The sequence below is a fragment of the Lygodium microphyllum genome, chromosome 27 (assembly GCF_053477565.2).
Source record: "Lygodium microphyllum isolate KBCC chromosome 27, Lygodium_microphyllum_v1.1.10, whole genome shotgun sequence".
Taxonomy (NCBI): domain Eukaryota; kingdom Viridiplantae; phylum Streptophyta; class Polypodiopsida; order Schizaeales; family Lygodiaceae; genus Lygodium; species Lygodium microphyllum.
Genome location: NC_141161.1, coordinates 9,317,598 through 9,461,776, shown reverse-complemented (window position 1 = coordinate 9,461,776; position 144,179 = coordinate 9,317,598). Strand labels below are relative to the sequence as shown.

At 41.5% G+C, this 144,179-nt stretch overlaps 2 protein-coding genes across 2 annotated transcripts; one reads left to right on the top strand and one right to left on the bottom strand.

Annotated features, from left to right (window-relative positions):
* The first annotated feature begins 26,407 nt into the window (after positions 1-26,407).
* On the top strand, positions 26,408-30,264 carry LOC148012043 (histone-lysine N-methyltransferase, H3 lysine-9 specific SUVH7-like). Its single transcript, XM_087669587.1, has one exon. It carries the CDS (start codon positions 26,953-26,955, stop codon positions 29,968-29,970), a length of 3,018 nt encoding a protein of 1,005 aa, XP_087525713.1. The 5' UTR covers positions 26,408-26,952; the 3' UTR covers positions 29,971-30,264.
* Positions 30,265-63,331: 33,067 nt separating this feature from the next.
* On the bottom strand, positions 63,332-120,386 carry RAPTOR1 (Regulatory-associated protein of TOR 1). The gene is made up of 23 exons (XM_087669588.1): positions 119,949-120,386; positions 106,090-106,192; positions 105,509-105,591; positions 105,254-105,412; positions 105,032-105,148; positions 104,783-104,943; positions 102,114-102,268; positions 101,890-102,034; positions 101,724-101,799; positions 101,453-101,554; positions 70,854-70,937; positions 70,657-70,767; positions 70,226-70,579; positions 69,955-70,144; positions 69,209-69,859; positions 68,651-68,992; positions 68,260-68,383; positions 66,105-66,229; positions 65,857-66,002; positions 65,599-65,700; positions 65,439-65,524; positions 65,279-65,351; positions 63,332-64,481 (listed from the first exon to the last, which is right to left on the bottom strand). The coding sequence occupies exons 1-23, from the start codon at positions 120,087-120,089 to the stop codon at positions 64,143-64,145; spliced, it is 3,969 nt and encodes a 1,322-aa protein (XP_087525714.1). The 5' UTR covers positions 120,090-120,386; the 3' UTR covers positions 63,332-64,142.
* Between the last annotated feature and the right edge of the window lie 23,793 nt (positions 120,387-144,179).

Here is a 144,179-nt window from a genome sequence, read left to right as displayed (position 1 = left end):
GGTCGAAATGCAAGCAAGTCTAGGTGTTGTCCCACACTTGAGGACCCAATTTGTGTAGAAGGGAGGTGCGGTGGATGTAGCTTAGGGAGACATGTCTAATCATAGGCAAGGGTGACATCCCTAGGTATGCCCTACCCTTGATGCACCCTAACTGTGAAGTGGGGAATCAAAATGGGCTAGGGGTTAGGGATAGAACTGGCCAATCGAAGCCATCGACGAACGCACCTAACTTGAGGACCCCTAGGTGGAGTGACTATGGCACTCTTGAGTTTCTTGCTTTTTCTTGTGATTTTCTTCGCTATTCTCTTATTATTTTGTTCCCTTTTCTCTTTTCTCTTTCTTTTGTCATCTCTCCTTTTATTTAACGAGGAACTAATCTTCGTGGTCATGAGAGGGAGAAGTTGGGGGTTTAAGGGACTTACTAAGGAAAATTTTCCCATGCATATATCCTTTTAGGACCATTCGAATGTTGAGAGGAGTTGTGGATAAAAATGGGTGGTTGCAGCTAGTGAAGCAGATGTTGTTCATGTCCTCTAAGAGGACCACGCAAAAAGATGGTAAGAGGGCAATGCACATCATTAGCCTAACCATTGCACAGCTATCCATGCTGGCATTGAGATTAAAAAATAGTAGGGCAAGAGGCAGTATTCTTGTAGAGTAGGATCTTACTTTAATAATACTCTAAGGAGCCTCAGGTATTTACAAGTTGTGAGAAACGTGGGGTCTATGAACTCATTAGGGAAATGGTCAATCGAGGCATATAAGTCATGCTAAGAAAAGTGAGCACTTCTTGAGGCTTAGTGGCATTGACATTATAGATTTTTGGAAAGTCATATCGGTCATGGATGTTTGGATTGAAGTTCATTCCTACCCTTCTAAGATATGGCATGTAAGTGGGATTATTTCTCTCGAGGGGTAGGGTGTTGCAAAATGGCATCTAAGCATCCATGTTGTTGTCCCAGATTCTCCTTCTCCACCTTGGTTGGCACTCATAGCCTTTCATTGTTCTGGTCACTTCCATGACCTTATTCTCCCAAGAGTTAGGAGCCTCTATTCCCCATAAAGTAGTACTCTTCTCTCTTTTAGCCCACCTGTCTCACGTCCTTCTTCCTACATTAATCACCTCTTCCACCACCTTGGTTGATAGCACTTTCCTCAATGTAGTGGGGAATCAAAAATTAAAGTCAAAGGGTTCATGGATGTTCTCTTTCTGCCCCCATACTATGAGCTTTGCATTCCAATCTATTGGGAAACAGTCTTCTCTTGGAGGGATGGACGCTTGTGGGGCCACTACTACTACTAGTTGAGCTCTTAGCCTCCTCCATGCCTAGTCCAGCATATTCATTCTCTTCCTCTTGATTTTTGATTTTCTTTCAGCAATGGCATCTACCTCCTTCTGTACTTTTGGCCATGGAGAGGGAGGCTGTGGGACTAGCTCCTTGTCTTGCTGCCCCACTTCAAAGCTTGGTCCTTCTTCTTTGGTTAGCATTTGCACCTCCTCTCCCTTGTGTTCTTGTGTTTCTCCTTCCTTGAATCCTAGAGATTCTACTCCTTGGACCATCAAGCCTTCCCTTAGCAAGTAGCTTCTTTGGTCCTATAGGCTCAGGTTGGATCCTCTTGCTTGTGATTGGATGTGCAACCCATGTCTTTAGAGCCTTACAGGTGATCTCTAGCTTTTTCTTTAGTGACTCAATGGCCTCCTCCTCTTCTGATTGTGTGACATCCAAGATAGTATTGAGGAAGGTGTGTTGCTGGGCTTCCAAGCTTATTTGCGCAGCCTCTGCCCTGCTTTCTACTAACACCTTATCACCTTCTGCAAGGGCTAGATGGCTCACTAGGTCTTTTACTCTTCTTTCACTCCTACCTGCCCATTCCTCTGCTCTCCTTTTCATCTCTTCCAAGCTTTCACTATGCCTTTGACCTAAGGTCCTTATTCTTTGCTCTTGTTCCTCAATTTCTCTTTTTAGCCTCTTGTGCTCTTCTAGTTCTAAAACTACTTTCTTCTCCAAAATTTCCGTGTTTTCTCAATATCCTTGGGCTCTCTCTTCATCTCCTACTACGACCTTCTCCATGGCATTCTGGACTCTTTCCATCTATCCTTGTAGTTCTTCTTGTGGTAGGATAAGGAGCTTATACTCCTTTTGAGTTCCCACCAACTCTTGATTCTCGTTTTCAAGCCTTTTTTGCCAGCTTTCCTCTTGCTCTCCCTTAGCCTGAGTTTTGCCTTTAGTGCACTTATTTCTTTGATAACCGGCCACTTTGGCGAGTTCTCTTGAGCTAGAAGGCTGCTAGTGTCTCTTTCTCAGCTTCTAACTCAGCAACATCCATTTTCTTTTCCTCCTTTGCTCTCTCTATCTTTTGTCTCTTAGGAACTTGTCTTGACTCAGCATTCACAACTGTCGGTCTCTTTGTTCCCATCATTGGGGTTCCTCCACTTGCATCATGAGCTATCTCTTTATTAACCAGGAATCGCACCTAGACCATAATATTATTGGCATCTACTACGGTTGAAGTGCCTTGGGTGGGTGCAAAGACTGGGTGGTGGGCACTAGGACATATGGAATAGGATCAATCAAGCCCTTGCCCTTGCCTTCTGCTACTAGGGGTGGCATTATTTGTGGCACTTGGGCACTTGTTGTCGGGACTTCTTCTGTGTATGGGCTCATGGTAGCCAGCTCCTCCTGCCTAGGATTGCTGCTCTATTGGCATGCATGTGGCTCGAGCTATGTCCTCTTCTTCCTTCCTCCATAGCTCTTTTGTTTCTTCTTCTAATCTCCTCTTCCTCTCCTCCTCGGGTCTCTTGGACTCCTCTTTTATCTTCTCCAACTCAAAATTTTATTTTCCTTTCCTTTCGTCCTTAGCCTTCTTGGATTCTCTTTGTGCCTTTTGTAGGTCGTCTTTCTCTTTCTTCCTTCTCTCTTTTTCTGCCTTCTCTTGGGGGGTTTTCTTCTTGGACTTTTTGGCCCCTCCGTGGGGCTAGACTGTCTTTCCTATTCTCCTTCTTCATCACTCATAGTTCTCTCATTGGAATGTTCCTGCTCATGGTGGGGGGGTGACCTATCTGGTGTCTTACCAACTTCATTTTTGCCTTGTGTTTCCCCCAATGCCTCCTTGATGATGGCAATCAAGACCCCACCAAATCCTATGTTGGTGACGACTTCTTTCTTGCCTTGGAGATCGGAGACTCTCCAACTGCAGGTCTTCCATCTATAGCCAGTACCTTTACTAAGGTCTTAATTGTCTTCCACATGAAGCCGTTCAAGTTCACTTCATTTAAAGATTTGGCTGCAATTTTTTCCAGCATCAGCACATTGATCCTGCTCATTAGCACGTTGTACCTTTGGCTAGAAAACAAGGCATGCACCATCTTGGCTTGTAGGTAGACTTCTGGGTTAGGGATATCAGCTAAGCCGATGCCATCATTAGTGTGGACCAAAAATTTGTCCATTCCTAGCATGTTGTACACGTCCCTTTTCGGCCATCTTTCAACTTTGTTAGCCAGGCCCAATGCTCTCTATCGAGACCTAAAATGGGCCTCGCCTTTCTACACTCAAATAAGACACTCCCTTGGCCTCCTTGCTAGGAGTGTCTAAGGGACACACTGCCCTAATTTTTATCATGAATTTTGCATTTGTTTTGGATTGTAGTCCAATGGTTAAGCCTTCCCCACACTCCTTAGAGGGAGTCCCTACACATATATCAGTATACAAATACCTCGTAAGCACAAATAGAAGGAGGCACCACTCGGCTGAATGTCGTGGCCCCACTGCAACACTCCTACACCTTGAGGATTGGCCCCTCGATGCATCACTAATACAAATAGCACGGACGTCACAAACTCCACTCTTGTTTTAATCCGTTCCAAGAGATAAGATACTTTCTCACTTAACAATTTCCCAAGGAACCCAATCGTCTAAACCTATAGCTTAGGTGTCTCACAACTCAGCGTGGATCATATGTATAAGAAACCAATTGCAATGCATCCAAGAATTACACCATGTGATATGCGGAATGCAACTATGAATGCCATAGTGCTCAAACATTTTATGATTTATAAATTAGCATAGTGAAGTGCAACAAACATGTCTTTCAACAATGATTTTGGCCTACACGTCATGCTACGTTGCTAAGGGTCAGCAGCGAGCATCCTCGTGGTGCTTGACCCCTTTAAACTTAATTTATAAACGTCCTATATGGTATGCACAAGTAAATATATCAAAATTTTTAATGTTATCAACAACTAATCAACATCAAAACCCCTCCTTCTCCCTACCGTTTGGGTTGTGCACCATTGATAGGTATAGAGAGCGGTTTTTCCATGTGTTTTTCTTGTAAGAGCGGTAAAAACTATACTTTAACATAGAGACAAGGCTGAACTAAGACTTATCCCTCATGCTCTAGCCATGCCATACATCCATGAACATAAAGCATATATTTTTTCTAATTTTCTAACACAAAAACCTAACTTTTTTTATTTTTCCACTATTTTTCTTCATTTATTTAGATAAGAATTTTGATATTTCTTATCTATGAGTTAAATTATCCTTACTAACTAGTTTGTTAGGTGTTGGGTTATATATTAGTTCTTATTGATCTATCAATATACTATTTCATATGGATTTTATACTAGTATATTACTTATTAGTTCATATTAGTTGTTAGTATAATTATTTTATTAGTAATTAACATAAAACTACTATCGCTTAATATTGTAATATATATCTATTGATAGTAGGGGAGAAGAGGAGTTCTGAAATAATTATACATCCACAAGGGAGTTATGGAGAGAGAGAGAGAGAGGTTTTGAAAAATTTTCCATGAAATGTAGGGTTGCTCCAAGTGACTACCGTTTTGGTTTTAAAAAAGTTGAGAAGTCCCCCCTCACATAGACACATGTATGTATGTATATATGTATGCATGTATGTATGGAGAGAGAGAGAGAGAGAGAGAGAGAGAGATTTTTAAATCACAAGAAAGGAGAGTATTAGCAACCCCATTCCTTCTTCTTTTTTGAAAACCCTCAAATTACTCTTGGCTTCGGATTGCACACAGATTTTGATGAATATGTTACCTTGGAGGATTTTCCATGCTAATTTATGCTCACTTTGGAAAGATCATGTAGGGTGAAATTGATTTGTGAAGGCAGTTTACACATGCTTGGTCTCCAATGATTGTTTTATACTCAGAATATAGCCAAAATATTTGGGACAATTTGCAAAAAATTCATATACCTTTGGGAGTGCTAAAATAACATTTTTACATCAAATTTATGCTAATTTGATATTCAAATACCTATTTCTTAGCTCTCTGGGGAGCACTCAGTTTGTAGTCCAATGGTCTGTTTTAGGCTTGGAGTTGGTGGGTATATCTTGTTATTTTTTTGTGCATACATACTTTTGTCATTTTGGTTGCTTCTTCTAGTTTAGAGAATGTATACTTCAATATTGAAAAGCTTGATGCTACAAACTTTTCACATTGGAATATATATATATATATATATATATATACCGATTCATATGTGTGTGCCCACCCTCTCTCACTTTTTTCACCTTTGTGTGTGTGCATGTGAAGATCTATCTATGTAAGATTATGCAAACTCTAAATTTAATGTTATCATTGGTTATTTATGGTAGGCATCCTAGCAAGAAACATCCTAGCATCTACCAAACATCAACTATTCAGCATCATGGCATGAGTAGTGTTCAAAAGATAAGATCGTGTCACCCTTGTTGAGGACGATGAATGCATGGGAGAAGGCCTTGTTTGTGAAGTCATTGTCTAAGTTATACATCACAAAGATGTGAAGTGCATGGTCATCAGCAAAAGTAAAATTGACATCGAGAAAATTATAATTTACAATGGTTGATTGATTTAATAGTAAGTAGCTTTTTTGTTGAAGTTAATAAGTATATGTTACTTGTTCATTCTTACTTTTTGAGCAAGAAAGAGAGTGGCAATTGGATGAGCAAGGACAAAGACATGTCCCCCCCCCTTGGACCCTTGGATTAGACATTATGCAATCACTAGAGATAATCAATAACAAGGAGGATGGTATACTCCAAGAGAGAGGGGGGGATAAAGACTCATTCCCCCCTCGAGCCCTTGAATTTGACATCATGTAGTCACTAGAGATAATCAATAACAAAGAGGAGAATGTATACTCTAATATATATATATATATATATAATCATAATCAAGACTATTGATATTTGTAGGGCAAAGCAAGTCATTACAATTGCCCATGAGGAAGATGTGACATTGGGTGAGGCAATGCTAACTTGCACATTGCACAAGGGTGTATCTCATTTGACTAGGCAAGCTCTCAAGGTAAAGAGAAAATTGGTATTATTTGAGAGTAACATCAAAGAATAGGCCAAAGAAGACAAAAGCAACAATGAACAAAGCAGTGCATGAGGTGGGGTTGAGTGGGGGGTAAAAAGGTGTAGAGGCAAATGAGAAAGGAGCCAATGTTAGAAGCAAGGGACATGAGTAGTGAAACTCCTATCACGATCACGTGACAAACGTATTGTACAAGCTTGCATTGAGGAGTAACTAGAATTTTTTATGGTGAGTGTTTGTGAGATAATTTATTGTGTTCATATGCATTGCCTTATCATTCCAATATTTTGCCCATGTTCTCATGTTGTGACATGAAAGTGTGGATATCTATTCCTTTGCCTCTTGTTTCATTATGTCATTTGGTTGCCATGATCACAATTAGACAAGTTAGCATATGGGGTATAAAAAATGCTTGAAGGCCATCTTTAGCTATGGTTATGTTTGAAGGATATGTATATTTATTATTGTTAAACCTCAAACAAACAAGATGGAAAATCCAGAAAATCTAAAGTAGAAGACAAGGCCAATGCAAAAGTGAAACGGAAGATGAAGGCGTGCCAAGAAAAATATGGAAACACAAGAAGTGCAAAAAAGTCCTAAATCAAGGAGAAAGGCGCATAAGAAAAAGTACAAGCCGATACTTTTGTAAAAGAGCACAAGGCGTACCATGATTTATTTTAAGAGCGCGGAGCTCTCACCTGTGAAAATTATAAAGGTAGATGGGCAATAGAAAGGATGCTAAAAAGATAGGAGGACAATGGGAAAAAGGGCCTAGGCCATGTAAAAAATGGGATAAGGGGATGACCGCCCAAAAGGGATTTAGGGTTTTGTATATAAAGTTGAAAAGTGAATGAGAAGCTCATTCTTATGTGTGGCCAAAGGTAGCTCCCTTCTTCTTCTTCTTCTTCTTGCTTGCTTGCTTGAGCTTGTGCTTGAGAGAGAGTGTGTGAAAGTGTGAGGGAGTGAGTGTGTGAGAGTGAGGGACCATGGTGGAAAAGCTCTCCATCTTCTCCTCTTCTCTTCTCTTCTCTTCTCTTCTCTTCTCTTCTCTTCTCTTCTCTTCTCTTGCTCGTGACAATGGAGCTTGCTTGAAGCTTGCACTTGGATCGTGGAGCTACTGGAGTGCTCGGGAGAGGAGGCAACTCGATCAAGCATGGAGGTAAGCTCACTACACTCATAGAGTGGATAGTGTATCGGCTATATGAGAGGTAGCCATTAGTGCTCAGCTTGGAACTCTTGAAACAATAAGCGGTCCGTGGGTCTTGGCGATTGAGCTTATGCTTGCTTCTACATTTTGGTTCCGTTGCCAGGACCAACGGATTCAAGCCTTGAGTGCTTGCGCGCTCCGAATCGAGCATTGAAGTAGGGTTTTTCCCGAACCAATGCTTGAGGTAGATAGGAAGGAAGGGAGGGAGTTTGAAGAGGTATTCGATCTCCTTAGCAAGTAAGGAGATCGAATTTTTGGATTTGGAAAATCATGTTGGAGTAGTGTAGGTATTTGCTTTATGATTTGGATGCATTAGAGTAGGAAAAAAACAAAGAAAAAAAAGAAAAATAGGCATTAGAGTTTTTGCTATCATAACAGGGCTAGAGGGTTTGATTTGTTTGTCGATTTTTATTTTGGAGTTTATTTGCTATTCCAGGTATACACAATCCCTCATTAGGGTCTATTCTTACGTTCTGGAAGTTTGTGCGACCCTCATAATCAAAATCTTTAGAATCGAGTTGATTTTCGTCATCCTTGAAACTCATCCACAGGAATCAGACACTGTTACCAGAGTCCCATTCCCAGAATTGGACCAACCCATCCTGTCCGATTGGACATACCCTGTCCGATTTTGGAAAATCTGACACACAAAAATTGGACCACCAACTCATAATCGGACCATCCAGAATCAAACACCTGTCAAATCAAACATTCAACTTCCAAAATCGGGTGCACGAAGATCAGACAAAAGAAAATCGGACATCCCATAATCGAATTATAAACATGTATATAAATAAAAAATGTGTTTTATGACTGTGTATAAATAATACCAAAAGAAGCAAAGCTAGCACACACACACACAAGCAATGATAATCAAGCGCACGTGATATACATCAAAGTCAACACTGTGGGATTCAGATAAGTGATGTCTTTTTGAGCTGCACCTATTCATTATGGTCGAAGTATATGACTTGCATGTACTCTCACGAGTTGCCAAGTGAATCCAGGATGACCTAGGTCTCTATACGAAAGTGTTCAATGTCTAAGTTACCACAAGACCACCAACCCCACAAGAACCATTATGGAGAAAGCAACAGAAATACCAAAAAACAAAGAGTCGTGATGGAAGCCGCGCTGGAAGAGAAAATCACCCCTACAAAAAGCACACATTGCATTTGAGCATGGCCCAAAGCTTAGTGATTGACTACTCTCTCTTTCTTGGCCCGATTCTACATCTGGGCAAGATTAAGGTGGCAAGCTCTCATTCACAGTGGAAGAAAAAGAAAAGTATGACTTAATGGTGGAAATGAGGGGCTTCATCTGGTTTGCATTCAAGCTTACCCTAAACCTAAAAGATGCCATCATGGACGAGCCAGCTGTAAAAAAACTCATGGACTAGTGCAGTCTACAGAAGTATGTAGAGAAGGTCGGGTAGGCTATTGATTACAGCAAGTGCGTAGAATTTTCGAGGAGCTTTGATGCTGAAAGAAATCGTGGCATGGTGATGATAAGAAGAGGAGAAAAAGTTCGTTAAGTAGAGGTGGAGTTGAGCCCTGCAATGGTGGAGAAGGCCCTAGTTTTTTTAGCCAATAGCAGGACTAAGAAACACCCAAGGAGGGATGTATATAATATGCTAGGGATGAGCCGTCACCAATCCAAGAACAAGAGGGAGACAAAGTCCACAAGGAATAGCATGAGAGAGTTATTAATAAAAATGAGAATGACCAACAATCTCAACAGCAAGAGAGCAGAAGGACAATCCGTGAGCAGCAAGACTAAAAAATTGTCAAGTCAAGCGGAAAGGAAAGATCACACTCTCAAAATCCCCATAATAAGAACTCAACCCACCTCCAAAGAAAATATAGAGCTGCAAAGGGTAGAGGAGGAATCGAATAGATTAGAAGAAGAGTGCAAGCAAACACTAGAAGAGGAGGAAGAAGGACTAAGGCAAAAAGGAAGGAGGAGATTACTTAATGAAGATCGAATCAAAGATTTAGCCTACAAGCTGGCACATCGCTACAACATGGACTCCATGCCATGACACCTAAGCTAACACTGGCTTAGGAGTAGAGGAGCAATGTGCTCCCCTAATCTCAACTAGCTAAAATTCACAGTAACTCTCGTTGCTAGGGGCTTGGGGAGCCAAAACAACAAATCCAACCACCTCAACAAGAGCCATTGGAGCTGGTCCACGAAGAAGGGCATGACTCTAAATCAAATCAACGAAAGAAAGAATGAGTGTAGGAACCAAGCTCCCTCCATGGCCACAACAAGTATAGTCAAAAGAGGAAAGGGCTCCATGCCAAGCCATGCATTTTTTGGTAAATCTCTTAGGCCCTCTCGGAATGTAACTATTGTAGAGCATCGGGATGATATGTGTGTCCCCCTCCCAATGCATCTCCAAAAAAAAAATGAGCTTTTCCATGTATACCAAAGTGCCACAAACATTGCACCTAGGGGTCCTCAGGTTAGGCATGTCCAACGGTCTTGGTCAGCCAGCTCACCCCCTAGCCCTTCCTGTCTCCCCACTTCACACTTAGGGCACATCAAGGGCAGGACACACCTAGGGAGTTTGTGCTTGGTTAGATCTGTCTCCCTAAGTGACACCCAGCACACCTCCCCTGCACACAAACTAGGTTATCAACTGTGGGACAATAGCACGGACACCATGCAACACTGCACAATGAGGTAGATGCACCTCCAGGTGGTGCACTTTCTTTTTCTTTTTTCAGGTATACTCAACAATGGTGATCAACCACCATCGACATTGAAGGCCCCACTACCCGATCAAATCTAATCTCAGCCTCCACAATCTAATATTGGCGTCAATGAGCTCAATTATGCTACATCCTGTTGTCAAAAGCACAAATAATATCTCAAAATGCGTTTGAGTGTACTTCTCCTCAACATCGACAATTTTTTCAACCCCATTGAATCCTCGCTTCATCCACACATTGCTACAAGGAACTTAACCAATAGTCTTCTAACTACGTACTATCTAAGTAGGCACGTGTACTCACATAATATCTACACCACAATCTATACACAGTTTAGGTCCTCAAATGCAGGACAATACTCTCAACTTGCTTAGAGTTCGACATGTCTCCCAAAGTCATCAAACTACGTCTTGTGCACGATAAGAAGACTAGCACTATCCCCTAGGGGGAGAGACCACATGAGAGGTTTTCAATTGCAAGTATTGAAGAATCCAATGAAAGTACAATCAGTTCTTCATTAACACTCAACTCTGAACTCTTGTCCTTTATCATCATGCAAGCCCACCAAAGAATCATCACATGCAGAATCCCCAAAAACCAATGCCTATGCCAGCCATGTGTGAGATTCTCAACAAAGAACAACCCTATCACCAACTCCAATGACCCTACACTAGCCAACTAGGCCAACAACGTGGCCCCAACCAATTACCTTCATCCTCACCACCACCAAAACTTCTCCAAGGCAAACCACAACAGTCCCTTCCACCCACGTCTTCGGTGCATGCCAAGCCCGCTATCTACGATGGCAAGTGCCATGGAACTGGCACTCATCTAGGAGGGGGGTAATGTTAACCCTCAAACAAACAAGGTGGAAAATCTAAAGTAGAAGAAAATGCCAAGGCAAAAGTGAAACGAAAGAAGAAGACACGCCAAGGAAAATATGGAAACACAAGAAGTGCAGAAAAGTCCTACATCAAGGAGAAAGGCACATAAGAAAAAGTGCAAGTCATTACTTTTGTAAAAGAGTGCAAGGCGCACCGTGATTTATTTTAAGAGTGCTAGGCTCTCACCTATGAAAATTGTAAAGGTAGATTGGCGATAGGAAGGAAGCTAAGAAGATAAGAGGACAATAGGAAAAAGGGCCTAGGCCATGTAAAAAATGGGATAAGGGGATGACTGCCCAAAAGGGATTTAGGGTTTTGTATATAAAGTTGAAAAGTGAATGAGAAGTTCATTCTTGTGTGTGGCCAAAAGTAGCTCTCTTCTTCTTTTTCTTCTTATTGTTCTTGCTTGCTTGAGCTTGTGCTTGAGAGAGTGTGTGTGAGAGTGTGAGGGAGTGAGTGTGTGAGAGTGAGGGACTGTGGTGGAGAAGCTCTCCATCTTCTCCTCTCTTCTTCTTTTCTCTTCTCTTGCTTGCGGCAATGGAGCTTGGAGCGTGGAGCTTGAGGATGGAGCTTGCTTGATTTGCTTCCACTCTTGGTTTCTCCTTCCAATCACCTTTCAAGGAGCACAAGGAGTTCGAGATGAAGATTAGGGATATTGAGTGGACCTTCCTACTATCAAACTATATGTTTTACATATATGATGGGAACCATTGGCTTACAACTTAGATGAATAAGAAGCACATGTGAGCAAATAATTACAATAGCTCAAACATATTAAAGTATACATATTTTTAGCATTGTTAATATTATTTATGGTTTCTTATAGCCTTTACAGACAACCCAACACAACATATATGTGTGGATTTTCACTTGGTGAAGGTGACAAGTGTAGTTGAGGGGGAGATATTATTACTAATATATTTTACAAATAGGTAACAAGCAAACAAATTGTATTTCATGCTTTGATAGATTTGTCTTTTCATTAATTACTAGAACTAAAGTGCTTGTAACATGAATGATGTCTATATAGATTGGCATAAAAGGGATCATCCACACTTCATATTTAGACCTCATGTGCAAAGGGATAGTGTTAGGAGCATGCTAGCCACACATCAATATTCCAAATGATTGCATTTTTCCATGTCATGTGGAAGGTATTTCCTATCAAGCTTAGTTCAAAATCAAATTTTTACTACATGTTACATCCAACTCAATACCATTAACATTACTACAAGTTAATGCATGACAATGGCGACATGGTTGTGAAACCAATTGAGAAAAAGTAAATATAGCTCTCAGATGCAAAATAACTAAACCTCTATAATGACAACAACTAATGGTATTGCTCTTTTTGTCATAGCAATAAATATGTGTTTTTACATTTCTTAATGTTCATGTATAGCTATCCCCAACAACAAGCAAGCTTATTACATTCAATGTAAATGGAGCAATTCTACATAAACAACTCAAGTGAAACGGGCTATTACCAGTCAAACCCTTGGACATAGGTACATATTGGATCATCCTACAGCCAAGCCTTGCAAAGTTTCTAGTGGACATACATGCATTCTTTGATATTTACATATGGAATTTGATAAAGAAGAACTTGAGTGAGCTACTTCAAGTCATAAAAAGCGATTGTATAAAGCAAATTGCATGAGTACCATAGTTTATTTTTTAGTATATTCAAGGCATATGACAATTTGAGTCGGTAAGATTTTTGGGGGTCTAGGACTTTGTTAGAGAATACTTATTGTATCCTCTATCAATGGACTTGGATTGAAATTTGATATTTTCTAATAAATGTGTTAAGAGGCAAGCAATGGTGGGATGTGAGGTAGAAGCTCTGGAGTGCAAGAGGGTTGAGAGAGAAAAGAACGCAAGAGAGTTTTTTGGATACAAAATAAATCGTACCCTTCTATAAATGTATAGTACGTACATGTACAAAATAAATGGTACCCTTCTACAACTGTATAGTATGTACATATACAAGGGTGACTATTGGCCATTGGCCTTTACCCCAACAACCTCCTACTTTAAGGCCAATGTGCCTTTATGGGAGTATAAGAATAAAGTGAAGATACTATCCAATGCCATTTAGCACTCCATAGTGTGCGAAGCACTTAGGAAGTAAACTCTTCGTGAGAAGATCTGCAAGGTTATTATATGTCTGGATCTTGACAAGCTCAATACGCTTGTCTTCAAGCACCTCCCTAATGAAATGATACTGCACCTCAATGTGCTTTGTCTTTGCATGAAAGATAGGGTTCCATTTCAAGTGAATGGCACTCTGACTATCACTGTGTAATGTAGGTATCTCTCCAGCAATACCCAAGTCCCCCATCAAACAAATAAACCATATAGCTTCCTTGTAGGCCTCACTAGTTGCAACATACTCATCTCAGTGGTGGTTAGATAAAGCTATACATGACTGCAATCAAGAGACCCGAGAGATTGCACCAATTGTGAAAAAAAAGACAACCTATACTAGACCTTAGAAGTCCACACTCCTTGCAAAATCAACATCTACATATCCAAGAATAGACACATGCTTCCTCTCAAAGCATATGCACATAGACCTTGTGCCATTCAAGTATCTCATGATACTCTTTACTACCTTTCAATGCTTCTTGCCAAAGTTTGTCATGTACATGCTATCTGCATATGCAATGTCTGGATGTGTAGCAACCATGGCATACATCAAGCTACTAATTGTAGAAGTAGAAACCTTGACCATTTTAGCCTTCTATTCATTTGATTTGGGGATGTCCTCTTGGCAAGTTTCAAATATGGAGGCAATGGAACACCAATAGCCTTCCTCCTCTCCATATTGAAATGCTCCAATATCTTCCCTATTTCTTCCGAAACAAATATAGTATCTTTTCATCTCGATCTCATATAGTGCATATACCAAGAATGTGACCAACATTCCCCAAGTCCTTCATGTCAAAAGTCTCATGCAACCTTTTCTTCAAAGCATCCACATCCATAAATAACTTTCCATCAATTAGCATGTCATCCACATAAAGGATTGAGATTGTAAGGCTAGCCTTCTTTCTGTGTAGGCATAAAGACATTGAACTTATGAGAACATTCCTTGGGATGTTGTTTGAAACTATATAAGCTCTTATGCAGGTTACATACCAATTGGTCCTTACCTTTCACAACAAACCCCTTAGGTTGCTACATGTAAATATCCTCATGCAAATCCCCATGCAAGAAAGTGGACTTTACATCCATCTAAACCAATTCAATATCCTCTCTACCAACCAAAGCAAGGATTGTACGAATGGTGGTTATCTTGACTATTGGTGAGAAGATCTCATCAAAGCCAACTTTCTTCTCTTGCGTAAATCCTCTGGCCACTAATCTTGCCTTATGCATCAAATGGAGACACCTTGAGCTTGTAGACCCACTTACATGGCAATGCATTTTTACCCTTAGGCAAAGAGACTAACTCCCATGTAGCATTCTTTTCCAAAGAATCTATCTAGGACTATACAGCCCTCTTTCACGTATGACTATCATCCCTAGTCATAGCATTTGTATAATAAGAAGGCTCACCACAATTCATGACTATGACATTGTGTAGGGATGAAGTATATCTATACCATGGTCTAAAAACCCTTGTAGAACTTCATAAAGCTAGCTCGATAGAAGCCTTAGGTAGTCACATTTATCTATCCTATGAAACATTAGGCTGTCCACCATCTCATGGCACTCATACCTTAATATTTGTTGGCTATCCAAGACCTGCATCATGTGGATACATAAAATTTGCTTGTGTGCTAGCCATCCATCCTCCTGAAATACCTCCTTGTGGAGCTCAACCATTTTGATAGGCTACTTATGCATCTTATCCTCATTAAAGATGGCATCATGGCTGTGTACCACCTTCTTTGACTTAGGATCCCACAAGTGATACCCCATTTTACTTAACTCTCCATACCCAAGAAAAACATATTTTTAAGACTTGGGATCAAGCTTAATCTGCTTATCCCTAGGTATATGCATAAATTCCTCATAGCCAAAAACACATAAGTAATCATAACTACATCTCTTGTGCTAGACCATAACTCTTCTGGTATCTTGCCATCCAATGGCTTGCTAGGAGACGTCTTGATTAAATGCATTATTGTTTTTATAGCTTCAACCCAAAATCCATTAGTGAGACTAGCATTAGAGAGCATACTATGGACCCTTTCTTGAATAGTCATGTTCATCTTCTCACCCACACCATTTTGACTAGGATTCTCAAGAGTTCTCAACTCTCTCTTAATACCATAGCTTGTATAATTTTTTTTAAAGGCATGCGAGGTGTACTCTCCACCGCAATCAATCATAAAGCACTTAAGCTTCTTGCCTATTCCATAAATGCTAAGAAATTTTGAAATGCCAAGCAACAACTATCCAAATATTAAACTAGCATAAAACTAATGCAAAAATGATATTTTAGCACTCCCAAAAGCATATGAATTTTTTGCAAGCTTTCCCAAGTATTCCATGTATCTTTTTAGATAAATTAACCACCAATATATACAAATTGCCTTCATAAATTGATTTCAGCCTAAATAATCTTTGCAAAGTAATCATAAACCAACATGGGAAATCTTTCAAGTCAACAAATCCATGGAAATCTACATGATTGCTATGTTAGTATATAAATATAAAAAACGAGCACACACGCTATCTTTTAGTGATGCAAAGAAATTGGAGAGAGAGAGAGAGAGAGAGAGAGAGAGAGAGAGAGAGAGAGAGAGAGAGAGAGAGAGAGAGAGAGAGAGAGAGAGAGAGAGAAGAATTGGGGAGAGAAGGTTGCAAAACAAAAAGAGAGGTGCTGAGACTATGGATCCCCAACACACACAATTGGGGAGAGAAGGTTGCAAAACAAAAAGAGAGGTGCTGAGACTATGAATCACACACACACACACACACAGAAAGAGAGAATGTTGGGGAAGAGAGATATTCTAGGAGTTTGAACCCCCAACATGAGAGAGAGAGAGAGAGAGAGAGAAGGTGACAAGAATTGGAGAGACAAGGTTACAAAACAAAAAGAGAGGTGTTGAGACTATGGATCCAACACAACACACACACACACACAGAGGTGAAACAATTGGTGAATGAGAGGAATGCGGGGAGAGAAAGGGACAAGTAGGTGGTGGTGGTGGTATTGAGGAGGAGGAGAAGGAGATGTTGGTATGGAAGAGGTGATTATGGTGATGGATCCCCAACATGAGAGAGAGAGAGAGAGAGAGAGAGAGAGAGAGATTTGGTGGGGAGAGAGTTGAAAGGAAAGAAAGGGATAGATGGATGTTAGCGGTATTGGTGGTTGTGGTATTGAGGAGGAGGAGGAGATGTTGGTGGTAGTGGTGGAGGGGGAAGGTGATGGTGGTAGTGGTGGTGATGCTAGTAGTGGTGCGCCAACAAGAAAAAGTGGAACAATTAAACTATGTGGAAAAAAGTATTAGGGATTGCAAAAGAAAAAGCTCACTTCTCACATAGACTCTTCATTCAATGTGGGGATTCTTGTAGCAAAGGTTCATTAAGACTGGTCATGGTGCTCTCAATCACTAGAGTTTCATTGTGCCACTTAGCGTGAATAAAGAGTAGGGTGGGCCCACTATCGCTTGAAAATTGGTGCGAGGGTTCGTGAAAGTCACTCGTTGCAGCAATGACGCTTTGAGATGAGAGAATTCAACAAAATAAAACTTGTCCAGAAGAATTTTGAATGAGAAAACAAATTCTTGATTTAAAATATAGACAAGTTACAGGTTCATAAGATTTTCGGATTTGATCAAAATCAATTTGAGAAAGAAGAGAAGAAGGTGGAATCGAGGAAGGTGAGGAGCACCAAGCTCAAACTCAAAAGCCACTTCAAGGAACTCGATGACGACCTTCAAAATAGGTGAGAAGCTTAAAGCTCAACTCAAGCCAATCTTCATAGGCGACTCGTTGTCGGAAACTTCGATGTAGGCAAGGGGCTTAAAGTTCGACCTCAAACCTTCTCTCCAAAATTCGATGGCAATCTTCAAAGAAGGTGAGGGATACAAGCTCCACCTCAAGCCTACTCTCCCAAATTCAAAGTGAGATCTTCAAGGAGACAAGGGATTCAAGCTCAACCTCTAGTCTCTCTCCTGGAGCATTAAGCTTGACTCAAGAGCCTCTCTTCATGGTCTTCTTGGAGAGATCAAGGAGCATATGGAGAACCCCTTATACTCATCCTCTTAAATAGTTTTCATTATACCCTCCCTCATTGATATGCTTTTAGCTTTTCTAAAAACTCTTGAGGCATTTAGCTTTAAAATGATAAGGTTATGCTTTTAAAGCTTTTGCTTTAAAAAAAGCTTGTCTTTCTTCATAATATTCATAAGGGAAGGAGGCCCGACTTTGCAAAACTACCATTCGAGGAGTGGGCCAATGCTTGCTCATTTCCATACTAGATTGAGCTAGTGCTCGAGTTAGCAAAGTGTATGTCTCTGCTTGTGGCAACAGGGCTGCAACTCCATCAAAGACAATAATAAAGAAGAAGTGAAGCTCTGTAAGCCGTCACTCTGACAAACATGCTGCCTCTTAATCAGAGCTTAGTCCTCCATAAAATGACGTCTACCTTCTTCACCTTCAATTACACAAGCATATGGATAATGAACATGTTGACTCCTTCCTAAAAAGTCTATTGACTACCTAAATCACCTTGCGATTGCCATCAAACAACAAAAGGCTCTTCATTCCTTGCAATCCTTGTTGCCAATGAAACATCGTAGCCTTCATCAAAGTTCTTTGCTTTTAATTCATCCACAGTATGCTCCTTCGGCAGATTTTCTCTATATGGCCTTGTTCTCCATAGCGATAGCATTTATTCTTCTCTAGCTTTACAATCTTGTGCCTAGTGTTTTGCGTGTACTCTGGCTTCTTTGCTACAACCTGTAAATTTAAGCTCTTGTTGTAAATACCCTGGTAAACACAAGTTTTGTTATGTATAAACAACACCCAACTCTTTTGACTGACAAAACTCAGCCATATCTTTTTTAGACTGCATATAAACAGTCCAAAAGTGAGGCTCACAGCTTACTTCAGTTGTAAATCATATTTGCTACTGTAAATCGGCACTTTGTAAATCTTTTTGCTGAAATATTTCAGTAAATAACACTTTTTACTAAGAATTCTCAACACCTAAATTTTCTTGTAGCATGAAATCGGCAATCTCGCAATTCATCACTAGAGAATTGACCTATAAGACATATGATAACTCTTGATTTTCAAATTTTAGTAATGTTGAAAGATCCTCAATAGTATCCGAGCATAATAGCCTGTCATAAAGACCATCAGAAATCTTCTCATCAGAATCAATCTCCTCGATCTTCTTTAAGTCCGTAGTCATCTCAATGTCGGAAAGCAGCTTAAATTTAGGTTGCTTTTCTAGCTTTGGATCCTTTCTCTTTGGGGCTTTTTGATATTCTTGTACTTTCAGCTTCTGAACATCAGCTAGACTCTGCTCTGGTTCTGAAGAAGAAGATTGAGAAACCGGTTCACTCCTCTTAGTCACCTTCTTCAAACCTTCAGACTGATCATAATCTCTTCTCCACTTTTCTTCAACAAGCACTTCGACTCCTTGAGATGTCTCCATCCTGGAAGATTTTGCAAGGGTAGATGAAGTTGGGGCTGAAACTAGAGCCGAATGCTGCTCCCTTCTAGTCATCTTGTTTTTTAGGTCTTTTAAATTCTTTAAAATCTCCTCCATCATATCTTCAATAGTTGGTTTTGCAGTTGGGCTAACAATTGCAATAGGAATAGGCATAGGTATAGACACATGCATAGAAATAGGAGAAGTAGTGGATGGAGCAATAGAAGAAGTAGGAGAAGTCGAGGAAGGTAAAGACATCGCTGATGGTGGCTGCATCCCATTCTACAAGCGAGCCTTCCATCTCCGCCTCTTTCTAAGTGTAGAAACCGCATCGACAACATCCTTCCAATCCATCTTCAATCCCATAGGCTGCGTATGGTCTTCAAGAAGCTCTCCTAGCTCATCCTAAAGTGCAAGATCAACCACCTGCAAGAATAACTCCACTTTCTCTGAGTTCATAGCTCTTTGCTCTAGTGCATCCAACTGGTTATATTGTTCTTCAAGCTCTCGCAACAACTCAAAAGCAACAAGTCCTTTGTTGGGCTGTTAGACCCACTCTCTGAATGTCTTCTGTGTAGTAATACCATAATCCTCCAAAAAATATTTGTCTTTGAGCGCTTTTCTTGAAAACATTCCAGTTAGAGTCTTGCACAAATAAATCTGTCACTCTAACCCGCAAAACAGCATGTGTGACAAGCTGTAAGAAATAATTGCTCCAGTTGGTTGGAACTCCGAAGAAGTGCATCTGGCTTTCAAAGGCTTTGATGTAGGCTGATATATTTTGGCCATCAAATAATTTGCGCTCACTAACCATAGCCTCGATTGCCTTGGCCACACCATGCGTATGCTCTTGTTTTTTATGCAATAGTCATTGTTGATCCAACTGTTGCTGATGTAGTTGCTGCTGTTGCTGCTGCTACATAGATAACTGCATCTGTTGATTTTGCATCATAATAGCTGAAGAAAGAGTTTGTAATAAATTCTTCATCTCATCAGTCAAAAAGGAAGAAGCAATCGATGAAGAAGGTAGATTGTTTGAAGAATTGCTCATCTCGATGATCAAAAGCAACACTTTCATGTTGGGTTCACTAGATGTCACACAGAAATTGGCATGAGGGTTCGTGACAGTTGCTCGCCGCACAGGGACGCTTTGAGATGAGAGAATTCAATGAAATAAACCTTTTCTCCAGAAGAATTTTGAATGAGAAAACAAATTATTGGTTTTAAATATAGGCAAGTTATAGGTTCATAAAACTTTCATATTTGATCAAAATCAATTTGAGAAAGAAGAGAAGAAGGTGGAATTAAGGAAGGCGAGGAGCACCAAGCTCAAACTCAAAAGCCACTTCAAGGAACTCAATGACGACCTTCAAAATAGGCTAGAAGCTTAAAGCTCAACTCAAGCCAATCTTGATAGGTGACTTGATGGCGGAAACTTCGATGTAGGTGAGGGGCTTAAAGCTCAACCTCAAGCCTTCTCTCCAAAATTCGATGGCAATCTTCAAAGAAGGCGAGGGATATAAGCTCCACCTCAAGCCTACTCTCCCGAATTCAAAGCGAGATCTTCACGGAGACGAGGGATTCAAGCTCAACCTCTAGTCTCTCTCCCTTGATTTGATGGGCTGCCTCTCGAACCTATTGACAGAGTTTCAAAGAAGTGAGGAGCATTAAGCTCAACTTAAGAGCCTCTCTTCATGGTCTTCTTACAGAGATCAAGGAGTATATGGAGAACCCCTCATACTCATCCTCTTAAATAGTTTTCATTATACCCTCCCTCATTGATACGCTTTTAGCTTTTCTAAAAAAGCTTAAGGTGTTTAGCTTTAAAATGATAAGGTCATGCTTTAAAAGCTTTTACTTTAAAAAAGCTTAAACATTGAATTAGTTCACCATCCTGTGAACCATTAATGGCAGCTATCCATTCGTCATCACTGATTAAAAAAAATCCATCTGCCTCATCATTATTAAAGTTGTCATTGGGAGGCACATGCCTTTCTTCATAATATTTGTAAGGGAAGGAGGCCTGACTTTGCAAAACTGCCATTCGAGGAGTGGGCCAATGCTTGCTCATCTGCATACCAAATTGAGCTAGTGCTCGAGTTAGCAAATTGTATATCTCTGTTTGTGGCAAACATGCTGCCTCCTAATTAGAGCTTCGTCCTCCATAAAATGATGTCTACCTTCTTCATCTTCGATTACACAAGCATATGGATAATGTACATGTCGACTCTTTCCTAAAAAGTTTGTTGACCACTTGGGTCACCTTGTGATTGCCGTCAAACAACGGAAGCTCTTCATTCCTTGCAATCCTTGCTGCCAATGAAACATCGAAGCCTTCATCAGAGTTCTCTGCTTCTAATTCATCCACAATATGCTCCTTTGGAAAATTTTCTCTATATGGCCTCGTTCTCCACAACAATAGCATTTATTCTTCTCCAACTTTACAATCTTGTGCCCAATGTCCATCATTCCCATAGTCTCAAAACAAGCCTTGAATCTTCCACCTTCAAAAAAGCCTAATTTAAAGTTCGATGTGCTATCAAGATGACAGAAAGGTTAAGCATAGGTTCACCCATGCCCATGAAAACAACATTGGACACTTGATGTTTAAACGACTCCTCCATTGCAAGCACTTGTGAAGATACACATACAATAAGTCGATTAATTCCATGAATTTCTACAATAGGAATTCCCATAGTTGTAGCATTTGCCTGTTCTTGGAGGTGGACCTCTGCCCAAATATTCTCGGAAACCACATGCACTTCTTCAATTCCAACCTTTCCAGGCTTCATAAGGAGCATAGCCATTGCCATGTTTTTGTTGCATTCCCCCGAGACAGATATCGACTTTCTGCAATCGACCACTTGTTGCTAAGGGGAGTTTGATGACCCGTTAGCTCACCTTGTTGTTGAATCTACAATAGAAGTCACGAGTTTTGAGTATTTGGCCACTCGCAGTTCTCTCTTGCAATGAAATTTGACTATCTGATGTGCCACCCTGGGAATTCTTCATGATTCTCTTTCTGTTGCAACACTTCTCGCTTGCATGATATATTTTGGGTTTCCCTTTGGCATTCTCTGCATACTCAATGGCACAGATCTCAATAACTCGCTTATCTAAATTAGCAACCTGATCACAAACTTTAATCTTGGCATAAGTATCTTCATGCAGTCTGCGAACCACGCTGCCACCCCTTCTAATACGGCCTTAGAGTAAAGCACCTTTGGCAACTTCCTCTTCCAGCACAGACACATCCTTGGAGTTTTGAAATGTACAATTGTTGTCATATGTTATTTGCCTCAAAAACATATGCCCTTCCTTCAATTGCTTTACATTAGTTGAGCTAAAGAACTCAAAACAAGTAGTAAAAACACTCTATGGATGAAGATAAACAACCTCACTAGATTGTAGGACACCAAAGTCAATAACCTATCCTGCATGGATGAGTCATCCTCTAGAAAAGTAGAGACATCCTCAACAGCAAGGTTGCACTTTATCAAATATCTTCCTTCCAGTTGACAAAGCAAATAGTATGCTATATTATGACACACTACTATTGATATATCGAAAATATCTGGTACTTCAGAAGTTGTAGCTATTGTTGTACATGAAAGTTCTACCATGCCTATTAAGCATGTTTTTACAGTCTTGAATGCAACACCATTAAAATCCTCATCTTGGAAAACTAAGTCCTCACTCCACTCAAAAATCAGTATCAAGGCATTAGATGCAAGATCAATTGCACTTGGACAAAATTTAGCATATCTCGGAATCAGTTCCGCAGCAATTCTTTGAACACTTGAGCACCCTTTGACTTTTGAATGTACAACTTGGTTGCTATCTAGATTAGTATGCATTGTTTGAGTGCTTGAAAAGGGAACCAGGCCTTGTAAATGTGCAACACTTTGCTGATTATGTTGAAAATCTAGCACTCTAGATGTTGATGATCCAAGGAATTGCACCCCCATAACGTTTCGTTCCATGTTTGCTGAAAATGCCTTCTCACTCATGCAAAATATATTTTCTTTGCCAGATGAAGCTAACAAAATATAACCATCTTTTGCTCAATATGCCCTTTTAGCTTTTGTAGGTTGCTAAATGTCAAACCAATTTCGCATATGAAGAGACATATCATCTGCACTAGCAACGTCTGAATTGAGTCACATGGGAAAATTCCAAAGCGAAGAATCAACATTACGACCTTTTCCTTTAACCCTTGAGTCTTCAAAATGGTTTCCTTCATATGAACCTATTTTTCCATGTATTGTGCCCAAAAAAGAAAAGCTCTCGAAGAGAATTTCGTGCCCAATCATTCATGGAGTTTACAAATTAAAACCATGAAATGCAATCATTCAAACGATGCTTCCACACAGAGATTTATGAATGCACTGAAGAAATCGTGCCTAGCCAACAGAAAATAAATTCGCAATGACGCTGACTAATGTGTTCAAATTCTTGGCGAAAACTCTGCTCTCACGTTCGCAATGGTGGACATGCAGTGTCACAACACTGGCAAAAATGCACATGAGCAGTATTAACCATCACTACACAATACTCTAAATTTTATCACTTCAATGTTGTATAAATTACTATTACAAGTATAATTACATGATTTTTACATGCACTTCGATAGAAGATTTCAAGGTTAATCTAAGCATTTCAAACTATCTATAAGGCCTCTCTTCATTGAATGATAGCACAATAACTTCATGTTTGGTGTCCTCCTTTATTTGTAGCCTATTCAATTAGGATTGGGGTGGTGAACTTGTTTTGGCACAAAAAAAAGTATTTAAAGACCACATGATTTTGGTAGTTGCATTTAAAACTTATAATTCTTTAAGCAAGAAAGTTTGATGACATTGGTTGCATTGTTTAATGACAGCCATGTGTTGAAAAAGTGATACTTTTCACAGTTAATGTATTGGTTTGAGTGGCAACCACTTTGGACTAAGCCACATCAACAACTTTGGCCTAAGCCATATCTAGCCTTAGACAAAAAAAGGAGTTACATCATCGTAGGTGACATGAATGCACAACCCGGTGACAACTTAAGAATCATGTTTCAATAACTACATGTGAAGAAACTTCTAATGGGCCCAACATCAATGTACATGAGCATATAGACCACATCCACACAATGCTCCAAGTTTATCACTTCAATGTTTCACAAGTTATCATTACTAGTATGGTTTTACTTGTTCATACATGGACTTCTATAGAAGAGTCTAAGGTTAATCTACATATGCTAGACTAGCTAAAAGACTTTTGTTCACTCAAAGATATCATAGCAACTTCAATGTACTATGTCCTCTTTTACTGGAAACCTATTGGTGTGTTGAATATACTCTTGTGCCAAAAAAACCATTTAAAGACCACACGATTCTTATAGTTGTATCTAAAATTTCCAAAATTTTAAAGCAAGAAAGGTTGTTGAGACTACCTTTAATGGTAGACACATTTTGAAACAGTGATACCTCTACCATTTAATGCATTTGTTTAATTAGCAACCCCTTTAGACCATGCCTTCACCCTTGGCCCATTGTGGTTTCGAGTTCAAACAGAATGTGAGCCAAAAGCCATGGGAACTTGATAACTTGATCACCAACTTATTTAATACATTTTAATCTAGTGTCCTCTCAAAACTTTTTTCTTAACTGGTTCTGTCTAGCAGAAACTATTAGCGACATCCCTAGAACAGTATTCGTATCGTGAACCAATGGCCACTTTTCCGGTCGAAGGAAATGCCTAATAAATAGTCAAATACTGCACTCTTTAGCTACTGTACTCCGGAAACAAAGTAAGGGAAAGCCCCGTACGTCAAGAGCTGCACTGCTATGAATCAAAGACTGTCTGCTCGCCGTTTCCGGCCAGTATTGCGGGTTCAATGGCTTTATACGAATTAGCTGTTTTTGACCCATCCGATCCCCAGAAATGGAAATTGTTAATACTGGCACTGTACAAAATAAAGGCAAGTTCCCAAAAGCAACCATATTTGTTGCTCAGAATGTATATGAAATGCCAAATTTATAACTAAAATACTAAGAAATTCACCCTTGTTTTTAAAGGCATGATAATATTCCAAGTTTTTCCAACAAATATTTTTAAATTCTAGGTGATACAAATGAACTAATCACCATTTTTTGTAAGCACTTTAATCTTCAAGACTTCAAGTTTCCTCAAAAAGGAAGGAAAGGAGGGGGAATGCTAAGTAAGTAGGGATGCTCCATAATATTAGAATGTCATTTTCATTGTAATGATGTGTATTGAAAGAGAATATATTGCACGCTTCTCCATGAATCATCATTGGTAAGGATGAGTGTGAGACCTTTATTCAACCAAGGAAAAAAAAGTGTGTAGGAAAGTACCTATAATCAAGATCCTCTTAACTAACATTCTTAAGGATGAAAGCGATTTGGTAAGATTGATGGCAAGTTCATTTGGTGGTGGGGAAAAAATCAATCTCTCTCCACACACACACAAAAGAACATTGATGGCAAGTTCATTTGATGGGAAAAAACCTCAATCTCAGTCTCTATCTTTGTCTTTATGTGTGTGTGTGTGTGTGTGTGTGTGTGTGACTCTCTCTCTCTCTCTCTCTCTCTCTCTCTCTCTCTCTCTCTCTTTCTCAACACACAGAAAAAAGAATGACTTAACCTAACTTGATTTGATTGGCAATTACTTTGGACCATGTCCTCACCTCTATTCCATTGTGGTTGCAAGTTTAAAATTGGTTATGAACTCAACGGAAACAACACAACCCAATCACTAATTTTCACATCGGTTGTGATCCAAGCACCATAGTGGGGACATGTTCTTTGGAATGAAAATAAACGTTAGCACAGAAAGTACGCCCTATTGAAAATTCAACTTGTTTAATATATTTAGAGACATAACCAAGTTTATTGACCTATAGCACTTGGCGCATATAGAAGTAGACATTTGTATGGAAGTGTTACTTTGACCTGCATGAGCATTTGGCCCCATGAGAATGGCAGCTTCGTTGAGGCTTTGCAAAGTCAAGGGACCACCCTTTAGAAACGAGGGTAATACTGCTGTTTCTTATAGGTTTTCATGCATGGCGAGTGGCTAGGATGTTATTCTCTCCTCCTGCAATGGACCATTTCCTTCTCTCTCTCCTTGCTGCAATCAATGCCATGCCAATTGTTGATGCTTCAGAGTAACCTTATCTCCTAAGGAGGCTTGCCACCAGCCCGCAAGTCAATCGACTTACGTGTGGTGTGGCTCTTACTGTGCGAGACTCTAAGTTTTCTAAGAAAAGAAGCCGGGGCCCGGGGGCGAGGAGGGGTGGTGATATAAGCATGTCATTTTCATGTGCATGATGTGTATGGAGACAGAATAGACTGCATGCATGATGCCACAGCAAGGAACCAGGATCGTCCGAGCCTCCAGGAAACCGGTGAGGCCCTTAATGAACTACCGGAAAACCGGTGTTCAGGAAGGTACCTTTAATCAAGATCCTCTCTTAACAACCAAACATTTTCAACTTTCAAGGAACAGGTCGTACAGCGGGGCAGTTGTTATTAGACAAACCTCTTCAGAAGCATTAATCCAGCACTGACCCCAAGGTTCAAATGCTCTCCTTCTCCTTCTCCTGAGTCCTGAGTCCTCACCGCCGGAAGCGGTTTCCCGAGACCCGCCCTGACTCGAACATGGTTTCCCGCGAAAGTAGTTTTCTACTTCTCCTCAGACGGGACATCGTTTCCCGATTCCCGAAGACAGGAATGGCCTCCTCCTTCTTCCCCTCTTTCCCCCACAGCTTCTCCTCCTTTCCCTGAGACGGGAAGTGGTTTTCTGAGACCGGGATGACCTCATTCTGACCGAAACTGGTTTTCCTAATCGGCTTCTTCTCCTTCTCCTGAGACTGGCCTCTTTCTGAGTGGATAACGGTTTTCTGAGACGGCAATGGCTTCCTTCTTCCCTTCTTCTTTTTCATTCTTCTCATTCAGTTTGCTGTGTGATTCTCAGACGTTGTCGGCATCCTTCCGTCTTCTTCCATTTCATCAACCCTAGCTTCATCCATCTCATCTCCCTCAATTAGCATTGCTTGCCTTCCCATTGTCCTTCCTTCTTCTTGTTCTTACATTTTCCTTCTTCTTCTGGTACTTATTGTTCTTGTTCATTGTCTTTCTTTGAACGTTTTTCTTTTGGAGTGTTTTGCGGACAATGGACTCGGCTGTGCTGCTGCCTTTACCGCGTAGCATTTTGCCGAGGCCAATAGCCGAATGGCCAACGCTCAGCAGAAAAGACTTAGTCACACCAATGGCGATGGATGGTGCTGACAGGAATGCTGGCGGTGCAGACGTCGAGGATAATCTTGGGAGAGATGCTGCCGACAAGACCGGTGACGGTGCAGACATCAAGGATGAGTCAGGCATGGTGGATGATGCTGTGTTAGAAGATGGGGAGATTGTTCCCACGCCGCCTGCTACACCCACTCGCGCTCGCGACCACACCAGCACACTGGTTTCTTCCTCCTATTTCCATTTTCCTTGCGATAACTGCAGATCATTACGGTCCGGCTGTTGTTATGTGCACTCATTTGATGGTAATGGCAAGTTTCACCAGCCATCGGTGCAAGAAGAGGCAGCCTCACTAGCCGTAGGAAGCTCGGAAAGGATCGAAGGCAAAAGCGTAATAGAAGGAAGTGTCAAAAGGATAAAGGAAGGAAGGATGGAACAGGAATATTTGAAACGGGAGAGCAATATAGAGGAAGATGTCAAACCGGGTGCACATGCTTCTTTGTTCAGTGTGAGAAATAGTGATTTTCGAATGCCTAGTGGAGTCAGCTCGAATACCTCTTCTTCTCAATGCGGTGCCAGAAATTGTGTCAAGCACCATGGTTCTTCTTCTTCTCACTCCCCTTCAATAAAGGACGAATGTGAGTCTGGCAGGTCTCAAGATTCCAGCAATTGTGCATTCCCTTTCTCCTCAGAAAAGGTGAGCGAGGAAGGTCCAAAAATTTCTGCAGAGAAGGTTGAATCCAATTTTGTGCAAGAAGGCAAGGTCCAGGTTGAAGATCGAGACAAGTGCCTCGCTATCCCATTCAGTAAAGGGACCCATGAAAGGACCATGCTAAGCAAGGAGAAACATCCAAGGTATTCGGCGATACGTGATTACCCAATCGGTTGTGGCCGGAATATTCACAAATCGGTTTTGGAGTCTGACCAGAAAAGGAAACTTGACATTCCTGCAACAGGACTCACAGAAAGACCTAGCAAGAAGATGGTATGCTCAATGCAGAGAACGAATGTGATCAGTCTTGAGAAGAGGTCTATGTCGAAGAAGATTCACCGTGTAATCTCTCGGCAGGCACATAGTGTTCATCGTATAGATAGCAGGCCTTCGGCAAACACGGAGCTGGTGGCTGTGGGCGGTGCACTTATGAACAATCTTCACGAGTCTCAACAGATTACCGAGAATGGTCATGCACGACTAATCCTGAAGATAAAGTTCAATAAGGACACTCTCTTGCAATCTGAAGATAGATTGCAAGTCAGGGATGGCAAATTGAAGAAACAAAAGGTCGCACAGATTTCAAGTTCCCTTAAGAATGAAGGAATGGCCATATGCAAAGTTAAACCAAAGATTCCGCCCGCCAAGCATATGAATGTCCAGCAAGGAGGCCCTATAGATCTACCCCCAGGAATCTGCCGTGTAATGAACACCACAGCCAACGCTAGTGCCCAAACTCTGGTGAAACAGACCTTACACGAGTATGATTGTATACGCAAGGCATTAGTGAAGTCAAAGGCTTGTTCTAGACGGCCAGATTTGGAAGCTGGGACCATTTTAAGAGAGAGAGGAAGATGGACGAACTTTGATGAAAAGCTTATCGGTGAAGTCCCGGGTGTGGAAGTAGGTGATCAGTTCAGCTTCCGGATGGAGATGATAATAATTGGTCTACACAGGCAAGTGCAAGCAGGTATTGATTTTATTTCTGGAAGCAGACGCAGCAATGGGATTCCAGTTGCAACAAGCATTGTTGCCTCCGGTGGCTATGAGGATGATGATGATGGTGGGGACACTTTCATCTACACCGGGCAGGGAGGGAACAACTACAAAGGAGACAGGCGGCAAGGGAAAGATCAACAACTGGTACGAGGCAATCTTGCTCTGAAGGGCAGCATGGAGATGAGAACTCCTGTTCGTGTCATCAGAGGTGCCCCGGATCCAACCAGTCCAACAGAAAAGCTCTACACGTATGACGGGCTATATGACGTGATAGCTTTCTGGTTTCAGACTGGAGTGGCAGGATACGGGGTGTATCAATTTAAGCTGAACAGGCGACCTGGGCAACCGCAGTTAGGGTCAGCTATAGTCAGGTTTGTAGGTACTTTGAAGAAGAAAGGATTGACCCGCCCCCATGTGGTCTTAGAGGATATATCTGGAGGCAAAGAGAGGTTGCCAGTTTGTCTTGTGAATGAAGTGGACAGCGAGATTCTTCCATCCTACTTTGTCTACTCTGCAGACATGAAGTATCCCAAGTGGTATTCACCTGTCTTACCACGAGGTTGTGATTGTGTGGGGGGTTGTACAGATGAAAATAAGTGTTTATGTGCCCTTAAAAATGGGGGCGAGTTTCCCTTTAACGAAAGTGGTTTCATGATATGGGGAAACAAGGATGTAGTCTATGAATGTGGCTCCCACTGCAGTTGCCCAAGTTCATGCTATAACAGGGTTAGTCAGAGAGGACTCAGGTACCAATTAGAAGTTTTCAGAACGAAGAAGAAAGGCTGGGGGGTGAGATCACTTGATTCTATTCGGCCTGGAGGTTTCATATGTGAGTACACTGGGGAGCTGCTTTCTGATTCTGAAGCTGAGGGTAGGGTAGAAGATGATGAGTATCTCTTTGACATTGGTAAACGTAAATCAGGGGCTCCTGACTTATCACCTGCGGCTGAGGATACATACTGCACAATCAATGCCAAATATGTAGGCAACGTTGCACGGTTCATCAATCATAGCTGTTCACCGAATTTGTTTCCACAGAATGTCCTCTTTGACTCAGATGATGTCCGGCACGCACATGTCATGTTGTTCTCCATGGGACATATACCTCCAATGAGGGAACTCACATATGATTACAATTATGGCGTTGGTCATGTGCACGATCTGAATGGCAATGTAAAGACCAAGGCTTGCTATTGTGGTGCTCAGGACTGTGAAGGCAAGCTGTACTAAATGGTTAATGAGTCAGGCTATTTTCCGGTAGACTCTCTGTAATGGATCAGGGCAAGGCTGTTAGGATGGCTACTCTCTCAGCAGTTTTCCTGTGCCTTCCTCTGTGCGGTACTACTGTTGTATGATACTGACAATTTTGATAGATTAGGCATTTTGTATGGATCATCCTGATCCGATGTTCAGACGCGGCCATTAACATGGTTATATGCTTGTATTTGGTAGCTCTCAGTTTTTGTGGAGAGAGAGAGAGAGAGAGAGAGAGAGAGAGAGAGAGCTTTATAGCCAGTGAGTCCATATTAGGCTGGTTACACACCAAGTAATGGACGGCCAACCCCCGCCCAGAGTGTGGGCATGCACTTTTTGAAATTGGGCACAAACATGGGCGTCATACCTTTACACACCAAAGAGACACAGTTTGTAAAAAAATAAAAAAGAATAAACTTATAAATGTTTTGATTGGTTGTAAATGCAAAAAGTACACCCTTGTCCGCCACTTTACAAAGTGGGCAGGGGAGACTCCCCGTCCAAAAGTGGACGGGGAGTTCACCTGTTTAACAGGTAAACAGCAGGTCATGTCCTCTCCAGTGTGTAAAGGACTGCGGACGCTAACCTTTAAATAAGTATTTTGATTGGTCAAAGTTTAAAAAGTGGGCGGCCCTTTTTTGGTGTGTAACCAGCCTTAGTGTGCCCCTCGCCCCAGCGACGATTTATCAATACATCGCGTGCTTTCCTCCTCATCTCTTGATATGTCCAATCGAGAGGCATTTCGGGCTAGCTATTCTATTGTTCTGTCCAACACCATACCCCAAAACCCTCCGCCCGAGATATTGAACTTCAGCAACCATGGCCTTGTTGGGGAAGGAAGAAGCAACTTTCCCTGATAGATTGATTCATACATATACTATGCGCTTCTACCTGGATCAAAGAAATGCGAATCTATCCAAACTGGGGAGAGGACTTTCAAATCCCTTCCCTCTGTTGATCCGGTGGAGCTGAGGACAGTCTTGTCAAAGGAGTTGGTGGTATTTCAACGCCAATGGCATCTCGGCTAGTCACCCACCCACGCTAAGCACGATGTAGCCCTCCCTCGTGAAGACACAAAAATGTGTTTGGAAATTCGTCTTTGCCATGGCCTATGGCTCCTTATTGGCCAATTTATGCCTGGACTAGTGGACAAATTCTGTCAGCTAATACCTCTCAAAGTATGACTTCATCTTCTTGTCCGACTCCAATGACCTTCTCTCAAGATTTCGAGTCATGACCAATACGGTGTTGCACCGACAAACAAAACCCCATTTAAGTGGTTGTTAAGACTTTAGATCCCATGGCCCTCAACCTACAAAGGTATCGATTTGGGTAGAATAGCATGACCTTCCTATGTACTCCACCAATATTTGAAACAAATAACTACCTTGCTAGGTTATATCCTAGGCCTAACTCCATGCAAACAATTTCAATCCGCATTGGCATGTCCATGGGACCATGGGTACTTCTTGAAGTAGGCCTTGTCTAAGACCTTGGTGTACTTGTTGAAGTAGACCTCATGGAAGATCTCATCAATTTGTTACTTTTGACCACCTAGGAGAATATGTGATGGATCAAACCCATAGTTTCCAAGAATCCCCCAAAGTTTGTTGAATGCCATGGTTTTCAAACTTGGTCCAATTGTAAATCCAAGGTCTTAAAAACACAAAACAACAAAAACTCTAAACCCAAAAACATTAACAAGTTTTCCACCCTCCTAATGGACTTAGTTGGCCCTAAGGACTATGGCTCCTAATAGGACACAAAGAGTAAAGATAAATAAATAATTGTAGAGGAGAATCTTGCTCCGCCACAATATCAAGTTGATCTCTCCTTGCATGATGAATATGAGGAGTTTGTAGATAGTTCACAATTTGTCAAGGATCCTAGGATATTGTGATAGGGAGATAAATGTATAGGACCTTAATGCTTCAGACCTTGTTGATATAAGTTTAGAAAGAATCTCTTCCCCACGCCTCGTGGCCCCCCCCCCCCCCCCCGTGATAAACCTGCACTCGTTACGCACTCAACACGGCACAGAAAGGTAACACGATATATGAGCTCAAGGTATACTCTTGTATTATTCAATCCAAAAAGCGGGACAACATAGACACATCCCAGGACTACACCCTTGTGACGCCGCACATAAGAGGGTTCACTGGGTATAGGGAATCACACGTAGAGTGGAAACAAGGCAGAGCTTTGAGTCACTACTACTCCCTATATAGGTGCATTCGGTAGCAATGGCATGGTATAGCTACAAAGCCCTTACTCACCCCCGCTTACTGGATTGCTGTCCTCAGCAATCTAAGGGTAGCGTTTGTTATTTGACTCATTTGGGGTCTTAACACAACTTTTCCTAGCAAGCTGGTCAGTGTCTGCTAGCCTAAGGGGATTGTGGGGTCTTAACACAGTCTATACTATCAGACTGGCCAGTGTCTGCCGCATTAGGACTTGGGGGTCTTAACACAACCTTTTTTAGCAAGCTGGTCAGTGTCTGCCCATCTAGATTGGAAAATTGGGGCTTTGTTTTTGGAGTTATTTGATGATTGTTACCATGTAGGTCCACCCTCGACTCGATTACATTTGAGGAGTGGAGGCACGTTGGGGTCTATGATTGAGAACCGCATTGTTTTTGGTTTTTTGGAGAGGCTCAAGGGTCGTTGGAAGGGGCAGGGGGTTCTCCTCGAGCCAAAGGGCGAAGGCATCCTTTCCGCGTTCGCAGGCCTTTGCTTCTGAGATCCACGTGGCCTCCTTGAGTGGATGCTTGCGCCACTTGGTGAGGTATTCGGGGAAGCCTCTTTGTTTCCGGCGTCGGAGGAATGCTTCTACTTCGAAGGGATCGTTGGAATGGAGCATTGGTACGCGCTGTCCCCATTGGTTGTTGGGATAGAACCTGCGCGGAAGACGAGTATGAAACGCATTATGAACACAAACACTATTTGGCAGGTCCAGTTTGTAGGTGATTTCATTCAGCACTTGAGTGATTCGGTAGGGTCCATAGTAGCGGTGATTGAACTTGGGGGTCATGTTTTTGGGAAGTGACATATTCTTAGAGCTAACTAGGACCGTGTCTCCTTGGCGAATAGTACAGCCTTTCTCTTCTTGTTTGCTTGCTCGGTCATGGTGATCTTGCTCTGCTCGAGGCTTTGCTTAGCTGCTGCATTTCGGTCTCTCCATTTCTTCAGGAATTCTTCTGCATCTTGATCTTCCGCTTTGGCCGCTCCGGATGCTAAGGCCAGTGGGGTAATGACTTATTTTCCTGTGGCTAACTTAAAGGGGATGTACCCCATTGCTGAGTGGATGGAGCTATTATAGTGGAATTCCAAGACATCAAGGTACAAGGCCCAATCTTTCTGGTCCACTCGGGCATAGCTCCGGAGATAGTTTTCGATGCCTTGGTTGACTCGTTCTGTCTATCCATCTGTCTTTAGGTGGAAGGATGATGAGAATCACAATTGTGTTTCCAGGGTCTTGAAAAGTTCCTTCCACATGTCGCTCATGAATCTTCCATCTCTATCTGATACAATGGCCAGTGGTAAGCCATGAAGTTTGAATACATGTGTGAAGAAGAGGCATGCTATCTCCTTGGCATTTAGTGGTGGTTTGGCCGGGATGATTGTGTACCCATGGGACTTAAGTAGTTTCACAATGAAGTCCATGCTGATGACGTCCCATAGGCGGTTGGGTACCGGTAATGGTTGTAGTAGTCCTGCTGGTCTTGATCGTGGTGCTTTGACTAGTTGGCAAGTGGGGCAAGTTTTGATGTAGTCTATTACTTCTTCCTTCATATTCGGCCAAAAGAACTGCTTCCTAAGGGCCTCCAAGGTTTTGCTTTGCCCTTTGTGGCCTCCAATTTTGCCATCATGTATCTCATGCAGGATGAGTTTCTTCAACTCCAAATTGTTGGGGATATAAAATCTCTTGCCTAAAAATAGGATACCTTCCTCTAAGGTGTACATTCCATGTGGGGTCTTCTCTGCTTCCACATCTCTGATTATCTTGTGCATTTCTTGGTCTTGCTCTAGGGCCTCTTTGACTAGTTCTATGAAGTTGCTGCTGACCACACTGACAGCTTTCAAGTCAGCTTTTCGGCTCAAGGCATCTGCTATCTTGTTAGTGGAGTCGGGCTTGTGCTTAATCTCTAGGTCGAATTCAGCTAGGAAGTCTAACCAGCGGGCTTGCTTTGCCGATAACTTGGGTTGAGATTGGAAGTATTTGAGGGAGATATTGTCGGTGAAGACTATTGTATGCTTGTCTTGAACATAGTGCTTTCATTTTCTAAGGCAGTGGATGACGACCAACATTTTCTTCTTATGTGTGCTCCACCTTGTTTCAGCATTGGTAAATTTCTTTGACTCATAAGCAATGGGGTGACCTTCCTGTACCATTACACCTCCTATGCCGTAGTCAGATGCATCTGTAGAGATTTCAAAGGGTTTGGTGAAATTTGGCATCCTTAGGACGGGAGTTTGGCTCATGCACTTTTGCACTTTTTCATCTGCTCAAAGGCTTCCTGTTGCGTGTTCCCCCATGTAAAAGAGTGATCTTCTTTGGTGAGGTGGGAGAGGGGGGCAGTGATGAGGCTGTAATCTTTGATGAACCTCCGACAAAATACTGTGAAGCCGATGAATTCCCGCACTTCTCTTACAGTTTTCAGTACAAGCCACCTTTGGACAGCTTCCGCTTTCTTAGGATCCACTTTGATTCCATCTGCTCCTACAATAAAGCCTAAGAACTTCAACTCTTTCTCTGCGAACTCACATTTTTCAGGCTTGGCATATAATTGATGCTGCCGTAGTTTCTCAAAAACTCGGAGTAAGTGTTGCTTGTGCTCTTCTAAGGTTTTGCTGTAGACTAGGAGGTCATCTATGTAGATAATGACAAAGATATCTATCTCCGATCTAAAGATTCCATCCATGAGGCCACAAAATGTGTCTGGCCCATTGCTTAGGCCGAATCCTAATACTAACCACTCAAAACTACCATATCGGGTGCGGAAGGCTGTTTTTGGGATATCTTCTTCGGCTATGTGGAATTGGTGGTATCTTGATCTAAGATCAATACGTCTAAAGTACTTGGCCCTGTGTAGTCTATCTAAGAGGTCTTTCACTAGGGGCATGGGGTATTTGTTTTTTATGGTGATTTTGTTAAGGGCCCTATAATCTACACAGAGTCTAAGTCCCCCATCCTTCTTCTTTACAAATAACATTGGGGCACCAAAGGAGAATTTGCTAGGGCGAATGAACCCTTGTTCTTCTAGTTCATGTAGTTGCTTCTTCAATTCCATGAGCTCGGTGTGGTTCATGCGATAGGGAGCTTAGGACGGTGGGCCAGACCCTGGGATCAGCTCAATTTTGTGATCCACATCTCGCCTGGGTGGTAGACCCTTGGGTAGCTCGGCTGGCATTACATCTTTGAATTCTTCAAGTATTTCTGCCACCTCTGTGTTCCTGCTTTGTTGTCTGGGTTTCTTGCCATTTTCTTCTTCTTCAATTGGTTGGATCATACACAGATAGACCATATCTCCTTGTTTGACTGATTTTTCGACCTGCTTGGCATTGCACGTCATGATACGTGGCCTGATAACGGTCCCTTGGACCGGTGCATTTTGGGTCTGGCCCTTTGGTTGGGTTGTAGTTGGCTTCACTGTTTGGTATGATACTCCTGGCTTATTCTCCTTCATTTGCACTTTGATTGGGGCCTTGCCAGGCAGTTGCATTCTTTCACATGGTACTCTGATGCCTTCTCCTTGCATATCTAGTATAATTTCATTTACACCTTTACCAAACATTGCAATGACATACTTGTCATAGAATTCCAAGCCCAATATCACTTCAAAATCATCCATGGGGATTACTAAGAAGTTGAGTTTTACTTTTCACTTGTCGGCTTCTACTTGGACTGCAAAGACTTGTTTCACTTCCTTGGCTTCTCCTTGTGCGAATGTTACTGTTAATCCTTCTGGGGCCTTCGATAGTTTTAATCCATGTTTTGCTGCACAACCTGGTGTCATGAAGTTGTGTGTTGCTCCTGTGTCCACCATGATAGGTTGGTTTCCTTCACCCACTCGGCCTTTGATGTATAGATGGTGAACTGCCGCTACTCTGGCTGCCATGCATTGGGGTTGGGTGCTAACTGTCTCTACCCTTGGGTGCTCCATGCTTTCCTCACTTCCATTTGGGATTTCTTGGATGCACGGTGGTTGTGGTTCTTCTCCTCCATATGCGCTAGTTGCATTCACCCTCGATTCACTTGATGAAGCTGTATCTTCTATTGGGCATCTGTTTTGGTAGTGTGGACCCTCGCACCTGAAGCATCTGATTCCGACGGACGGGCCTGGGGGTCTCCACCATGATGTATTTGATCATGCAGGCCCATATGATGTGCTAGGGGTTGGCCTGTAGTGATTGTTTCCCCATCTTCCTACTGCTCCTCTTAGTACTAAAGCGGTTTGTGACACGGCCGTGGTGGTGGTGGTGTTTTGGCTCCTTGTATCTATGAATGCCCCTCTAGGGGCATTGGGCCTTTGGTTCCACGAGTTGTTGTTGTTGAAGGTGTTGTTGAAGTTGTTGTTGAACCTGCTTTGGTTCCCCTGTGCTGTTCTTCTGCCTTCCAGGTCCACTAGTCTTTCGACCATTCTCATGGCTTCTGCTAAGCTTGTTGGCTCTTGTCTCTCCACATCTCTTCTAGCCCATTCTTGCATCCCAAACAAAAATCCATGCAATTTAGTGTCTGTATCCATGTTTGGTAGCCCCAGCATGATCTGCCTATATTTGCTAACATATTCTTTCATCTTCCCCTGTGTTTTTTTGAGGTTCCTCCATTCATCTCTCACTTTGAATTTTTCCATCTTTGGAATAAAGTAGTTCTTTAATTCTTCTTGGAGTTCTTCCCACGAAAAGATGGTGTGGCCCTGCTCTTGTTCCAGCAGGTACAACTGGTAGCATCCTCCAAGTAAATGGCTGCCACCTCCGCCTTCATGCCTTCAGTTATTTGTGAATACTTCAAGTACCTGTCCATCTCTGTGATCCATTTCTTCAGAACCAACCCATCTCTCTCTCCCTTGTACTTGGCTGGTTGGAGCATCTTGAATTTTCCATAATCATCTTCTGAACTATCACTATCTTCCTCCTCTTTACGGTGGTACTTCTTCTCCTTCTTCTTGTCTTTCTTTTTACTTCCTAATTCTATTGCTTTCTCATTCTCTTTCCTTGTATCTTGCACCCTCCTAGATGTCTCCTCTCTACCCATTCTATCCATCTCCTCTTGCATTCTGTGTCTCTTCTCCTCTTCTTGTTGTTGTATCACCCATTCTCTACAGCCTTGCTCCATTTCTAGTTTTTTCTTCCTTTCTTCCTCCTCTTCCTTCATCTGCATGTTCCTCCATATTGACTCCAGCATGCCTGACATACCATCTAATTGTCTTTTCAATCCGGCCACCTTATCCTCTTGGGCCACTCTCCATTTTTGCTATCTATTCTTCTTCCTCTCCTCCATTGTTTGGAGGGTGACGTTCTCCCTTTTGTCCTCCATGTGGTTGGTGGTGGTGTCGACGTGGGGAAGCTGCATTTTGCCTGTGGTGGTGTGGGTCGTGCCGTGAGGAAGCCACGTCATGTCTTCAAATGGTGGGGTGTCGAGGTTGGGGAATCACGTCGGGGGCCGATGCGTTGGGGGACGTCACGACGTGGGGCAACATAACGGGGGCCGACGCGACGTGGGGCGTTACGCTGTGGGTCATTACGAGTTCGATCTCTTCAGGGCACTGGATCTTTCCTCCTGGTTCCGTGAGCACTCCTTCACTCCGAGCAAGAGTCGCTCTGATACCAAGTGTGATAAACATGTACTCGTTACGTATTCAACACGGCACAAAAAGGTAACACGATATATGAGCTCAAGGTATACTCTTGTATTATTCAATCCAAAAAGCGGGACAACATAGACACATCCCATGACTACACCCTCGTGGCGCCGCACATAAGAGGGTTCACCACTGGGTATAGGGAATCACACGTAGAGTGGAAACAAGGCAGGGCTTTGAGTCACTACTACTCCCTATATAGGTGCATTTGGTAGCAACGGCGTGGTATGGCTACAAAGCCCTTATCCCCCCCCCCCCCCCCCCCTTGTTACGGACCTTCACGAGACTTCATGGTAAAACCAATCATGAGGCACAAAAGGCACAATGGAATGGTACACAAGATATATCAATAAGGAATCTTTGTATTCATGATATAAAAAAGGAACTACATTGAGGCACATCTCAAGGCTACACCCTCGTGACGCCATACATATGAGGGTTCACCACTGAGCATAGGGAATCACATGTAGAGTGGAAACCAAGTTGAGCTTAGAGTCACATCTAGTCTCTATATAGGTGTTTCTGGCTTCTACGCCATGGCATAGCTACAAAGCCCATACCCTTACACTTAACCTTCGCTTAATGAATTGCTGTCCTCAGCAGTTAAGGGTGGTTTCTTGACTCATTGAGGGGTCTTAACATAGTTTATGCTATCAAGCTAGTCAGTGTCTGTTGGTCTAGGACTGATTCCTTAGTGGGGTCCTTAGGCAACCTATTTTATTAAGTTGGTTAGGGTCTACCCATCTAGACTTAGTTTCTTTTTTATTGTTTTTTCATTTCGGTCCACCCTTGACTCAATTACATTTGAGGAGTGGAGGCTTCATGGTCCTAACTTGAGGTGGCTTGGTGTTTATGGCTTTGCATATCGAGCTTTGTAGGCACGATCCCAAGTTGTTGTGTTGTTGGGGTGAAGGCGTGGTGGCGTGGTTGTTGCCATGTTGTGCCACGCCTTAAGGGAGGCAGCCCATTGGGTAGCTCCTTGCGTCAGGCCTCCCTTTCTTCTTGCCGTTTCCTTGGGCCTTGGGGACTTGGGTCTCTTGGTTCATTTGCCAAGATGCTTTGCCCTCATCGCTAAGTCAAGTGCTTGGGTTGTTTTCTTTGGTCTCTTTGTCGGATCTTTCTTGCTTGCTTTGTACTTAGATAAGTTAGTTGGTTCAGCTTGCCTTCTCACATGGAAGGTGCGGTCTTGGTGCATGGCCCCTCTTTGGCTCTTCTTAGTCTCATTTGGAGTTGAGGTTCTTGGTGGGGAATGGACTAAGTGGTGGATTTTGGGTTGCAGAAGTAGAGGTATCCATGAAGCTCTTGTGTGACGCCCATCTATGTGGTGCTTGGTGGGTCACGGATCCATAAGATCGGAATGACCACTCCTTGCACTGCTGGCGGCCTAAATGTCGAGATCTCAATCTTTGTTAGCATTGAGTATGGTCCCAATGAGTTCCATAGACCAAAGACATTCACCTTAAGAGTGAGTTGGAGAGTTCTCCAAGGCTCAATTAGCAAGGCTTCCTTCCATGGCACTAAGTTACCTTGATCAGCCCATATTGTGAGCACTCCCTCATGCTCTCCCTTCTTTGAGGCTTTGTTCTCTAACTCCTTCTTTGCAAGCTCATAAGGGTTTGCATCTTCGAGCTCAAAGGCATGGCCAATGACTCCATTGCTGAAGTGCAGTTGGTTCTTACTTTGATCCGATTTGGCTGGGATGGGATGTGGCCTTGGAGTAAAAGCTGGGGTTGCTTTTTCCTTAGCCATGATTTGGATGGGGGGGGGGGGGGGGTTGAGGCATCTTCATTCTTGTTTCTCATCCTAGCTCTCTTAGCATGCCTTCGTTTCTTGGCGTTTGGTTTCGCCTTCTCCTTCGTCTCATTCTCTTTCTCCTCCTCTATCTTTTGCTCTTCTTCTTCTTGCTTGTTTTCTATTCTTTCTTCTTTGACCTTCCTGTCTTGATCTATCTTTTCTTTCTCTTCTTGCTCTAGCCTATCTTCTTCCTTTGGCTTTCTAGCTCTCCACACATGTTCCTTTTCTTTGTTCTCTTCGTCTTTTTCTTCTTGCTCCATATTTTTCCTAACTTTCTTCTTATTGTTTTCTTCTACTTGTTTTCTCCTATCATAGTCTAGCTTCTCTCTTCTTGCTTCTTTCTAGCTAACTCTACTTGTTCTTCTATCTCTTTTCTTCTATTTTCTTGCCTTATCTTTCCTTGATCTTCTCTATGGCTTCATCTAACAACTCTTTTTCTTCTTCTTTCCTATCATCTTCTTCTATCTCATCCCATATTCTCATGATTCTTTCCTTGAACTCTTTTCCTAGCCTATCATCATTGAATTGTGAGAGTTTGGTTGTTTCTTGTTGTTAGGGTTGTCGGGGTCGAGGTATTCCAAGATTTGGGCTGAGCTCATTCTCCCTCTTTTCTTCTTTATTCTCTTCTAACTCCTCTCTCTTTTCTTCTTTTTCTTCACCTATATCATCATCTAATGTAGAAGTGTTGGTTCCATGTAGCGGATGCCCTACCCCAGGTGCTATCGCCCTTCCATTCCCATCTTCTAGTTCTATCTCTTCATCTACTTCTTCATCTTCTTCTTCATTAGAGGCATCTCGTGCCTCACAAGAGGACGCCAACTTGGTCTCACCCTCAATCTCAATGGGTAGAGGTGTTCTAAGATCAGGATCGAGCTCATCCTCCCCCTTCTCTTCTTCTAACATTGGTTCTTCAACCAACTGGGCTTTTTGTGGGTACAGTGGTTCATCCCTCTGACATGTCCACCTTGCTTCCTCTTCCTTTTTGTATCCTAACTCCATCATGATATTTTCTACTTTTGAACTCATCCATTTTCCATCCTTCTCCCTTCACATAATATTCCATCATTTTTTCCTCTTTTGGGACTTCTTTGGTTTGGCACTCTTCAGGATAGGGGTAGTCAGTGTCGAGGTATTCTCCTTTCGGATGGTAGTCGATGGGAAAATTTTCATGGTAGCAGTATCCATCGCCTTCAGGAGGGTATTCGTTGTAGAAGTATTGATCTTTAGAGTAGCCTTCAAGGTAGTAGTCCTCTGGGTAGTAATCAAGGTAGTAGCCATCGGCTTCTTCTTAGGGGCAAGGTGTTCCATGATTAGTGTCGAGTTCATCCTCCCCCTTGTCTTCTTCTTCATCTTCATCCGACCATATTTCTTCTGCTTCTTTCATTGGTTTCTGCTTCTCTCAGCTCTTTGGTTTTTCTTTGGTTGGCTTCACTCCATTCTTCATCTCTTGGACTCTTTCAGTTCATATCCGCTTTAAGTATGGTTCGGCCCGCTCTTTGCTTCGGATCTAGAGGCAGTCTCCCAGTTCCACCTCAGCATGATTTTTGCTTGTAGCTCCATGTCGAGGTCTTGGGCCATCTTCATTTGCCACAGTCTGGCTCTTTCTTGCACCATGATTAATCGATAGTCAACCTCTTCCAAGTCTTCATCTAGCTCTTCAGCCTTCTCTTCGAGGTCGTCCAGCATGTCAGCTCCTTGATGGGTCTTCAGCATGTTGATGGATATCCTTGTTTGCTCGATCATTTTGAGCCGTAGCTCTTTCTTCATGTATGTGATTTTGAGCTAGTGACATAGCTCATCTTCCTCTTCAAAGAAAGTGTCCTCCCACAACCTAAGCTCTTTCCAAGACATTTTGAATGGTATGCCACGTGCTCCTATCACGCCACGGCTCCTCCCTCTCAACTTTGTTGGCACATCGGGTTCTCTTCCCACTTTTAGTAGAAAACTCACTCGGGAGGGCGTCGCGACGTGGTGCCTCACACTGTGTCATGTCGAGTCGTGTCGTGTCACGTCGGAGTCGTCGCGTCGTGTTGCGCGACGTGTTATGGTAGGATCTCTGCATCCATGAGCATGCTCCCCTTTTGAGCTAGTATGCTCCGTGCTAGAGTTACTCTGATACCAAGTGTTACGGACCTTCATAAGACTTCATGGTAAAACCTGCCATGAGGCACAAAAGGCACAGCTGAATGGCACACAAGATAAATCAATAAGGAATATTTGTATTCATGATATAAAAAAGGGACTACATTGAGGCACATCTCAGGGCTACACCCTCGTGACGCCGCACATATGAGGTTCACCACTGAGCATAGGGAATCACATGTAGAGTGGAAACCAAGCTGAGCTTAGAGTCACAACTACTCCCTATATAGGTGTTTCTGGCTCCTACGCCATGGTACAGCTACAAAGCCCATACCCTTACACTACCAAGTCTCACAGACCTTCACAAGACTTCATGGTAAAACCTGTCATGAGGCACAAAAGGCACAGTGGAATGGCACACAAGATATATCAATAAGGAATCTTTGTATTCATGATATCAAAAAGGGGCTACATTGAGGCACATCTCAGGGCTACACCCTCATGACGCCACACATATGAGGGTTTGCCCCACTGAGCATAGGGAATCACATGTAGAGTGGAAACCAAGCTGAGCTTAGAGTCACAACTACTCTCTATATAGGTGTTTTTGGCTCCTATGCCATGGTATAGCTATAAAGCCTAGCCCATACCCTTACACCCCCCCCTTCCCCCCAAAGGCCAAAATCAATAGAAAGAGTTAATGTTTATATCTCTTAGAATAATATTTTAAAATACGAAGGGCCTCTTTGACTTTTTGCATTTCAAACAAATTAAGAATTGGATGACTCGGGGTTTTCAAGCTGCCCTAGCGATCATTTTCTTACATTAAACTACTCAGATCAAACAAGTTGACACACATATCCCAAAAATCAAAGAGTAGGTGCTACATTGAAAGGTAAGGAAAAATTAGCAATAGTTTCCATTTGTGCCAATTTTCCCTTCCCTACAAGAACCGGTATATGGGAGTCACTCCAATTCTTTAAGGGACTTCATTATGTTTGAACACATTCATGATAGGTACTTGTAGGAAAGGCATATTATCTCCAGTAAAAAATGAGTATAGTCTAGTCAAAACTGATAACGAGGGCTTTTTCACTTGGTCAAACAAATAGAGGGGTGATGCACTTAGGAAGGCTAGGCTAGATAGAGCTTACATTTCCTCAAGTTCATGTCCTCATTCATTAATGACAATATCAAGGTATGTATGAACATCTCAATGTTTGATTGCTCCCCCATTCAATTCACACTATCTAATAATTCCAATACCATTAAGTCTACTTGGTTCCATGTTAATCCTAAACTACTCAAACTAAACATTATTAGGCAACATGTCCGTAACATTTGGGGTTGGGTCTTCTCTACATTCCTTTCCTTGGTTGTAGCTTGGTAGTAAGCAATTAAATGAACTTAAGATCTCATTTGATCCATTAAAAAAATGCCATCGCTCAGGAAAACATTAGAGCATAAAAGTATGTGTAGAGTCTTGAATTAGAGCAACTCGTTAATCCCCCAAGAGGATCTCCTTAAACTCAAATCGGAATTTGAAAAAGGAGAAGAAATAGAGGTCGAAAAAATCTTTCTATTCACAAAGTCATGGTGGGCCAAGAAAATTGAGAGGCCAATTAAGGAGATTTCAGTCTTTTAAGGAAAAAGGAAGAGGGCAAATTACTTCCTTTGTTTAGTGATGATAAGGGTAACCATGCTAAGGATCAATAACATAACTTGACTTTGGTAAGGATCAAGAACATAACTTGACTTGGGTACATGATTATTTCTCCAATAACGGTAACCATGCTAAGGATCAAGAACATAACTTAACTTTGGTACATGATTATTTTGCTAATATCTTCAATAAGCTCCCAACATACTTTGAACATAAAACTCAAGCCAGGGAAAAATTGCTAGATGCAAATAGAAGGTAATTCCCCAATCATTGTTAGACACTTTGGATCAAGGACCTACAACATTGGAGCTAGAAGACATTATTGCCAAATTTAAACGATGAAAAACATTGGGGTTAGATGGACTCCCCAATGATTTCTATCAAGATTTCAAAGAAATCTTGAAGTCAATAGTGGAGCTAGAAGACATTATTGCCAAATTGAAATGATGAAAAACATTGGGGTTAGAGGACCTCCCTTACGAGTTCTATCAAGAATTCAAAGAAATCTTGCTCCACTTGCTCCTACTGGTTTGGACCCCATTACCTCAATGCGAGGGTAATCAAAATCATCCATAAAAAGGATGATAAGACCATACTAAGAAATTAGAGGCCAATTACTTGCCTCTTGTCAACTTTTACACATTTACTAATGCTTTAACTAGATGAATTTTTGGATTGCTTGATGATTGGATGAGGAGGAAGTAAAAAGCTTTCATTAGAGGGAGATTTCTTTTAGATGCAATTATCTCTCTTTAGAGGGTACGGAGCATGCCAATGACAAATATGAGACATCTTCTTCTTTAAGATATATTTCCGTAAAGTATATGATCGATTGGAATGGGACTTTATTTTTCAATCTAAACAGCATGGGTTTTGGTTGAAGGTTCATCAAATATGTGATGGTGCTTTTAGTAATGCCTCCTCTAGAGTCTTGGTGAATAGTGTTCTCACTCCGCCCTTCCCACTTAGGAAAATCTAGTAGACAAGACTTCCCTCTAAGACCCTTCTCTTTGCTATAGTTGCAGATGCTCTTGGTGGGTGGTTAATTTAGGTGGAAATAGAGGTAGGAAACCTCAAAGGCATTGCTCTTCCAGATGGCATCTATCAAATGGTGCTTAACCTTTTTGTGGATGATACCAATGGTACTATATGCAAGGAGAAGACTTACTTTTCAAGGCATTTTGAAAGTGCACTAAAGAAATTTGCCCAACATTAGGATTTGTAGTCAACCCCAGGAAAATTAGCATAAAGGCTTGGACTTTAGCAAGGATGAGTAAAGTGTGTATTCATGATTGCTTATGTGGAATACAGGAATTGTTGTGTACTTCAATCCCTACACCGTAAGTGATGTCCATGGTTAGGGGCCATAATAGCCTCTTTACTAGGAGGTGCCCAATATTGTGACATGGTGACTTGTTGACCAATCTTTTTGGGGGAATTCCTTGCTTGGGCGAGTTTAGGACATGGCAATTATTAGGAATACAATAGCATGATATTGATTATCGGTTCTACTTATTATCATCGGTTGCTCATGGCCATAGGGCCATGGGGGGTTGATGTTTGAGTGTGAGGCCCCATTGAGCTCTTGGTGTGAGGTAGAGCTACTATGGACCCATTTTAGGTCTTGATAATTATATATGAACTACACAATAAACATATGTATCTATCTATGAAGGCCTCAAAAGGAGACCGCTCTTGAATCACAATTGATTCCAAAGCCTACCTTGGTGAAAGAAACAACCTTAAGCTAGATTCCAGAACCATCAAACATACAGAAGGAGTTGTAAGATAAGCCACCAAAGGAAACCACAAAAAAAAAGGCAAAGAAACCAATGGTTCTCTACATGAAGAAGATATTAGCACCAATGAGATGAAGACTCATGGTTGTCCTCTACCATTGCAACCAAATTACAAAAACTCCAGTAGTTAAAAACCAATAGTTTTGTCCCAGGAAACATAACAAAGCAATATTTTTGTGACATTGCTCATATACAACCTTGAATCCAAAAGGGAAACATAGCAAAACAATATTTGTGTGTCATTGCTCATTTGAGAACCTTGGATCCAAAAGAGAAAGCAATCCAACCACATGAAGTCCAACATAAGCACCCTAAAAAACTATGAGCTACATTATAGGTAACTCACAACCATCAACTTCTCCCAATTACCCAAGGATTTCATCTTCTATTGCTACTACTAGCATTTTCCAAAGAACACCAAGCTACTTCTTTTTATGCAAGTGTAGACCATGCAATTGTAGCCCTCAACGTCTAAATCTCCCTTAGCCCCAAAGGATAAATCAACAACACCAAGAATGTAGATAGGACTAAACAATCAAACATATTTCTTGAGGCAATGGGCTCAAATCTACATCAAGCATACTCTACCAAATTCAAACCTCCGAGTGGATGAAAACTCGTCTTACAAAAAACATCCATTTTAGAAATTCAAAACCAAGATGAAAAAAAACATACATTCTAGAAATGGCAAAAAGACTTGCAAAATAAAATGGTCAACCCAATGATGACATATTTTACAGAACTTGATGCCATGATGAGTGTCGTAGCATGTCGTTATGACCTAGTTGATTTAGGGTCCTACCGAAAGATCAAGTTGTAGTAATAAGTACATTTTCAGTGACATGAGAAGAACCAAAACATGTCTTAAGACATTTCCATACAATATTCAATGAAGTTTGAAAAGTTTATCAAGAGCTTCAACTCAAACTGCTAGACTTGTCTCGTCATTTCACACTAATCCTTGTCAAACTATCATAAAAGAGATTCAAAGCTTACAGTGGAAGGTTGAGACTACAATCCCTTTCTTAAGAGATCCATCCAAGCCTCCATTGAGTAGGTCAAAAGTCACATAATGACCAATGTTGAATGATGTAGAATGATCAAGATTTTCATGTGTGATCCCACTTATGTGGCTCCACCATACATGATAATTTTTATCAACCAATGAATTCAGGTATCATCATCTTCTTGATTATGTTTTTATTAAAGAGGAATTACATGTAGCCACTAGTCTATGAGTTTGATGTATGCCATGATAGCCAATCACCTTGACATAGCATTTGTAGTGGGAGTTGTGGCACGCTTTATAACTACACCTAGTGGATGGAATTGGGATGTCGTCAAAGGTATCATGAGGTACCTAAAGAGCACAACAACCATGTGCATGTGTTATGGTGGCTAGGATATAGGCGTCATGGGGTACACTAACTCTGATCATGTAGGACATGCAGACAATAGGAAGTCCACCTCTAGCTATGTCTTTACTGTTTCTGGAGATGTTGTTTCTTGGATGTTCAAGGTGAAAAAATGCACGGCCCTCTCTACTATCGAGGCTGAGTATGTTGCAGCCATTGAGGCTTGCAAGGGGGCTCTCTAGTTACATCTTTGGCTATATTTCACTAGATGCCAATAAGTTAATCTAAGTCTGAATCCTACGCGGTGTCTTTGCAAGGTTGTGTATTGTTGGGTCACATAATCTTCAATGATGCATTGCCATGGACCCCAACAAGGTAGCTACCATTATGTAGGACCTATTCTCGATTCTTCGACTACAGTGCTACAATTTTTAGGGAAAATTTGATGGCATGAACAACACTTTCACCTTCTAGCCCATGTAACTATCCCTCTTGATTAGCTCACCCACACTCCTAATGTAGCTTTCAACTGTAATAAGGCTGTTGAACTTGCACTTGTTGCACTTCACTCTGTAGTGACCTAACTTGTTGCTACAACAAGTGGTGGCATTGAAGACCTTTTGCCACAAACTTTAGGTAGCATAACAGTCTCCAAGAAAACCTCACACTAAGAAAAGACAAGCTATATGGAATTTCGTAAATGACCCAATGTATATAGCTCTGACTTCCCTACACATGCTTGCAATTGTACCAGGCTTCACATTACTTGGAAAACTCTTGCAACACTTGCTACTTAAACTGCTCTTAGAGAAAGAGTTGCATGTTGCAAATAGAATATGCTAAGAATATGTGATACAAGACTTAAATTTATACATATCATTCGTAGCTATGACACCACAACTTCTTGATGCCTATGATTTATCTCAATATAATCCAAACTTCTATGAGTGGCTTGTTCAAAAGCCCACCAACAATGTGTTATAGCCAAATACCCTTGACATGTATATGAATAAACAAAACATTGTGTTGCCAACCAACAATGTTTTATAGCCAAACTTCTATGAGTGGCTTGTTCAAAAGCCCACCAACAATGTGTTATAGCCAAATACCCTTGACATGTATATGAATAAACAAAACATTGTGTTGCCAACCCTATTTTTGTACAAATAGCTATTAGACATTTAAAAACTCCATATACACCACAAGAGTCTTGCCTCTACATCACATAACATCAATATTGCTATAATTATTGTGTGGGGGATATGAGTTACAATACAAGGTAAAATGTTAAGAAAGTTCATATAATTGAAAATTATTTTAATGTGTCAAGTCAAAATAAAAAATATGTTGCTCTCAAAGCTTTATCAATTGAATGTAAGGCAAATAGTGGCAAGAGACAAAATATTAGACATGGAGAAGACATAATTAAGAGGAGACCCACTTCAAGTCCATGGATGCAAAAACATTAAACCCACATTGATATTGAGAGAAATGTAAAATTTATCAACATCGATATGCCACTTTTTCAAGTGGACACGTCTTGGATCCTACCTCAATGACAATGAAATTTATCGAGAGAAGATGCCACCAACTTCATCAAGAACTCCAACCTTCATTAGCTTATTTGGTTCTTCTTCAATGTGTTAGACTTTAGATATTTGAATCAAATCACTTAGTTTCTTTCTATGAGTTCAAGTTGCTCAGCATCTTGAGGTTTTTTTAGAAGGTCCGCTCTATGATTTTTCAATGTCAAGTACTAATCTCTATTAATGCAATAAATCAACTAACATTGCCTACAAACCACTATAGAATTGATCTTAGATGTGGTCTAGTAAATAAAAGAGAATTGAAATACCAATGAACACAAATAAATTGATTGAAACAAAGAGACCACAATAAAAAAACTCATATTATTCAATAATTTTACAATAGTTGAGAAATACATAGTGGTACATGCTTCAAAAGAAGAAGAATGGAGTCACTTCTCACTCCTTGATATTTTGCTAGTAAGATTGACAGAAGCTCATTTGCAACTCACTTAGATTACTCTCATTGTATATTTACATTATTTGGATAGATGGCTTTGTATAAAAGTTGGTAGTAGATATTATACTTCAAATTTATGCATGACTAGGGCTAATCGTAGAGATAATATCTTTCTAGTGGGGTATCAACTTGAAATTTATGCATAGAAGGGATATTTGCATATAGAATATCTTTTTAGTGAGGAATCAACTGATGACAAGATTTTGTAAGGATGTTGACTTTGTTGGCTACAAATTTATAACTCAACTCAAACTCCAATCATACAACATTTGAGAGATATTAGCTGGCCAAAAGTGGCTATTATTACTAATTTGGCCACACCATTGATTAGGTTTGGCATACGGTTTTGATAGAATAGCATATACTTGATGAACTATATTCATGATATCGTCCTTTTGTAGAAAACAAAGTGATTTTGAGTGCTAACCCCCTTACGATCAAGCCATAAACTATGCAAAAATTCAAACCTTCTCTCTATCTTTAATAAAGAAAAGTAGTCCATATGCTTCTCCAATAAGCTCCCTGTGTGCTTAAAATAAATTGATCTCTACTTCTCAAAAAACAACCTAAGTGGCCCCATGCCTGAATGCACCAATACAACAACCAATTCTCTTCTTGAGGAATTCGAAAAACAAACTGATTTGACTTATTTCCACCTCTATTGGCAATCAAAATACTTTGAAATTAGGCTATGGTAGCCCCCAAATTGAGCCTCAATGGATCCCTTAATTGAAGCACTTATGTTACTTAAATCAAGGAGATCAATAGTAGGATTTGTACACCTCTTAGATTTGGACAACAGGCATGGGTCTCATGGTATGCATTCACTCTAACTTGGAAAGGGCATTGACTCCTCACACTCCATGCTCCAATCATGAGGTCCCAATGATGATACTATAATACTAGTTGAGAGAAAGTGGTGGGATGTAGAGTCATAAGCTCTATATATATATATATATATATATATATATATATATATATATATATATATATATATATATATATATATATATATATATATATATATATATATATAGAGAGAGAGAGAGAGAGAGAGAGAGAGAGAGAGAGAAGAAAGTTTCTATGGGTACTTCAATTACCCTTATTATTCATTATTTTCAACCTATGAGCATCGGTTCTAGGCCTATGATTGTATTCGGGGATAGATCTTGTTAACTCTAATATACCCTTGCAAATGTGTAAGACGACGTGGTCTCTAATAAAAGGATAATATCATATTGATTGAAGCTAATATAATAAGACAATAATCTATTTTATTACATGGCCTTACATAAATAATTGAATGTGTGACATTGTAATTCACAATAACATTTATTGAGAATGTCATGAGATATATATATATATATATATATATATATATGCACTCCTCACTCCATCGTTTCAACTCCAATGTACACGTTCTACAAATTGCATTTTAGCACACAAAATTATATCATCCCCAAAGAATAAAACGTCTCAAACTTGCTATTCATAATCTATAAACTAAACATAAATAATCCTAAACATATATACATAAATCCAAATTCATAAGTCTATTACCCTAAATATAGACATGCATGAATTCAAAGAGTTGTAGAACGATAGATACTTATCTACTTTTCATGCCCTCCCCCCCCCCCCTCGGCTCTCTCTCTACTTACTTTCTCTCATCCTTTAAGTTCACTCTTGCTAGTGCTTTGTACATGCACTCTCTACACATGCACACTTCAACCATTAGGAACAACTATATAATTTGTGGAAATTTCCACCCAAAAAGAACTTATATATAGCACTATGTCCCTTAAACTTATACCCATTGGCCCAAAGCATGATGATGCATGGCATGAGCATCTTAGAAGACCAAGCTTGATTATCTTAACAACTTAGCATGTTCACTCCAAATGTGAGTGTTCCAAGTTGATGGACTCTTCAAATCTAGAGATAGTTCATGATTTGAGTGAGATGGATATCCCATTTGGCAAAAGTAAGGCCACTACCCTACACAAAGTAGTATCCAATGCAATTCACTAGTCACAATGCAGTTGTGCAAGGAAACACTTCCAAAAAAGGTTTTTGCTAACCTCCTTGGCCTGCCCAAAAAGAAAGCACCACCTGAATTGTATTCATAGCATTTAAAAGTTTAGTGTATGCATGTCTCTATCTCTCATGTAGTATTGCTTCCATGAATGAATGCATTCCTTCTTGTAAGGTGTAACATGGGGGACAAGATTAATGTGCAAAGGATTCTATCAAAAAGTCATAGCTCCAAAAATGTTTCTAAGGACTAACATTGGTAACATGGTGTTTATTCCAAGAGTCACTTCCATTCCTAACAGGATTCTCTTCCATTTACCAACCATGAGGTGTAGACAATTTGATATTTGACTAATACTTGCAATGATAATAATAAAGTCCCAAGGTCAAACATTATCTAGTGTGGGACTTTACTTAAAGTCAATATGTTTACACATGGACACTTATATGTTGTCTTTTCAAGAGTTGGGTCATCACATGGTATAAAGGTTTTGCAATAAGGAAGTAATGCTTCTCACTTGGAGACCTATTGCATTGTCATTTCATTTTTTATTCTCAAATTATTGTGATATTCTTCTTAGAGATCTACTACATCTTAGGTGAAAAGTTTCTATGTTACATAACATATTTTGCTACGAGTGTATTTTCACTACTAAAGCTTTCTATAACTACGTCTTTCATTTGTAGCCATTCATTTGCTTGCTGGAAACCTATTTCTATTTTGGGTGATATCAATCTTATAATATATGGTTCCTCTCTAGGATCTTTTGTTTGCTAGGTGATTGGTCTAAACTATAGTAAACTTGAATTTTTCTTAACTTGATCATATGCACACTTTGGCATTTTGGGTTTTGTGTTTTGCATTTTTGTGTTTTCAACTATGAAGAGGGTCTAGGATGGTGTTGGTTGTTGTGATTATATACTACTACTTCCATGTCTTTGTTTTTATCGTGCTCGTGTGTGTGAACTATGTGTTGAAAGGTAGAGCTCGAGTGGAAGCATATAAACGAAAGCAAGAGTAAAGAAAGAGCTATGGTAGATGGAGAAAAAGAGCAAGAGAGAGACACACACAAGATGCAAAAATTCCAATAGTCACAATGTGTGACCAACCTTCCCTTATTCAATAGTCACTGAAAGAATAAAGAATAAAGAATAAAGTGATAATGACAGGAGCCTACTACCTATCATATACATGTGTGGAGTCACAATATTTGTGTAGTAAATATAGGGCATTGCCTTTATCTCTAAGCACACAAGTGGAAGCAAGAGTGAAGCATTTTCATTCCCTTTAAGGGCATGTTTCCAAGGCAATGATAATGACTGCCAGCCTTAGCATCTCAAGCAAAGACAAGATTTCCATGGATAATCTTCCATGTGAAATCACCAACGGATACAAAATAGCCTCCATCATCCAACTATCTATCTAGTAGATAGAAGGATTTTGGTCAAAGCCATTGTATGACGTACATTATACCAATAACGTCCATGCCAAGTCATTTTCCAATCTAACAGAACATGTCATATTGCGATATGATTAAAACCAGTCCCTATGTAGGATAACATGAAAAGAAGCCCAAGAATCAAGCAACCAACACTAAGAATATATAGCTGAAGCATCCATCGATTGAGAAGTATCAAGAGAGGAAGCTTCTAAGTATACTCATCATTTGACTCACACTGCATTATATTTATCTCTTCAATCTTTACACTAGACTTACTAGGGACAATTTTGTGATCATCAAACTTTTCCTGCACTTTGTCTTTGCCTTTCTCTTTGCACTTATCATCATGTATCTTATGATGCTATGGCCGAATATGACCCTATTTCCCACAATAATGACATGTCAGAGAGGACTTATGACCATAGGACTTACTATGAGATTGCTTGTGAGACTAAGACCTCTCTGAGTCTCTATGACTATGGTCATTACTATTCTTATTGTCGTGTCTACTCCAACAGTCAATGCATGAGAAGTACGGGAGACATCCACATTCTTTCTGTTTATTTCCTCCATGAGTAAAGCACTCTCAACATCCTAGAGTTTCAAGCCATCCTTAAGCATATTAGCATACATGGCTGTACAAAAAGTGTTTCATGACTCAGAAAGTGTCACAAGCAAGGACAAGGGCGGTAGGTTATCCTTGAACTCAATGCCCTATGAAGTAATTTGGTTGAAAATTTAATGAAATTCATTCAAATGTGTAGACATATTAGTCTCTTCCTTCATGTAAAGGTCTATGAGATGTTTCAACCCAATACATCTATGATGTAGGACTTTGCTTGTCATAAAGATTGCATATATTTTCCCATAACTGCCAGGCATTATCCTCAAGTGCAACAACATTGAAGTAAACCTATTTAGACAATGACAATATAAGGATGAATTTACATAATCCAACTCATTCCAATCATCTTGATCCATTCCTTTAGGATTTACACTCTTGGTTTTCAATAGTTTAACTTACTTCTCTTAGACTATTACCTACTATATCTACATCTTCCAATAGGTGAAATTTGTGCCATCAAGCTTTTCAATATTAAAATAACATTATCATTCAAAGAACCATTCATAATGATAGTACAGCAATACAAAATCCAAGGAAATGGGCTATTGTAAATGATTGCCAAGGGTAATAATACCAAAGTATAGAGATGTCCACAAATTGCAAGCAATAGACTGCCAAAATACAATGTTTACTCTCCAAGGCAATGCTAAAAATGATAATTACAACAATGATAAAATAAATACAATAGTATATATCAATCCAATTGTGTGAAAATGGCCAAAAAAAAAGCTTCCACCATGAATATCGGAGTAGCAACTGGGATACAAAGAATGCAACTAGTAATGACTAAGCATAGACCATTGCTACCACAGACTGTCACAAACTCAAAGTGTCAATAAACCATACATCCTATAAGCATATACATAATTGAAAAACCACTAAAAAAGGTATGTGCCATTATCCAAAGCATATGGAATCAAATTAGTCACAACAAGCAAGAGTCATTATATCTAATAGCATACGTGAGAGCATATACATGAACCAAGAGTCCCACTATCTCAAAGAATCAAGCTTTACCAAGTAGGTACAAGCGTTTCCCATGAAAAGGAAATCTGGAATGCAAACTGAGTGAGCAAAGATGAACACATATATATCAAAGCATCTAGGAAGCCCAAGCATATCACGAATACATCCGGGAGCATAAGTGTCCAATGAAGCTTCAATACTCATAAGTGAGTAAGCATGGAAGCTCAAATCAATGGAAAGTACATCAAATGTAGCTCGAGTCCAAGTTCCAAAGAATTTCATAACCACACTCAAGCTCATGCATCATTGCTAGATATCACCATTGACATATAGCTGTCAGAAGTGGTGCATCAATGGAAGCATAAACATGTGCCGAAATAAACTCCTAAACACAAAAGACAAAAGAGAAAAGAAAAGAAAGAGATAACATAATACAGATGATAACTCAGATGTATGCTTGGGAAATGGAATCCATATAGCAAGACATGAGACAATACAGAAGGAATGTGAGTCACCGACTATGGGGGCACTGGCACCTGCTTCGTCTCCCCAAGGAATGTCAGGTAATGAATGAATAATGACTGTGGAAAAGGGAGCCTGAGAATATATAGGCCAAATAAATGCCATAAAATATGACTAGTCGAACAACATTAAATGCTAGTTGACTGGCTACAAATAATGCCAAATCACAATAAATGCTAGAAAATAAAATGCCTAAAATATCTTTGGTGCCCAACCTATTGTACCACATGCATAGACTTAGCCATGAATTGACTAATTTGCTAACACCCTCTCTTAGATTATGGGTAATCTGAAACAATACAATATACAATGATAATGTCTCATCATAGTACATATAGCAATGTCCATCAAAGTAGATCCATGGATACCCAAGTAATGGGTGTGCAAGCCACCACCAAGGTGCCTCGATGAGAACCTAATGTCAATGTCGATTGTACCAACTCTTGAAAATAGAGAAGAATCATAGAAACTCTCATTTCCATCAACGATGCCTCTGATGTAGCACACGTGACCATCCTATCACCAATGCCATAGTGCATAAATGACCATGAATCTCCCTCCTTCGGCCAGACCGCCAAAGTGTCCCCTCATATGAGCTTTAGACGAAAGCCACCTGCTCTTTGTAAAATAACCAGCTTATCATGAACCTAGATGTCAATCCCAACTCCAGGATTTGAACTTGCTAGACTTTAGTAGATGCGTCAAGGACATTCCTCTCTCTGGATCTTGTGCATTTGTATAGAAATATAGATGAGGCGGCGCTACTCCATCTCACCACCCTCTCACACTCCCTCTCTGGCGCTTGAGAGTTGTGAGGGATGACCTCATCACCACCTCTAGAAAGAAGTTGAGGAAGGGGCCACCAAACCCTTCCCATGATCCAAAGAACCGGATCCCTTCCATGCTTTGGACTTCACCTTGGCCGGCTGGAGGATCTGAGTCGGAAGCTGAGGCAAATGATGACTCATCAGAGGAGTCCAAATTCTACTTCATCTTCTGTGCCTTGTTCTTCTTCTTGGAAGCTGCTAACTCTTTGCATTCCTTCTACAAATGGCCCTTCTTGACACAGTAGTAACACTAGGCCTTCGACTTCTTCATCTTCGAACCCCTCTCTGAAGATACAAGAGCCTCACCTGAACCTCCATAATGTGATGGAAGCCTCCCTTGTAGTAGTTGCAAAGTCTCCTCATGCTCAAGCAACATTTGAGGACATATGAAGAAAATTGATAGGAGTCGTATATGTCTGTGCCCGTAAAACATTCACCGCTCCATCAAAATCTAGAGGAAGCTTGTAGAGTACCGTACCAACAAGATGTGCTTCTAATAAGGCAGACTGCATAGTTTGAAGCTGGTCTTGGATCTAGGTAACTCGAAGTAGGAATGATTGGATCGTATCTTTGGGTTCGAACTTCATTTTTTTGCTGGAGTTCACCATAGAGAGTAGCAGCCCTCATGGTAGAAGGAGCCTCATACATCAACTGCAACTTCGACCATATGTCTCAAGTTGTCCTGCAAGAGGTGACCGACAATAGGACTTCTTTAGAAATACACCGAAGTAAGGCCGAGTAAGCACGAGCATCATTCGAATCCCATGTAAGCACTGCTTCCTCATGGCTGTCTTCATCAAAATCAGCTGCTTAGAGCAAGAGAATGCTGTTGATGACATGTAATAGGTCTGCAAACCACGTACCATAAGCGCTTCTAGATGAACCATGCCTTCATCACTGCACTCCATGTGTGATAATCACATCCATGGAGCTTGTTATCAGTGGATGTGCATGGAGGGGCCATCTCTGTAGAGGATTTAAAAGGGAGAAGTAGAGAAAAGAAGGTATTTGGAGAGGGAACACATTCAAAACAAGAGTATAGATTGCAAAAAATGAGAATTCACATACAATATTCACCAAAAGCTGACCAAAACAAGACAAAAGCTATTGCAAAAAGTCAAAAAACACTCAAAAACTACCAAAAACAACAAAAATGGCTTGATAATGCAAGCGGCCCAGCCCTAGGAGGAGATGCAAAGAGACACCAAAATGCCGGCTGAAATAAATATGCAGGCTGTACGGAAGCTAATGTCAACCAAAAACATAGGTACAACAGGTCTCCTGGTTGGATCAGCAGCAGCCACCTGATTAGCAAGGGTGAAAACAATCGTGAAAACAACAAGAAAACACAGCAAGAGCACCGATCTTGAAATCTAATACCATGTCAGAAGTGGTGCAACAATGGAACCATAAACATGTTGAAATAAACTGTTGAACACAAAGACAAAAGAGAAAAGAAAAGAAAGAGAGAAGACAATATAGATGAGAACTCATATGTATGCTTGGGAAATGGAATCCATATACCAAGACATGAGACAGTACAGAAGCAATGTGAGTCACCGACTATGGGGGCAATGGCACTTGCTCCCTCTCCCCAAGAACTGTCAAGTAATGAATGAAAAATGACTGTGGAGAAGGAAGCCTGAAAATATATAGGCCAAATAAATGCCATAAATTATGATTGGTTGGCCAACATTAAATGTTGGTCGACTGGCTACAAATAATGCCAAATCACAATAAATGCTGGTAAATAAAATGCCTAAAATGTCTATGGTGCCCATCCTGTTGTACCACATGCATAGACTCAGTCATGAACTGACTAATCTCCTAACAATAGCATACCTCAAATACCATGTAGACACAATAGGCATTCAAAGCATGAAGCTCACTATTGTATGCTTCCTGCCCAAATTGTTATTAAGGTAATAAACATTTCAATGACTAAGCTAACCAAGCTCTAATCAATCCAAAAGACTTTTTGGAGCATTAGTGCATCATCCGAGCATTGCAAACATTTTCAATAAGCATCAGTAGAGCATAAACCAATCAAATGCTTGCTATACAAACCAAAATTATTCTATTTTGTGTAAGACAGAGAACTGAATACTTAAGTCTGTGAGCACTCAAATATGTACTATTCATTTTCTAACTATAGAACACCTGAATCCAATATCGTATGCAAGTTATAGACAAAATACAAAAGTGATATCAAACTACAATAATTGTCTATGACTTCTGCAGCATGCTCTATATCCGCTCAAAATGGATAGAATGGCTACTTCTCAACTCAATAAGAAATCAACAAGTCTCAGGTAAGCCCTAGGGAGCTCCATGACATGCCTGGAGCAAGCTAGAACATGCAAGGACAAAGGAAGACTCAATGCATACCTGCGGCGGACAATGGCTACCATGAAACCTTGAGTTGAAGTTCTGAATCTAGGCCAAAGCAAAGAATAAAGAAGCTCCTCAAATTCCCCCTCTAGTACCAATTGAAAGGTATAGCACACAAGCAAAAGAAAGAGCTATAGTGGATGGAGAGAGAGAGAGAGAGAGAGAGAGAGAGAGAGAGAGAGAGAGAGAGAGAGAGAGAGAGAGAGAGAGAGAGAGAGAGAGAAAGACAGAGACAGAGACAGACAGAAGAGATGTGGGAACTCCAATAGTCATAATGTGTGTCCAACCTTCCCTTATTCAAAAGTCACTAAAAGGATAAAGCATAAAGTGACAATGATGGGAACCCATCACCTGGAGTGTATAGGTGTGTATTTACAATGTGTGTAGTAAATATAGGGCAACAATTTTACCCCCAACAATATGTTGTGAACTATGAAACTTTTGATTGTTTAGGATAGTTGACCATCACTTACTCTCTCTATTATTTATCATCATCTTACATATCCCTAATCCTTTCTATCTTAATGGCTTGAAATTTCTTCATCATGGCCTCACCTTGTCCTTATGAGGCTCTCTTTTCAAGTTGGGAGGATGGTCTTTGGCTTGCAATTATAGGCCCTTCACATTCTACCTTATAGTGTTCCCATCTTGACAAATTCACTCCACATCTCGAGTGCTCCTAGAGTCATCTTTGGAGGCTAGTGGTTTCCAGTATGTCTCATCAACTTCTCTTAGTATCTATTTTCTAGTGGCTTTGGTGGCCCCGTGGCTCAACCATCTCGATGGCATTGTTTCATGCTTTTCCCATCGTGATCTTGTTGCTCAATCAATGATGATGACCGATGTAGAGAGGATCACTATGTTTTCGAGGGGCATGGTTGGTTTTGTTCAGCTACTAGGAAAATGGCAACTCCATCAACTCTTGACCCTTTGGACTCACTCACATGGTGGTTCCATGTGGAGGGAATTCTCTTCCTATAGCATGGCCTAGCGAGACTATTGCCTAGTAGGGTTGCCTATGTAGGCTTTCACATTGCTTAATCTCCTCTATTGGGACACCTATTCTACTCCAACACATCACTTGGTATGCAACAACAATATCATTGTCGGACAATAGTGGAGTAATGCACCTCATGTATCCCCATGCTAGAGAGGGATGATTGGGAGAGGGCAGTACTCAGGATGTTGTTTGCCAATTATACATTCAAATGATGCGATGGTTGTTGACGGAGTCTTTCTTGGTGATTCAAATATTAGAGTTGGTTTAACTTTCACATCTAGGATGGAAGGTTTGAATAGCAAGCATTGTTTTTCTTCTAATTTGATCCCACATGATGAGTTCGATGTGTGTGTGTGTGTGGGGGGGGGGGGGGGGGGGGGGGGGGACTTCAGTGGTTTGAGTGAAGGTAGGGAATCCATGGTCATGATGAGCTTCTGTAGGGCATTAGTGACAAAGATAAAGGTAAGCTATTTCCACTTTCTATAATCAAGGTTTGAGTATGATAAACACTAAGGAGTCTTGGAGTATTTCTAATGGTGTGTTTAGGTACTTCTGGCATCATTTTTTACCATCCCTTACCATTATTGTAGGTATTATGGTGCTACATGTTTCTAGCAAAATCATTGTCGTGGTATGGGACATGGTGATCGCTCCTCTCGCCATCATTTGTATGATTTATTGTACTAACCACCCATTATTTGAGAGAGAGTGTTAGTGGTGTACATTTATGTAGATGTTAGGCTCTCTATTAGGCTTTTTGTTTGGTGCCCTTTATACATGTAGTTGAGTAGCCCATTTCAAGCTAGGTCATTTATCATAGATGTCACCCTACATTTTATATATGATCTTCTATATATATATTGCACTCTTCCTCCACTTGTGTTACATCACATCACATCCACTTTGTAGAGAATCTCTAGAGATACTACTAGTCACCCCACATGCCATTCACTTATGTGATTTGTATGGTGCATCTCTTGTGTGTTATGTTACAACCTTCCATTGCCCATGTATCCATTCTTTGAGTTCGTGTTATTTCTCTCACTATTCACTCATTCTCAAACCTGTATATAGGAACTGTAACATGTTGTACCCCTTATACATTGTGATTAGAATGCACAAATACACTCCATGTTTCCGTGTGGGCATAATGTTCCAAATTGTATGGTAACCCAAAAGCAATACTACCTGTTGGGCTTGATATTAGTTGCATGACTTGTCATGTTTGGTCACCTGACATCAATTTTTGTAGGGTGCTCACCATATCTTCTCTAAACAAAAGGTTGCATACTTTTTTTGCTAGGTTTTCATATGTTATGTTTTACACATCTCTATCGAATCCTTAACTAATGATTATTCTTATTTGCATGATTGACATGATGGATGATATTTCCTTGAAAAGTTTGCTTTTCCCATTTGGCATTGCCTCGCCCATGCATTTAGTGCCTTAGGGGTCCAATAAGCATCTTGAGCCATCAAGAAAGTAAAAACTTAGATTCACATGGATTGCCCTTAAATAGCCTTCTTTGGAATTATTAGACTTGATTTGATAGCTTTTGCATCTAAACATTGTCTTTTTTTAATGGACATCGATATCATTAAGTGAAATAATCAAGAGCTTTTGCAATTTCAATATTTCCTATTACATTATGCAATTTGTCATCTTATTGTTACAAAGCTACAATAACACATGAAATCCACGAAGCCTTCTTTCATGAGGGTAATCCAATGAACAAAATTTGTATAATATCATAGTATGTATATGCAATTCATGTTAGTTTCTTGCACACCCTATGCACTACCTCTCAATAGCTTCTATTGTGCAAAGGTGCTACAAAGTGGCAAAGTGTTCCTTTGTCATAGTAGTTATTGCCATCCCCATTGTTTCCCCAAGTTTTCACATAATATTCTAGCATTTTGTTTTCTTACACGTTCTTCTCTAACACTAAATCATTTCTCTAAGAAGGTTTTCATGAAACTAGAGCTTATTTTTGAATTTGAAGCATAGATAGGTGTGCCAAGTTACAAGCTTCTCTTTCATGAAATGTAAGTTAAAACATCTTTGTTTAGATTATATCACCTAAAGAATGAATTTTCAAGCTTATCTATCATAGCTCTTTCATGGAGTGTACATTAAAACATCTTTGTCTAGAGCATATATTGTCAAAAGAATGACTTTTCAAGCTTGGATTTATATATAGGAGAAAAAGTAAAAGATATCATGGTTGAAATGTTCCATAGAAGCACATTGGATGCTTGGAGAGGGGCATATGTTCATCATGTGTAGTTTCAAATTCAAAATGCACTAGTAGTGCACACTCACTGAGATCTACACATAACAAGGTATATGACTGCCAAGACATGCTCCAATCCAAGGTATACTTTTTTAGAAATGTATAGTGAGCTTAAAAACAATACTAGAAGAGTTCTATGTCCTATCAAGTTGTGGCAAAACTGTGATGCAAGCTTGAAAGAAAGATAGATGTACTACCGGTACTACTATTGTATTAGGCCATGCTTAGCATAAGTTATGCTCAATGACATATCACCCTTAATAAGAGTGTGGAACTAGTTACACTTTGAGAATGTGTTTCAAGGAAACTATTTTCAATACACCTCGTTGTCCATATGAGGCCAACTTGTACAAACATCCTATTAGGCTAGCTCTAGTGTCAAAAAGTCAAAAGGGTTAGGACAATTTACTTGCTCTCTTTAGTGATAGTAGTAGAAACTTATATTTTGGACTATATTTAAAAATACCAAGTTTATAGGCTACAACTCATCTTATTAGTGTAGATATGTCGATACATATCTAGCACCATGTTATTATTTTACACAGAGACACTGCAAAGCAATGCCATATGTAAAGAATGTTTTTTTTAACTGTGTGACAAGATCATAAGTAGCGGTAAGAACAATGTATTTCCAACAAACTTGTGATGGAACTTTCATGCTATCCTCAACTTTGTAGCTATAAGCATGCACAAAATGACAAGCAATATAAAGAGGCTAGAGCTCCACATGATTTAAAAACATTGACATTATTGATTGAACTTTTTGAATACTCACTCTAAGAACCTTTTTACCAAAGCATTGTCTTCACATCAAGCTAGAATAGTTAAAGCAATTTTCATAGCTCAATAAGCATTTCCATGTAGATTCCACGCAACTGCATTTAAATTATGTACATAGCCATATCACATCACAATATGCTTAATTGGGTTACAAAATTGTGTTAGGGAGAAGGGCAAGATAACTAAGTTAGGTGGATCACTTGTGCGAAGCTCTAGTCTTATACAACTTACCTTTGAGAAAGACCAATATATGATGCATGATTTAATAGTTAGGAGATTTCATTAGATATCCATGGTGTAGAGCAAACTTATGTTCTTCTATACAAGAGGCACTACTTTGACAATAAGACATTGGACCTAAGCTAAAGCCATTTCTACTTCTACCCTAACTTTCAGCATGCATGCATACCTTACCATTAATGTTGTTCATGTATAACTCAATCATCCACCATAACAAATATGCTTCTACTCATTGCTTTAGGATAATTCACCAACCACATCTCATTCTTCCTCGTATTTCTATCTCAAAGTTCTCTCACAAAGCACTATCATCATAATTGCCACATTGTGTTTGTGAAAAGTAGACTACCAAGGGGGAGAATCAATGGTGATAGTTGTACAAGTTTCAACATGACACTTCGTGTTGATTTTCCAAGCACTTAGACAACATTTTACTCCGATATACCATCATGAGTAGCAAAATAGACATGTTTCCCTACTCCATGTACAAGTATTGCTTGCTCGTAACCATTTAGCAAGAAGCCTATTGTAATGGGAGGTTATGTGCTAGTGATGCAAAACAAAATAAGCAAGCATCTACACAAAATTCAACAGTCTTTTCTACTCGTTATGTTACATGTCCATGCTTTGCACACCGTGCATCCTAGGCATGGCATGTCAACCTTTTAACATAGCAAAATACAAGGTAGAAGTTTGTTTTTGAGTAGGACCTTCTCGTGATCCAACTTTTTGCCAAAGATCATGATACAATTGTTTAGACATAGCTTTGCATGTACACTTGCCATAGGGCCTGATGAACATAGATCTTCCAAACAATCAATCACATTACCACATATCATCACATCATGCAATGTTTGATCTACTGCTCTGCTTCACCTATTCCAAAAACCAACGGTCATTCTTGTATCAATCAAAACTTAAGTTATCCTCATATCAAGCAAAACTTTGGTTTTCTTCGTTGAGTTATGTAGTCTCATTGCATGTTGTAAGGTGTCAAGATATTAGCTCAGGAACCTTAGCATATAAACACATTTTCCCGACCTTATCTAAGAGTACAAGGCAACAATTAGCATCCTTTATTACAGCCAGTTAAGTTGTATAGGGTTGGGATATGTGCTGCCAGGTGTCAAGTTGAAACTTGGGAGTTACCGACCTCACCATTGTACATAGAGCCAAATTCTGTCCAACTATGCTTAACAAAAAGGAATGGGGAATGACCACCAAAACTAACGCAAATCAAGAAGCTATTAACAACACTTCGGCTTCTAAGAACCACACATAGTATATGTAACACTTGCCCCCACTGGTACTGCTACTGTACTACAGTTCCATCCACTCATCATTAGTATCAACAATTTCTTTTGCCTTGCCCGTGTACATCAAATACTATGTACAAAGCTGAAATAATTGCCTCCAGCCTGGGTTTATCTTCCCATATAACATCACCCTCAACAAGTTCAAAGTTGCTCCTGACACAGGATCCAAAGAACAGCCAGTCCTTTCAATGTAGATGTAAAGATAGGTTTTCTTATTCCAATAAAGGAGACTTTATTAGAACTTTCAAATAAACCTGTTAGAGAGAGTGTACAGAGTAAAGGAAAAAAGAAAGGTATAGCTTTGCAAAATTGGAGGGTGTAATATCCCTCTAACCTATTCCCCATACCAAATTGTCCTCGATACCACTATGCTTTGAAAAATACAGTAGTTGGAAGAGACTTGCTTTATACATTGGAATCAATTATAGAAAAAAAATGAGATACCTGACTCATCCAATTTATGGATATATACATATCCCTTTCTTTTGGGACTTCTGGAGAGGAGGAACAGGCTTAGGAAGAATGTTCTTACTGCATTTTGGGTGGGGACAAGCCATTGAGTAAAGTTCTTCCATCAAGTATGCTTATCACTATCCAAGCTGTGCCAGGTATTATAGTAATGACTCTTGAATATACAGCCAAAAGATATGTCACACAGAATTGAACAATTCTGGGAGATGAGAGCATATGCTTCTATACAAGTTGTAAGCCATCCCGGTTTCACCTGGTGTGCATCTGTCCTGTTTAACCCGGGCATCTGTTCAATGTATGTTTTAGGTTTCGTCACAGCCTGGGGCTTCGCATGACAAACTATTTACAGATACCCCGTGTGTACATGTCCCAGTACGTATCATGTGTACAGGAAGCCTGCTAGGGTCAAAGAATATAAGTATAAATCCTGTAAGCCGCCTTCTTCCCAGAAGAAATCCACACATAGACCCTACGCTGCACGCAAAGATCACTGCACAGAACTTTTGTGGGCCCTCAGATTCATGCTACCACGGCTTCTGAATCATAATAATTTGACATAACTCAGAAGACAGCATGACATCAGCTTGCCTGGCTCATCCCCAGCACACAAGTCCACCAGCCAACCAAAGATTGATAAATGTCATCTTGACAGGCCACTATCTCCAGAATAAATGGACACATAGGAGTCAGTTGCTCCTGCAGCAAGATAAACCTTGTATGGATGGAAAGCCAGTGCACTGACAGGTCCTATACGCTGCCCCAGAAAGCTGTTATGATACCGAATGACACTCAATTGCTCCCCATTGACATCAAATACTTTTATATACTGTTTGGCAGAACCACTTGCAATAAAGGGAGCATATCGATGTACAGCCAAGGCAGACAGTGAACCCTTATGGGCGTCCACAGCCAAGTAGGGTCCTGTATCTTTCCTCATGTCAAGAAATTTCAGGTCACCTGCTACAGATGCTGATACAATCTGCATTCCGAAACACAAGTATGTGATATGCTTGCTTAATAGAACATCTGATAGGGAACAAACACCCATACGAGCAATAAGTCCCACACTACAGTTATAGGTAAACATGACCAAGCGACCCGACCAACAAATAGTAAGCATGTCTGCCATCTAAACATTTGCAGACAACAGGTTTACTGGGACATCAGACTTAAGAGCACATAAATACATGAATTTTAGATTGTATTTCTTGTTTGTCATTTGTCAATCAATCATGTTACCCTGCTCCATGTGAACAGAATGCGCACACGTGCATGTGCACACAAACCAAATGGTGTAGCTCAGTCTGTAGGCTGAACAGTGTGACCAGAAGGTTTAGACTTGAATTGGTATGGATGGGAGGGGCACGGGGGTGTTGTTGGGGGGTGGGTGGTGGTGGTATGTGGCTGTTAAGGTAGCAGCATTAACCACTTCAAAAGACCTATGAGACCCAAAACATTACATGCTCAGTCTGTAGGCTGAACAGTGTGACCAGAAGGTTTAGACTTGAATTGGTATGGATGGGAGGGGCGCGGGGGTGTTGTTGGGGGGTGGGTGGTGGTGGTATGTGGCTGTTAAGGTAGCAGCATTAACCACTTCAAAAGACCTATGAGACCCAAAACATTACATGCATGTCCCTAACTCATAACTTCACCAAGTGATACCTAATGGAATGAAACGTACGTGTGTGTGTGTGTGTGTGTGTGTGTGTGTGTGTGTGTGTGTGTGTGTGTGTGTGTGTGTGTGTGTGTGTGAGAGAGAGAGAGAGAGAGAGAGACCTTGCTAGATTCACCTCCAGGTAGAAATCCAATACCCATGACTCTCTGGCGGTGTGGAGTTGTTCTGTAACAACTGAAATTCAAAGAGGCTTTTAAGCCAGGTAACCAGATGTAACGAGACTGATTTTTAAAAAGTTCCCATCCAAATTTTTGCACTTACACATCCCGTGAACGGATATCGAACACCTTCACTGATCCATCATTATAGCCAGCTGTTACATGTTGGCTCAGCCCTTGAGAGGCAGACTGAAAACAGACAAAAAATTAGAAATACAAAACAAAACAAGTACAAGCCTAGAATCCCATGTTACCAAGCATACCAACGCAGAGACTGTGCTATCTGAATCTGAAGGCATATTAAATGCCAGCAATTCTTGATTCAAATCCCACACCATGATGCTGGATATTTCGCCAGAAGCATACTGTCCAGCCATTGAAAAAACAGGAATATAGTTAATAGTAGCTCGAACGATGTATATGGAGAAGTCAGGAAAATCCTCCCCCCCCCCCCCCCCCCCCCAAAAGAAAAAAAAACAAAAAACAAAAGAAAAGAACTCATCGAAAAAAGGAGAGACTACCAAATATCCCCTCAATTGTTGCCAGTCCACTACGGCATTCATACTGCGGACACCAGGCCTATGCCCCTGAACAGTTTGCCATGCTGTCACCAACCGTTGCTTAGACTTCTGTGTGTAATCTTTCCATACTCTAACACTACCATCACCTGTGGGCATGTAAAGAAAGATCAACTATCTGATGCACAAAAACAAACTTGTGGAAGTTTAGTGTCTCCAAGTACCCAAATGTAGAAAGGATTCACACTTACTCGAAGCAACAAGGAGGAGGCTGTCATCAAGCTCATTTAGAAGGCAAAGCCTGGACACCCCCTTATCTGCAGCACTGTGATTTTCAAATGTGTTCATCAGCGCTCCCTCCTCATAGTCCCAGATCCTGAAGGACAAGGATCTCAAATTGTTTAGCTTGTACTCTAAGGACTTGAGTTTGCAACAGAGATCACACTCACTCCTCATCGTTGCAAACATAAAAGACTACTTATTTATATAATGATGAATTCATCCATCTCAATGACCATTGATCACTGCTAAAAAACTCTTTTACAAGCTAAAACACTTTTCAGCACCTACCTTAAGCTATTAGGGCATGACAGAGTGACAAAACAGATTACAACAGCTACTTCAGCATATACAAAGCATCAACTTCCTCATCCAAGTGTTTACATGCATCGAGCACCGGGCAACCATATTTTCACTCACTTTCTTTCCCACTCATCTTTTAGTGACTGCCAGGACATTATAATTATCCTTTGCCTTGCGATTGTTACAACCAGAAATGTAAAAGAACTTTGTGTTCAAGACGTGTTCACATGCTGCACCTAGGAGATGGAGACACGTGACAATCTTTAGCCAACTATGACCGTTTTCTAAGTTGATTTTGGGTCCTCAGACCTTCATCCTCCGCTTCATCAGATATTCTGTTTTCCTGTTTCACATTGCTGGAAATTTTGCCAAAAAAGCTGCCCAGCACACATCAAGAGCATAGGTTCAGGTGTCCTACCTCTGTGCATGATTATCTTACCCTATATTACTTGGACCCCAAGCAATTCCTTCTCTTGTCTTCACATGAATATTTCCAGTTGGTATTTGAATTGACAGAGTTGTCTCCTGAGTCCACCCTCTACATGCATTTGTAGTTAATAAAGTTACTCTCCCATGCTCTATCTGCATGAACAAATGGTCAATGCTTCCGCTCCTGTACTAAAAAGAAGTATAAAGAGGATATCAGCCAGCTTGAACAATGGCTCATTTGATCTATCTGGATTCCTTGATGCCCACTATGTCAGCTAGATAAAGAATAGATCGTTTAAGGGAGCCCTTGTTTGTAGGAGTAACTCTGTGAAAGGCAAAGAAGCTAGATGCCATTTGAAATAACCTAGGGCAATACTTGAGTCCGTCAATAAGACCCCTGAACATGAGAATTATAATCATCCGATGGCTGGAATTGTATTAGCTACTTGTAGAAAAGCACAAAAATAATCACTCACTTTCAATTCAACTTGATCCCTTGCTGATCACCAGAATGATAAATAGAGATTATATGTCAAGTCTGTGCTGTGAGTAATCCACATTTTAGTGTACTTTACCATAGTTCCTAATGTTTAAGGAAGATATCCTCAACAAAGGAGGTGATCCCTCCCCAACGAGTGCCAGTCTTGGCTCAATTATTTTACCTTGTTGTTATTTCAGTTGTGCCTGAGAGTGATTATTCTCCCACCAACTTACACCGACATGTTTCAGAATAGAGACTACTGTGGAGCATTTCAGCTGAACTGGAAGTTGGGGATTCTTTTTAAACACAAAAAAGCCTGGGCTGCTATTACAAGGACATCCAATGAATCTTATCACATCACATCTTTTTTACAGCGTTGCTTCAACCTTTTGAAACTATTTGGCAGAGATGGAACTGGAATCCGTGACAAAGATGGAATTATTGAGGGGATAGTGTTTGGAGTCAGTATTCTCCTAAATACGGAAAAGAAGGGGCTCAAAACTCTGAGTGGTTTACTTGAAAGCGACTTTCAAATCAACACTCAATTTAGTGTGTTCTTCAGGTAGATGGGCAGATTGAAGAAACTCAATTAGCACAGTAACTTGGCCTCCAGGCTCTTGTGGAGCACACGGTTTAATATCTCCAGTGCTTTGGGAGCAACTCAAATGAAACGATGAGCCTCCATACTGCACTATCAAGACACCATGTGTCAAGAACACCACATTGTAAGCCTTTGCAAGGGGTTGTGCATTGTTATTCTTCAATGCATCATCCCGACTATGAATAGGAGCAAGAACAAAGACTTTGTATCCTAAAGCTTTAATCGAAATGCATTTTTGTCTCCTTAACTTCAGAACTGGCAGAACTGAAGCAATTTAATACAAAGCTCTCAACATAAAGAGTAAACAACTCACCTGATAACCTCATTTTCATCAGCAAAGCATACAACTGGCATGAAGGGATGCAAGAGCACAGCCTTTACACTAATTTGAGAATCCAAATCCCAACTAGCAATTTGATCACTGACCCTAATCACATCTGCATCACACATGCATAGCATCAAATACCAATCAAACTCCAAGTGACATTTATACTTTATCCAACTCCTGTCATACTTTCCTTTTCATATAATCTAAATGTTTAATTATGAAATGTACGAACAAACATGTTACAATGCATGCATGCCAAGAATGGAACAAATTAGAAAAGGCTGTCTCCCAATCTTTTTAGGAAGGTAACCCGCTACAATCCATTAGTTTTCCTTATTGTGGGGAGAGCAAATGACGTGAAGCTGTAACAACTTACTAGAGTGCTGGCACTTTGATATTCCATCAAGCGCAAGCCTCTCTCTTTCCTCTCTCCGTAACAACACCTCTTCGTCATCATCATGAGAATTTTCTAGAAGTGGCCGGGAAAAATGGCCGCAACTCCAGCTGTACAAAGTTGATGCTGGAACTGTAAAAGCATCTAGCACCTGAGACGTCCCACCTCCAACTAGTGCTGTATCTGCCAACCCTGTGTCTACATTTCTCCGCATATGAGGGCTAAATTCAAGAGAGCATACTCTCCTCATCCCATTCCCAGCTAAAACACTTTGTCCTGTAGGGGGGCTAGCTGGCGGAGTTCTGAAGGTGACAGTGAAATTTCCTGCCAAACAGAAATCTTATCAAACTGTGTGGCTCTGCAAAAAAAAGTGTGCAAATGTGTTGAAGTCAAAAGCATTTCAAATAAACAATTCAGGTCAAAACTCTACTCAAGTAACGAAAACAAACAAGGCATGTTTGTACAAAGGCATTATAGACACTTCCCTTAACATATGATCTACCATACATCTCAAAAACCTATGAGTGGCTAGGCACAAACCTGATGGTGAATCAATCCATGAAAAAGATCGAGGTAATCCTGATAGTGCACCTGGTGGTACAGCTCCAACAGACGAATTCCTATGGTGCCCAGGGCTTGGACCCATAGTGGGGCTGGGGCCTCCCCCTGCTCTAGGATGATTCACCACAACTGGCTCAACACCAATTGTCCGCAAAACTTGCCGTCCCAGACTTGCGACACGAGGACATGGATCCCTTCCAAGAGCATATATAGCAGAAACACACCGAGCATAGAGCCCACTTTCCTCTGTGCGTTGTCTTCTTGGTCTGGGAAGGCCATTGCTAGCATTTCCATTCCCTAACATCCTAACATCCTCTGAAAGATGTGATGAACCATCAGATGAGGGAGACCCCCGCATGACCCCAGATGAATATAAGGAGGGACTGCCAGCATTAACATTAACTGGCACTGCAGCCTCTGCCGAGCCCACCCTTAATCCTGAGCTATGGTTGATTCCCATAGAGCTTCCAGCAATTACCATTTGAGCTGCATGACTGTAGCTACCAGCGGGACTGCGAATAGATGCCAAGGCAGGTAACGAGGTAAGCATAGAGTTGGAAGGAGGCTTTAAGTAAGCAGCAGCCATAGGCTTCAAATGCCTATTATGTCCAATTGCCAACCGTGAAAGGCCTGAACATTAAATTTCAAGATTCTTAGAATGTGGCATAGATCTGTATGCCAAAAGATACAAATTGATAAGATAGGAGGTCATTCAATACACATACCTATCGCTAGCTCTGCTCTTACTAAAGGACTTCCATCACACAGAACCTTTAAAAGAATGTTAGCTATTTCTTGTTCTGCCCTATGCCTCTCTTCATCTTCATATTCATCATCCAAAGAAGAGCTGTCAGCAACAATCTCACCACCAGTAGCAATCAGTGTTCCTAATGCAAATGTCGCAGAAGCTCGAACCTGCATAAACGAGATTCTAAATCTTGATTTGCAGAACATTTTGCTTTTAAAATACAGTCTTTTACTTATAAAAGCATATACCTCAGGCTGTGGCTCAGACAAAAGATGCATTAAGATAGTTGGAGCATTTTCTTGAAGTCCTACTTGCTGTGCACGAGCATACCCATCCCAAAGTTTACCCAGGCACAAACAAAGCCATTGCAAGAGCAAGGGTTCTAACTGCCCTTCTGATGATGAGCATGCAATACGTCTTAGACATATGCTTATCAGACCACACTGAAAACATTCCTCTTGCCCTCTCCGATAACCATCCACAATCACAGCTAAAACAAAAGCAGCCATTGCTCTTTGCTCAGGATAAATGACATCTGGACTATCCAAAAACTTGATGAAGTATTGATGTCCTCCATCTTTAACCAAGTCAACCTGACATGACTGTAGACACAAAAGCTGAGTTAGATGACTATTTTGTTACCCAGTACTAAATACAAGAGCACATCCTGCCACAATACCTTGTCTAATGCTAAAATTTTCGTCCATATAAAAACAAGTATCTGCCTCAGTTCAGCTGCAGTGGTTTGAAGTAGCTTCAGCACATATGGAAAAATCCCAACAGAGAGTGCCTACACAAATCAGCCATTGGTTAAGAGTAGGTATTTGCAAGCTTGTACTCAACACCCAAGTTGGACATTTTGTCTTTTCGGCTTACCAAGTCAACAGCCCAGGCTCCCATGTCGAGGAATTTTCCAAGCAGCACTAAAGCACGAAATCTATGAGATTGACTCAGTAGCACCTGCGATGCAAAGTTCAAATGTTGTGTCAAGCAAACTTGGGATATCACCTTCATCAAACCTTCCTAAATTAGCCTTTATGTTAAATTCGTTACTGGCATATAGATAGCGACCTTGCTTGTCCTGTGTGGAGACTTTGGCCTATCCTTCAGACTGCCAGCACTTTTAATCAAAGGCACTTGCAACTTTCCTTCTTAATTATACAACTTTAGAAAAATCTTTAACTCTCCAAATACTTAAAGATAGACTTGATCTTGTTTATCAAACATAAAAGTTCATGAGACATGTTCACAAGTCCAACACTAAATTACCTTCTAAAGCCAATTCTTAATCCTAAACAGACAAGGCATTTTTCTCTCAACAAAGGAAAACTGAAGTGATTGCCCATTTCCGAAAGAGTTCAGAGAGAAGGGATACTATGAGCATAGTTACTAAAAACTTCAGTTTTCAGCTGTTCCGCATGTTCTGTTTCCATGTGTTCCCATATCCATTGTTGCTCTTCCCACCTCTTGTTATTGGAAACTCCCTAAACTACAGAATTTCTGTTACATTTTCGCTGGTCTTTCCATTTCCCTGCTTCCATAACTATAACTAAAAGTGAAGCTTCAACTGCTGCACAGGTGTGCACGTGTGGTCCCTGCTCCTCCTCCCATCTCTTCCTCCTCTCATCCATCTAGCCCATATGACATACTACTGCACCCAATTTTCTTTCATCCCCTAATATTTTCTTCAATCTTGGATCGCCTTTCTCCCCCTGCCCCTCGCATGCAGCAACCTACCTTCCAGTTAACCATGAAGGAGGAGATAGAGCCTGTAAATAGGCTGAGATGGAACCATAAAGGGAACAGGTCAGCCAGCAGCAAAATGGGCCAAAAATACAAGTTATCCAATATGCCAAGGTCCATTACAAGTGGCAGATGCACCTGTCAAAGTACCCACTAAAATGCCCATACAACCCATGATATGATGCCAACAAAGAATGATGTTCCCCACAGAGATACATCAGTGCCAGGGGAGTAGATTATTGGTGGTATATAGGACCACTGGGGGTTGGTCTTTTGGGTGAAACCAAGGACTACAGGTGGGATCCAAGGATTAGAGGTGTAGCAATCCTAGACAAGGCTCCATAGTTACATGGCATGGGAAATGGGAACAAGAATCGCCGCGAATTGACATTCCATGTGGCTATATAATCACATACACTAGGCATGAAACGGGAAATGCGAATGGGGAACAGGAATGGGGATCCCAAAAATGGTCATCCCATGTGACTATGAGACAAACATGTGCTCAATCACATAGCATAGGTAGTCAGTAGGGATTAGCAGGCCCACTTCTTATGGGTTAGGATTCGACCGCCAAAGGGTAAAGACATATACATTGCAACATTTTATTTTGCCCCAGGGACATCTTCCTTTGCCATACAAGGCATGTCACGACTCAGCATATATGCCCTTAGCTATTCAGAGCAAGGGGAGGTGATTTCAGTAGATGGATTTAATACATGGACAGCAAACCATCAGGTCCCATTCTTAAATCAAATGATCCCATGTTTGAAGATATGGATCTATTTGGGATAGACCTTAACCAAACTTCCCAAGACATTGCACCTTGCACAAACTATAGAGTGTACGTCCTATCCCTAGGGAGGGCTCATGGCTTGGCCATTTACAATGGTCTGGTGTGTCAGCCCCATTCTCGAGACTCGCTTGCTTCCAAATCAACAAGAGAGGGGCCAACTCAATAGATTATGTGCTTGCACCTTCCTCATTGATACCAAACTTCCAAGGCTTCTTTGTATCTTCCCGTCCGACTGGTGTCACCCTAGACCATGGATACCTTGCATTCATATTACTAGATGCCCCCATGCTCATCACATGGGAGATCCGAAGGGAAGAAAAAAACAAAGAGAAGAGAAAGAATAAAGATGAAACACAAAAGAAACAAAAGGAACAGTAATCTGAAACACTGACACAAGGCTGCGCACAACCCACTGCTGGATGATCCGGAGGTGCCTCAGTGAGGGCATTGGAGTAATGGTAGAAGATTTGACTAAGGAAAGTCAATGACAGAGATGATGGCTGGAATGATGGAACTATGATAGGAGGCATGGGCCTAGGGGTAACCATAAATAGACAATGCTCAGGAAACAGGCTGTCCTGCACAAAGGATGGTCCAACCAGCAAATATTGCCAGCTACTAGCTGCAACTGAGGTGCCACTATTGACATGGCATACGTGGCAAATGCACTTGCTACCAATGGAAAAAGGTGGATAACTGACTCTAATCTCCACCTAATGTGCTAAAACTAAAGCAGTATATGCCATCTTATGAGCTTCACATTCATAACCTTTGAGGCATATTCTGGGCTTCCTACGTATTTAAACTGTTATGAAACAGTTGTTACCCCTAGTGCTCTAGGACCCTAGTGGCACTAGGGTTAGGGCTCCTTATGATAGTTAAGCTATCTTAGGGTTAGGTTTTTCTATAAAAGTACACTTCATCCAGCCTTAACACATTACGTATGGGTTCACTTTAGTCATTCGAGTATTATACTCTCATTCATTCATAAATACATTAGCATTCATTTTGTGATTTGAGTATCATTGTACACAATTAATTCTCTCCCTATCTTTCATTCTCTATCAATTAATCGTACATGATACTTCACACCTAGGCCAACAATGGCATTAGTGTGGTTACAACATCATCATCGCTCGTGACCGCCTCCAATGCAGCCATTGCCATTAAGCACCACAACTCGGCTGGCTATGACACAAAGTCCTTGCCATCATGCCAGCTTTCGTCACCTTGACCAATAGGTGCAAATAGTTGCACACCACCATGCCACCATTGTCACCACCATTTCGTCTTTCTTTCCCAAAAATTCGACTACCCTAAACTTTTGTTGCTGCTATAGCCCAGCTTGGGACATAATGCCTATCCTCACCTACCCAATTGCTTCATCACCTTGGTCAGCCAAACCATCAACTCTTGGCTGATACCCAAGCTACCACCCGTCCTAGAATCAGCTTTCTCCAAGGTTACTACCTTCTAAGTTGCTGCCACCCTCATCATGTTCATCTACCACCTTGTGAGTGGACGCTTCTAGCTAGCCCCATTGCATCTTTGTCATGACCTAATTGCAAGTTACCTGCCACCAAAAGTATCACCAAGAATCCATCTACCTATCCCCTTCATTAACAAAGCTCTCCCTTGGTCAGTGCCAACCTATCATGTCCAACAGATGCCACCTACACATGCACGTGCCGCCTTGTTCATTATCCTCACCATGCCCTACGGTCCTACCACAATATCCTGCCACCTCGGCCTTGACAACCTAATTTACCAAATTCCATTCAAAAGAATCATTACTAATTGATTTTTTCCACTTGATACACTAGCAAGGTCCTTGTACCCACACCAGCCCCCAACTGAGCACAACTTGTGCAAAACTTGGGGATTTTCTCGCATTCTCAAAATATGATGCAGATTTCATCAAAATAATTGGGGCTTTTCATCATTTTCCTGACCTTCATCACTGAATTCCCAAATTTCGTCACTGGTTATCATCAATTTGGGTCTTTTCATCAAACACCTTCAATTTCTCTCCAATTTGGGGCTTTTAACATTTGTGGCCAAATTCATCCGAATTGAGACCTAATTTGATGTTTGGTAGGACATTGAGCACCATCAAGATAAAAAGTTTACAAAATCCTCAATTTCTCTTCAATTCCCAATACCATTCAAGACTTATTGCCATTTGAGCTCAATTTTGTCCAATTTTCTTTGGAAATTTCCAGGCTTTTCTGAAATTTGACAAATTTCATCAAATTCGAGGTTCCATTCAGTTTAGCTATGATATTCAGCAAAATTGGGAAAAAAAATCTCAAATCTTTCTTCAATTATCAAGAAAAACTTGGGGCTTTTTTCCAATTTCACCTCCCAAGCACCAGATACTTGGGATTCTTGCCTCAAATCTCTTCCCTCAGCCTCAAGATTTTGAAAATTCATGTTCTTCAGCTTGTTGGTCCTAGGTTTTCCCAACATTAAAACAAATTTCCACTTTTTGAGCATATTTAATGGGTGAATATTCTTAAATTCTATTGCTGTTCACATTTTGGAGTCATCAATAGCCATTAATCTTTGATTTCAGCATATTGCTGACCACTGTCTTTATTGGATAATATTATCTTTCTTCAAAGTTATTATCTCCAGCATACTTTTCTCTCTTCTTTGCAATCAATCAGCAAGAGAAAAATCACTATTATTTGGCTTCCACAAAGCGGCCAGCGTCCTTTCCTTCAGCAACTCTTAATTTTGGGATTATTTTTCTCTCTCTTCATTTCAGCAGAATCTCATTATTGCTGATCATCAAAAATGGCCACCAGTAATGCTGATTTGACGAGCATGCTTGGTGCTGACCACAAGCTCAACGGCACCAATCATCTTATGTCGGCTTACATGATGCAAGTTGTTTTTGTCACCAAAAATGTGCAGAATATTGTGACTGGCACCAAGCGAAGGCCACCTTCCCACCACCTCCCAGCTCAACATGGAGCGGTGTCTCTCAAGATACTAAGTCCTCTTCATCTTCCACTATGGCTCCCACTCAAGAAAATCTAATGGGATGGCCGTGGTGCCCAAGCGCATGCATTAATTGTCTTATCTATGAAGAGAGGCATCATTTCCCACATTAGATCATGCAAGATGGCCAAGGATGCATAAGAACAGCTTATATCCTTGTATCAAGTGCACAATAAACTACAAGTTGCTTGCTTGTCTAAGCAACTCGAAGACATTCGCATATGGACAATGAAGGTAACACAAATGCTTATCTTACTAGCCTCAAAGATCTTCAAGAGGAGTTAGTATATATTGATGTAGTATTCCTAGTTAATCAGCTTGCAGCTTGTTTCTATTACTCTTGATGGTCTACATGAATCTTATCAATGATTTCCAACTACTTTGCAATTGGTAACTATGGGAACCAAAGTTACCTATACTTTCAACCAACTTGTCTCTCCTTTGTTGTAGATGTTGGGAACAACAAAACCATCTCAACCACAATGCTACTTTGGTGACCAAACAAGCCTCTTCCACCGACCATCAAGAAAAAGGTAAGTCTCATCCAAGAAACAAGCAAGCTCGTCCAAAACCAACAGACTCTCATGTGGTCATACATTTACTTCCACAATCTACATCAAAGACCTCCTTCCATGCTAGACATCCTCTACTACTATAAATGGGTGGATGCAATGAAGGCAAAACTTAGACTGCATCGATCAAAATGACACTCGGAAGCTATGTAGCATGCCTTTTGGTAAGCAAGCAATAGGTATCAAATGGATTTTTAAATTGAAAGAAAGTCAAATTGTTCTATTGATAGGTAGAAAGCCTACTTAGTTGCCAAGGACTATGCCGAGTAGTATGGCATCGACTTTCAGGAGACCTTTCCCCTACCTCTTGCATCACTTTTTATAATTCTTGTACTTTGTGGATGACATGCTTGTCAATGGGACAAATGCTGGTCAAATTGCAGCATTTAAGGCTAATTTACAGCAGACCTTTACTATGACAGATCTTTGTCTTCTTCACTTTTATTTTGCAATCCAATTTGCGACCATTGAATGGGGCATCATCATGACATAGTCGAAGTATATTGGAAAGCTTCTATATCCCTTTCACTTTGAGGACTACAAGCCCATGTCTACTCCCTCGGATCCTAGTTTCATCTTCAATTTTGATTATGGTAGCGCATCCTTTGATACTATTTTATATTAACAAGATGTTAGATGCTTGATCTATCTATCATACGAGACCAAGTCTTCAATTTTTTCTCCCAATTGTACAAGTTCATGCACAGCCCTTCACTACTTCATTGGTAGGCAATAACGCATGTTTTTCGATATCTTTGAGGAACCCAAGATCCCAACATTTTCTATAAGGCTGATTCTTTACTCATGGATATTCAATTAGTGATTCAACTGGATTTCTCTATTCCCATGTCTCTCATAGTGGCAACTGTTGTTATTTTGATACATCTCTCGTTTCTTAGTTCAGTAAAAAAAATAGATTGCAATGGCTATTTCCAATTGTGAAGCTTAGTGCAAAGTAGTGTTCAAAACCACAACAAAATGTGGTTGGCTCAAAGAACTACTTGTAGATCTCCATGTGCAATAAACGGCTCCGACAACATTGACTACTAGAGTGCTTTCGCCATTGCACCAAACCCAGTACGTCATGCCCACGCAAAGCATATAGAAGTTCATTATTTTTATTTTCGTCAACTAGATCCTAATGCACCCCTAGATACCCTCACCACCTAGCTTGTCAACTCCCTTCCCATTGCAAGTGGATATATCTTGCCCCATATACCCACTCTCACCATGCTGCCACCTTGTGGTATTGTGCCTCAAAGGAGTTGGTAAAACGTGCAAGACTAAGGTGTTGAGAAACCCTTCACCTGCAGTTTGCGTTTTTGCGTTTCTACGTTTTGCATTTAGGGTTTGCAGCCCCAAAAAGGGGCGCTATCCTAAACTGACTATGCCTATTTATAGACCACTCTCTCGTTCATTCCTTACGGCTGATTCATTCAGTCCATCACCTCTTCTCTCCAGCCTCTCCACTACCCTCACACCCTTCAGGAGGACATTGCGGTTCGTGGTTCGTGGCTGTCTTCATCATCTTCCTTGTGCTACGGCACCCTTGTTCCCTTGTATCACATTCACTCCATGGTTCAGAACTTCATCATTCCATTCATCAGAGTTTCTTCTCTCTTCTCTTCTCTTCTTCATGTTTGCTGAGTTCACTCCGTGTTCCTCCCCGCAAACCCTACTGTCTTGCTGGTATGTCATCTTTTGACATGGTATCAGAGCTAGATCTGCTCAAACAGCGGCAAAGATCCTCCACTCCAGTGAAGGCAAAGACCGGTGGCGGGTTCGGCTTCCACTTATCTTCTTCTTTCCCTACATCAAAATCTCGTTTTTGTAGGTTTCAGGTGTTTTCAGCTTGCTGCCCACACCCCTTTCGCGGAGGACATCACAATCTTAGCTGTCCCTTACTGTCATCTACAGTCTGGTGCCTGTTTCCAGCCTTCCACCCGCAGCTTGCAGCTATTTACAGCAAAGTGACTGTTGCTGATCACTCTCCATTCAGAAAACAATCTCGTTTTTGCAGATTTCAAGTATTTCAGCTTGCTGCCCACACCCCGGACGCGGAGGACATCGCGGTCCAAGCTGGCCATTGCTGTCTACAACAGTTTGGCACCTGTTTCTAGCCTATCACACACTGTTTGAAGCTGATTTCAGCATATTGACTGCTATTGCTGTTTTTTCCTGCGTTTGTAGTCTCTCTCTCTCCTTTAGGCTGTCCTGCCTGCGTTTTTAGTCTTTCTCTCACCTGCTGCCTACGGTTTTAGTCTTTCCCTCTCCTACAGGCTGTCATGCTTGCGTTTTTAGTCTCTCTCTTTCCTCACTTGCGTTTTTCTACTGGTTGCAACCTCTTACTACTGGTCACATCCTCCTCCCATTGGTAGCTCACTTCCATTTCTTCCACTACCCTCCCACCCCTTGAGGCGAACATTGAGGTTCGTGCTTTACACTGCCCTCACACCCCTTGAGGCGGACATTGCAGTTCGTGGTTCATGATCAGACATTTCAGAGTCCGTAATCCATGAATTTTTGGATTCCCTATCTACTTCAAAGGGGGATTCAGAGGGGGAGGTTATTTCTTTGCCCTCAAAGGAGGCATCTACTTCTTCGACTTCAGCGGGGGCCCCTCCACCTCCCACCTTAGAGGGGGAACCTACTCCACATGAAGCTCTTCACCCATCCTCTACTTTCTTGGGGTGGCTGTCTTCGACTAGTCATCTTTTCTACTGATACCCAGGATCTTCAGGTACCACCTAGATCGGGACCTCGGAGGTTCAGCCGTGACTTGGTGGCGAGACCTTCGTATTCCTTCCAGCATGGATGCACAGAGCTAGTGGCTTCTCTCCCGAGATTGAGGTTCGGGTTCTCCAATTCACTCTGTCTAATGTTCTTTACTGCACGTTCCCTTTCCAGTGGAAATCTTGGATCTTAGGGATTCTCTACATCTTCTTCCTCCTCTTCTCTTCTTGCCTTAGTCACTTGGTTAGAATGGAGCCACCTCATGAGATCAAGTACGGGCATATCCTTATGGTTCTCGGCACCACACAAAGTCCGACATTCCTCCTATGCGTTGCATGTTTTCATCATCCTTGTACTAGGGCGCTTGGGCCAGTGAACAATTTCCCCACAAGGGACACTGTCCAAGTGGCACCTGCTGCATGAGCATTCTTCAACACGTAGCATTGCATCTCCACCTCACTCTTCTCTTGTTCCCCTTTTTGGGCTTGAGAGGGGGTGTTGAGAAACCCTTCACCCGCAGTTTGCGTTTTTGCGTTTCTACGTTTTGCGTTTAGGGTTTGCAGTACCAAAAAAGGGTGCCATCCTAGACTGACTATGCCTATTTATAGACCACTCTCTCATTCATTCCTTACGGCTGATTCATTCAGTCCGTCGCCTCTTCTCTCCAGCCTCTCCACTACCCTCACACCCCTTCAGGAGGACATTGCGGTTCGCAGTTCGTGGCTGTCTTCATCATCTTCCTTGTGCTACGGCACCCTTGTTCCTTTGTATCACATTCACTCCATGATTCGGAACTTCATCATTCCATTTATCAGAGTTTTTTATCTCTTCTCTTCTCTTCTCTATGTTTACCGAGTTCACTCCGTGTTTCTCTCCGCAAACCCTACTGTCTCACTGGTACGTCATCCTTTGACATAAGGTCCACCAAACCTAGAGGGTAGCTCTTGATACCTTGCACTCTTTTTTAGCAACTCGTAAGACAAAACAAAAAAAACATGCCTCATGTGCTTGAAACAAGAGCTATGCCAACAGTTCTTAGGTATAAGCTACAAGGAACCTTGAAGGATGTTGCAAGACCCCCATCCCTCCGCATCCATTCTCTCCTTAAACATGGTATATATATACATCACATGCATCCTAAGCACAAAACCAACCCCCTCTACCCTTACCATTAAAAGCCACCCCCCCCATACCCTAATTCTTTACAACTAGCAAGGTCCATGATAGGATTGCCAAGCTCCGAGCTAGAAGATTACACAATCATGATGGCTTGGTGACTAAGCACATCCCTCATGCGAGAGACACATAAGCAGCATTCGCACATATGTTCAACTACGTTGTATGGGAGGGCCTCCCTACTTGCTAGTCAAGAAATACCATTGTGTGAAGAAAATACCCTAACATAGAAACATAAATAACACGGTACGACAAGGCATAGATTGATAGAAGAACACATTTAGGGTTAGGGTAACTCAAAAACAATGAACAAAGAGAATGAATGAAGTGATAAGACTACTAAATATACAATGCTCATACAACAAACACACTATGCAGTGAATGAATACTGAACCTTGAACTCTTATATCTCAAGAATGAGAGCAAGGGATAATGAGTTGGAGAGTGTGTCATACTCCGAATGGATCTAGGATCGCAGCAAGGCAACCTCCGGATGTCAAACACCAGCAAACGCAACCAAGAAAGGCTGGATCCGATGTAAACGGCAGTGCAAGAGAGAGAAAGACTAAAAACGTAGGTGAGGAGAGAGAAAACAGTGCACGCAAGCTACAGGAGAGAGAAATGAGCAAACGCAGGCTGCAGGAGAGAGAAAACACCAAACACATGCCGCAAGAGAGAGAAAACAGCAACAACAAGCTAAGCAGATGATGGCAACAGTTGGAGGAGAGAAAATCTACAGAGCAGCATCTAGGACATACAAATGTAGCACTATACTAACATGGCAGGTTGTACGACAGCTAGACAACGGACAGCAGCAATCGCCTTGCTGAAAACAACAGCAAACTGATGACGAAGGGCTGGAAACAAGCACCACATGAGTGAAGACTACAATGGACAGCTTGGACTACGACGTCCTTCGCAAACGGGGTGTGGGAAGCAAGCTGAAAACACCTAAAACTTGCAAAAACGAGATTAAGCTAAATGGAGGGCAAAATACCTATTTATAGAAAATTTGGACTCTCCCAAGCGGGTTTGTGCTTATGGAATACAGACACTCTCTAAAAACGGATTTCTTTTGAATAAACAAGGTTTCTTCCTTAATTAAGTATGTTTTGAGGTTGTTTAAGTGAAGCTAATGCATTTTTAGCTCAACACCCTCTCTTAGGCCCAACATGGGTGCCACAGGAAGTAAGCCAACCAAGCACTTTTTTTTCTCTTTATCTTTTACCCCAAGGCGTCCCACCCCAAAGCAACCAAAGCATCAAACAAAGGGTGCACGTCGGCTGCCCAGTGGCCCACTAAGACTACAAAGGCGATGGTTATCTTACCAAGGGAGCCCAAGAGATCACCCCAAAGAGACAAGGGCATCAGACCAAGGATACACGGCAACTGTCAGGTGGCCTACCAAGTTCTACAAAGGCAGATGGAATCAACTATGGACTTTTTGTTCTTTTTTTTACTGAGGGCTTTGTAGTTTTGATAGATTTTACATTAAGTAAGGTTTTCAAATCAATTTTCATTCTATTGAGTTTCCGCGCCCCAAATGGGAGAGTAATAAGGGATGATCAAACCCAAGACCTTCACAAAACAAGCATACTATCCCTACCATTACGAGGTATCGGTGAATAAGAAAAATGGCTAAGATATCGGTGACACAAATATAGCAAAGATGTGAAGCAAGCAAGACAAGCAAAGCAAGCAAGCAAGCTAGGAAGAACTGCCTTGGAGACTACCATGTGCAATGCCATGAATATGGTGGATCAAGAGTCGACCACTCCAAAATACCGAAAAGGGATAAATGCGCACACACATAAACAAAATGGCAATGCATGGGATAATGCAAAGGGAGGTGCAAGATATCATGCTCACGCAAAATGCAATGCAACGGTGCCATTTATTTTGGAGTGACAAATGTCCATAAGTACAATACAAAAGAATAAATGAATGAATGAATGTCTAAAAATTGTAAGCATCATCACTATCACTATTAAGAGAAGTAGTCGTCTCCGCTCAAACTCAAAGGGAAAGCAAGAGAGAAGGCCTCTCCCCATCAATCTGAAGAAGTAGAGAAGAGTGTACCCAAGCCAATCATGGGTAGAAGGTACTGAAGAATCGGTCGGTTGACCACTTTGGTCAAAATGTCTACAAAATTATCTGATGAAGGTACAAACTCTAGGCGGATAGTGCCTAGCTCAACCTGCAATCTGGAAAAGTGAAAGTAGACACCCACATGTCGCATCCGTGGTGTGATGATCAGATTGCTCGCAAGGACAATGGCACTTTGGTTGTCGTAGTAAACAACGTGGAAGAGTGACAAGGAAAGCGAAGCGCTGCCAGTAAGCTCCTATGATAGATGATCTCAATGGTGTCATCAAAGAGAGTCCTATCCTCAACCTCGGCCATGAAAGCTGCCACCATCTCTTATGGCTGGACCAAAAAATGGGACAGTGCCCAAAGTGAAGAGAGAGTCACCATGGAAACACCGGATGTTAGGATCTCCTACCCAATCAAAATCAATATACCTCTGCAAACATAAACCAGAACCATAAGTAAGGCCATAATAATAAGTATATCGTAAATAACGTAACACACCAAGATATACAATCCAATGTGACATCCCAGGTGTTGTGAAATACTGATTGAGAATGTTGACTGAGTAAGCTAAGTCTAGCCTAGTATGAATTAACCAAAGAAGTTTCCCTACAACAAATCTATACATATGCACATCAAAGGACTGACCTAGGATATCCTTCGACAAGTGAACAGTAGGGCTGAAGGAGTCACCACTAGCCGTGTCTGATCTATAGTGAACTGTTCCATGAGCAAAAGTGTATCCTTCTCTTGTGACACAAAAATACAACCCCCAAATCGAACTACCTCCATTCCCAAGAAGTAAAACAACAAATCAAGGTCTGTCTGTCATCTCAAATGTAGCACTAAGCTTTGCCTTGATTTCCGCTATGCCAAATGTAGAGGAGAATGTAGATGACCCCCTCTATAGTAGATCGAACATATAAGTTCAGGTCATAAGGGCTAGAATGGTATCCATGAGTCTGTAAGAACTCGTCTATCTCATGGAACCAAGACCGTGGTGCTTGGTTCAGCCTATAAAGCATAGTTACCTAGAGTGGGGAACGGGAACAGAAACGGGACCCCCTGGAACGGGGGGAATGTCCAAGGTCGGGGAACGGGAACGGGAACGGGGGGAACGGCACGTCTTAAGTGCTCCAAATATGCCCTACATGACCCAAATTGCCCCAAAGAATGTCCCTCTAATTGCCCCAATACCCGTCAATGCATGAAATTGACCCAAATGTCCCAAAATTGACTCGATTACCCCCATAGCTCCAAATTGCCTTGAATTTTCCCAATTATCCCAATTTCCCTTGAAATTAGACAATATAAATGGATGAATACCTTGGAATTGAGGATCGGCTGAAACTTGATTCTGATTTGCAAGAGTTGATAATGCATCAAATTTGAACTTTGCATGGACTCCTAATTAGCTTGTGGGTTGTCTTGACACTTTGAATCTTCAACCCGAAAAAGAGAGAGAGAGAGAGAGAGAGAGAGAGAGAGAGAGAGAGAGAGAGATTAGTGTGTGCTAATGTGCCAATGGAGATGGGTAAATATGTGGTAGGACTATGACCCAAGCAAAAAAAAAACGAGAAAAAACGTCAATTTTCAATCAATAGGCCCGGCTGTTCCAAACAGGGAACGGTAGGGAACGGCAGGGGGAACGGCAGGGAACGTTCCCTGGCCGTTTCACCTCCTTGGAGGGTTTGGAACACATTAGGCCGTTCCTATAGGCCGGAACGGCCGTTCCCTATTTCTATGTAGGGTGAACTCAAATTTTTGAAGGTAAGTGTGACTCATAGAATACTCTACTCATCTTCTTGGTAATAAAGAAAGGACCGAAGTACCTAAAAGATAATTTATAGCACTTCATGGTGGTCATCGAATCGGGGTCCTTTGGGACTTTAAGGAAAACCCAATTGCGTTTCCGGAGCTCACTAGGAGTACGTTGTTGGTTAGCATAAAACATAGCACAATCTTGAGCCATTTTAATGCTTTTTCTTGCAATTGTCTGCATCTCATGCATATCATGTAGAAAGTTAACTATGGACTACATTTTCACCCCCTTGAGCTCTATAGCAATCGGTAGTTTTGGCTCATAACTGTAAATAAGTATGAATGGGCTATAGCCAGTAGGGGAATGCTTAACATTGTTATAAGCAAACTCTCTTGAGGAAGATAATGCTCTCAGTCAGATTGTCTATGGGAGACATATTATGCATGAAGCATATTCTTCATGGTTTGATTCGTTCATTCGGTTCGTCCATCATTTTCATGATGTTCTGAGGATGACACGGACAATCAAGTTTTGAGTTTTTGGAAGAGTTTGTATTAGAAATGGCCAATGAAATTAGGACCCCGGTCGTAGATTATTTTGTTGGGCAAACCATAAAATCTATAAAGTTATTCAACAAAGAGATGAACCAGCCAATTCATGGCTTTTCATGATTGTCTTTTATCTCCAAGCGTAAAAGAAATCATGGGCTTCATCCACATCTAGTTCACCCCTATCTGCCCACCGTAATTTTTTCCACACAGCCATATCAATAAAAGATCTCTTCTAAGAGAAAAGTACACATTGCATTTGTTGTCTTGGTTCATGTAGAGCTCTCCCTTCCACTTGATTAGTCAAGTATTCACAGAGGCAAGTACATGATACCTCAATTGCCAAAGACCTATACGCATCATGAGTAAATTCACTACCCACTTAAAATGAAGAGACAAGGGATATGTGGGCTACAATCTATCCCCATGTGTCAAAGATGAATGTCTCTTCTAAGAGAAAAGTACACATTGCATTTGTTGTCTTGGTGTGTGGAGCTCTGCCATCCACTTGATTAGTCAAGTCTCTCATAGACAAGTATAAGATACCTCATTTGCCAAAGACCTATAGGCAACATGACTAAATCCACCACCCACTTAAAATGAAGAGACAAGGAATATGTGGGCTACAATCCATCCCAATGTCTCATAGATAAATACATAAATTGAGCCATTTTTGTTAATCGATCGACCACAACTCAAATTGTGTCATGCCCTCGATTAGTATGCGGTAATCCCACTTCAAAATCCATAGAAATGCTACTCTGTTTCCTATTAGGGATTTGTAAAGGATACAATATTTTTTCTTATCTATGTCATTTAGCTTTTTAAGTTGATACTGTGAGCACTCACGCACATAAGACTCAACCATAGTCTTACTATGCGGCTAATAAAAATAATGAATAACCAAGGCCAAAGTTCAGTGTATCCTAGGCATAGAGACAGGGAACGCCCGTTCCGGCGCATAGGAACGGATTAACATGTTCCGGGAGGTACGAGCCCAGGAAACCCTGGCGAAACATTTCCCCCCGTTCCCGCCCGTTCCTTGGCCGTTCCAGCAAGGTAATTTTTAAATTTTAAAAAAAAATTGTCGCCCACAGCCCGCTACTCCTGCCCGTCGCCCGTTCACCTCCTACGTGTCGCCCGCCTACATCTTGCGCGTGTCGCCGGCGAGCTTCTCCCCACTCCCGCCTATTGCGCTTGCTCCTGCTCCCGCGTCCGCTCTTGCTCCGCCTGTTCCGCTTGCTCCTGCTCCGCCGCCCGCTCCCGCTCCGCCGCCTGCTCCCGCTTCACTCACCTGCTCCTCCTGCCACACCTACCTCGCCAAGGCCGTGCGGCGTGCCTACTTCTGCCCACCTGCCTCTCCCGCCTACGTCGCGTGCGGCACACGGTACACCTCTATTGATTGCTTGGCTTGACTCCCGCCCGCGGTTAGGTGAGGTCCGAGGAATCTAGATTCTCGATACTCATGTTGAAATTTTGGCCGAAATTTCTACAATTTCATTGGACTTTCAACTTTGGTTGAAATTTCTACAATTTCATTGCACTTTGACACATGGATGTTGAAATTTGGCTGCAAATTTCTATAATTTCATTGAAGTTTACTGATTATTAGTCACTTCTATATAGATGGCAGCATTGACATCTATGGGATCTTCATCATCCTCAGCAGGTACTTTGTCAACAACTGGACGAAGTCGAAGCACTACTTGGTCATGGTGGGATGAGGTAGATGCAGGGGTGCCATTGAGAGGTGGAGGGGCTCGCCCCTGGAAATGCAAACTTTGCCTTATGCTCGCACTAGTGGGGTTGATAAAGTGAGAGCCCATCTTCTACATGAGGAGGGAAAAGAGGTGCGTTTTTGCACCAATGTATCAATTGAGAAAAGGGAGGAGTTACTTGACCGCATAGCCACTTCTATGGGGAATTCACATGCCAGGAGGACGCCAAATATAGTAGTGGATCCAACAACATGGACTCCAAGGCCAGCAAGGGCATGGTGCTTCATGCAGAAGACCACCAGGATTAGTGGCTACGCACCCTTCTCGTGGGCCATCAATGGCAACAAGTCGTGGTGTTAAACAGAGTTCATTGCACACTTCATGGGAACCAAAGAAAAAAGAGGAAACAGATGCAGCAGTGGCACGCTTTTTTTACCATGACCATATTGCATTCAAATCAGCCAAGTCACCTTATTTTTTAAATATGGTGACAAAGATTGCAGAGTATGGACCCACATATAAGCCCCCTTCATCAGAAACTATCAGGACTCCATTGCTTCAAAAGGAGGAAGTAGCCATAGAAATTGCAATAGCAAATATTCGCAATCAATGGGCAAGAAATGGAGTGACATTGATAGCAGATGGATGGAGTGACACACGCCATAGGTCCATACATGGTGTTGTTGCATATTCTCGTGGAGATGTATACTTCATTGGTAGTCATGATGCTTCAAAGACTGGAAAGAGTGCAGATGTATTGGCATCCGAGTGTGCAAGGCAGTGCAGGCTGTTGGGGCAGAAAATGTAGTGCAGTTTGTGGCAGATGGTGAACCTACAAACAGGGCAGCAGGAAACATTTTAATGGCAATGTATCCACATATCACCTTTAGTCCATGCATGGCGCATTGCTTGAATAACTTGTTGAAGGATATTGGGGACTTGCCATGGATTGCATCTCTTGTTGCGAAAGGCAACAAGATTATCACATTTAAATGTAATCATCACTACTTGCATGTTGAGTTTCGCAAGAGAAGTGACAAAGAACTTCTTAAATACTCGGATACACGATTTGCATATAACTTTCTTACGCTTGGTCGATTGCACTATTGCAAAGGTGCAATTAGGGAGCTATTTGCTAGTGATGAGTATGAAAATTGGACTGGGGCTGCCACGGGCTGCCACTGCTACTGCTGTGTTATGTAATGCATATGTTTCTGATAGAGATTTTTGGGATGAGGTTGATCGCACCAACCAAATGGTTGATCCTATTATGCACATGTTGAGGCTTGCAGATGGCATGGATCCATGCATTGGGAAGATCTATGAAGGTATGGATCGCATGATTGAGAGGTTGGAGAGTTTGGAACCAAATGCAGATAGGTATGAGCAAATCAAGGAGTTATGCATCAGCAGATGGAATGAGTATGACTCTCCTATGCATTTGCAGCATATGTACTTGATCTTGAGTTTCAAGGAAAGATGCAAGAAAGAGACCTTGAGGTGGTCAAGGCTTGGAACACATTGCTTGCAAGGCTTTATCCTAGCCGTGAAATGCAACGCAAAATTAAAAATCAGCTCTCTGTATATCAGCAAACATTAGGGATGTTTGGTACAGAGGATGCACTAGAGGACAGGACAAATATTGGGGCTGCTTTATGGTGGGAGGACTACGGGGTAGAAGCTCTAGAGTTGCAGAGTTTGGCTATTCGTATTCTTAGCCAAACAATTAGCTCTTCTAGCTTAGAGCACCTATGGAGCTCATTCAATCACATTCACTCAAAGAAGAGAAATCGTCTTGGTACAATGAAGACGAATGACCTAGTTTATGTGAGCTCCAATCTTCGCTTGCTAGCTCGTACATCAATTGCAAAGGCTGATTCTTTTATATGTTGGGAAAAAGATGCCGATGATGATGATGGTGATGGTGATGGGCAGGATGTTGTTCAGCAGGATGAGCATTCAGGTACAGTGGAGCCATCTTCCATGAATCAGAGCACTTAGTAGCTAGCCTTTTGGAACTTTAGAGTATTGATTTGGAAATTGGAGCTCTTGTAACTTGGATCTTTACTATTTAGGCTTTAAAGTTTAGTGCATATTTTGTGTTTTTGCAATGCACACTTGTTGCCAGTTGGACTTATGCAACATTGTTGATTACAATGTTGAATTATGAATGCGACAATCCATTGTTGGTTACAATGTTTTGAATCTTTATTATTGTTGAAACTTGATTATTATGTCTCTAGAGTCTAATTTCATGAATTATGCTTGATATGATCTCTCTCTCTAGATTCTAAGACAAGTGTTGACTCTGTGTGTGTGTGTGTGTGTGTGTGTGTGTGTGTGTGTGTGTGTGTGTGTGTACCATTCCCTCCGTTCTCGTTCCCTCACTTTGGGCGTTCCCCCCGTTCCAAGGGGTCCCGTTCCCGTTCCCCGTTCCTGGTAACTATGTCACCCTATGTTTCACGTGAGTCCTATGAAAGAATAACTAGATCAAGGTGAGCAAATTGTTTCAAATGAGAAAGTTCCACAACTTGAGGATACCACTCATTATGTTCCACTCGAACCCAAATTGGTCCTTCATCTTAGGACTAAACAATCCCATCGGACCATTTATCAATTGCCAAGAGACAGACACTACTTGAGAGTCAGTACATTCATTGAAGAGTTATTTTCTTCACTAGGTTCCTGATGATATTGCTAAGGACAGCAATCATTCATAAGGGGGAAAGTGTTATGTCCCTCAACATCCAAATGAGTAGCATTGGTCGCACTAGTTACAAAGTGACGTGGTGTGAATGCACTGAGGACACTTCGAGGTTGGGGCAACCGACTCCTATTTATAGGACTCAAGGCCTTATTAAGCACATTCATTATGTGATCACCATTCTTGAACTCTTGGCCCGTCGACCAACACATCCATACACCGGGATGGTGTGGACTGAGGATATGAAATCCCAACCCTTGGGATGAAGTCGTGGCTTAGAGTGCTACTAGCTCCTAGGCTCGGCAGAGAGCTTGTTTGGCTCTATAGCTAGGAGATGAGTATGATGTCTAATCCCTTTTGTGTTGAATTTAGCTTGCATGGTGTCTTGTGTGCAAGTTGAATCCCAAAGGGACATGTCAGGGATGCCCCCTTTCTCCGTCACTATTTGGTCTCTACATTGATTGTTGATTGCATATCTCAAGGAGGAGATAGAGAAGCTCCACTAGCTAGCACTTGGATACCTCTCCTATTATGTACAAATAACATTGTATTGATAGTTAATTCTCCACATAGACTACAAAGACATTTGAACACACTACATTCTTATGCATTAGATAGTGGACTCTTAGTGAACCTTGATAAAACAAAGGTAACGATGTCTAACACTACACCATCGTGGGTCAAAATATCAACACCTAAACTCACAAATGGGCAAGAGGAGCTAGAGTATATGGATTCCTATACATATGTGGAAATATCATATACAAGTCCCATCTTCTCTATCAGAGAGGCAACAACCACTAGACTAACCCAAGGATACACAATACTAGGTGGTCTAAAGAGAATGAGCTCACAAGTACAATTTCAAGAACCCCACACTAAGATGTGATTCTTTGATACATTGGTCACATCCACATTACACTAAGGAGTACATGTATAGGCCCCAATCTTGATCATTGCAAACTCACAAATGGGCAGGAGGAGTTAAGAGTATATGGATTCCTATACATATTTGGAAGTATAATATACAAGTCCCACCTTCTCTCAAGAGAGGCAATAGCCACTAGACGTTTCCAAGAATACACATCACGAAGTGGTTTGAAGAGGATGAGCTCATAGGAACAATTTAAAGAAACCCAAACTAGGATGTGACTCTTTGATACATAGCTCACATCCATAGTACACTATAGAGTACATGTATGGGCCCCAGTCTTGATCACTGCAACCGATCAAGTCCCACTTATAATGGATGTAGATCAATGGAGAGACCATTTGTATCCATGATTTCCAAGATGCTCAAATAAGCTACTGGCTATATCGATCATGGTGGCTGAACCCCTCACCAAATCAATCACATACGTAGCTTGTGGGATCTACCCAAACATAGATATGCACGGCTGGCCCTTGAGTTCTTTCGATAGCTTGCTAGAGAGGGTGATACTTCATGCTAGTATACATTGATGTTAGCCTCGTTTGAGTAACATGGCTTTAGCATGGACAAGTTACCCCCCTTTCAGTACTCTCTTGATGCACCATCTCTTACCTTGAGTCACTCAAAGATTAGCAAGGTTATCAAGATGGATCTCACCTAGCTAGACAATGAGACAAGGCTCGCAACACTACATGAGCTAGAGATGAAGCTAGCTTTCTATAGAGCGTATCTTCTCCATACTACAGATGATGGATTTTATTGAACACAGGGATACATGGACACTCACCCTTCACATGAAATCAAATGCGCTATTAGTCAACTATGTACCTCTTTCTGTCAATTAGAAATTGAGACTGGTAGATACAAATCCATCCCTCTAGAGGAGCACATATACCAAATATGTCTACTAGAGCAAGAGACAAAAGGCACTATATTTGCCACTACCCCAACATACCACAAAATCCGAGGCTATTTCCATTGTCTATTTAGAGACGAATTTGGACCACTGTCTAGGGTCATGGATTTCACTGATTAGCAATGTCTTGGCCTCTTCCTCCTTGCGATACAATGACATAGGAACACTGTTGAGCTAAAATATACATTAAATGCTGCTTAGCCTCTTGAACAGCCCCAAAAATGCTTATTTAATGCAAAAACCCTAAAACAAGGAGTCGTTCAAGAGAGTTAAAACAAGGAGATGTTCTAAACTCTTGAGGACACAACTTTCTATAAATAGGCATGCTGCCTCCATTCAGCCCTGATCTCGTCTTTTGCAGGTTTCATGTGATCTAGCTTCGCTACCCACACCCTATTTGCGGAGGACATCTCATCTAGGCTGCCCAACATTGTCTCCATCCATCCAACACTTGTTTCCACCCTCCATCGTGCAGTGTACATTGATTTCTTCTTTGTTTACTAATCAAACACATCATCTACAGATGGTGACCTGCTGAACTGCTGTGTTTATGATCCACTGCTGCTGTATAGATTGCCACATCATCATACTTGCATTTTTGTTGCCATCAGCCTGCCCATGTCATCAAACCTGTGTTTTGCTGCCATCAGCCCACCACATCATCATCAGCGGCTGTGTTTGCTGGTTTTCTCTCTCCTCTGCCTCTCCAATAGCATCATCCATTGTTGCGTTTGCTGCAGTCCAACATCTTGGAGGCTGCTTTGCCGCAATTTGGGATCCAACAAGAGTACAACAAACTATCCAACTCACTACCTCTACCTCAATCCTTGAGACACAAGAGCTCCAGGGTCAGTATTCATTCCCTGCACAATTTGTTTGCTACATGAGCATGGTATTTTCAATATTCGCTCACTTTTCCATTCAGTGTGATCATTGTCTATGAGTTACCCTGAACCTTTCGGTGTTCTATGTGAGTTTATGCTTTGTCGTATGTTGTTATCTCTATTTTTGTGTTAGGGTATTTGTTTACACGATATCATAGCCGAGTACTCTCAGAAAAAACTTGGCCTTGATCTGAAAGCTCCTTGCAAGTGCCAGAACAACAAAAGGGAACCTGACGTCAAACACATCTTCACCACATCATGATCCTCCTGAGCCTAGCGCATCGAGATTCGAGCCAAAGTGGGTCACACGGCTTGCTCCACAAATATCCGACATAGTCGGAGAAACATTGGACTACCATGGAGTCCCTCCACCTTACAAGATTACATGAGCCGAGTAGTATGATCTTATCTTATGCATCAAGCTCAACGGCAAATTGAAGATAATTCTGAGTTTTCCCCTTCAGATTCGGCGCACTAGTCTAATGATTTTGCACAAAGGATGGAAGCTCCACAAAGGACTAGCCATCCTGACATGGAATCTGGCATGGAGTACAAACCTTTCATCTCTCTACAACCTTCATCTCCATCTTTACCTCTTTGATCTCTTCCATACACATCTCTACTTTCATTCACTCCTATATCAGGTACACAAGATAACACTTCTCGATCTTATGAACTTACTTCCTCTTTTTCGCAATATATTTTTTATGCTCAAGATGAAGGAATTCTTCAAACCAAGTATTGGTTCATAAGCCTTGAAGAAGATAGATTTCTTTAAGTTGCAAGATTCATTGGTGAGTGCTCCTTCTCCATCTTTTCCTTCTGCTTTTACATTTCATGGTCAATTTGATTTTCGTAAATCATCCTTTTTATCATTTGCATTTAATGGACAAAAGAAACCTAACTCATTTCCCACAGCTATACCAATCATAAATCCATTTAATCCCCCACCCATCCCTCCCTCATCCTCTAATACACACTCCTTTTTGTTGGACCAAGAGGGACACAACAAAGAGAGATAGAGGTCGAGCAGGAGTGAGCATGAGGGTGTGACTGCTGGAGAGAGTGTGAGCAGAGTGAAAGTACGAGTCGATTAAAGTGTACCAACAATGTATTGGTACACAAAGAATAAAATGTATATATACTTGCGGCACGTAAAGGGTGCGTTCACATGTACAATGTGTGTGTACTATACACGGAGGTTACCGGGCCTTTATCCCAACAACCTCCCACTTAAAGGTCCGATATGAACCTCTAGCTAACCAACTCCCACTAGTCGAATGCAATGCTCGTGCTGAGCTTTGCTTAGACTTTTAGTGAGAACATCTATAAGGTTATCTTGTGTTTTAATCTTGGTCAATGTGATTTGACCATCTTCCAGAATCTGTCTGATGAAGTGATATCGCACATCTATATACTTTGTGCATGAATGATACAAGGCATTCTTAGCCAGATACACAGCACTCTGGCTATCACATCTCAAAAAACTACAGTACCCATAGACATGCCGAGATCATATGCAAGTCTGCTCAACCATATAGCTTTCTTAGAAGCTTCAGTATGTATTCAAATTCAGTGGTACTCAATGCAACAATGTTTTACAACCTAGAACACCAAGAAACAGCCCCACCAGCAACCATAAAGACATACCCGCTAGTGGACCTACGAGTGTCCAAGTCACCTGCCATGTCTGCATCACAATAACCCTGCAAACTAAGTGCACCCTACCCTTTGCAAATACTTTTTCTTTGTGTATCCTTAAGGTATCGAAGAATACACTTGACAGCCTCCCAATGTGCTTTGCTAAGATTTGACATAAACTTGCTAACAACTCCCACTGCATGAGTAATGTCTAGACGAGTAGCAACCATAGCATACATAAGAGAGCCACAAGATCATGCATAAGGAACTCCCTTCATAGCATTTGCTTCCACGTCATCTTTCAGACTGTTGGCTTTGCTAAGCTTGAGGTAAGGAGGTAAGGGTACCTCAAAAGGCTTAGCTTCAGCCATGTTAAATCTATCTAGTACCTTTCCAATGTAGTTTTCTTGGATAAAAAGTAATTTCTACATTCTATCTCTATGAATCCTCATGCCCAAAATATGCTTTGCATTCCCCAATCTTTCATGGAGAAAGCCGATTTCAACTGATTTATTAGAGCATCCAAGCTAGTCTTTCTTTTCCCAACTAGTAACATATCATCCACATACAAAACAAGTATGATGGGGCTGCCATCTGCATCCTTTTTCATGTACAAGCCATGATCTGCATGGCTGCATGTAAACTCACGAGATAGCATAAAAGTGTTGAACTTTTTGCACCACTGCCATGGTGCTTGCTTCAACCCATACAGGCTGCATTTTAACTTACACACCATCTGCTCTTTTCCAGGAACTACAAAGCCCTCCAGCTGTTTCATGTAGATTTCCTCATCAATGTCGCCATGCAAGAAAGCTGCTTTTACATCCATTTGATACAGCTCTAAATCCAAAACAGCAGTAAGAGCAAAAAGCACACGTAAAGTGGTCATCTTCACAACAAGTGAGAAGACCTCTTGGAAGTCAATCCCTTCCTTGTGTACATACCCTTTGGCAACTAGCCTTGCCTTGTACTTAGGTTTCCCATCAACTGTCTTTACTTTGTAAACCCATTTGTTTGGAAGAGGCTTCCTTCCTTTGGGCAACGACACAAGATCCCAAGTATCATTAGCATACAAAGATTTAATCTCTTCCTGCATAGCTAGCTCCTACTTACTGCTGAATTTGCATGACTTGGCCTCTTTATATGGAAGAGGCTCACCCTCATCTGTAAGCATCACATAATGTAAGGAGGGGTCAAACCTATGCGGTTGCCTTCTTACGCGTATAGACCTACGTACCCAATGATCAACATTTTCAGGAATTGGGTCTACATCTAGAGATATATTATTTTCAGCATTTATTGGCTGCTGTAAACCATTTTCAGCATGCTGTTCATGCTGTTGTAAAGCACCTTCATTTTCATTTCCAGCACCTGCATTTTAATAATCAGCAAACCTATCTTGTTGTCCATGACCTCCTTGTGCTTCTATTTGCTGTCCATCATCATCTAGCTCAAAAATAACCGGCTGATCATCAGTTTCAGCCTGTGGTACAGCACCTTGAGGCTCATTTTCTAAAGTAATAGGTGGCTGCAAACTCTGAAACTTCACCTTTTTCAGATCTTCGTTAGAAGCTAAAGTGGCTTTCAACAATTTTGCCTCATTGAACACAACATTACGGCTGCGTATAATTTTCTTGGACTGAGGTAACCACACTCTGTAGCTAAATTCACCCTCATCACCATAGCCCATGAAAATGCCTTTGGTGGATTGTGGGTCAAGTTTATTCCTCAGCTCATTCCTAACATGCACGAAAGCATCACAACCAAATATGCGTAAATGGTCATACAATGCCGATTTGCTAGGCCAAACCTCCTCAGGGATGCCATTATTTAAGGACCTATTTGGAGAGCAGTTGCAAATGTGAACAGCGGTTTTGAGCGCCTCTCCCCAAAATGCACGAGGGAGATTAGCAGTGGACAGCATGCACCGTACTCTTTCACACATAAAGTCATGTTATAGCTTTCAGACACCCCATTTGAAGAAGGTTTGTAAGGGGCTGTAAGCTCCCTCTTAATACCATGCAAGTCACAAAAGGACTTGAATTCAGTCGATGTGAACTCACCCCCATTATCAGTTCTTAAGCATTTCAACTTTCTACCTATCTGAGTGGTCACAAATGCATAAAAAGTTTTAAAAACAGCAAACACTTCACTTTTCTTTTTCAGCAAGTACACCCAAATCTTCTTGGAACAGTCATCTATAAAGGGGATCTTGGAACAATCATCTATAAAGGAGACAAAATATGCAGCACCACCCAACAATTCCACGGGCATACTACATACATCAGAATGCACTAAGTCAAAGACATTGGACTTATGAGAGACACTAGAGTAAAAGGAATTTTTTATTTACTTTCCAAAATGACACTCATTACAAAAGTCAATTTTAGAGCCTTTTCCATCAACCCTCTTCAGAGAGGTAAGGACATCAAGTCCTTTTTGGCTCATATGACCTAATCTCTTATGCCATAACTCCAAGGGGCTGCAAATTTCAACAACTGCAAGAAGTTTGCCATTCAAGGCTTTATAGTCAAACAATACAAAGTGCCCTTCTTGGTTCCTTTTGCAATCAGCATGGAATCCTTTTTCACTTTCCACAAACCACTACCAAACAGTGTGGTGTAGCCATGCAAGTCAAGCTGACCAACAGATAGTAAGCTCTTTTTAATGCCAAGCACATATCTGATATCTTTTAGCACAAGCTCTTGACCATTGTCTAAAGACAAGTGTATTGTGCCAATCCCATCAATGTTGCAAGCATGGTTATTTCCAAGCTACACCTTTCCATAATTGCCTGCATTAAACATAGCAAAACACTCCAAGCAAGGAGTTACATGGAAAGAGACATCATAGTCTACAATCCAAGTCTGAGTGACACCATCATCAACCGACAAGAGTGCATCAATCACATCAACCTTGGTAATCTGCATATCCTGCATGTGATATACAAGGGCATCATAATCAACTACACATACTACATTAGTCTCTGTATCTGAAAGCTCCTCTATGACCACACTAGAGGCCACATTGGCCTTTTCTTTGCCTTTGGTTGTCTCCAATGCATCTGTCTTTTCTTCCTCCCTTTTATCTCCTACATTCTTCTCTCTCTTGTTCCTTCTTGTAGTATCTGCAATCAAGTTTCTTGTGGCCCTTCCGACCACACTGATAGAAAGTAATGTCACTCTTTTCCTTTCCTTTGCTCTTGCTCCTGTTTCTGTGTCCTACATTTGCATTTTTCTTTTCATCCCTGCCTCTTACATTATAAGTTGAGTTGCTACCTTCTCCACTAGACATACGTCTAATTTCTTCATTCAAGATAGAACCCCTCACCCCATCATATGAGAGATTGGGGTTATTGCTGAGGGAAACCACCAAGGGCTCCCACAAGTCAAGCTGCATCATGATCAAAAAGATCGCCCTCAACTTATCATCAAAGTCCAAATTTGCATCTTTGAGCTGATTTAAAATCCCTGTAAATGCACTTAAGTGCTCAACTGCAGGCTTTGACTCATCCAGTCGCATATTCACCAACTTGCACATTAAATGCACCTGATTAACAGGTGTGGTGATCTCATAAGTAGTTTTCCGCTTCTCCCATATTGCATAACCTATGTCTAAACCCTTAATGTCTGTCAGAATGTCATCAGTGACATCCATCTTTATGTAAGCCACAGCCTTTTTATTCACTCTGGCCCAATCTGCATCAGACATTAGTGCGGGTTTATCTTCCTGCAAAGCATCCTCACAATCCTTTAGGAACAAAATGCCCTGCATACGGTCTTTCCAAAGGTCAAAGCCATGACCATCAAACCGTTTAATCTCCATCAAACTCTTGATGTCTGAACTGGAAGAAGTTGCAGTCATTTTATCACGAACACAGAAGTAAATGCACTAATCTGCGGAAGCACAAGCTGAACCAACAAAATACACAGTTGTTTTTCCTCAACCAAAAAGAATCTCTGCTGTTTGTACATGAACCAGCCACTACACGAGTAAAAGATGCAGAAATTTACCAAATTCTGCACAAATCTCCAAAATTTCAAGTTCACAATTAATTGGAACTCGAACTGATTGGCCCCACCTTATGACGAAGAGACAAAACCATTCGTTTTTTTAGTGGGGCTTACAGGTCATCCAAAAGAAAATTAAAAACCCCTTAATCAAGATTCAAGCTCACAATCGAGTCAATTTTGCCACTAAACAAGGCCTAGATTGCACTATGTTGAATGATGTATACTATATCCCTCAGCTTGGGGTGAATTTGTTATCCATTCAACAGTTTTGTTGGTTGCGACAAGCGGTCATCATTACAGGCAACCACAGTTGAGGTCATCGACTCTCATATTGTTTTAATGATTGTTCACAATGACACACAACCTAATGGCATGTACCACATATGACAGTTTCTCTTCGAGCTGACCATTGAGGACTCTGGGTTCCATTGCTTCCAAGATTTAGCCACTGCTAAGGAGCCTACGAACACTAAGCATCTCTAGCATTCTCGCTTAGGACATCTCGAGTATGGTTCTCTTTATAAGCTATCACGTTGACAAATGGTAAAGATCCTTCCACACCTAAACCTATCTCGAGATATCCGTAAAGCCTGTCAACTCAGAAAATAGCAAAGTACCTCATTTCCACAGCAACCCACTCATGATTGAGGCTCCTTGAGATTGATTCACGTTGATCTTTGTGGTTGATGGATCAATGCCCACTACTACTTTAAAAAGCACACTTTATCTTTTTTTGATTGTGGACAATTTCTCTCAATACATGTGGGTATACTTTCTCAAGCATAAGTCGGATGCTTTCACATATTTTCCTTCTTGGGGATTCATTACCAGACTAGAAGTCGTGTTGCTTGCATGAGCGATAGAGATGGCGAGCTTACCTCCCATATTTCTCCGATTTTCTACTAGAGTATGACATCTCTCATTAGCTCACCTCTACCAACTCCCCTCACAGAATGGACTCATGGAGTCAACATAGAAACTGAACAAATCACGAACATGACCCGCTCTATGCAACTAACAACATAGCTTCTTGATCGTCTATGGATCGAGGCTCTTAATACCTCAGTGTACATCCTAGATCAATGCACGACGAAGGTTGTCCCTCAACAAACTCCCTATGAGGTATTATTTGGCGATCAATCTATATTGTCCCACTTTAGAGTCTTCGGGTGTTGTGCCTACATGCATACTCCTCATAATCGCATGAGAAAGCTCACTGCCCAAGCGGATCTCTTGATCATTGTAGATTACTCCTTTGAAGCAAAAGCTTATTGTTTGTTCAATCCTCAGACGAACAAGGTGATCACTAGGAGAGATGTAGTTTTTGACAAGAGGGATATAGTACAACCTTCTGCACCGAACTCTAAGCCAATTCCTCATCCTACATCATCAAAGATAGTGCCTATTGAGCCAAGTCTTCTTCCTACTCGTCATCCACGCGCATTTCTTCCCCTTTAGAGGGCCCTAGAAGACTTGCCCGCCTCCTCAATTGCGTCATTGTTTACAACTAATTACATAGCACATTCTGAGCTTGATAGTCAGTAGGAGACTCTTCAACACCCCCAACGACGAAAGGCCATGGAAAAGAAGCTAGAGAGTTGCGTGTTTTCAAATATGTTCAGTGTACCTATGCTTATGGCTTGGCTTACAATTCTAGTTTACATTTGCAGGGCTACACTAATTTAGATTAGATAAGAGACACCGACACCCGATGTTCCCACGGTGGCTACCTCTTTACCTTACGCACAACTCTCATTTCTTGGTCAAGCCGTAAACAAGAGACCATGGCAACTTCCACAACCGAGGCTGAGCATCGACCGTTGTTTGATGGTATTGCTTAGGGCATCTACTTGAGGAGTCTACTAGCGGCGCTTCATTTCCCATGCAACTCTCCCACAGTTATCTACTGCGACAACTAGAGTGTCATTGCCCTTATTACGGGCAATCCAATCATCACAACACAAATGCGGTATATGGAAGTCCACTTCCACTTCACCAAAGAACAAGTTGAGCTAGACAATATCCGCTTGAGTTTGCACCATCATTTGACAAGTATGCAAACATATTGACCAAAGGGGTCAATCAATGGGTTTTGCAATATAAGATGTCTTTCCAATTCACGAGCTTTGATGACTCAAAGAAGGAGCTTCTTTCCAGATACTCTTTTGAGTAGAGACACAATTATAGTCAACATAAGGAGTCCCCCATTCCCACCCATCCCCCTTCTATTCACCTTTCATAAAAGGCTCCATCCTCAGTAAGGATGTCATCCTTGATATCTTCGGTACAAGTGCCTATCTTACCTTCATTACCCAAAGACAATAAACTCGATGATTCAAACTATTTGTTGTGTTCGAGTAAGGTGGAGTGCATACTCGTCACCTTCAATCTTTGGACTCATTTCAAATTCCATCCCCCGTCTTAAGAAGAATCCCACATATGGAACTTCTATGGAATGTGCAGCTTCGTGGGATCAGCTCAACTCTCAAACCCAATCCTTCCTCTTTATGAGTTTGCAAGATTCTATCCTTGTGCATATTCGCAGGTTGAAGACTGCCACCACTTAACCACAAATTCAGTAGTAAGACACTTCACACAAGGGGAGCTAGAAACCTAAAACTGTTATGATTTAAGTGTATTCAAATATTAGGTCTCTAGCTCGTGTGAAGGGTCTTATTGGTGAATTTGTGGTTAATTTTGCAAGATTAAGTTTATGATTAGCACCCTCTGAGGGTCTAAAGGCCAATTTCAGGTTGTTTGTCTATTCCCCCAAGATAGTCTCATCACTCACCATGAGAAAACCCTTGGTCTTGAAACAAGCCAATCCAAACTCGTGCATGTTAATTGCCTGTGAGGCTGTCTGATTCAGATGTGCTTGATGCAAAAAGTATAATTGATAAAGGTCAAAACTTACAAACAGCAAAAAATTTAAAGCATGCTAGTGGTCTTATGCTCCAGCCTACAAGAGGTGTAATAGGGTTGATCATCCTAGAAAATTCTAGTGGCTTTAGAAGTACGAGTTCACGCAACAGCGTAATCAACAACAGCTGCAGTCTTGGAAAGAAAGGCAGGAAAACCCATGTTAGATGCCTATGGTGTGACAAGTGCAACTAGATATGATAATGCTTACCTTTACAAGTAGCACAAGGAATTGAAGCAAGCTCTGGTTCTAATGCTATTAGTGATTGCAAATAAAATTAAACCACCACGGGAAAATAAGGCTTCAACTTTTCGATATGTGCATACCACAAGCAACGGGAACGTATCAGACATTAAAACATTCCCTACATACAAAGGTGTTTCTTATCCCCCAAAGGCCCCAATAAAAAAAACTCACATTGACATGTACTGAGGAATAGCCCTTGCGTTGACATGTACTGAGGAATAGCCCTTGCGTCTTAACTAGGAAGAGAGCAACTTTAAAGATTGTGTTTGAAGTTTGGATTTTAACTCTAGAGTCTATCTGCACTTGGATATGTACTAATTTTGTGTTGGAAATTTTGAGCTTTGAAGTGAATCACAAGTTGACACTTTCATTATTATATTCCATGTTTAAACTATCATGTTTATTGACACGATGTTCTGAATTTGTCTTCTAGATATTGTGTAGTCTTACCATAATTCATGCTGTTTTTTGAAATGGTAATCGTAATCTAAACCAGGCTTATCTCTTTGCATGGCATTAGTGTATTTTAATCCTTAAGTACGTTAATTTTTGTTATACTGGTTGGAAACATTTCCTAAAACTTAGTACTGTAAGAAACTCATTCCTATCCAGAGATTTCCAAAACTCTTGCAAGGCCTACTATGGTTTATACTCATGGTGCATACATTGGTACTAATTAATAAAATAGGAATAACTGAAAAACTGACTCTGTATTGATATTCAATGGCTTGAATGCTACTGAAATCTAAGTTGAATGCTCATTGAATGCAATAAACATTGTATGAGGGAGTACAGAAGTATATTCTTGATAGCTAACGAGTCTTAGATCCCCAAAATAAGTCCCCCACACAAAACAGGGTCTAGTATGTGGTCAAGCTTGGGAAAATCACACCTGTAACCATAAGTTCAATCAGCCACATGAAAAAGAGCCTTCCCAATATGAGACTACTTCACATTGTAGGAAACCAACATTTACAGAGCCACCTTTTATCATTGTATTTGAATCAACAAAATGTTCAACACAGACGAATAGCTCTTGCCAGTCTAAGCAACAGAAAAATAACCCTTTCATCACCTGAAGGACGATTGGTAGCTGCTCTGGTGGTTTTTTCCTTTCAGAACCATGCTCAAGCCACACTTCAAATGCAGTCAATTGCTCGGTGAAAAAAGAGCTTGGCTGCACCCCAGAAGTAATTGCAACACAAAAATCGTAAGGCAACAGGTTATGGTACAGCAAGTGATTGAAAACACAGAAACATTGCAGTTCTGTTCACTGCTGAAAATAAGAGTTAGATATACTATTCAGAATCCTTCACTGACTGGAAACCATAAACATTAAAACATACCTTGAATTCAGCAGAATCATTTAACAGGGATGGAAGCTGCGAGAGGCAGATTTCTGCAGCCATGTCCCAAGCATGCCTACAAACAATTAATGACCTTTGTTACAAAGACTACCTAATTAAGAAAAAAGAGCAAAGACCGGTCAATAATAATCAGCATTTCATGTACCACATTGGATGCTGATGAGTGGGAGGCAAGCGAGGATATGACTCAGGAGTGCAATTTGCAGCTCGCATAATCCTCTCAGCAAGTAGAAAGTTTCGAAATAAACTAGCCACAAGAAGATCTTGACGAAACAGTCGTTGGAACAAGTCTACAAAACTAGACTTAGATTAGAGAGAGCACAACTCTTAAACACATGCCTACAAGTCCAAACACGCAACAGGGTATACCCCGAGGAAGGACATTCCATGCAATCGTGTCAGTGATGGCAGTAAAAATCCAATTCAGCTCCCCTAGAGGCGTTTTGCGATCATTCTGCCTCCCAGGAATCTGGTCAATAAGCTCAGGATCCAGAGTGTCTCGAAGAAGAGATCTTGGGCAAAACCTGGTATATCATCGAGATAGTGTAAGAAGATGGTAGATAGCTGCCCAATTCTGAGCAAATAGAAAATGCACACCAACTCGCTGAGAAAAAAGGGACACAAAAAAGTTTGAAAGTTTAAAGCTCAACATTGAGTACTACTATCGAGCAAGAAACTTCGTAGGGCTTATACAAAGATGAAGTTAGTCACTTGGATAAGGGAGGTCAGAAACACTAAAATGGCTAGGGAACCCTCCATCTGACGCTCACCACACTATCAACATGGGGATTTTATACTACATAGCCAATTGACACAGTTCCTGCTTAAAAAAAACAATCCTTGCACCTGAAACAATTAGCAGGAATCACACTTAAATCTTCATTAGAGAATTTGTTGCATCTTGCAAGACATCAACCAACAAATCTTGCTAGAGAGGTATAACAAAGTATTGCCTGTAAAGGAAACAGAAAAAAACCCATAAAATGAACATTTGTGCTTGATACCTTCCAAGCCCGAAGGATACAAGCAGTATGCACATATTCCGTGGAAGCTTAGCCACATCAATTGCAGACAGTAATATACTATTGTAATTTTTGAGTTCACAATTCAATTGCGCTACAGCAATAAAACTTTATACTATTGGGTTCATAATTGCAGACAGTAATATACTATTGTAATTTTTGAGTTCACAATTCAATTGCACTACAGCAATAAAACTTTATACTATTGGGTTCATAATAGGTGTCTTTTCTATGTTCTACTCCATGCAAACCATTTGTTTGCAGGAGTTATAACATTATATTCTACAACATGCGTAGCTTGGCATCTGATAACTTGTTTGGCAGTTCAAGTTTTGTTCATATCCCACAAGTTCAGACTAACATGCATCTTTTCACTTGCTTGTTAAAGACACTGAAAGTTTTAGGAAAAATGTTAGTTTAGGAAACTGGATTGCATACATCCAAACAGATAGAAAATGCTCACAAGCCCGCAAAACGTGTCCTGAAGACCTGAACTCCCATGTCTTGTGGACTGCAAGAAAGAGTCCATAAACTCGTCATGATTTGTAGTTTTAGCATCATTTCTAAATGCCTGCCTATCTGATAGATCTATCTTCAATAGATAGACAGTTTACTTCCCTCCCTACTGCTTGTCCTGCAACCACCTTTCTTGCTATGCCCCTGCCTCCACACCCCACCAAAATATTTTATTTTTATTTTTTTAAAAACTCATCGCCACTCCCTACTCTCCGCAAGATTCATCCAAATGGGGAGAAAATGCTCACAAGCCTTTAAAAACATGTTCTAAAACCTGGACTCCTAAATCTTATAGATTGCACAAAAGAGTTCATAGACTTGTTGTAATTTCTAGTTTTAGCATCGTTTACCAATACCTGCCTATCTGATAGATCTATCTTCAACAGACAGACAGCTTGCCTCCTTCCCTACTCCCATGTATTCCCCTCCTGCAATTATCCCTGTTTCTATGCCCCTCTCTTCTCCCCCCAAACACCGCTGCTGGCCACTCCCTGCTCTCTCCGGAATTCCCCTGCCTCATCCACCCTCCTGCTCATTGCTCCTGACCCCTGCCACACCAGCACAAAATGCCTGCCTCTCCTTCATCAGCCCCTGCAACCTCATCCAATCTACCACCTCCTCCCTCACCATCCCTAGCCACTCCATAATCACATGCTCCTCCATCTCCTACCCAAAAGTGGGAAAAGGATAAAAGGAACCCACCAACCCAGTATCCTTCATCAGCCCCTGCAACCTCTCCTTCATCAGCCCCTGCAACCTCATCCAATCTACCACCTCCTCCCTCACCATCCCTAGCCACTCCATAATCACATGCTCCTCCATCTCCTACCCAAAAGTGGGAAAAGGATAAAAGGAACCCACCAACCCAGTATCTCCTCCTTTCCCTCCTACAATTTATGGCCTAAAACCAGCCTACTGCTAATATAAGCCTAAAGATGCTTGAAAACAGGGAAAATGACACTCGCAACTTTTGTCTCTGTATGTGCAGACACACCTTTCAGCAAGTTTGGAACTGATCACACCTAGCCAAGGAAAAGCCACAGGAAACCTGGAGCAGCACCTCAAGTATGCAGGGTCACAGGAAATATGATCTAAGATGACCTCTAATTTTCGGACCTGGTTAGAAAAAGTAGAAAGGCTTGTGTATATCTATCACCTGTGAAATATGGTTTAAGCCTTACAATATAACAATGGAAAATGTGAGAAACCATGACAGATGATTACAACGCTTTCTGTGAGAAATCAGATTCATATACTTGAATAAACAAATGCAAGAAGCCATAGATGACAGAAGTTCAGAAACCATGACAGACGATTACAAAGCTTTCTGCAAGAAATCAGATTCATATACTTGAATAAACAAACGCAAGAAGGCGTAGATGACAAAGGTTCATATGTCTATTCAAAGATCCAAGCAGTTGTTAAAGAGAAGCAGGGGAAAGGGGGGATGTTGTATCTCCATGGCAACAAAATAGGTTTATAATAGTTCAACAGACTGACCATCGTAGAGCAATTTTTATTGGTGTTGTAAGACAGGATGTAAAAACATCAGCTGGAAGCTCTGCATGTTGTGGTAGCATCTCATGGGACCCACACGCAGCTAATAATATGCAATCCTTCATAGCAGGAGAAGTTGAACCACTAGGTCCCCTTTCTGACCTCTGAAAAACAAAATCAAAAAATTAAGCACACATGTCAGTACATACCAAATTTTAAAACCTGCCATGACCAGAAAGAGACAATACCCACCTCACAAAATGCGTTCAAGATCATTCCTGCTGCAGAACAGTCAAAAACATAAATGGATGGAGTTCCTAGCCAAGACTCTAGTTCATACACAGATAGTGGTATGTACTGCGTATATGTCTGTTGTAATTCACACAAAAATATCATGATTATTGAAAAGCACTTCACAATCCAAGTACAACAATAGATCTATGCTCTTTTATTGCAGGAGTCACTTATACCAACCCTGTTGAATAGCCAAATTTCTCCATTGACAGTGGGTCGCGGAACGCCATGCCCATTGTAATGGAACAGTACGCGTTCTGATTTGGCATTTTTCCGACAACCTTGGCACAACTTTTTTACATCCTCAACAATTGGATCCAATTGTAACTTGTAACGAGCCTATCGACAAGGAAACAACAAATGTTCTCAACTACCAATTTATGATCCAGCCAAGGTAACCATTACCTCCAAGCAGCACATAAAGTTAAGACATACTTTTGGTTGCCATCGCTCGTACTGAATCTGCAAGTTTTTACCAATGGCCTCGAGTGCCTTTTGAGCTGACATTGAAAATGGATCTGTAGCAGCAAAAAAATGCACAAATCAGAAACTAAAATGATCAATCCTCTGCTCTTGAGATAGGGTGGGTAATCAGTTTATAATTACCAGATTAATCAGTTCATGATTACCCACCCTATCTGAGAGGTGGGGATGGCTGATCCACTTGCAATCTAACAAAGGTAAGTGCGGGGGTGAGATTCCCCACCTTGCAGCAGCATTTTCTTTAAGCAATGCCTCACTTAGTAAGTATATAATTTGCTGAGACACATGCACATGATTACAGGTGCACTTGGCTGTCCACATTGGAGTGGGCAAACACAAACTTTCCTCTTTGGAAGCCACATTCAAACAAATTGATCACAACAGAGTCTATCATGTCTATTCGACATGTTGCACATTGAACAGGAACCTCATCATTAACTGGCATATCCTGGAACTATGGGATAAATTTATCAACAACTCTAAGTAACTATATATATTTCATATTTTGGGTAAAAATGTAAATAAGAGAATACCTATCCAACACTCCATCCTTGCACATGGAGATATTTTTATCACATCTGGAGGATCCACACCAATATTCAAGCATAGTACCAGAGCCACACACCCTGTTTTCATCTGTAGATGATTTGAAAGCACATTTGAAACTTAGTCCAAGTTCGAATAAAAAAGCAGACCCAATATTACAAATACATCCATGTCTAAAAAACATACTGATTAACCAAATAAAAACATCAAAAAAAGATGTCTGAAAGCTAGTGGCAACACATTAGGTAAGACCAACACTACCGACTGACACCAGCTGAAACCAGCCTTTGGTGTATCAAACCGCAGTGGACTTTTACTTGCAAGCACTTAAAATTAAAAGAGAAATTAAGCAACTGAAAAACAGATCAAACAGTGGAGCCAGAATGCTCTTGCACCTCAACAAAAACAAAGATTGGCCCCAAAGCCTGGTGCACTTTACGCTATTTTCATTATCATTAATGAATTTTCTATAGAACTGTTATTTCTCAAAAAGCCTTATGCACTATCTTTCCAAACTCAGCCCTCAATAGGCCAATCCAATACCACTAGTCATACATCTACAGTGCTCAAGTACATGTCTCTAGATGCTCTCACCAACCAAGACCAAGATCAGTAAAACTCGGTAAAATAGCAATGATTCCATAGAGGTCCACAACGCCTCAAATCACAACAGATAAGCATAAAACAGCTTTGTAACCATTCAAATGATCCCAAAATTACATCACCCAGCCTAGAACAACATTGCCATTCCCAAATCAGATTTTGCTCTGCTCTCAACAATCATTACCTAGCTCTCAACAACTTCGCCAAGCTAAGATCTGCCCAAAAACAGCATGCCAAACTCAAGACAGCAAACTTCGTCAATCTCAAGACAATTGCACCCTACCTTGGAACATCTTTGCCAACTGATAAAATAATATGAGCTCATTGGTACTTTGGACAGCAGCTGGTCAAAACTATCAACCATATACAGCAGGAAATGGCAGCAGCTTAGAATGACTTGCTAATCATGTTTGGCAATGATGACAAGTTGGATGTAACCAACTATCGCAAGCACGCATGCATGACGAGACATGTCTTGGTTGCAAAACAGCTTTGGGGTTATGTATCTGCTACCAAGGAAAGGCCTACAGGCCCTATTCCATAGAATGATGCAAGCTCATCTAGCTCATCTTCCATGACCAGTGGATCATCAACACCTGCTCCTCCTCCCACAGCTGATCAGCTGAGATGGGATGGGCAAGATGCCCCAAGTACATGCATTGATTAGACCATCATGCAAGAGACACACCATTCCTCGTTTCTGGTCATGCACAATGGCCAAGGATACTTGGGATGTACTTGCATCTTTGTGTCATGTGCATTATGAGGAGTGTGTTGCTGATTTGCACAAGGCAACTTGAGATAGAGCATATGACCAAAGGTGATTCAATTGATGCATACATTACTTGCATAAAGAACGTTCAAGAGCAGCTTGCTAACATTGATGAGATTAACTTAGATGCATCTCTTGTTTCCACTGTCTTGGCTGGTCTATCTAGACAAAGTCATATCAAATTTTGCCACTACACTCCGCTAGCTTGCCAAAAACCATGAAGATGCATATACATTGGTGAGGACCAATCACAAGTCAATCACTCCAATATCATTATGGAATCAAGCATAAGCAACTAGCCATAAAACCAAGAAAATCATGGTAACAAACAACAACAAAGGCAAATCATCTACTCCTTCAGCATGTCGCAACACTAAGGACATTATGGAATCAAGCATAAGCAACTAGCCATAAAACCAAGAAAATCATGGCAACAAACAACGGCAAAAGCAAATCATCTACTCCTTCAACATGTCGCAACACAAAGGATGAGGGCACCAAAAAGAAGAGATGTAACTATTCCAGAAAAAAGGCCATGTCATTGAGAAATGCAAGAAAAAGGATTGGTAGTGAGAAGAGCAAGCACTTCAATATTCCGATTGTTGAATATTCAACGAGTATGAAGGATGCAAAAGCCCATCTAGCTAGTTTTGGACATCAAACAGTCATATGTCTTTGTTGCGTCTTGCTCTTATGATCCTTCATCACATGCATAGTGTTTCTAAGTCATCGTATAAAAATACAAGGCATTTTGACGTGCTTCAAAGCACATTACCTCTTTTTGTAACTTGTTTGTATCACTAGCAGATGTACAAAAGGTGGGATCTGTTGTATGTGCCGACAATGCTTTGTAAGCAATCAAAGGCATTGTGCAAATTCCCATTGTTGCAATAAATGGGAGAGTGATCATACTTCGAAAGGTCTTGTATGTGCCAAGCATAAAGAGAAATTTGATTTCTGTATCAACCATTGCATATGTTGGCTTTACGATTGAATTACATCTGAATCGATGCAATGTCCATGACTATAGTGATGGAGATGACCTTGATGTCACACATACATTATATAGTGGCCTATATCAACTTGATTTGTATCCAAAGGAGGGCATCATAGGGAACATTACAAGTTGATGGCATTGTTATGGATGACACCGAGTTGTGGCATTCTTAGTTTGGTCATCTTAACTATGGCAACTTGCTTAACTTAAGAAGCAAAAATGTCGTGCTTGATCTGTCTCTATAGAAAGCACCTATTCATAATATATGTGAGTGCTATATATTTGGCTAAATGCATTGTGCCTCATTTCCCAAAAGTGAAGCTATACCTACTAATCACAAATTACAACATGTGCCTAGTGATGTTTATGGACCCATGCAAATCAACTCCATTGAGGAATGTTTATATTATGTGACCTCCATTGATGATATGACCCGTAATTGTTGAGTATTTAAGTTTTTGTTGCATACATGCATTGAAACACAAATCAGAGATGTTTGCATGTCTTAAAACCTTCTAGCTTGGACTAAAAATGGCAATGGTTGCAAGCTAATTGCTCTTCGTATTGGTCGGCCGGGGGGTTACATGTCACAAGAACTTAACATTGTTTTAGTTACAAGAAGCATTATAAATTAGTTTACTATGCCTTATACACCTCAACAAAATGGTGTGGCTGAAAGAAAGAATCGAACTCTTATGGAGATAGCACGTTCCATGCTTTCAAACAATAAGCTACCCCCAAAAATTTGGAATGATACTACTATGTCTGCAATATATGAGCTAAATTGAAGTTCCCCACCAAAGCATTGAGTTATTTTACACCTTATGAGGATTGGCATGGACGTGAGCTAGTAGTGACCATACACGTATCTTTGGTTGTTTAGAAATGCATTGGTACAACCACAAAAAAGACAAGGTTCAAGATAAAGCTATCAAATGCATTTTTCATTGGTTATACTGCAAAGAGGAAAGGGTATTGTTTGTATAAGCCCTCTATAAACAGAATTTTTGTGAGTAGAGATGAGGCATTTACTGAAAATGCAAATCAGACCTTTCTACTACAAAAAATCAACCACTGATTGATCCAATGCATATGTTTGAGAGCTTATTACCTCTATCTCAACAAGGTGCATGTCCAAATCAACAACCTGATATCCAACCCATTGATTGGATAATGTTGTTCGTCATGAAAGAGCTGTCACTAAAGAGGTAAACATGTATCTAGATAGCTGTTGGACACTTTAGGACAGCAAACAGCCCTATTTCTTCCTCGCAAAACTCACACAACCACTAGAGTCTAGACATGATTCGAGTGATTTTGTTGCATAGGCTCTTGTTGCTACTGCATCTAATAAGCCCATTTTTTTAATAACATAAAAAGAAAACATGGGAGTTATGTGACTTACCTCTTGGCAACCGTGCTATAGGCACAAAGTAGGTTTACAAAGTAAAATGTAAATCCAATGGTAGCATCAATTGCTACAAGGCACATCTTGCTACCAAAGGGTACGCCTGTTACAATTTATTGTGTTCCTCCATAGTTCTCGTGTGAAAGCTCCCTTATCCACAGGCACTTTTTACCTTTTAGCTAGAGAATGGTTTTTTCATAATGTGAACACTAGTCAATGGGTGTGTACTTCAATACCTTAGGGATTGTACTTTCATTATCATTCTCACATAGGGGATGTGACCGTCCAACAACTCCCTTCTCCCTTGTTGTTCACTTGCTCACTGTGAGTGTGTGTAAGTGTGTGCGTGCTGCTGAATCATAACCAAATAGTGGTATTAAACCCACACCTCTTATCAGCTGCCACTTTGCTCACAAGCCACCATCCCTTCTGCTGCCATCGAGTCTCAAACTTGGTTACTACTATTTCTGGTCTATCTGTGTTGAAAATCTACCTACACAGCTTGCCCATGAAGCTTCCCACCCTAGACAGCATATTTCCTTCCCATTCAAAAATCGTCTGTCTTCAGCAATTGCTTGGTAGCCTGTTTGTGACCGCTTCAGCTTTCTTGAACCTGATAGTCACACCATGACCTGCAGCCTGTTCAGATCTGTTCCCAACAGCCAGCATCATCTATCCGACCTGTTTACAACTGCCCAAATCTGCTCATCACTTTTCAGCAACACCTGTCCTGCAATTTGCGCCACATCAGTCCACTCCTGACAGCCTGCAAATTCTGGCCTGCCTGACCCGCCAACAGCTGCATGCAGGTGCCACCAGAACTGTCAACAGCCTTCCACCTACTACGTGCATAATGCCTGATGCCAACCTGCCTGCATTGAACCACCAGTCTTGCACCTCCAGCCGACAAGTCCATCAGCTCCACCACATCATGCAACTGATGGCCTGTTCATATCTTGCAGACTCAATATTAAATATTAATATTGAATGATTTCTTTGTTATCTCTCAGCCTTAATTTGCATTATTCCCATAAATAAGCCCTTGTTCATGCAAAATACACAAAAATTAAAAAATTTGCACAAAATCTTTAATTTCTCCCTCGGATTTCGCTGAAATTTGGGGCATTCTCACAAATCATCAAATTTCACTAAAAATTTGGGGATTTTCCATTTGGAGCTGAAGATTCCTCAATTCCATGGCAAAAAATTGGGGCTTTTCACATGCGATCCCAAATTTCACAAGATTTCATTAAACAAATTTGGGGCTTTTGTGAAAATGTGTCCAAATCCATCCACATTGAGGCCAATTACATCTTCTACATTGAGATTCTGAGACACTAGAGTCTTCTCAGCTGCAAATTCTCCTTAGACATCATCAATTGTGCACAAATTTTAAGTTTTTGATATTTTCCTTGGTTTTTCATACTATTGCACCTACAAACACATATTCGGCAACCGCCATTGTGAAAATTCAGCTGTACACAGCAAGCAATGGCAAGCCAAACTAACTTGTTAAATATGTTTGGGGACCCCGAAAATTTGAATGGCACAAATTATCCAATGTGGGCATACATAATGAAGAATGCTTTGGTTGCCAAAGAACTTTGGGGTTATTATGTATCTAGTTCAGAGGTTAAGCCTGTCCCTATTACACAAAATACTATAGGTTCATCCAATTCATCCACATAATTTTTGAATGGAAAATCAAGTCCTATGTCACGAGTGGATCTTCCACTCTAGTCCCTGCCACACCTCCCATATCTAATCAATTGACATGGGATAGACAAGATGCTGAGGCACATGCTTTGATTGCACCCTCGTGCAAGAGACAAGTTATTCCGCATATTCAATCTACACAATGGCCAAGGATGCTTGATATAAACTCGCTTCGTTCTATTAGGTGCACAATGAGGCTTGTGTAGCCTATTTGTGCAAACAGCTTGAGATGGAGCACATGACTAAGGGTGACTCAATGGATGCCCACATTACACATGTAAAAAATATATATAACAAAACAACTTGCAAATATCAATGAACTTATTCCTAATGCTTCTCTTGTTTCTACAATCTTGGCTAGCCTACCCGAGTCTTATCAAAGTTTGCCCACTACACTTTGCTTGCTTGCAAAAGGCGATGTTGATGCATGGACATTTGATACATTAGTGTCATTGTTATTGCAAGAAGAGCAATCATAGGTAAATCTCTCTTAACATAAATGTGGAAAATTAAGCATTTGCAACTAGCCATAGAAACAAAGGGAAGTCATAGCTAAGAAAAAGAGATGCAATTATTACAAGAAAAAGGAGCATGGCATTGAGGAATGCAAAAAGAGAATTGCTAGTGGAAAAGAGAAGTAATCATGCATGAGTATTACTAAAAATTCAGCAAGTGCAAAGGATGCAACAACACATTTAGAGACTTTGGACATTGGTCAATCTTATGCTTTTGTTCTATAATGTTCATATGATCCTATTTCTCATGCACATGGCTTATCACTGGCTGAAAACAAGTGCCTCCAAGCACATAACAGCCTTTCGTGACTTGTTTGTGTCATATGCAAATGTACAAAAGGAAAAGTCAGTTGTATGTGCAAATCATGCTTCCTATGCAATCCAATGCATTGGATGGATTCCCATTTTTGCAATAGATGGAAAATTTATCATACTTGAAAAGGTTTTGTATGTGCGTAGCGTAAAGAAAAACTTGCTTTCAGTTTCAGCCATTGCACCTGCTAGTTTTGTGGTTAAATTCCACATGGATCCATGTAGTGTCTATGACTATAGTGATGGGAATGCCACTTTGTATTATGGCCTATATCAGCTTGATTTATATGAGAGGAGTCAAAGAATACATTACAAGTTGATGCCACCATCATGGATGACATCCAGTTATAGGCTATAGCATGCTCCATTTGGTCATCTCAACTATGGTAGTCAGATTCGCTTGAGAAGTAAAAATATGGAGCTTGATCTCTCTCCGTTTAAAACACCTTCTCATAATGTACGTGAGAGTTGTGTACTTGCAAAATGCATCTGCTTCATTTCCCAAAAGTGGATCTATACGTGTTGATCAAAAACTATAGCTTGTGCATAGTAATGTTCCTAAACCCATACGTGTCAAATCCATCGAAGAATACTTGTATTTATTACCTTCATTGATGATAAGAGCTGTCATTGTTAGGCATATGGTTAGAGGCACTAATCATAAGTGTTTGCATGCTTAAAAGCCTTCTTAGCCTTGGCTGAAATGGCACTGAATGCAAGCTTATCACACTTTGTACATATCAAAGGGGAGGAATACATGCCACGAGAGTTTAACTCCTTTTGGCTAAAAGGGGCATTAAATATCAATGTACTATGCCTTACACACCTCAACAAAACGGTGTGGCTCAAAGAAAGAATTGAGCTTTGATGGAGATGGCATGTTGTATACTTTCACACAATAAGTTGCCTTTTGGCTCGGTGGCCATCTCGCATTTTTAGGCATTTATTGTGCCACGACCAGCATTACATACCCGTCGGCCAGCATTTATGGCATTTCCAGATTTCAATCGGCCAGTTTAGGCTTTTTGTGGCTATTTATAGTCATTCCCCACTTGGCAATCATTCATGTCATCATCTTCATTCCTTGGCATATGCACATTGGGCACTCCAACTCCATCATCTTCCTCCATCTCTAGTGTTGCCATCATCACAGCCTGATTTGGTTCCCTCACTAACATTGCGAACTGCGTGCAAGGATTGATCAATCCTCCTTCTATATTCAACATTTTTTCCTTGTTCGGTGCAGGTTTCTTTTCTTCTTCTTTTGCAAATTGTCTCTCTCTTCCTATGTGTTCAAGTTCCTTCCTCCGTTGTGCACTCTCACATGGTATCATCGCCAAAAGAGAGGACACAGTTGTGTGGAGCTGCAGCACACCGTCTACTGCTGAGGTGGCCACTCCAGAGTGTAGGTGACCATCCCAGACTGCTCCAAATACCTCCAACATCTGCATTTTGCTGTCATACAGCCAGCCTGTTTTCTCCCCTCTTTTCCTGTGTTTTGCTGCCAGCTATTGTATGCATTAGCAAACAATAACTTTGGTGACACAAGCGACTGACCGGATTAGCAATCGACAAATTTCTACATCATCGTTTTCAGCAAAGCAGCCTTTCTATGTGCAAGGGACAGTTATTTTCCTCCAAACGGACCATCTACATCAAATCTTTCAAGATCTTGCAACTATTTTTTACTGTTCAAGGGCCCATCTTGTCCAAACGCAGTTTCTAAGGGGGTTTCTCTTACAAGATATCGAAGATGTCTTATCATCAACTTTTTGTTGACTCGGAGGATGAGGTCTCTAACCCTTCCTCTAAGAGACGGAGAGATTTTCATGCTAGTTCACGCAACGAATGGAGATCTCCTAGCCCATCTATACAAGATCTCTCTCCTCCCCATTCTCTCCATGTTTCACAAAAGGCCTATTCTACTATCCTTCGTATGCCATTCATGGCGCTCTCTATACACATGCCCATACTCCCTTCTTTATCCAAAGGGAACCGGCTTGATGGTTCAAACTACTTGCTCTGGTCGTGTAAGGTGGAGTGTATCCTTGATACCTTCGATCTTTGGGAGTTTGTCACCTGTAAACTTTCCCATCCGAGGATCCAAAGCCAGGAGGCTGCTCAACATAGATCTCCTCCTGCAAGTCACCATTTAGAAAGGCCGACTTCACATCCAACTGATAAACAGGCCATCTCCTATGGCTAGCCAAGGCAAGAACAGCTCAAATAGTTGCCATACGAGCAATGGGGGCAAAAGTATCATGGAAATCAATGCCTGGGCGCTGAGCAAAACCTTTAGCAACAAGGCGAGCCTTGTGCTTGTCCAAAGAACCATCGCTAAGGTACTTGGTCTTGAAGACCCACTTGACACCAATCACCTTCTTGTGAGAGGGACGAGGTATAAGAGACCAAGTGCCATTCCTCTCAATAGCCTCCAACTCGGCTTCCATGGCCTTCCGCCAATGATCAGAATGCAAAGCCTCCTTCACTGAAGTGGGCTCTTGATCCTGCATAACACGGGTCAACAAACAATAGTTGGAGCATACAAGCTCCGAAGAATGTGCCTGGTTCCTCCATGACCTCCACGGTCCATCCTACGGTTCCCACTCCTCAGGGACCCCCTCGATCCCCGAATTGCGGAGGGTATCACCGGCCCAATTAGGAGGAGAACGAACCTCTCCCCGTCGCTCTCCATCTACTGAAAACTCAGAAACCTCCACCGTTGGAAGCTCCTTGAGGGTGGCCGGTGAAAGAGAAGACTCTGAATCCGAAGAAGAATCTCCATCAAGAGGCTCTGGCTCTAAAGAAACTATCTCGGGAGCCCAACTCTCCCCTAGATCTCCAAGGACAGGGTGCTCCTCACCCCCCTCTGTGGCCGGTACTTCCACGAGCCGCACATCTCAGCTCGTGTAGACATCCCGCTTAACGGGATCAAACAAACAATAACCTTGGGATTGGGAGCTATAGCCAACAAAAACCTGTCATCACAAAGCTACCTCGAACTTATCACGCTATGTCTTCAGAATATGCACATAAGCATCACACCCAAAGATCCTAAAATAAGAGACATCAAGCTTAGTCCCAAAGTAAGCCTCAAAAGGTGTCATCCTGTCAACGGCCGAAGTGGGAGATCGATTAAGGATGTGAACTACGGTAGCTACTGCCTCGGTCCACAGAAACTGAGATGTCTATCGGTGCTCCATCATGGTGCGTGCCATCTCGATCACACTTCGGTTCTTCCGCTCCAAAATGCCATTCTCTTGGGGAGTGTTGGTGTTAGCAAACTCCTGGTGAATGCCCCTATCTGCACAAAAACGAGCAAACTCATTAAACATAAATTCACCTCCCTTGTCTGAACACAAGGTCTTCAATCGCCGGCCAGAACGATTCTCCTCAAAAAGAAGCCAATCCTTGAAATGAGAGAAAGCCTCCGACTTCAAAGTCAAGAAATAGGCCCAAGTCATCCTGCTGTAGTCATCTACGATCAACATGAAGTACAAGCTCCCCTTCAAGGACTCGGTCCTCATCGGGCCACAAAGATCTGTAGATACAAGCTCCATGGGTGAAGTAGACCGCCTAGAAGCTTTGTTGGGAATCGCATCCTGATGTAGTTTCCCACGAATGCAGGAGACACATGGCTGATGACTCACCACTATGTCCGGCAAGCCTTGGACAAAGGACCCTCACAACGCCTTCCGAAGGTACTCATAATTCAGGTGGCCAAACTGAGCATGCCATAGTTCGGACTATATTTGAGAAGTAAGAGCTGAAGAAAACTTAGAACCTTCCTCGATCCACGATCAAGGACTCCAACAATATCACTGTCAAACTCCACCAAGAGGCCAAGAGCACAAATCTTATGAACCGAAAGTAAATGATACCCCAATCCTGGCACATGCAACACCTCAGAGGTGTGGGTACCACCACGTCCATCTGGAATAGACACAGAAGAGCTGTCTCCAATGAGAATCTGCCCACGCGAAGGTTGCAAATGGGCAACACCAACGGAAGGAGTCATGTGCCGTGAGGCACCACTATCCACAATCCACTCTCGAGCCTGGGAAGCTGTCATCGCAGCATTAGAAGTGTGATGCAATAATTGTCACCATCAAGCTTTTGATCCGTTGGAAGAGCCGGTAGGACAAGCACCTTCCTGTCCATGATCGCCTGGAACTCCAAATCAGTCTCTGTAGACATGATCACATACAAGTTCATGATGAGCTGGTTCTTTGACAGCAATCATCCCTCATGACTCTCCAATGCCACAAAGGGAGTGTGAGAGGGTGGTGAGATGGGGTCGAAGAGCCTCATCTATACAGGTATACATGTGCGCAGGTTCTCGAGAGGGGTTTTCCTAATGCATCGACCGAAGTCTAGCATGTTCAAATACAGGAGCTAGGATTGACATCCAAGTTCATGATGAACTGATTCTTTGACAAAGCAGGATTGGCTCCTAGGTTGAGCTTACATGAGGGGGGACACTTTGGAGGTCTCTGGCTAAAGGCGAGGAATCCATAGTCACATATGTTCAGAGGCATTTTTAACGGGTTGGTCTTGTATGCTATTGCAAGACATTCTTGACAGCTATTGAGAGCTACTATGATTCTCCTCTATTTTCAGAAGCTCGTATAACCAACATCAACATCAAGTTCTGTCCGAGACACCTTGGTGGTGGCTTGCACACCCACTACTTAGGTACCTACGGTTCTACTCTAATGGTCCTTGTTGTATATACTATAATGGGACCTTATCATTGTATATTGTATTGTATCAAATTACTCATGATTTGAGAGAGAGTGTTAGAAGTTATGTTAGTTCATGGTTGAGTTTGTGCATGTGATTCACTCGACTAGGGCAACAATATATTTTCTAGATTATTTAGGCATTTTATCTAGCATTTTATGATGTCTTTTCGGCATTTTATGCTGGCTATTTATGGCATTATTTTTGCCTATTTACTTCATGCATTCCTCCATAGTCATCACATTTATCATCTGACAAGTTCTGGTGGAGGAAGACGAGTAGGTGCCAATAGCTTCACAGCTAGTCACTCACATTGGTTCTGTACTATCTCATATCTTGGTATATGGATTCCATTTCCCAACCATCTCTTTGTTTCTCAGTTCTTTGTGCAGTGTTCTTTTCTTTCAGAATATTTCTCTTTCCTTTCTCTTGTATTCAACAGTCTATTACAGCAGTTTTCCACGCTTCCATCACTACATCCACTTCTAATACCTATGGCATTCTCTATTCCCATTCCCATTACCCGTTTGTGGTAGCTATAGATTTGTTGCCTGGTTTTGATTTTGCTTTTTGTTCGTGTGTCTTGCTGATCGTGTGCTTTCACTTTATTTTTCTATGTGCATACTCATCCTTTTTTGGGATGAGCCATGGATGGATTTACGGAGTCAAATAAATCATAATAACGCTTATAGACAAATAAACCATAATAATGCCTACAGAGATTGTCTAGAAAGCATTCACTGGATGAGCTATGCACCACTACATTATGTAAATTACAAAGCCTAGAGAATCTCTGTTTGAGTTGGACTTGAGCTTATTCAAGTTGGGCTTAGATATAGATTTAGGTTGGACCTAAATGATGATTAAGATATTGAAGGGGAAATTCCCAACTATATTTTGTGTTCATTCATAAGAGATATGTTTGATTTTTCTCCTTTGTGAGCAATCTTTGAAATATGGACATTACTTGAACTTTTATTGCAAATACAATGATGAACATAGATTTGAAACACTTGTTCTATCTAGGTTTGTTGGTATGTTGATATCTACTCAAGCATGTAGATTTGATTTCCTAACAAGATGAGATTTATGAGTGTTATTTTTGCCTAAATCTAACAATTTCAAGAGCCAAAGATTCCACAATCAAAAGATCCTAGGTATACAATCACTTATCGCATCTGACATCATCAACGATTTGCTTTTTTAAAACAACTATCATGGAACAAAAGAAAGGTGAATGCTAAAACTTTTAAAAATAAATTAAGAGATGCCGAAAATGGAGCGTCGAATTGAAAAGTTGGACGGCCTAGAATCACTACTTGAAGGCATCATGATGCTATGGTGACCCATCATGACAACAAATTTGCCAACATCACTACTGCAAACTATCTATACTACATGAGGCTGTCCTAGACTTTGTTTTTGCCAAAGGCCAAGCGAATCTAGATCCCTTCCCCCTTTCCAAACGAATTGTTCATAAAAGACTTCTTTCAAGATTAATTCGAAGACTAGTTGTTGCATTCTTAGCCATGTGTGGTTCTTTAAAGGCATGCCATCCATAAAAGTAGGGCCCATGAGGCTTGAGGTGTCTTCAAAGGATGACATTGCTCTAAGGAAGGTAAAGAAGCCCAAATCATCAAGTCCTCTTGTTTTCCTACGTTTTTCATTGTTAACAATTTTCACCAACAATCCCTAGTATCTTAAGTGGAAGGCAATGGCCTTGCCAACTTGGGGCTCTACTTCTACATCTCTATTGTCCAAATCTTTGATTGTGAATAGGTGCATTTAATATCAATACAACCCTTGCCATATTATGTAGGCATCAAGCTCTTTCCTCTTTTGGGAGGTCTCTAACATTTGCAAAGTTGTCTATGCTGCAAACTCCAAGTGGTTTAGCAGACGACTAATGAGCACCTATGCAATCATAACAACAATGTCTTCTTCACAACCAAAACCACTTATCATTGTCCTCCCTCATTCCTTTGATGCATCTTATGTGACTTGTACCAACATTTTCCTTATACTTCCTAGGTCACAAAGACTTTATAGTATTTTCCCTCGTGAAAAAAAAGGGGGGATTTGCAAGACGAGAGAGAGAGAGAGAGAGAGAGAGAGAGAGAGAGAGAGAGGGGAGAGGGAGAATGAGAGAGATAGACATAGTAAGATGGGAAAAACAATGCTGGTTTTCTTGGATCTCCTAAACTAGTCACCTTGACCAACTCCCATGCTTGAAGCTTGTTTACCCACCTCCTTCGTCCCCTAGCCCACCCGGAAAACAAGCGTCACTGTAGAGCAGCTCGTGAGCTGCCTTCAAATCATGGAAAGCACAACAAAGTACCCATGTAAAACGCAATAGAATCACCTAGCAATCAAGAATAGCAGAACAGAAAATTCAAATATGAGCACACGAAATAAGAAGGGCCACACAGCAAATGACATGCATAAGCGAGGGTTCCTTCAGGACTGTAGTTTATTGCGAACGGCCTTCCCTAAACCTTTCGACATTGATTAGCTAAGGAGATAGCATCCTACTCTCACAACAGACAAATTAAGCGTAAAGTATCTATTTTTACCAGCTCTTTACAGAGACAATCCCGAATTAGAACTGTGTCTAACTATCCAGATCTTGTCTCTTTCCGTAAGCCTCATTACCACGCAATACGAATTTTTAAATGTCAGTGGTACAAGGACCTTCTGAAGGCGGTGCAAGTGCACAAGCCTTCCTGATTAGGGGAAAACAGCAAGGAATTCCGGTGGGGAAAAGGGAAGCAGGCACTTACCCGATCCTTCATTCTCCATTTTGAAACGAGACCGGTGTCGGGCGGACCACCGCCGGATGTGGAGGCTTCGCAGGCGTCGCGGCGGAGGTCGCTGAGGTAGACGGTCTGCGGAGGGGGGAGGCAGTCGGAGGAGCAAGTCATTGAGGCAGGCAGCCGTGAACGTAGGAGCCAGTAGACATTGAGAAAAGGAAAGCTCTCTCTCTCTCTCTCTCTCTCTCTCTCTCTCTCTCTCTCTCTGTGTCTCGCTACCTCTCGCAGAGACGGGACTCTCTCTCCTCCTCGGACGGATTTCTCTCTCCCTCTCTCTCCTCCTCAGATGGAACTCTCTCGCTCCTCAGACGGGTATCTCTCTCTCGCTCGCTCGCTCGCTCCCTCTTTTGCCGGCGTTTACTGGCTCCTTCTGCAACACAGCTGTGAGAGAGAGTGTATGTGTGTGTGTGTGTGTGTTTGTGTGTGCCTGTGGTTTTTTTTTTACCGTCTGAGTTGGCTTCCATAAAACCGCCCCCTTCCAGCTTTTGCCTCTTCCTTAGCGCGGCCTGCCAGCTCATATTGCCTTTTTGATGAAGACCCCCGGACACGTGTCAGTCACGCTGTTCTGCGAATCCTCTCTCTTCCCCCCCTCCCCCCCCCCCCCCTCTCTCTCTCTCTCGGGGGTAGGGGTAGGGGTAGGACAGAAGACTCATGTTCAAAACTCGAGTGACCTAAAGAGCCGTCACAACACTACCAATGAGAAAATTCGCCCTTTGCCCTTTTCTTTATTTTCCTAGAAAAACAAATACAACAACAACAACAACAACTACTACTACTACTACTACTACTACTAATAATAATAATAATAATAATGATAATGCCCTCTCACATTGAGGGGCCAGCAGCTCCAATGTGCCAATATCACACCAAGCATGCCTAGACAAAGTAGAACCCTTCCACACGCACTTCAATGGCTTGCGCATGACCCCCTTGCTTTAAACCCCAACTCTTTGAGGTATCAAGTGATACCTCGATTACTCAAGCCCCCGCCATGTGCATGTACATGTGGAGTTCTATTTGTAGCATTTATGCACACGTTAAGTTTGTTTGGACCTAGCCACCTACAGCCCATGCCATGAAACCTCTGTAGAGAGAAGCATGCTTCAGGAGAGAGAATATGATGTGTAGCAAGTTCCTATGGAACCACCATTTTGTAGGGTACTCCGTGAACTTTTAAAAGTTGTGACAAATAAGTTAATGGTTGTCAGACTAGTATTTCACACATCTTTGGACTTGATAACACTAACTTGCGAGCGCAGGTAAATTTAGCTTCATGCATCTTAGGCTCTTGGGGTGGTGCCACGCCTAGCTAGACTTTGAACATAAATTAAACATTGGTTTGGCACGTTCTTTTGGCTCCTACTTACCAATAAATTACTTGCTAGAGTTTTGAAAGTCTAGTAAAGTGATTAGTGGGCCTGGGTCCACACCACCCTTAGTCATCTCATTCATTGCCCTCTTTTTCCTCGCATAAATAATTTTGTACTCATTTTACATCCAAATAGATTTTTCAAAATTTATATCTTATTGTATAGAATGGCCTTTGTAATATTATTGCCTTGACTCGAAAATAAGAAACTCAAAGTTGATCATAACCCACGAGATCTTGACTCTTTGATATAAAAAGCCTAAGATTTTGCAACTCCCAAGTTAGACCTAAGGACCTAAAACATTCCAATCATTTTATAACTACAATCTTCACCATATTATATTGTTTGTTTTATGGTATTTGCGCTCTTTTAGTAGCATTTGCCCTCAAGGGCATGCTATTGTCATCATTCACGACCTCTCGAGTGAAGCACAATTTTGAATTGCTCCAAGCTAATTGAAGGTAATGAGGACATGTAGTTGTTCTATTTTTCTCTCTCGATTTTTTAATATATGTTTGAAACAACAAAATTTATTGTTTTCTATTCCTCTCTCCCTCTCCTCTTTTCATTTTCTTCGTTCTCTACCAAAATCTCTCTCTCTCTCTCTCTCTCTCTCTCTCTCTCTCTCTCTCTCTCTCTCTCTCTCTCTCTCTCTCTCTCTCTCTCTCTCTCTCTCTCTCTCTCTCTCTCTCTCTCTCTCTCTCTCTCTCTCTCTCTCTCTCTCTCTCTCAAATGGCGAATTCCCAACTATTTGCAAGCCATACATACCTCTAAGGTTCTACTTGCATAATGTCTACTACAACTTCTAGTCTTCTTAGATGTTTAGTTTGAAAAGGCCCATTCATTAAATTCTAATCCGACATCTTGCATGTCCAAGTTATCTTTTTAAACTCAAGTGTTCTTAGCACATTGTTTAGACTAATACAAAGTGTGGTAAAGCATATAGTTACCATGAACATGTTTACTTGGTTATAGATCGCCAAGTTGCCTCGTTTGCTCATATATACAAGATAAATTGAATTTAACATAAGAAGCTCAATTTTCTTGCAACAATTCACTCTTTTGCATGCACTTAAGGGGCATTAAGTTAAGATTCCAAACATATGAAGCTACTCAATGCTAGAATGTTACTGCATTCGTCATGCATGCTTTTAAGTTGAAACATTGACTTGAATCATACAAAAGATTGTGACATACAATGCAATGTCTCAATAAAATTATGTGAGGCTTTCAACAAACCCAATTGTGTGCAAGTTCCACAAGTTCATAGGATGTCACACCATATAATGAGCTCTATCACACCATACTTCATGTTATGTCACTTGTTTGATACTTCTATGAACCTTTAAGATGGTATCCATTGATCTATGTGCAAGCTTGATGAGAGTCCATGTCAAAGTCTCACAATGATCTTATAAGTAACTAAAACTTGGCCATTCAAGAGATGCATGATGATGAGCCTCAGTCTCTCAACTCTCAACATGGACAATGATGACAAAATCTAAAGGAGAGGAACTTGATTGTTAATTTCTATGTACAACAAGGGACATGAGAAGTAAACTTTTGAATGACATTATTTTTGTATTGAAGATAGCAAAGAGTTTGCGGTACTAATTACTAGCTTCTAGAAATTAGGATTGTTGGCATGCATGGTGTGTTCTAGAGTTTAAAGGGCTCACAGCTAGGAGTCTAGAAATAAATAAGAAAGTGATATATTGTTTGTGTGTTGTGAGTAATAAAATGAGAGAGTCTCTAGCTCCTCTTATGATCCAAAAGGTATGCTTTCAAAGAAACTTGAAAAAGTTGAAGTGTGGGAATTTTCTACATGCTTCCCTCCTTAATGGCTACTTTGCACATCAAACTCCCTTTCACAAAGTGGTCCACCTTCCAAGTTGTGTGTTGCCTCTCACATTCAAACACTAGTCATTTTTGGACATAAAAGGCCAAAATGAAACTCTTGATGAATTGATTCCCATTCCGAAGTCCTCAAGTTAGTCGACTCTTTCATTGAGAAAATAGGCATAATTGGTGTGCAATTCACTCATGCATACAAGATACTCCTCATATCAAAAGCACCCTTATCATGCCTTAGTTTTCCCCCTATCTAACAAGATTTGGCATCAAATCCCTAGTCCCTAATGTATTAGGAAATTAAATGATTAATAAATGTTTTACAATACCTTGGGGGGGGGGGGGGGGGGGTGGGAACATATATTTCATCGAATTCTTCATAAGATGGATGCATTATTGTTTTTTGGTCAATATGAATAGCATCTATGAGTTTGTTTTCCAAGAGATATAAAAATCCAAATATAAGGTGACCCACATTGACAAACTTTCTTACTTTACCACATCAACCAACCCAACTTGGTAAATGGCACCAATTTGTGGTATAGATAACCAAGCATTTGTCGATTCTCATCCATTGCCTACAAAATAATATTTTACCATTGTAATGAGCTCCATTAGCAAAATAATACATAGCTTTTCCAAAATTGTTGTGAAAAGACAACATCAAGCACAAGCATCCTTTGCATGACAGCGCAAGCCAAGAGCATCCTTTGCAAAATGACATATCTATGTAGATATTAAAATGCAATATGACATGTAAGAGTTGTCCCTTACCTACAATCTTCCGAGTTAACAACTTGAACAATACCTAGGATTGATACTTGCATTGCACCATTGTACTAAGACAATGTCAACAAGAGATAACTTCTTAATAAAAGCTAGTTAATGAATTTAAGCTAACCTAACTGTAGAATGTACCTTTTTGGAAGCATTATGTATTTCGATTGCTTATTAACATGGTTAATTGTAAAATTTTAACCTAAAAGCAAGCTTCTAGTTTTTTTAAAAAAAAATTAGCATGATAACATTTTCACTTTGATTCCACATTAGATAATTTCAAAAGAAGCAACATTGATGGTTAAAGGTTATTGCCCTTAATATTCCCTCACCATGGCCTTTACACACTCGATTCACATGGACTTTGCTCAAAGATTTGCTGGAATCAACTAGCACCTCCCAACTTTCAATGGAGGACCACAAAGCGAACAAGATTTTCTAGGATATATTCTTCTATGTGAAGAGAGAAAAAAATAACACATGACCCTTTGCACAAACCCACACAATCAAGTGTAGCTAACTACATTGTGTCACAAAGGATCCCGAGTGATGTTTTTGGTTATTAAAACTAAAAATACTTTTCTTGTGCTTTTTGAATCATGCCAGAATGCAAGTTGTGGTTGTGAGAGACCTTGAGGACAAAGCAATTACACTCTATGTTAAAGCATTTCCCTTTTGTTATATGACTCTTAACCACACTCTAGTACAAAATGTTTCTAGGTAACATCATATGCTCGAAAGCATCATTTACATAAAGTCTATTCATGATTCGTTGAGCTTATACCAACTATTCTGCACGTGAGGATCATCTTTTCCATACAATACTAAATGGCTCTTCATTTCTTATCACAATGGAAATGCTAGGCATTGGCCATGGCCAAAATGATTAAGAGAAGCATAGAAAATATTCATGGGCCAAAACATGGACCCTTGCTCCACACTCATAATTGATAGGCATGTTCCTTTTGCCACATGTTCCTTTATAGTTTTACTTTTTGTTGGAACCACATTCACACATAAAAGGGAGCTTGAAAACGGCATGTTGGGGTGTGTCACTCTCATGCCAAATATATAAAGCCCCCATGACCAACCACACCTCCCAAGAAAACCTTAGAAAAAGTCTATCCTTTGGTGGACACCTACAACATATTTGTTTTGTTTTTCTTCCTCTCGTGTACATGTAATGTGTGAACCCATTCTTGTAGCACGTTTTAATTTCCCATCACCCTAAGATCATTCAAAAGCCAAAGTGCATTTACTACTTAGGGGGCATCTATGCTCATTAAAGTCCTATCGTGTCCTTAGTTGAATTTGACCCTCGTGACTCCTATGTGTGAGCTGCAAAACGGGCATGCTTGTAAATGTCACTATACTTGCCCCTCTTCCACTTCATGAGGTAGTCAACAACACGTTGCTAGGCTCACTTGTAATATACCAATTCAAAGTACAATCTTTCTCCTAAAGCACAAAAGTTGATGATAAGTGTGTACGACATGGTTGTTTACAATCTCAACTTCAATTATTGGACTTGCATGAAAGCTTTTTGCATCTCTTTGGTGTTTCTAAATAGAACGCATTACTTATAATCAAACTAGCATAACTTCATTTGTTAGAAGGTTCAGATGCTCGAAGCATCGGTGCATATCGAGCCAATAAATCTTCATGTATTCATGTAAACCATGGATGAATTTGAATATTAAGCCAAGTGGTAAGAGGCACCTAAAACTTGCATGTGGCTACACAATTGCATCCCTATTGACAAGGATGGGGCTTCTTTCATGGCACTTTTGTATGTGTACCTTTCATCTTAATACACATCCAAATGTTACAAAAAAAGCTAGGTTGCTTATTTTTTCAACATGTTCTCTTGCATCACCATCCACACAATTTAGTTATCAATTAATTGGTTGACTATCGACCTATTACAAGTGTCAAATATGGGTTCTAATAACCACATGTTGCATAAAATTCAATTTAGCACGTAAGACATATTAATCTATCACAATCTTTTTTTATGAAGTCTATATGTGGTTTAGTTTCAAATATGCATCCTCGATAAAGAAGCATGGAGGGGAAAAAGTATTTCCAATCTAGTCTACTCATATAAAAAATGAATAGTAATGATTTCTTATAATTTGAATTATATTTATCAACGTATTTCGGTAAACTCACGTTTCTATGTTGCAATAGGAACTTCTTATGATTCCGTGTATAGTGGGTTTGGTCCATTTAAACTATTTGGATTATTTAAGCCATTTCATGAAAAGGAAATGTTGGAAGAATTTAAACTTGGGCTGATTTTTTGAGATTCAAACACCTTAACGAGATGAGCTACAAGTTAATAAATGTTGAACTTTTGGAAGGGGGGTGCGCACACCTGCATATGCAAGAGCATAGGTTTGTTCTTTCAAGTTGCCCATGAAATTGCTTCAAAATTTCTATGTGATTAATTACTTAAGGTAGGCTTCCCTCTTAACTCTTATGTTGGCATGGCTAACTTTAATGCTCACATCAACATGCAATGATTTTATATTATTAAATATTTGAAATTCATGGACATGCATGAATGACAATTGCTTATTTGTAGATGTACCTATCCATTTGCAATGCATACCATTGTAATAAGTTGTTCAACAAGGTTGGAGCATTCATTGTTTACCGATGTGTCCACTCCACTTTCATAGTGCATTTCAATGTAATCCATTGTGTGAGAAATACTTAATTTACTCACGTTTAAACCTTTTATCAAATAGTTAACTAACTAATTCTTTTGAAGTTGCACATTTGATTCATGCAAGCTCTTATAGTTTAACAAAACATGTTGGATAATCTCTATGGTGGTGAATGGCGTCAAGCATGAACAAAGTGTCCTTGGTGCGCAGATCGGACGCCGAATGCACGCGTAGTGAGCATCAGAAGGTCCCCAAGAACAAAAGAACTCTACTTTTGCAAAAAAAACAAGGAAGAAAGCTTGCACGACATGAAGCAAGAGACTAATTGGGTGCAATCTCCCCCCATGCCTTGTGTGAGTGCTCCACAAAGCATGTATTTTATATATTATTCATCTTCAAGCTCAAAAAATAGCCCAATTTACAATTAGCATGCTTTAGCTTTTGTGCCACTAAAGAATTAAAGCTATTGGGTGCCCAAGGAGTCAGGCGGTACCCAAATACAATGTCCAATATAAATATTTAAATCGTGCGTCCATGCGCATACAAAAGTAATAAATAAATATCAAGCACTTTAATAAATAAGCGCGTCAAAATATGAGCGCCATGCCTAAGATACGCGCCCATTAAAAATTGATGATAATTTGAATACACGCTATCCTTCAATGCTTCCCAATGCCACCGTTGCTTGCTCTACACGTCAACTGAAGCATTCACAATTGTTAGAGAAATAATACAATTAAACCGACAAAAGTGAATACCTAGCAGTCTTCAGCTACTAAAATAAATTGGTTAGAACTCAATCCTAATCTTAATTTATTACGAGTGCACACTCTAAACTCATAAACGTTTATTAATTTAAATATGTATTTTGCGGAATCACCCGCTATGGAATCACCCACTTACACATTAAATTAACAAAACGCCCGAAAAGGATAGGCATCCCCATCGACTTTTCGCACAAAGAATCCACCTTGTGTATGAGTCCCGGTAATAAAATTTTACGGAATCCACTGCAAAACCTCACGGAATCCACCATGGAACATGCCTCCTGGCATCATACCCCCAGAGTGGGATAGCAATTGTCCTCAATTACTATTAGCTCAATGTAGAGCTAACAGTGTGGGGAAAGCACTTAGGTCTCTAGCGTGCATCCATTGGGCCTCTTCAATAGGATGATTTTTAAACTTGACCAAATATCTAGAATATCTACGGCCAGTTCTAGTGGTCATAAAGTCAGTATCTATAATAGTTTCAGGCTCAAGGATTTCAGTTTCGTCATCTAGCAAAGGAGGGTTTTCATAGATAGGGTGTATAGGTAATTATCCTCTAAAAGGTTGTAATAAACTGATATGGAAGGTGTTATGGATTTTCCAATGTTGTGGTAATTCTAGTTTAAATGCATTGTCGTTGATTTTGTGTATGATCTTGAATGGGCCATAAAATCTAGGTGCTAATTTGACAATGGGGTGTTTATCTACACTCTGTAATCTTCGTTTTTCAATTCGTAACCAAACATAATCATCAACTTTAAAACTCATAGCTTTTTTTTTCTTGTTTGCTTGTTTTGTATATGATTGCTGGGCTTTGGCAATCATATCTTTAACTTCATCAAAAATAGTAGCATGCATGTTAGCAATATCATCAGTAGTTTGAATTTTGTTTGATAATGATGTAACATGTGTAGACAATCGATATCCATAAATAATTTCAAATGGTGCTTTCTTTGTAGCTGTATGTGGTGTGTTATTATATGCAAACTGAAGTAAATGTAGATATGTATCCCATGTGTGTGGTTTTGAAATTGTGTAGGCACGCAAAAGATCTAAAATGGTACTGTTAGTAGCTTCTGTTTGACCATTTGTTTCAAGATGAAATACAGATGAAAAATCAATCTTTGTTCCTAAGTTAGCAAACAAAGTAATCCAAAAATTATTGCAGAATCTAGAATCACGATAAAAAATAATGACTTTTGGTAAACCATGGTTAGTGAAAATAGTTTTTAAAAAACAATTGAGTAGCTTGAGATGCAGTTAGGGTTTTCTTGCAAGGAATAAAATATGCTTGTTTGCTAAACTTGTCTACAATAGTCCAAATCATATCGTGATTAGCTTTAGTATTAGGTAGACCAGTGATAAAATCCATTGAAATCTGTTCCCATGGTCGTGATGGAATGGATAATGGCATTAGTAAACCATATTGTTTACCATGGTGTCTTTTAACTCGTTGACAAATTAGGCATTCAAATACAAAGTTAGATACATCACTGTCCATGTGTGGCCAATAAAAATCTTCAATCAATGTACGCAAAGTAGATATAATTCCTCTATGACCTTGATATGGGGGACAATGAATTTCATGCAAAACAAATGATCGAAATGGAACAGTCACACATAATCTTTTTTCATAAAACATAAATCCATTAGTGTAAGAAAATGAATCAATAGGAATTTAATTATTTACAATTAGTTTATTCCAATCAGCTTGAAAAATAGGATCTTGGTGATAAGTATCTTTCATAGGAATAAGGGAATCAAATGATATCACAGAAATATTTTGAATTGTCGGTCTTCTACTCAAAGCATCAACAACAACATTCTCTTTTCCAGGTTGATATTGTATAAGGGGATGAAAACTTTGAATAAAAGCAGCCCATTTAATGTGCCGGTTAGATATTTGTGGTTGACTAAGAAGATGTCTAATGCTTTGTTGGTCAGTTTTGATCATGAATTCAGATCCCATTAAATAATGTTTCCATTGACGTAAGGCTTGTACTACGACTAGCAATTCCTTGTCATAGGTAGAATATTTAAGTTCAGATGGTTTGAGTTTGCAGCTAGAGTAAGCTATGGGGTGAGAATCTTGCATAAGGACTGCTCCTATTCCAGATCCACTAGCATCAGTAACTACTAAGAAGAATGGTCTATTGAAGTCAGGTAATTGTAATACAAGAGCATGAGTTAAAGCAATTCAAAGGACTTTTGTTGATTGTCAGACCAATTATACACAATACCCTTCTTTAAGAGTTTTGTCAAAGGTAATGCAAGTAATGAGAAATTCCTCACAAATTTTCTGTAAAAGCTAGCAAGACCTAGAAAAGAACGTAATTCATGCACATTTTTGGATATCGGCCAATTTAAGATTGCTTCTATTTTTTTAAGGTCGACTTTAATACCTTCTAATAAAATAATATGTCCTAAATATTCAATTTCTGTTTGGAAGAATTCACTCTTTTCTGGATTAGCATATAATTGATTGTCTTTTAATAACTAAAAACTAAAGACAAATGTTCATAATGCTCATTCTCATTTTTACTGAAAACTAATATGTCATCAAAGAAAACAATGACACAATGTTTATGTTTCAAAAATATGCGATTTATTATACGACTGAATGTGGCTGGTGCATTAGTTAAATCGAAAAGCATAACCAGAAATTCATAGTGTCCAAATTGTGTTCTAAATGCAATTTTGAATATATTAGATTTATCCAATCTTACTTGATGATATTCAGATTTAAGATCTATCTTACTGAATATGGCAGATCCTTGTAGCTTGTCCATAAGATCATCTACCCTAGGAATCGGATATCTATTCTTAACAGTAATTTTATTTAGGGCACGATAATCAATGCACATGCGATAGGTATTATTTTTCTTTTTCACTAGTAAGACAGGTGCACCAAATGGAGAACTACTAGGTCTAATTAATCCTCTGTTAAGCAATTCGTCTATTTGGTTTTGAATTTCTTTCTGTTCAAATCGGTTATGTCTATATGGTGCTTTACATGGTGGTTGTGTTCCAGGAATTAAATCTATCTTATGATCTTCAGGACGTGCAGGTGGTAATCCAGGTGGTAAATCAACAGCAAAACAATCTTGAAATTGGGAAAGAAATTGTGTATGCCTAGGATACATCTGGTTTTCCTTAGCTTGAATTTCATTCACCCATATTAAATAGGATTTGCTACTTTTACGTAATGCATGTTTAGCCTGAGTATGAGTAAGCAATGGAAAATTATTGGAAGTGTGCATACCATGCAGTGTGATTTGTTTTTCCTGAAAATAATTTTTTATTGAATGCTTAGAATAATCTATATCAGGATTATATTGATGACGCCAAGGCATTCCTAAGATAATGTCACTAGACTACAAAGGTACAACTAAGAAATTTCTTGGTTCAGTATAATCACCAATTTTAATTTCTAGATTATGCACCTCTTGTGTTCCATTATATCTCGTACCTAGGAATGCAGCCTTAATGTGATAATGTGTAGAAACAGTATGTAAATTCAATTCTTTGACTAATTTTGCAGAAATAAAGTCATGTGTGCTTCCATCATCATGTAAAATAGTCTTTTCTTTACCATGCACAAAACATTTCATTGTTAATAAGGAATGGGGAGTTGGCATACCTAGCAAAGTATCAGAAGTAGTACTAATGTCGTTATCATCTTCCGTAAAATCCAGCATCTCTTCACATTCTTAATCTTCTATTGCTCCCAGATAATTGATATGAACAGATGGCTCTTTGGATTGACAATTGGCTGCTAGATGTCCAGGTTGATGACATTTGTAACAAACTATGGGTTTTGCTTTGGATACATTATTGGTAATGGCATGAAGTTTAGGAAAATTGGGATTTGATTGTAGAGATGGCTTAGGGTTTGGATTTGTGTTTGATGGCAAGGCAGGTGGTCGTGTCCAAGATTTACAGAATGAAGATGGAAGAAAACGACTTTGATTGAATCTTCGAAAATTTGAATTGAATTGTTTGGAACCAAAGTTACTATTAGTTGGAAATTATTGTGGTCGCTTATCTCATCTGTGAATTTTGTCTTCAGTGTCATGGGCCAAGGAAATTGCATCTTCAAGGGTTGTTGGCTTGAACATATTGACCTGCGCATAAAAATGTCCAAGTAGGCCAGACATAAACTTGCGTTTATGAGTTGCTTCAAGTACATCTTCGAGCATTCGTAGTTGCAATAGAGTATTCCAGAAACGTTCAGTATATTGGGAAATAGGTTCGCGATCCCTTTGTTGTAGAAGATCCCATTGCTTGATTGCTTTTTCGTGGAATTGAGATGGAAGAAAATTCTGCAAAAAATTCTTTTGAAAAGTCTCCCAGGTAGTGGAACAATCAACGCTTTTGCGGACCACAGTCCACCATAAGGATGCTCGGTCAACTAAATGGTTAGTGACACATTTAATTTTGTCTTTCTCAGCATATGATTCTTCATGGAAATAATCATCAAATTGACTGATAAAAGCAAGGACAGTCTTTCCATTGCGTGATCCATTGAAAGTACGAAATTTGAAGTTTATTTTACTTATCTTTGTTTCTTTCCGAATGGATTGGGCTTCAAGTATTGCATCGATGGTACGTCGTATAAGATCTTCAGGTTGCGATCCATCTTGGTATTGAGATATCGAGCTCCACTCGTGATATGCCAGGGTGACCGTTGTGCATTTATGTCACCGACTTGTCAGTTGTAGATGCGGTTGGTACACCGCCCATGAATAATAGCTACATGATAGCTATCCTTATCTACTCTAGTTCGTGGCTCAGTTAGTATGCCACCTTAGTTAGTTGAGTTTGGTTTGAGACCCATATATATAGGGTTCTTCTATTTCCTTGTACGAGAGTTCTTTTGGCTTACACAACTAAGAAGAGGAAATTTAGAGCTCGTTTCTGTGAAAAATTATCACAAAATCTCCTTATATTCGTGCAAGCAATCTAATTATAAATGGTAGGGGATTTGGGATTGAAATGGAAAGATATTTGATTAAGTTGCTGATTTCTTTGTATATTTTTAAATATATGCCGTGGTTTATATAAGTTTTAAGAGGTTAGCCCAGTGTTGTTTCTTAATAGCAATGCCACACGATGCTAGTAGACAGAAATCATGAAAACATTGTTTGTGCACTTCATGTTGGCCAATTTTTAGTTAAGATGTTTGAGCATGGAGTGCCATACACTTTGTATATGCAATCTAAATATGGTATCAGAAGATAAATTATTGGATACATTGCAATTGTATATTTAGATGATGACCAACATTGAGGATGTAAGATTTCCCTTTGCTATAGGATAGTGCGATATCTTGGAAAATAGTTAAGTGAGGAATATATACTGTCTTCTAGATCATTGCATTTATATTATGAGAGGACTTTGTTATATTCGTGTTTTATGTGTAATACGACACATCCTGTGGCCAATCCTGAGGTTGGTAGGAGAGCCATAAGAGCCACATCATTTTGCTTGGGGGACCTCTTTGTGTACGTGAATTGAGGCGTTGATCACATATATATTTGGATACTCCCTCTATTGGAGTCGAGAAGAGGAACTGTTGGACTGCAACTGACACAAATGCGTGATTCGTTTAGAGTAGAATAGCCATCCAACGCTCTTGGTTGCGAGCTTGTGAGGGTGGTTTGGTGAGCATAGGAGGCTCGACTAGAGTCCCAGAGCTAAGTGTTGGGCCTGCTTTTTAGGGCCCGACAAAGAGTTTGTCCTTGAATCTTGGAATCAAGTTAAGGAACTGTTTTAAAGTTAACTATAATGAAGAACAAGCTAATATAGCAAATAACTCATGGGAACCTTGAGATTTTCATAGAGCTCTAGACTTTGTTGTTGGCCAATAGATTGTACCAATGTAATAAGTGGAAAATCTTGATCTACATGTTGCAATCGACTCCCCTGCACTCCATATACAACAAATCTGCAATATTGAGTTGTTTTGACTCCTTTTTCTATTGCAAATTCTAAATTTCTTTAGAGGCTAGTTCCCTAACCTTCTCCTGATCATCCCAATTTATCTTATGCTTGTTTTTTAGCCCTGGAGATGGCTAAAACCACTGTCTCTTTCGGATAATCTTCCACAATTATATAGTTTGAACAATCACAGCCTACATGGGGCTCTAACCCATGTTGGTTGACATTTAAAACACCCTTGCTTGTGGCACATCTTTTTTAAGAACATCTTTAATTTTTTGCTCTATCTGCTTGCTTGGCTTTCTACAATCTTTGTACGTATTTTGACTAAGACCATTGTTGCAGGTGTTGATGGTTGTTGTCCATGAGGTAGTCCTATCGATTTGCATTTCTTGTTGCTCTTTGGTTTGTATTTTCCTTTTAGGCATGTGGGAGCTTTCGCTCAACCGCCAAGACCCACGGACCACTTATTGTTTCAAGCGTTCCAAGCTGAGCACTAATGGCTATCTCTCACCTAGCTGACGCGCCGTTGTGGGAGCTTTCGCTCAACCGCCAAGACCCACGGACCACCTATTGTTTCAAGCGTTCCAAGCGAGCTCTAATGGCTATCTCTCACCTAGCTGATGCGCCGTCGATCCTACAAGTGTTGTGAGTTTACCTTGATGCCCGATCGAGTACCCTCCTCTCTCTTGTACTCCGGTAGTTCCACAACTCTTGATGCTAGCTCAAGAATCCTCAAGCCTCCTCCATCTCCAAGCTCCATTCTCCATAGCCGCATGCACAAGAGAAAAAGAAAGAAGAGAAGAGAAGAAGAGGAGAGGAGATGGTGAAGAGCTTCACCCTCTTGATCCCTCACTCTCACACACACCCACTCCCTCACACCCTTACACTCCCTCTCTCAAGAGCACATACAAGCAAGGAGAAGAGAAGAAGAGAGGAAGAAGAAGACTCCTTTTGCCACACACCAGAATGAGCTTCTCATTCACTTTTCAACTTTATATACATGCCCTAATTTCCATGGGCGGTCATCCCCCTTTTTTACCTGGCCGGCCATTAGCCTAGGCCCCTTTTCTCCTTGTCCTTCTATCTTCCTAGCTTCCTTTCCGCCGCCTATCTACATTTACAAATTGCACGGGTGAGAGCCCGATGCTCTTTTACAAGATTTTAGGGTGCGCCTTTTTATTTTAAAATGCGCCTTTTTTCCCTTTTGCATTTGCCTTGGACTTTTAAGGTTACCCTTGTGCTTTTGGTATTTTTTCCTCTTCTTCCTTCAGTCGGGCTACCTTTTTTCCGCCTTTGCCCTGCGTCTTTCCCACTTTCTTTTGCTTTCTTCGTATTGGGGTTAACATTACCCCCCTCCTAGACGAGTGCCAGTGCCATGGCACTGCGGTGGGCCATAGTGGCTAGGTACGTCGGCCTTTAGGCGGAATAGGTAGGCCGGGGTTGGGAGGATTGAGAGGTGATGGAGGTTGGGGATGAGGACCATGAGAGATTCCGGTGTGCTTTAGGCTCCATGAAGATACTCGGCATCTGTCACATGGTTGTGGTGTTGGTTACGTAGCCGGTCATCTGTTGAGTATGAGAAACGCTTGAAGCAATAAGCAATCCCTTAGGAGGATGGTATTGGAGGGATTTATTCTGAAGAAATCCCTCAAATGCGGTTTGGCTTGCAAACCCGTGGCGTCGATTGAAGATCCTTGTCTTTGAGTTGAAGGTCTTCAGGCTTGTGGAATCAATAAGCGATTCTTGGATCTTGAGGCGTTGGGCAGGGATCATTGGACGAGGCGGTTCCAAGATCTATGCCAATGGCAGCTCTGCCCTGACGTGATTCACTCAGGGTGGCCATCAGCAGGCAGGTGGCTAGATGCGAGTGCAGGAAAAGAAGTGTTGATTATTAAGGAAAGCCGTGGGCGATCCTCCTCCGCGGGTAGCCTTGTCTGGGAGTGCAAACATAACCTGCAAGAAAAGTTGTGCACTCCCTAAGGGGTGTGTCTGCTTGCTATGTAGTGCGTGGTGCGTGTGGTAGTGGAACCGGGAGATGGGTCTGACCTTGGGTAAGCCCTTGGTAACATCCCACACTTGAGGACCCAATTCGTGCTTTGGTGGCGATGCAGTGCAATTCTTAGGGTGACAGGTCTGAACGTCCTACCCTTGATGTGCCCTCAGTGTGAAGTGGGGGGGGGGGGCTAGGGAGGGTCCTAGGTGCGGTGATTGTGGTGCGTCTTTCCGTCTTCTTCTCTCTCTTTTATTTTATTTTTTTTTCTTTTTTCTCTTTTTTTTAAATAAAATATATAATAGCATGAGGAGGCGTATACATGGAGGCAAGCGGTACAAGGGCATGACAGGAGTTTACTCCTCATAAACTGAATGGTGGATAGGGGTTGGCGGAGGGCGGGGGGCCTTGTTAAGGAATTTTTGACTTAACAAGTAGCCTTTGATGTGGAGGCGGGTTTTGAGGGTGGTGGTAGAAAGGAAGGGGTGGTTGCACTGGGTGAATTTGCTGTCGTTCATGTCTTCGAGTAGTGCACCATAGAAAGATGGCAAAAGAGAAGCACGCATCATGAGGCGAGTCATGGTGTTGCTGTCTATGGCGTTGGGGTCAAAATAGAGGGGTGGGAGGTGGCGTTCTCTTGGGGTGCGGGCTCTTGATGGACTAGGATCCTAATTAACCTAAGATAATTACAAGTGGTGACGAATGCGGGGTCAGGACAAGAGGTGAACTCGCTAAGGAATTTATCTATAGAGCTATACAAGTCGGGGAGGGTGAAGAGAAGGGCGTTCCTATGGGAGGTGCTATTGGTATTATAGATGATGGGGAAATCGAACCTGCCGTGGATGGATGGATTGAAGTCTACCCCTACCCTTCGAGGATACGGCATAAAAGTGGCGTCGTTTCTCTCTGAAGGGAGGGTGTTGCAAAATGCCATCCATGCTTCCAGGTTGACGTAAAAAATGCGTCTCCTCCAGGTGGGTTGGCAATTATAGCCTGCCACTGATCTAGGCACTTGGAGGACTTTATCTTGCCAAAACTTGCGGTCCTCGGCTTCCCAAGCAGTTGGGTGAGCCTCACGCTCCGCTAACCACTTGGCTTTGAGTCTTGCCCCCATGGCAATGATATCCTCCACCAGTTGAATGTGCAGTACCCTATTCAAGGCAGTGGGAAACTCAAAGCGCAAGTCGAAGGGGTCGCAGTTATACTCCTGCTGTTCCCAGATAATCAATTCGACACGGAATTCAACAGGGGAATCTTGGGTGCGCAGTAGGAGAGGGGCAGGCTGTCTTGGAATGGGTCTGGCATTCAGCTTTCTTCTTGCCTTCTCCACCATCTCTTTCCTGCGGTTGGTTTGGGCCGCTCTTCTCTCGGCAGATGTATCAGGGGGCTGCACTTCGGCGTTGTGGCTGAGGGGGTGGTGGGACGTATTCCTCCTCCAGAGGTCCCAGATCGAGCTCCGGTTCACCCTCTTCTGCTTGCTCGTCTTCTTGTGTTTTTGCCTCTGTGAAACCGAGGTCATCTATCTCCTGCGCCGTCACGCCTACCTGTGCAAGATATCTCCTCTGCTCCTCTAGGCTCTGCGCGGGCCTCCTAGCTGCAGCGGCACGTGCAGGCCTGTTGTGAGAGCACTGCGCGCAATGGTTAGTTTCCTTTGCAGCTGATCATTGGCTTCATCTCCTTCTGGTCTGGTGGCGTAGAGTAGCGTATTGAGAAAGGTGTGCTGCTGGGCTATCATGGAGAGCTGGGCCGCCTCTGCCTGATTCTCAGCCAGCACCCTGTCTCCTTCAGCCTTGGATAGCCGGCATGCTAAGTCCCGTACTCTCTGCTCATTGTGATTGGACCATTCTTTTGCCCTTCTTTCCATATCTTCCAGGCTCTCCCCCTGATGGAGGGTCATTGCCATGAGCTGTTGCTTGCTGGGCCTCGAGCTCATGGTGCAGGCGAGACTGCTCCTGGCGTTCATCTGCAATTTGCGCATTGAGCTGGTCCAGCTTCACCTGCATCCTTCACACCTGTTCTGCCCTTAATTGGTCCAGCTCTGCAGCCTCCTGTCTGATTTTGTCAAGCTGGCTTTGCGCTTCCAAGTTGACTGCAGATAACTGATCATTTTTGCGTCGAAGGTGGGCATTCGTTTCCCTCTCCCCGTTGAGACGCTCCATCAAGATTTTTCTTCTTCCCTCCCAGGCAGTGTCCCGTTCCTTCAGGGCTTTTAATTCTTCCGCCTCCTTAGTGCTGGATTTCTCCCTGAGCACAATGATTTCCCTTTGATATTCTGTCATCTGCTTCGTTCTTTCCAGCTGGAGGGCGGCTTGTGATTCTCGTTTCGCTGCCAGCTCCTCCACGGTTGTCCTCCTTTCTTGTCTGGCCCTTTGCAACTGCGAGAGCAGTTCCTTCACATACTCATCGTATTGGCCTGCTGGAGGTGGGGGGCGGGGCATGGTCGTAGTGGTGGCGACCTCTTCTATTTTTTGCCTTTTCAGTTTCGACCTTGGTTCCAGTTCGGCCGTGGCTGCCCTTTTAGCTCCTGAAGCTGGGGTGGCCACAGCCGCTTCCCTCGCCAGCTCCCTTTCCACCAAAAACTGCAGCCAGGTGACCACATTGCTCTTGTCGACTTTTGGGGTGGACCCTTGGGTGGCGGTGGCAAGGGGTGTCATCATGGTAGGAGTGGCTTACATGGACGGTATGAGGAGGGGGGAAGCTGGCCTGATCAGGTCATTTCCTTTTCCTTCTGCAGGGGACAGGGGCACGATTTCCGGCACACCGATACTGGGACCGGGGGCCTCAGGTTGGTGCAGACCCTCTGCTCCTTCCTCGTCTCTTCTATGCTGCTCCTCGATGGAGCGGCGGGTTGCCATCTCCAATTCTTCCTCTTCCTTCCTTCTTAGCTCCTCCTCGGCCTTCTTTTTTCTTTCCTTCTCATCCCTTACCGACTCCCTTCGGGCCCTTTCCAGATCTTCCTTCTCTTTCTTCTTTCGCTCCTCCTCTCTTTTTCCATGTAGGGCCTTAGTTCCTTGTTCCGCATGCCTTTGTGTTGTAGCCTGGGATTCTCCCTCCTCATCGGCGTCCGTTTTCGTCTCATCAGACGACCTCTGCTGCTCTTCCGTGTGAGGCAGGGACTGTGATGGTGATTCGCCACTTTCCTCGTCACCTCCCTCTTTGTCTTCTCCTGCTTGTCCCTGCCCTATCGCTTCTTGGATGATTGCCGTAAGAACACCTCCAAACCCTATGGTGGAGGCCTTGGAGGATGATGCCTTGCGGGTCGATCGGGACGACGGGGACTCTCCTGCCACGGCTCTTTCTCCTGTCACCAGGGACTGTGACGGTGATTCGCCACTTTCCTCGTCACCTCCCTCTTTGTCTTCTCCTGCTTGTCCCTGCCCTATCGCTTCTTGGATGATTGCCATAAGGACACCTCCAAACCCTATGGTGGAGGCCTTGGAGGATGATGCCTTGCGGGTCGATCGGGACGATGGGACTCTCCTGCCACGGCTCTTCCTCCTGTCACCAGGGCCTTCGCCGAAGCCTCAACTGTCTTTCTCACGAACCCATTGAGGTTCACCTCATTCAGCGATTGCGCCTCAATGCTGTCGAGCTGAGGTACATTGATTCGGGTCATAATGTTGTTGTACCTCTGGCTTGAGAACATGGCATGCACCATCTTTGCCTGCAGCTGAATTTCTTGGTTGGGGATATCTGCCAGGCTAATTCCATAATTGGTGTGAACCTTCACTTTATCCATCCCCAACATGGCATAGATGTCTCTTTTTGGCTTCCTTTCCACCTTATTTGGCAGCCCTAGTGCCCTTTCCACCAACTCGGGGGTTAGCTCAATCTGCACCTGTCTGGTAGCTTCCTTGTCACGCACCGTGATGGTGCCCCTGTTTCTGTTAAAGGTACGCAAGAAATCAGCACACAGGGTGTAGTCTATCCTCCAGCCCACTGCGTCCAGATACTTCTGTAGGTGGCACTACTTTATGATTTGACGTACCGCCAGTTCTTCGATGACTACCTCTTCCAGGTTGAAGACATGGCGGAACTTTAACTGGTTGAAAGCTCTTGTTTCCACCGTGAGGCCGTACTTTACTTGTTCCTCCTCCGAGAAGGGAAGCTTGCCTGCTTTGTCCTGGCTTGCCATGGTCGCCACCTGTACATTTAGCCATTTCCATTTTTAGTATTTTTTGGCAACTAATTTGTTGGACAAACAAAAGCATAGCAGATTTTATTGCCCATAGCCTTAACTTTGCCTTTCAGACTTCTATCACCACCTTTTATATTTGCATTTCAATTTTAAGCGTTTCACACTTGGTTTACTTTTTAGCTTTTATTTCGTTTATCCCCTTACTGCCCCTTCCCCCCTTTGGAAAAGAAGAATCCGTCCCAGGATTGGAGGTTGTGGGGCCAAGGTGTTCATCTTTATTTGTGTAGGAGCCAAGCGTAGAAGTTGGGGTTATATTCCAGTTGTGCAGCGCAGTCTAGATCAAAGGGTCGAATTCCTACATGTGTGATGTACGTGAGGGCATCTGTGAGGAAATCACCAGAGTCAACCCGACTTGTGATGTGGAGCTCTTCCTCTGTTAAGAGGCGATCGAGATAGGGGTGCCCTGTGATATGATCGTCCATGGGTCGACCCCAAGAGTGGTTAACACTCTATACGAGGTAGGTGCGATGTAGGTGGGATCATACTCGACCGTTTTGATGGCTCGGCGTTGTTCGGCATTGGTCATTATGCGACATCCGTCGACTTCCCATTGCAACCTAAGAGTGTACCACTGCCTCAAGAAGGGTGATCCCGTATCAGCCAGATGGGATAACCTTGCGATCTCTTGGTCAGTGATGGCAGACGTTGTCCGTGGGTCAAATGATGTGATGAGGCGTTGCTTAATGGTTTGCTCTTTGGAGACCTCGCTAGCGAGCAACTCGGCGGCAGAGCGAGAAGCCTGTGCAAAGGCGAATTCAAAAGTCTCCCAAGAGCAAGGCATATTGCGCATGTCTGTTGCAAAGGGTTATGCTAATAGACCCAAGTCCATGCGGTCATAGCTGAGGGCCAGTGCAACAAAGGTGGCATCGAGCTGTTTGATGCAGTCCACCACATCATCTCCAGTGTTCTCTGCAAGGTCAACGGCCAGCGTTAGAAATGACTTTCGTTCATAGGAGGGCTTAAGGCTGACGAGTGGTTGAGGTTTGCTGGAACTGGAGGTTCTGATTGTACAGAGTTGCAGCTGAGAGTCCGTTTGAGTTGACAACCTGGCTGTTGGCAAGATGGATAGGTCGGGTTTGATCACAGCAGTTATGCTACTGCGGTTAGCTAGGCTGCGGAGTGGCGGGTTGACTTGGTTGGATGATGCCACTTGTGGTGGTGGCCATTGTTTGGGCCGATAGGCGTGTGTGACTCTCTTGGGTTGACGCGTAGAGGGGTTGGATGACTGGGGTTCTAGAGAGCACTATGGCCCATGGTCTTGAGGCGTCAGGGGACATGGGCTGATCAGACTTGGGGTTGGCGTAGGACTAGTGCTTTTGGCAGTAGGGACCTTAGGGATCCACAGCAAGGCATTCCCCTCATAGTAGCCTTACGCATGCAGGAGGATTTTAGGGACCCACCTTTGTTTAATCACGCGGCGCTTGCAGTGATGGCGTCTTGGTTTTCGAGATTTAGATTTGTAGGTCTTATGCAGACATGCGCGTCTAGTCTTAGGCGGTTCTCGAGGCTTTTTAGGTACCCATTGCAAGCAAGGCTATTGGGGTTTTTCTTTGGTTGCTGCGGCCTGCGGTTTATGGGGATCTGGAAGCAGCAGATATGCATTACCCCCCTCCTTAGTCTTACCTACGGCTGTTTCTATCGGTGGCCCTATGAACGGTGATGGTGTTACGAGGCCCTTGCTGAAAGCTGTGACAATGCACACGTTGCCGATCGCTAAGTGGATGCGCTGCGACTCATAATCAACATTGCAATGAGTTTGCTTTTTAAAGGTTCGCCCGAGCAATGACTCTGTGCCTGCATCCTTGGTACCTGGAAATACGTAAAACAGCATGGGGACAGTTTCAGACTCGATAGAAACGGCGACTCTGCATGTGCCGAGAAGCGCATAGGATTGAGCCCCGTATGGGCTTAATTTGGCCATTGTGGGATGAAGTAGGGGTTTGCCGAGTTGGATCCAATGCTTGTGCGTTAAGACATTGAAATTTGCCCCCTCATCAATCAAGGCGTTGAAGGAGCACGTTGGCTTGGCAGTGACTGTGACACGGAGGTAGGCGGGTTCTACAGGCTCCTCCTCATTCTTATAGATTTCAGTAATTGTGGCTACTCGTATTTTGACAGGCGGTTCCACCATTGGTGGCTCATGCAAAGGATGAGTGGGAGGGCAGTACTTCTTGACACGGCTGCCATTGAAGAAGCCTATTCCTTCACCATCCAGTGTCTCAAGCTCGACGTTACCAGTTTGGCTCATTGCCCGAACCTTGAAGGGTCCAAGACCTCTGAATTTCATCTTTTGCTTATGTCCTTTAACTGAGTAGAGGAGCACTAGGTCACCCTGCTCAAACTCTCGCTGCTTGACGTGTTTGTCAAACCAGCTCTTGCGTCGGGCTTTCTCGCAGATAAGTGCGTGGGTGACTAGAAGGCGAGTCTCTGATAGGTGTTCTAGCTCGACCAAGCATTGCGTCCATGCTTCCTTTCCTTCCCATCGTTCTTGGAGCGCTATTCTCAGGCTAGGGACGAAGAATTCCAATGGGAGAATGGCTTCAGTCCCATAGGTCAGCCTAAAAGGTGTTTGACCGACGGCCGTTTTATAAGCTGTTCAATAGGCCCACAAGGCTGCCACCCATCAGCTTGTTATCCCAGTCGCTTCGTGAGGCTGAGACTACTTTAGTCAGGACGTTGATGAGAATTTTGTTGGTTGATTCCACCTGGCCATTAGCCTGAGGGTAGTATGGTGAGGATTTGCGATGGATGATAAGAAAGGCGGATAGGAGATGGGCTATCACTTCATTGATGAAGTGTGTTCCTTGGTCACTAACCAGTTTGATGGGGCAACCGAAGCGCGAGATTACTTGCTCCCATAAGAACTTGGCAGTCATCCTAGCATTGTTTTTTCGTGCGGCTCTCGCCTCTGCCCACTTTATGAGGTAATCAGTGGCCACCACGATGTACTTGGCCTGTGAGTATTGCGCCGCGGGGCTGATGGGTCCTATGAAGTCAATCCCCCATTTTTCGAAGGGTTGGCGAGCAATAACAGGGGTTAACTCCATCTGATCCTTGCGAATCGGGACTTTTGTCAGTTGGCACTCGTCACAATGCTTGACGAATTGCTTAGCATCTCGAAAAAGTGTGGGCCACCATAACTGGGACTGCAACACCTTCCGTGCTGTCGTGTCTTCGCTAAAGTGTCCTCCTGCAATGCCGCTGTGCGCCTCTGAGAGCACATCGTGCATCTCATGCTCACACATACACCTACCCAGCAGCCCATCTTGCCCCAGCCTATACAGTTGGCCTGCAATCAGCTGGTAGGGCTAGATTTTCAGGATCAAGCGCCTAAGCCGTGCCCGTTCTATGGTCATTCGGATAGTCCATGCTCGAGCACTTGGACTATGTCGTCTGCCCAGTATGGTGTCAGATCGGCCCTAAATAGGTCTCCTTCGCTGGACAGATGGAATAAGTGGCTGTCAGGTAACTCGTCCATGATGCCTTGTCCAGCGGCTTCTCCTATTCCGTATCACCATGGAGAAATCGAACTCGAGGAGCAGGAGAAGCCATCGAGCTATTCGTCCTGTAGCACAAGGTTTGTTCACTAAATAGAGCAGGGCTTGATGGTCCACGAAGAAGATGAAGGGGGTGGCCAATAGGTAATGCCAGAACTTCTTCACGGTGAACACCATGGCTAATCCCTCCCTTTCTGTTGTCGAATAATTCATCTCTGTCTCAGTGAGTTGCCTGCTAGCAAAACTCACTGGGTAATCTAGGTTATGCTCACCAGGTTGGCACAACATTGCTCCCACGGCAAACTTAGAGGTGTCAATGTGTACGTGGAAGGTAATGGTCCAATCCGGGGCTCATAGAATCGGTGCCATTATTAGAGCCTTTTTCGATTCTTCGTACGCCCGTTGGCATGCTTAAGTCCACTCGAAGACAATTAGCAGCTTGTACAATGGCCTAACGATTAGCGAGTAGTTCAGTACAAACCGCCGATAGTATCCTGTGTGACCTAAGAAGCATTGAACTCCCTTGTAATTACTTGGGGATGGAAGGTCAACTATAACCCTGACCTTCGAGAAGTCCGTGGCAATGCCGTTCTTCAACACCACGTGTCCTAAGATGCATCCGTGCTTCACCCAAAACTGACATTTCAAGGGGTTCAGGGAGAGACGATATAAGCGACTATAAGCGACACTGTTCAAAGACCACGCAGAGGTTGTCTAGGTGTTCAATCCAAGTTGAATGGACACACAGGTCATCGACAAAGACCTCTAACTCCATGTGAAGCATGTCCTTGAATATGGTGCACATGAGGCGTTGAAAGGTGGCAGGGGCATTGGTTAACCCGAAGGGCATGACTACGTACGCAAAGACGCCCCACTCAGTGGCAAAGGCGGTCTTGTGCCTGTCTGCAGGATGCACTTGCACCTGGTTGTACCCTGAGAAGCCATCCAGAAAACTGTAGGCTTCCTTGCCTGCCACTCTCTCAAGCATGTGCTCGGTGTACGACAAGGGATAATTGTCTCTCTTTGTAGCAGCGTTCATCTTTTTGTAATTGACGCACACTCGGATCTTGCCGTTCTTCTTCATCACAATGACTATGGGTGATACCCAGTCTGTGTGCTCAATTTCATAAATG

Excerpts from the sequence above, each read along its gene's own strand:
- LOC148012043 (XM_087669587.1), top strand. The coding sequence starts at position 26,953 with ATGGACTCGGCTGTGCTGCTGCCTTTACCGCGTAGCATTTTGCCGAGG.
- RAPTOR1 (XM_087669588.1), bottom strand. The coding sequence starts at position 120,089 with ATGACTTGCTCCTCCGACTGCCTCCCCCCTCCGCAGACCGTCTACCTC. Across the intron at positions 65,525-65,598 it reads ATAGCACAGTCTCTGCGTTG|TCTGCCTCTCAAGGGCTGAG; the intron begins GTATGCTTGGTA and ends GTCTGTTTTCAG. Across the intron at positions 65,352-65,438 it reads GATATCCGTTCACGGGATGT|TTGTTACAGAACAACTCCAC; the intron begins GTAAGTGCAAAA and ends TTTGAATTTCAG.